At 47.1% G+C, this 144,179-nt stretch overlaps 1 protein-coding gene across 1 annotated transcript; it reads left to right on the top strand.

Moving 5' to 3' along the window:
- Positions 1–28,932: 28,932 nt before the first annotated feature.
- LOC136571728 (vomeronasal type-2 receptor 26-like) lies at positions 28,933–114,178 on the top strand. The gene is made up of 5 exons (XM_066572609.1): positions 28,933–28,988; positions 29,454–29,745; positions 85,139–85,363; positions 112,894–113,017; positions 113,256–114,178. Exons 1-5 carry the CDS (start codon positions 28,933–28,935, stop codon positions 114,176–114,178), a joined length of 1,620 nt encoding a protein of 539 aa, XP_066428706.1.
- The last annotated feature ends 30,001 nt before the right edge of the window (positions 114,179–144,179 follow it).

Here is a 144,179-nt window from a genome sequence, read left to right as displayed (position 1 = left end):
TATACTATATCACATTATCACGAAGCGCAGTGACACTTTTTCTTATAGAATATTTAGTAAATTCAAAAGCTCGCCATTACATCATGTATTTTTGTTATCCACTAAAAGGTACCATATCTACAGGATTACTTGGTTTCTCTTACTGAGAACAATCACATTTTGCTCTACTGGCGTCACGGTACTAAACTTTTTTATATTGTCTGCCATGATATACTACAGGGCGATTGTTGGTTTTTGACATCCTAGAAGATGTTTGTATACAGTACTGATATATATCATGGGATTTATATCTATTGTGGCTCCGATAGCATACATTACTTGAGAATATCCACATGGAGGGTTTCTCTTTGGTCCTGGATTTTGGGAATCTTTGTGCATAGGTAACTATATACACTACCAATCTGAGATATGCGTTTTTCCCATGATGATTTATTCAGACACTCCCACGTTAGTACGAATGCAGGTTTGGGTGATTCCACACTCATTATGGGGGTGTACCTATTAATAAATAAGTAGCCGTTGATTATTCTTATGTTAGTATGAACATTTATGGGATTGAATAGACGGTTGACTGGCAGGTGTCCAACAGTGTTTCTACATGTTCATATGGGTGAAACTATGGATCTGTGTAATGTCCCCTTACAGTGTTCTTCTTGAGGTTTGGATGGCAGACCACTATATATAGATGTCGATTGCCATATTGGGAGCAACGGACTGATGTGTGTGTATCGCCTCTTTAAATGCTTATGCGATTTTATTTTGTAAATTCTCATATATGAAGGTTATATTTGAGTGCGATGGATTGGCACACAAATATGATGTTTTAGGAACGTTGTCTTGAGGGATTTGGTGTTATATTACCTCAGCTGCGCAGTTAAATTGCCTTGATGTTGAATGATGTAGATGGCGCCATGTCGGGTTTGCATGCTGTGGTGAAGTCTGAGCAAAGATGGTGTAACTGTGTTGTATTTATTCTTTGGAGGGTCCTAAATTGTCAGGGTAAAATTTTCTAAGTACAGCACCAATCAGGCCCACCCCACTTGCCCCGCTGCCGGCTGTAAAGAAGAGACACCACACGGAGGTCTGGTATAGTTCCTCACACGGGGACATGGCTGCGCTGCGCGCTTTATTACTGATTACATGAGATCTTATACCCTTTGGTCTCATAACTAGGAATGGGTGATGGGCTCATTGGCTAAAATTCACAGCATAACCATATATGGGAAGTCCGGATTTCCGGCCTGAGACAGTGAAAGTTCAGATGCATAGTTGAACAGTCTTCATCTAGATATGGCGCTTCTGGGAAAACGGCCAAGTACACGCGGCCTTCGTGTCTGGTTATTCCTTGTGTTCAAGATACATTTTGTCTTCGCCTTGCAAGGCCTCTTGGCATATCTGATGTAAGGCGACATATAAGTTTTTCTCATTTTAACTTTGAATAGAACTTGCATACAGGTATAAAAGTATAAAGAACATATGGCAATATATACATATACCCTCACAATATGACTAAATCTATCTTGAGGGACTATATATATCAGACAGTTTTATGTATGTGTATTCTTGACAAAGAGCTTCTGGTCGAAACGCTGCTGCTATTTTGTCCTTTAAGGAAGAAAAACTTTCAAATTTTGAACCTTGATTGCTGTCATGTCTTCCATCTATGTTGCTAGACCAACTACGATTGGATGCAATGTTTTCTCAAGCTCGCAGATAAATAAATTACCACAAAACTGGGCACAAAACTCCTCCCCGTGGCTGCACCCTTGGCTTATTTATAAACTCGTTTGGGAGTTCAAGAAGAAAAAAAATATTCTTGAGAATAAAACGGATGTTGTCTATTATCAAACTTTTTGCCTCTTGGGCATCAGTGAGTCTTGTGTAAGAATAGTAGAAATGACATTAATGCCTAAATCTGGCAGGATAAGGGAGTATACAGATGTAACATCTAGAGCAGCCCATTTGTATCTAGGTTGCCATGTAATGTTAGGTAACATGCTGATGAGGGAAGGCGTATATTTCAGAAAGGAATCTAAGTGTATCACATATTTTTGTAACAGTATGTCCATACAATGAGACGGATTACTAGGAATGGAATTGATACTGGATATAATAAGTCTGCCAGGAGGTTTGGAAGGGTCCTATGAATTTTAGGGAGATGGTAAAAGATTGGAAAGAGAGAATTCTTTTTTGGTGATTATATGATAATATTGGTTGTAGAATCATAGAATGATAGAATGGTAGAGTTAGAAGGGACCCCCAGGGTCATCGGGTCCAACCCCCTGCTCAGTGCAGGATTTACTAAATCATCCCAGACATTTATCAGTCCAGCCTTTGTTTAAACACTTCCATTGAAGGAGAACTCACCGCCTCCTGTGGCAACCTGTTCCACTCATTGATCACACTCACTATCTAATATCTAATCTGTGTCTCCTCCCTTTCAGTTTCATCCCATTGCTTCTAGTCTTTCCTTGTGCAAATGATAATAGAGCTGATCCCTCTGCACTGTGAGAGCCTTTCTGATATTTGTAGACGGCTATTAAGTCTCTTCTCAGCCTTCTTTTCTGCGAGCTAAACATTTCTAATGAATTTATTAATCACAAGCTGTGAAAGGCTTGTGATTAATAAATTCCTTCTGGGTAGCCGAAGTAGGATTGTGAAAAAATGGGATATAGTAATTGGTATCGGACAAGAGGCACGTAGCTTCATGGATGTAGGCCATTTTTCCGTGTAGGACGATCCCACCGCTTTTGTCGCCATTGGTAATAACAAGATCTTGGTTGTTAGCTAGTGATTGAACCGCTGAGGGTTCCTCTTTGCTGAGATTATTGCTGATGTTACATTTTCTGTTTCACTCTCTGAATTCCGAGGTCACTAGACTATTAAAAGTCTCAATGATGTTGTCCCTGTAGTGAGTGGGGTAAAAAGTGAAATTCGGCTTAGGTTGGTTTGAATTGGTGCAGGTGAGAAAATGGGAGATGGGGTAGTGTGATGTCTTACAGATGATTCCCTATAACTTCTCTCTAGCAATGTGTCTAGTTTGAAGGTATTAACCTTAACGAAAATCTCACATTCATTTGCCCCTATATTTGGACAAAGAAAGGGGCTCTTATTAAGTAAATCCTGTTTACTTGTGTGAGAATGTGATTGGATAAAAAATTTTTTTTATTCTTTGGTCTTTTTTCTCATTGTTTTCAATTCTTCTGCATTTCTTATTGCCTCTTTTGCCCCTTCTGGTTTTGTGTGGAAGACACAATCACTAGCAAGTTTGTACAGCTGGCACAACAATCACCTGACAGAGAAGCAGCCACTTTTAGCCCACTAACTCCATCACAGATGGTAAGTTCTTGGGGATAAACATGTATACAATTCCCTACCTCCATATTGTTATTTAGCCCACTACATCAGGCCTTCGCTATTACATTCTAGGTTTTTACACCCTGTCTGTAAGATGGCACAACTGAGCACCCAACCAGGCGCATTTTTGGCCAGTCCAATTGCCTCTTCAAGTGCACTACTGAAGTCCATCTACTAATCATACATGTCACCCAGACCATGTGTAGTGGCCTGAAGTATACATATCTGGCCCCTCCATAACTGTCCATAAATGTATATAGATGTGTCACCAAATGTCTGTCATGTCTTTAATGTGGATGCACAGGGCAATTGTTTTGACAGTGACTTATGTGTATTGCACAGAGAAGTTAATGTCTAGGTATGTCTGGAAAATGTAACAGTCTGAGTGTATCCAATGTTGTCACGTGAGCATGAAATATATGTATATATATATATATATATATATATATATATATATATATATATATATAATTGCAAGGTGAGCAAGTCAGTCTGTAGTCTTTTTCCAATAGTTGAATGAGCTTACAAGTCTACTGTGGATTACAATCTGTTTGAGAAGCGTGTGAGAGAAAGGAGAAATCGTCACCTATCCTATCCAATATGGAAGAAGTGGAGTGAATTCCCAAATACCGGGAATGGAGAATACCCCATCTTATCCCCAGTTGGTATAGAGTTCTGAAGCAACAATCAAAGGATTGAGAGAGTGCCGTAACGGACAACCACACAGAGAGTGTTGGTCAGTAGAGAGAGTGAGAGAAGTCATCCAGGAGAGTGGTCTTACAGATAACAAGGGCTGTATGCACCGAGATGCTCCGAGTAGCCTCCTTGCCTCCTCACAAATAGAAGTTGTCCTAAAGCCAATCCTTGATTGCAAAAACTGTTGTGTAAGATCCCTGCTGGCATATTTGGTATTTCAGCTGCACTTAAGTGGCGCTGCTAAGTAGAGCCACCTGATTGGCTCTTCGGCACCACATGACTATATTGCGTGCATGCGGATTGCCTTAAGCAGCCGTGCACAGACCCCCCTTTAGAGATTTGCACCAGTGCTACTTCACGAGACCCGTGGGGGGTTAGGGTTTAGGGTTACGGGCTAGGTTTAGGGTTAGGTTACGAGTTAAGGTTGGGTTTAGGGTTAGGTTAGGGTTAGGATTAGGGTTAGGTTAGGGTTAAAGTTAGGGTTAGGGTTAGCACGGCTGATCGTGCATGGCTGCTTAACTGTAGTGTGTAGTGCACGGCTGCTTAAGGCAATCCACGTGCACGCAGTGTAGTCACGTGGTGCCGAAGAGCCAATCAGGTGGCTCTAATCAGCAGTGCCGCTTAAGTGCGGCTGAAATCCCAAATATGCTCCCTGCTGGATGTTCTAGTAAAGAAAGATGTTACTGATTGTTCCCGGTTCAGTCTATTTAATGTACAGTCTTGCATGTGTGGACTATTTATTGCACCATCATTGGAGTTCACTGCAGTGGACGGAACGCTGGTGTCACCTGTGACAAATACTGAAGTTTTAATACAGATTTTGATATAGGTAACTGCATCACCAGCTTTGCCTGGAGAGGCCTGTCTGGGCCTTGGCAAAGGGTTGCACACAATCCTCAGGGGAGGAGATGGTAGCTCCACCATGACATCCCTAACAGCTACCCAGCTGTCTCCTCAGCTGTGGGCCCTGCGCCTCGGTCACTGCACATGTTTGACGTACTTGTACATTATAGCGTAATTGTAAAATGTAGAGATGAGCGCGCACCAAAATGCTCGGGTGCTCGGTAATCAAGTTGAACTTTTCGTAATGCTCGAGAGCTCGTTTTGAGTAATAAACCCCATTGAAGTCAATGGGAGACTCGAGCATTTTTTAAGGTGACCCATGCTCCCCATGCTCCGCATAGGGGAGGTTGTGTGAATCACCTGAAAACATCAGAAAGTGATGGAAACACCACAGAAAGGGATAGGGAACATCAGGGGCAGCATGCATGGATGCATCGGAGGCTCCCAGGTCGCACTATTCAGCCAAATTGTGGGCAAGAGCCTGGTGGTCACCCCCCTAACAATTTAGTTGGGTCAGACCATAATCAGTAAGGCACATGCGCTGGTACATCTTAGCTAAGAACCACAGAACCACTGCCTCTTCTCCTGTGTTACATGCTGATATTGCTGTCCAATCCCCCCAGGACGCAGGCATGAGCCTGCATCCATAGCGTACTCAAATCTTTCCCTGCACAGCGTTCAGCTTTTCTCATGCCACATGGTTGCTTGACAGCCACACCACCCTCATGTCTATTTATAAGTGAATCTGCCATGAGGAGGAACCGGAGACACACCCATGCAGAGGCTTGGCAGGGCCTGGCAGTGACCCTCTTTGAAAGTGTGGGCGATAGCCAACAATGCTGTTTAGAATTGCTAATAAATTAACGTATGATCATAATTCCAATCCCGTGCCACCTTCATCGCAAAATTGCCAGGAGCCGTAAATGTGGGCATAAAGGTGCCAGCACTTCTACACATCTCCACAATGCAGCAGCGTATATTAACACCAAAGATTTGTTTGAAGCAGGAGATGTCGCAAAAGTAGCCACCACAGGTATACAGTGACCCTGTGAAAGTCTCATTAAATCACTTACTTTTCCTGTGAATGCTCCAATCTAGTATCTTGGATAACTATGATAAAATGAGAGCTAATACATGCTGACCAGCGCTGATCCCCAGGGATGCGTGCGTTTATCAGACCCAAACCAAACCAGCTGTTTACAACTCAGGGTATTTTACGTCCGCTGAAATTCAAAAATACTCAGTGTACAATGAGTTCTGTCTTGCTATACAGTCCTGATCAGAATTCCAATGCCCATGCCACCTCCATCACAAAAATGTCAGGAGCCACAAATGTGGCCATAAAGCAGACTCGAATGCTAGTACTTCTAACCACCTGCACAATTCAACAATGCATTCTAAAACAAAAGATTTATCATAAGCAGGAGGCATCACAAAATTTGCTACCACCGGTCTACAGTGAAACGGTCAATGTCTCATGAAATCAGTTAAGCTTCCTTTGATCACTACAAGGACAGCATAACCCTGCCCAGGACCTCGGCCTCTGCCCACACCCTCATTCAGGCTCCCAAGTCCACGTCTTCGACCCTTACCCCTATTCTTCATATTAGAAGGGTCACGCAAACCGCACTACTCGATTAAACCAATAAGGTGGGACCAAATGATCAAGTGCCAGCCACCGCAGGAGCCTGGACCATACGACTCCAAAGTAATTCTTAGAGAAAAGTAAATCCACGGCAGCAAAAGAGGATGCAGTTTCAATCAAACGTCTTTATTAGAGATGAGCGAGCACCAAAATGCTCGGGTGCTCGTTGCTCGAGTCGAGCTTTCCGTGATGCTCGAGAGTTCGTTTCGAGTAACAAACCCCATTGAAGTCAATGGGAGACTCAAGCATTTTTGTATATGACCCATGCTCGCTAAGGTTTTCATTTGTGAAAATCTGCAAAACCTACGAAAGTGATGAAAACGACACAGAAACGGATAGGGCAGGCGAAGGGCAACATGCAGGGCTGCATCTCAGGTTCCCAGGTCTCACTATTAAAGGGGTTGTCCCGCGAAAGTGGGGTTCAGCACTTCTGTATGGCCATATTAATGCACTTTGTAATATACATTGTGCATTAATTATGAGCCATACAGAAGTTATTCACTTACCTGCTCCATTGCTAGCGTCCCCTTCGCCATGGTGCCGTCTAATTTCAGCGTCTAATCCCCCGATTAGACGCGCTTGCGCAGTCCAGTCTTCTCTCTGGTGAATGGGGCCGCTCGTGCTGGAGAGCTGGTCCTCGTAGCTCCGCCCCGTCACGTCTGCCGATTCCAGCCAATCAGGAGGCTGGAATCGGCAATGGACCGCACAGAGCCCACGGTGCACCATGGGAGAAGACCCGCGGTGCATCGTGGGTGAAGATCCCGGCGGCCATCTTGGTAAGGTAAGTAAGAAGCCGCCGCAGCGCGGGGATTCGGGTAAGTACTGAACCTTTTTTTTTTAACCCATGCCTTGGGTTTGTCTCGCGCCGAACGGGGGGGGGGGGGGGGGGGGTATTGAATAAAAAAAAAAACGTTTCGGCGCGGGACAACCCCTTTAAGCCACAATAACGGCAAGAGTGCCCCCCCCCCCCTAACAATTTTTACTTCGGACAAACCCTCATTAGCAAGGCATGCCTTAGCACCACACTACCTCCAACTAAGCACAATCACTGCCTGCATGACACTCCGCTGCCACTTCTCCTGGGATACATGCTGCCCAACCCCCCCGCATGACCCTGGGTCTGCAGCGCACACAAAAGTGTCCCACACGCTGGCCTCATAGCCACACCATCCTCAAGTCTATTTATAAGTGCATCTGCCATGGGGAGGAACCGGAGGCACACACTGAAGAGGGTTGGCAGGGCCAGGCAGCGACCCTCTTCGAAGTGGGGGGGGGGGGGATAGCCCACAATGCTGTTGAGAATTGATAATAGATTGACGTTTGATCTTTATTCCAATCCTGTGCCACCTCCTTCAGGAGCTGCAAAAGTGGGCACAAAGGGGACTCCGCTGCCAGCCCAGCACTTCTACACATCTCCACAATGCAGCAATACTCTGTGTGGGAAGTATGTGAGCGGGCCCTGGGTCAGCCTCTGTCCCAGCAAACACCTTGTGTGGCCCAAGGTGCTGTTAGGGACATAGCAATGGGGAATCCATGTGTCCACACACTACTCATTCTGTTTGGGTGTCGGATACCTCATCGACAACGCAAGGGGTAAACCATCTGCACTCTGCACCCTACCCAAGTCTGTCAGTGTTTTGGGGACAGACAGGTAAAACACCTCTATCGGAAGTCTGTGTGCACCCACAGCATGGGTGGCTCCCAGGAACCCACAGACGGTACACAAAGAAATCCCATTGCAGTGCCCCGGATAGCTGAGGTTTACGTGAGAGAAAATACATGCTGGCTGTGGCCCACACTGCATGCCCTAGTCAGTCTGTTTTTTGTTTTTTTTAAGTGCCAGGCAGGTACAACTCTGCTATGGCAAGTCTGTGCGCACCCACAGCATGGGTGGGTCCCAGGAACCCACAGACGGTACATAAAGAAATCCCATTGCAGTTCCCCGGATAGCTGTGGTAACGTGAGAGAAAATACATGTTTGCCTTGGCCCACAATCCATGCCCTAGTCAGGGGGGGGCGGATAGGTAGAACATAGGGATGGGAAGACTTAGTGCACCCATAGTATACACAGCCCCCTGTACTAGTCCTGTAGCAAAAGTAACAGTTATCTTGCAGAAATCTAGGGAGACCACAATAACAGTATAGATAGACCCCAGTAACATTTCATTAGCAAAAGTATAGGCAGAGCCGTGTAACATTTCTGTAGCAGAATTATAGGCAGACCCCTGTAATATTTACGTGCCAGAAGTATAGGCAGACCCCAGTAACATTTTAGTAGCAGAAGTATACGCAGACCCCCTAATAACATTTATGTAGCAGCAGTATTGGCAGACCCCTGTAACATTTCAGTAGTAGCAGTATATGCAGACCCCTGTAACATTTCAGTAGTTACAGTAAAGACAGACCCCTGTAACATTTCTGTTGTAGCAGTATAGACAGAGCCGAATAACATTTCTGTAGAAACAGTATAGGCAGACCCCTGTAACATTTCTGTAGCAGCAGTATAAGCAGACCCCTGTAACATTTATGTAGCAGAAGCATAGGCAGACCCATGTAACATTTAAGTGGCAGCAGTATAGGCAGAACCCAGTAACATTCTTGTAGCAGCAGTATTGGCAGACCCCAGTAACATTCTTGTAGCAGCAGTATAGGCAGACCCCTGTAACATTTACGTCGCAATAGTATAGGCAGACCCCTGTAACATTTTTGTAGCAGCAGTATAGGCAGACCCCTGTAACATTCTTGTAGCAGAAGTATAGGCAGGCAGACCCCAGTAAAATTTCTGTAGTAATAGTATAGGCCAACCTCTGAAACATTGGGATACAAGAAGCGTAGGCGAAGGCCAGAAAAATTAGTTGGATAAAAGTGTAGGCATGGGCATGAAAAATAAGTGTACCAAGAGTACAAGTGTACCTCTGAAAAAGTTATCAACCGAGAGGGCAGGTGAAACCAATAAATATTTTTTGAAAGATACAGCTCACTGTTGCTTAATTTGTAACAGATCCTGGAGGCAGCCCTGTTGAAAAAATTGGTTCATGTTAAAGTATCAATACTTTTGAAACTTTGAAAAATTGTAAAAACATTGGTAGATGAGCCTTTTGGGCCACAGAAAAATTGGCCGTTCAGCAAGATGACGTGTTGTTTCTGCAGGAGGAGTAGCATGAGGAGGACTAATGTCAGAGACAGATTGACAAAGCTAAATGCCCCGTTTTACCGGTGATAGAGAAGACTGCTTTTATCTGCGGTTGCAGTGAAAAGAATCTTTAGGTTTCGTTGCTCTCCGCTGGTGGAGAAGAGAAGTCTGGGGAAATCCAGGTTTTGTTCATCTTTATGAGTGTAAGCATGTCGGCACTGGCAGTTGACAGGCGGGTACTCTTGTCTGTGATGATTCCCCCAACTGCACTAAACACCCTCTCTGACAAGACGCTAGCGGCAGGGCAAGCCAGCACTTCCAGGGCATAAAACGCAAGTTCGTGCCACGTGTCAAGCTTTGACAGCCAATAGTTGTATGGAGCTGAGGCATCACGGAGGATGGTGGTACGATCGGCTACGTACTCCCTCACCATCTTTTTACAGTGCTCCCTTCGACTGAGCCTTGACTGAGGAGTGGTGACACAGTCTTGCTGGGGAGCCATAAAGCTGGCAAAAGCCTTGGAGAGTGTTCCCCTGCCTGCGCTGAACATGCTGCCTGATCTCCGCGCCTCCCCTGCTACTTGGCCCTTGGAACTGCGCCTTCTGCCGCTAGCGCTGTCAGATGGTAAGTTTACCATCAGTTTGTCCACCAGGGCCCTGTGGTATTGCATCACTCTCGAACCCCTTTCCTCTTCGGGAATGAGAGGGGAAAGCTTCTCCTTATACCGTAGGTCAAGAAGGGTATACACCCAGTAATTCGTAGTGGCCAGAATGCGTGTAACGCGAGGGTCACAAGAAAGGCAGCCTAACATGAAGTCAGCCATGTGTGCCAGGGTACCAGTACGCAACACATTGCTGTCCTCACTAGGAAGATCACTTTCAGGATCCTCCTCCTCTTCCACAGGCCATACACGCTGAACAGATGGGAGGCAAGCAGCATGGGTACCCTCTGCTGTGGGCCCAGCTGTCTCTTCCCCCTCCTCCTCCTGCTCCCCCTCCTCCTCCTCCCAAACGCACTGAGATATAGACATGAGGATGCTCTAACTATCAAGTGACATACTCTCTTCCCTGTCTCCTGTTCCAACCGCAAAGCGTCAGCCTTTATGCTTTGCAGTGAACTTCTCAAGAGGCATAGCAGAGGAATGGTGACGCTAATGATTGCAGCATCGCCGCTCACTATCTGGGTAGACTCCTCAAAGTTTCCAAGGACCTGGCAGATGTCTGACATCCAGGTCCACTCCTCGGTAAAGAATTGGGAAGGCTGACTACCACTACGCCGCCCATGTTGGAGTTGGTATTCCACTATTGCTCTATGCTGCTCATACAGCCTGGCCAACATGTGGAGCGTAGAATTTCACTGTGTGGGCCAGTCGCACAGCAGCCGATGTTCTAGCAGAATAACCGATGTGGCAGGGTTCGCAGGGTGGCAGCGTCCGTGGTGGACTTGCAGAAATGTGCGTAGACACGGCGCACCTTGCAAAGCAGATCTGACAAGTGCGGGTAGTTTTTCAGAAACCACTGAACCACCAGATTGAAGATGTGGGCCAGGCATGGCACGTGTGTGAGGCTGCCGAGTTGCAGAGCCGCCACCAGGTTACAGCCGTTGTCACACACGACCATGCCCGGTTGGAGGCTCAGCGGCGAAATCCAGAGGTCGGTCTGCTCTGTCAGACCCTGCAACAGCTCGGGGGCCATGTGCCTCTTGTCACCTAGGCTGAGTAGTTTTAGCATGGCCTGCTAATGCTTGCCCACCGCTGTGCTGCCACACGGCGCCACACCGACTGCTGGCGACGTGCTGCTTACAATTCTTAATTGAGAGGTAGAAGTTGCGTTGGAGGAGGAGGAGGGGGAGGGTTTAGAGGAGGTGGCATAGACCACCACAGATACCAGAACCGAGGAAGGACCCACAATTCTGGGTCTGGGTAGGACTGTGCGGTCCCAGGCTCTGACTCGGTCCCAGCCTCCACCAAATTCACCCAATGTGCCATCAGGGAGATATAGTGGTTCTACCCCCCTGTACTTGTCCACGTGTCCATGATTAAGTGGACCTTCCCAGTAACTGCATTGGTGAGGGCACGATTGATGTTGCAGGAGACGTGCTGGTGTAGGGCTGTGACGGCACACCGGGAAAAATAGTGGCGACTGGGGACCAAGTAGTGTCGGACCGCCGCCGCCATCATGCTTTTGAAAGCCTCCGTTTCCACAAGCCTGTATGGCAGCATCTCCAGGCTAATCAATTTGGCAATGTGCACGTTTAATGCTTGAGCGTGCGGGAGCGTTACGGCGTATTTGCGCTTGCACTAGCGACAGCTGGACGCTGCGCTGAAAGACATTGGTGGAAGGGGCCAAGGACAGCGGAGATGAGGGTGTGGGTGCAGGCTGGGAGGCGCTCATGCCTGTGTCCTAAGAGGGGGGTTGGATCTGAGTGGCAGGTTAGGGCACAGGGGGAGAGGCAGTTGTGCGACCCGGAGGCGGTGAACGGCCTTCGTCTCACCTTGTGGGGTGCTTGGCCATCATATGCGTGCGCATGCTGGTGGTGGTGAGGCTGGTACTGGTGGCTCCCTGGCTGATCTTGGCGCGACACAGATTGCACACCACTGTTTGCCGGTCGTCAGCGCTCTTACTGAAAAACATCCACACCTTTGAAAAACTAGGCCTCTGCAGGGTTGCTTGGCGTGAGGGGGTGCTTTGGGAAACAGTTGGTGGAGTCTTCTCTCTGGCCCTGCCTCTACCCCTGGCCACCCCACTGCCTCTTCCAACCTGTCCTGCTGCTGCACTTGCCTCCCCCTCTGAAGACCTGTCCTTAGTTGGCATCGCGAACCAAGTGGGGTCAGTCACCTCATCGTCCAGCGGCTCTTCCTCCGAATCCTCTGTGCGCTCCTTCCTCGGACTTACTGCCCTTACTACTTCCTCACAGATAAACAACTGTGTCTCATCATCATCGTCCTCCTCACCCACTGAAAGCTCTTGAGACTGTTGCCGTAAGTCCCCAGCCTCATCACCCGGATCCCGGGAACTTTCCAAAGGTTGGGTATCAGTCACGACAAACTCCTCAGGTGAGAGAGGAACCATTTTTTTCCAATCAAGGCAGGGGCCCGAGAAAAGTTCCTGGGAGTCTATCTGCACATCAGAATGTGTCATTTTCATGGAATGAAGAGGCTGGGAGGAAGGAGAAGCAGCAGCGAAAGGATTCAGAGTTGCAGCAGTGGACGGCGTAGAAGACTGGGTGGTCGATACATTGCTGGATGCATTTTCTGCCATCCACAACAGGACCTGCTCACACTGCTCTGTTTGTAATAAAGGTCTACGATGTGGACCCAAAAATTGTGATATGAAGCCTGGGGACCCCAGAAACTTGCCTCTCTCCTAATCCCGCAGCAGCCGGCTGTGATTCACCTGGACCAGGAACTCGGCCTGTGCCCACACCCTCACTTGGACCTCCGCGTCCACGTCCACTTCCTCTAGCCCTACCCCTACCCCTCAGCATGGTGTATTACGAATAAAGCAGACACAGAGCGGTTAGAATAATTATGCAATTATTGGCGTACACTTTCACGCTGACAGCGGTTATGTAATGCAAACTGCAGTCCGAAAAAAATTATACGAAAGGATGCAAAAAGGCCTAGCTGGGTAATAGTGAGCCACTACAACTCCCAGCAGCCAGGGTGTAAAATGCACATGGTCACAGGTAGCCCTAAGAAAACAGCCTATATAGCGTGTATTTGTCTTTCAATCTATCAGGGGGTGTCGCCGCATGCTGTGCGTGAAGTTGACGGCACGCACAGAGCGGTGTAAAAAATTATACAATTATTGGCGTGCAGTTGGAGGCTGACAGCGGTTATGTAACGCACACTGCAGTTCGAAAAAAAATATACGCAAGGCTGTAAAAAGGCCTAGCTGGGTAATAGTGAGCCACTACAACTCCTGGCAGCCAGGTAGTAAAATGCACACGGTCACAAGTAGCCCTAAGAAGGAGCTTTTTTTCAATTTTTTTAAAAAAAGCAAACAGCCTACATAGCATGTATATGTCTTTCCCTCTATCAGGGGCTGTCACTGCACGCTGTGCATGAAGTTGACGGCACACACAGAGCGGTGTAAAAATTATACAATTATTGGCGTGCAGTCGGAGGCTGACAACGGTTATCTAACGCACACTGCAGTCCGAAAAAAATGATACGCTAGGCTGCAAAAAGGCCTAGCTGGGTAATAGTGAGCCAGTACAACTCCCAGCTGCCAGGCAGTAAATTGCACAGTCCATTGGGGTACTTGTTGACAGTATTCTACACTAGCACTGTCCCTGCCTCACCAGTACTGCCCCTATACTCTGTATAATTGACTGCAGACTGATAACACAATAGTCTGCACAGTCCAAGATGAAAACAAAATTTGTTCAAAACTGTTCCCAGCAGCCACAACAGTAATGCACACGGTAAGATGTGGCCTTAAGAAGGACCGTTGGGGTTCTTGAAGACGCCAACACTCTCCCTATATCACCAGCAGCACCCTGCCTAATCTCTGCCAGCGTGTGTCTGAGGCGAGACGCGGGCGGGACCGCTTTAAATACTCGGCGGTCACTTGATCTCGCCAGCCACTCCCTGCAGGGGGGTGGGATAGGGCTGGCACGTCACAGGAGGAAGTTGAAATGCCTTCCCTGCATGTCTCTTGGCCAGAAAATGGTACTAAACATGCAGGAAAGGAAATGGAATTGACTTGAGTACCGCATGGTGATCGTCTCGAGTAACGAGCATCTCGAGTACCCTAATACTCGAACGAGCATCAAGCTCGGACGAGTACATTTGCTCATCTCTATTCTTTATTCCTCCATAGCACCCATGCAACGTTTCGATCTGGTTACAGATGCTTGACAAAGATCTGTAACCAGATCGAAACGTTGCATTGCTGCTATGGAGGAATACAAACGTTTGATTGAAACTGCATCCTCTTCTGCTGCCGCGGATTTACTTTTTACCCCTAGTCTTCATGATGTTGTATAATGCACTGCGTCAAAATGCTACGCAAACTGCAAGGTATTTTGCGTACGCTTTCAGCCAAAAATAGACCGTGCAAAATATGTACAGTCTTGTGTGTCCTCTCGATCTGCTCTATATAACCCTTGGTCCTATTATGCAAATGATTACAGCCAAAAAAACTAAAAAAACTGAAAAATAGTCTGTGTAAACCAGTAGCAGTATACTGTATATAACCAGTAACAGTATGCAGTATACAGCAGGGATGCTTGAGAATGCTTTGTGCACACTACTGGTCCCAGGCAGCCAAACTGATGATGCACACAATGAGAGGAGTTGCAGTCCTACAAAGGTCTGGTGGGTTCCAATAATTCCAATCCCGTGCCACCTCCATCGAAAAATTACATGAGTCACAAACGTGGGCATAAAGGGGACTCAGATGCCAGTACTTCTACACATCTCCACAATTCAACAACCCATTCTAAAAAAAAAGATTTGTTTTTAGCAAGTGGTTACACAAAAGCTGCCACTACAGGTCTACAGTGAAACTGTCAATATCTCATGAAATCAGTTACGCTTCCTTTGATCGCTACAAGGACAGAATAAACCATGAAGAAATTTGATTGGCCAAAGCAGGATAATTCATTCTGTCTATGTGTCGGATAGCTGAACACCGTGCTGGGAAACCTTTGTGTACCAAGAGTATAGGCAAACCCCTGATAGATTTGTTGACCAACAGTATAGGCGAACCCCAGAACCAATTACTTTACCAAGAGTATAGGCGAACCCCTGAAACATTTGTGTACCAAGAGTATAGGTGAACCCATGAAACATTTCTGTACCGAGTGTATAGACGAACGCCTGAAACATTTGTGTGCCAAGAGTATAGGTGAACCGCTGAAACATTTGGTGTACCAAGAGTATAGGCGAACCCCTGAAACATTTGGGTACCAAGAGTATAGGCAACCCCATGAGACATTTGTGTACCAAGAGTATAGGCGAACTCCTGAAACATTTGGGTACCAAGAGTATAGGCGAACCCCATGAAACATTTGTGTACCAAGAGTATAGGCGAACTACTGAAAAATTGATGTACCAAGAGTGTAAGCGAAGCCCTGAAAAATTTGTTTACAAAGAGTATAGGGTAAGCCAGGAAAAATTTGTGTTCCAAGAGTATAGGTGTACCCCTGAAAAATTGGTTTACGCAGACTGCAGGTGAAACCCCTACATTTTTTTAAACAGCTCGTAGTTGCTTAATTTGCTAACAGAGCCTGGAGGCACCCCTCCAAAAAAATTTGTTTTTTTGTGAGCCTTTTGGCCCCCTGAAAAATTGGCTGTTCAGCGTGCAGACATCCTGGTTTAGGAGAAGGAGGAAGATCAGAGAAGGATAGACCAAGCTACTTCTCCCCTTCTTGGGGTGATAGAGGGTGCATGGTTCTCCTGTTGCAGCTTAAAGAATTTTTATGTTCTGCTGCTTTCCAATAGTGGAGAAGAGAAATCAGGGGAAATCCAGGCTTTGTTAATCTTAATGAGTGTAAGCCTTTGGCGCTAAAAGTTGACAGGTGGGTACGCTTATCCGTGATAATCCCCCCCAGCAGCACTTAACACCCTCTCTTATAAGATGCTAGCAGCTGGGCAGGCCAGCACCTCCAAGGCGTACAGCGCAAGTTCATGCCACGTGTCCAGCTTTGACACCCAATAGTTGTATGAAGCAGAGGGATCAAGTAGGACGTTGGTATAGTCGGCTATGTACTCCACCACCATCTTTTTACAGTATTCTCTCCTACTCAGCCTAGACTGGGAAGTGGTGACACAGTCTGCCTGGGGAGCCATAAAACTGGCAAAGGCCTTGGACAGTGTTCCCCTGCCTGCGCTGGACATGCTGCCTATTCCCCGTGTCTCCCCTGCTAGTTGGACCACTGAACTACGTCCTCTACTGCTATGGGAACTTTAGCATCAGTTTTTCCACCAGGGCCTTGTGGGAATGCATCACTCTCATATTCCTTTGCTCTTTGAGAATGGGAGTGGAAAGGTTCTCCTTATACCGTGGGTCGAGAAGGGTGAACACCCAGTAATCCGTGTTGGTCAGCATGAGTCTAAAGCAAGGGTCATGGGAAAAGCAGCTGAACATGAAGTCAGCCATGTGTGCCAGGGTCCCAGTACGCAACACATCGCTGTCCTCACTAGGAGGATGACTCTCAGTCTCCTCCTCGTCTTCAGCCCATACACACTGAACAGATGTGAAGCATGGGTATCCTCTGCAGTGTGGGCAGCAGTAAATGGAAGTTATTTTGCGTACGCTTATAGGCCAAAATAGACACAATAAGCAGTGTATACTGTTGTAAGATAGCGGAGATTCCCACCATCAGACACTGGTATATCCCGTACGCTCTCAGCAGGCCCAAAAATTATTTCAAGGGTGTATACTATTGTTAGATAGTGGAGAATCCCACCACCCAGACACGGGTATATACTGTATGCTATCAGCAGGGGCACTAAATATTTCAAGTATGTATACGGTTGTTAGATAGCGGAGATTCGCAGCCCCCAGACACTGGTATATAGCGTACGCTCTCAGCAGGGCCCAAAAATATTTCAAGTGTGTATACTGTTGTTAGATAACAGAGATTTCCACCACCCAGACACAGGTATATACCGTACGCTATCAGTAGGCCCCCAAAAATTTAAAACCGTGTATACTGTTGTTAGATAGTTGAGATTCACAGCACCCAGACACTGATATATAGCGTACACTATCAGCAGACAAAAAAGCTAAAAAAATGAAAAATGATAGGAGTTTTGTTACTTCCTATCTACTCTCTGTACACCCCTGGCAGTACACTGCATAAAACCGGTAACAGTGTGCAGTATACAGCCTGGATGCTTGAGAAAAAATGTGTGTGCACTACTGGTCCCAGCCAGCCAAACTGCTGATGCACACAATGAGAGGAGTAGTAGTCCTAGAAAGGACTGTTGGGTTCTTGGAGCAAGGATCCCTGTCTAACCACAACCTAATCCCTACACTAACGTTTTCCCTATAGCAGCAGCTCTAGCCCTCAGCTCATGTAGCATGCATCTGAGGCGAGCCTCAGGTGACCAAAGTTTTTATACTTGGCGGTCACCTGATCAGCCCAGCCAGTCTCCACTCTGGATGTGCACAGGTTGGCACGTCACAGCAGGAAGTGGTAAATAGAGATGAGCGAACGTACTCGTTACGAGTACTTACGCACACGAGTACCGCCATTTTCGAGGACTGCAGTACTCGGGCGTAAAGATTCGGGGGGCGCCGTGGCGGCACGGGGGGTAGCAGTGGGGAGTGGGGGGGAGAGGGAGAGAGAGAGGGCTCCCCCCTGTTCCTCGCTGCTCCCCCCCCCCGCACCGCCGCGCCTCTCCCCGCCCCCCGGCGCCCCCCGAATCTTTACGCCCGAGTACTGAAGTACTCGAAAATGGCGGTACTCGGGTGCGTAAGTACTCGTTACGAGTACGTTCGCTCATCTCTAGTGGTAAAGCCTTCCCTGCATGTTTTTTGGCTAACAAATGGCGCTAAACATGCGGGGAGGAGAGATAATATTTTTTATGCACCGCATGGTGTTTGCTCGAGTAACGAGCACCTTCGAGTATGCTACTACTCGAACGAGCATCAAGCTCGGACAAGCATGCTCGCTCATCTTTAATAAAATGGTTAACGTTAGCCCCAATATTTTAAGATTTGTTGACTCCTCTAACCCCTTTAAAACTGAGTTCACACAGAGTAGAATTGCTGTGGAAGTTTGGATGCAGAATGCCCGGCAATGTACAGTACAATGTAAGTGAAGGGGATTTTAACAAACCCTACTCACAGCAGAAGGAAATCCATAACATAAGGCAATCATGTTGTGGATTTTCACCACTGAATTCATTCATTACAACTCAGGGAGTGATCCCCACGGTGGCAGGCAAGGCCCGCACCAAATGTGATTTTGTCAGTGATGTGTAATCATACTCCAACATGGACAGATGTGGGAGGTTCATAGAATGTGATGTCATTGACCACTATCATTGTGATTGTCTCCCCCAAGGTAATGGTTCTGCATGGTACATACATCCTGTTTCTGATCCCCACTCTCATTGATGGTAGACATGCTATGGAGCGTGCATGCAAATTAGAACTGATTGGAGAATTGCAGCACATCACGGAGTCGGGAGATCTGATGATCGGTGGAATAATACAACTTACTCCTACACTTCACCTATGGAATCATAGGAAATTCACTGATAAAGATGAGATCTTGGCATGTGGAATGTAAGTACAGAAATTCTTATCACCGTAGAATTAGATGGGCGAATTAAAAAATGAAATTCAAAAATTTGTGTAAAACTGCATTATGGGTAGTGACTAGAGATGAGCGAACGTACTCGTCCGAGCTTGATACTCGTTCGAGTATTAGCGTGTTCGAGATGCTCGTTACTCGTAACGAGCACCACGCGATGTTCGAGTTACTTTCACTTTCCTCTCTGAGACGTTAGCGCGCTTTTCTGGCCAATTGAAAGACAGGGAAGGCATTACAACTTCCCCCTGCGACGTTTAAGCCCTATACCACCCCCCTGCTGTGAGTGGCTGGCGAGATCAGGTGTCACCCGAGTATAAAAATCGGCCCCTCCCGCGGCTCGCCTCAGATGGGTTGTGACTTAGCTGAGGGAAAGTGCTATCATGCTGGAGCTGCTGTAGGGAGAGTGTTAGGAGTTATTGTAGGCTTCAAGAACCCCAACGGTCCTTCTTAGGGCCACATCTAACCGTGTGCAGTACTGTGGAGGCTGCTGTTAGCAGTGTTGCACTTTTTTTTTTTTTGGTATATCGGCCGTGCAGAGCATTGCGCCCTGCAATAATACTACAGGGACAGAAGTGGTGGTTAGGCAGGGAGAGCGTTAGGAGTTAGTGTAGGCTTCAAGAAGCCCAACGGTCCTTCTTAGGGCCACATCTAACAGTGTGCTACGAGTAGTGTGGAGGCTGCTGTTAGCAGTGTTGCACATTTTTTTTTTTTGGTATATCGGCCGTGCAGAGCATTGCGCCCTGCAGTAATACTACAGGGACAGAATTGTGTAGGCAGGGCCAAAAGACATCTTATAGATTGAATATACGCAGTGGTCCTTCCTTTTGCAAAAAAAGATTTGAAAAAAATCTATTTGGCCTGCCTGTCACTCTGCTCAGTGTTCTGGGTCCGTGTCTGCTGGGTGTAAAATTGCTCCAAATAAATACGCAGCCAGCTAAGTGTTACAGCAGGCTTGCGCCAAATTATTTCCTGGCGTTCCGTAAGCGAACTCAGCCTCAAACCACATGCCAATAAGCGGCACATTTAATTAGTGTTGTGTTTCTGCATTCCTGGTAATACAGCATGCTGAGGGGTAGGGGTAGGCCTAGAGGACGTGGGCGCGGCCGAGGACGCGGAGGCCCTAGTCCGGGTGTGGGCACAGGCCGAGCTTCTGATGCAGGTATATCGCAGCCGACTGCTGCGGGATTAGGAGAGAGGCACGTTTCTGGCGTCCCCAAATTCATCTCACAATTAATGGGTCCACGCGGTAGACCTTTATTAGAAAATGAGCAGTGTGAGCAGGTCCTGTCGTGGATGGCAGAAAGTGCTTCCAGCAACCTATCGTCCCGCCAGAGTTCTGCGCTGTCCACTGCTGCAACTCAGAATCCTCTGGTTGCTGCTCCTCCTTCCTCCCAGCCTCCTCACTCCATGAAAATGAGACATTCTGAGGAGCGGGCAGACTCCCAGGAACTGTTCTCGGGCCCCTGCTCAGATTGGGCAGCAGTGGTTCCTCTCCCACCAGAGGAGTTTATCGTCACTGATGCCCAACCATTGGAAAGTTCCCGGGGTCCGGGGGATGAGGCTGGGGACTTCCGGCAACTGTCTCAAGACCTTTCAGTGGGTGACGATGAGACACAGTTGTCTATCAGTGAGGTAGTAGTAAGGGCATTAAGTCCGAGGGAGGAGCGCACCGAGGATTCTGAGGAAGAGCAGCAGGAGGACGATGAGGTGACTGACCCCACCTGGTTTGCTACGCCTACTGAGGACTGGTCTTCAGAGGGGGAGGCAAGGGCAGCAGCAGGGCAGGTTGCAAGAGGCAGTGCGGTGGCCAGGGGTAGAGGCAGGGCCAGACCGAATAATCCACCAACTGTTTCCCAAAGCGCCCCCTCGCGCCATGCCACCCTGCAGAGGCCGAGGTGCTCAAAGGTCTGGCAGTTTTTCACTGAGAGTGCAGACGACCGACGAACAGTGGTGTGCAACCTTTGTCGTGCCAAGCTAAGCCAGGGAGCCACCACCAGCAGCCTCACCACCAGCAGCATGCACAGGCATATGATGGCCAAGCACCCCACAAGGTGGGAAGAAGGCCGTTCACCGCCTCCGATTTGCACCGCTGCCTCTCCCCCTGTGCCCCAACCTGCCACTGAGATCCAACCCCGTTCTGAGGACACAGGCACTACCGTCTCCTGGCCTGCACCCACACCCTCACCTCCGCTGTCCTCGGCCCCATCCAGCAATGTCTGTCAGCGCAGCGTCCAGCCATCGCTAGCGCAAGTGTTTGAGTGCAAGCGCAAGTACGCCGCCACGCACCCGCGTGCTCAAGCGTTAAACGTGCACATAGCCAAATTTATCAGCCTGGAGATGCTGCCGTATAGGGTTGTGGAAACGGAGTCCTTCAAAAGTATGATGGCGGCGGCGGCCCCGCGCTACTCAGTTCCCAGTCGCCGCTACTTTTCCCGATGTGCCGTCCCAGCCCTGCACGACCACGTCTCCCGCAACATTGTACGCGCCCTCACCAACGCGGTTACTGCCAAGGTCCACTTAACAACGGACACGTGGACAAGCACAGGCGGGCAGGGCCACTATATCTCCCTGACGGCACATTGGGTGAATTTAGTGGAGGCTGGGACAGAGTCAGAGCCTGGGACCGCTCACGTCCTACCCACCCCCAGAATTGCGGGCCATAGCTCGGTGGTGGTATCTGCGGCGGTGTATGCTTCCTCCACTAAACCACCCTCCTCCTCCTCCTCCAACGCAACCTCTGTCTCGCAATCAAGATGTGTCAGCAGCAGGAGCACGTCGGCAGCAGTCGGTGTCGCGCGTCGTGGCAGCACAGCGGTGGGCAAGCGTCAGCAGGCCGTGCTGAAACTACTCAGCTTAGGAGATAGGAGGCACACGGCCCACGAACTGCTGCAGGGTCTGACAGAGCAGACCGACCGCTGGCTTGCGCTGCTGAGCCTCCAACCGGGCATGGTCGTGTGTGACAACGGCCGTAACCTGTGGCGGCTCTGCAGCTCGGCAGCCTCACGCACGTGCCATGCCTGGCCCACGTCTTTAATTTGGTGGTTCAGCGCTTTCTGAAAAGCTACCCACGCTTGTCAGACCTGCTGGGAAAGGTGCGCCGGCTCTGCGCACATTTCCGCAAGTCCCACACGGACGCTGCCACCCTGCGCACCCTGCAACATCGGTTTAATCTGCCAGTGCACCGACTGCTGTGCGACGTGCCCACACGGTGGAACTCTACGCTCCATATGTTGGCCAGGCTCTATGAACAGCATAGAGCTATGGTGGAATACCAACTCCAACATGGGCGGCGCAGTGGGAGTCAGCCTCCTCAATTATTTTCAGAAGAGTGGGCCTGGTTGGCAGACATCTGCCAGGTCCTTCGAAACTTTGAGGAGTCTACCCAGGTGGTGAGCGGCGATGCTGCAATCATTAGCGTCACCATTCCTCTTTTATGTCTCTTAAGAAGTTCCCTGCAAAGCATAAAGGCAGACGCTTTGCACTCGGAAACAGAGCCGGGGGAAGACAGTATGTCACTGGATAGTCAGAGCACCCTCCTGTCTATATCTCAGCGCGGTGAGGAGGAGGAGGATTATGAGGAGGAGGGGGAAGACACAGCTTGGCCCACTGGTGAGGGTACCCATGCTGCTTGCCTGTGATCCTTTCAGCGTGTATGGCCTGAGGAGGAGGAGGAGGAGGAGGATCCTGAAAGTGATCTTCCTAGTGAGGACAGCCATGTGTTGCGTACAGATACCCTGGCACACATGGCTGACTTCATGTTAGGATGCCTTTCTCGTGACCCTCGCGTTACACGCATTCTGGCCACTACGGATTACTGGGTGTACACACTGCTCGACCCACGGTATAAGGAGAACCTTTCAACTCTCATTCCCGAAGAGGAAAGGGGTTCGAGAGTGTTGCTATACCACAGGACCCTGGTGGACAAACTGATGGTAAAATTCCCATACGACAGCGCTAGTGGCAGAAGGCGCAGTTCCAAGGGCCAGGTAGCAGGGGAGGCGCGGAGATCAGGCAGCATGTACAGCACAGTCAGGCCAACACTCTTTAAGGCCCTTGACAGCTTTATGGCTCCCCAGCAAGACTGTGTTACCGCTCCCCAGTCACGGCTGAGTTGGCGGGAGCACTGTAAAAGGATGGTGAGGGAGTACGTAGCCGATCGCACGACCGTCCTCCGTGACGCCTCTGCCCCCTACAACTACTGGGTGTCGAAGCTGAACACGTGGCCTGAACTCGCGCTGTATGCCCTGGAGGTGCTTGCTTGTCCTGCGGCTAGCGTCTTGTCAGAGAGGGTGTTTAGTGCGGCTGGGGGAATCATCATAGATAAGCGTACCCGCTTGTCAACCGACAGTGCCGACAGGCTAACACTCATCAAGATGAACAAAGCCTGGATTTCCCCAGACTTCTCTTCTCCACCAGCGGACAGCAGCGATACCTAAGCAATAGGTAGGCTGCACCCGCGGATGGAAGCATCATTCTGTATCCCCATCAAAAACGTGGACCTTTTCGCTTTATCAATCTGTGTATAATATTCCTCCTCCTGCTCCTCCTCCTGAAACCTCACATAATCACGCCGAACGGGCAATTTTTCTTAGGCCCACAAGGCTCAGTCATATAATTTTTCTAAACAATTGTTATACGTTTCAATGCTCATTAAAGCGTTGAAACTTTCACCTGAACCAATTTTTATTTTAACTGGGCTGCCTCCTGGTCTAGTTACAAATTAAGCCACATTAACCAAAGCGATTAATGGGTTTCACCTGCCCTCTTGGTTGGCCATAGCCAATTTTTCTGATGTACATTAGTACTGTTGATACAGCAATTTTTGTGGGCCCTCGCCTACAGTGTAATAAAAGGAATTTTTAGCCCACCTGCATTACAGCTGACGTTACATCCGCTGTGTTGGGCAATGCAATGGGATATTTTTATGTACCGCCGGTGGCTTCCTGGCACCCACCCATGCTGTGGGTCCACAGGGAGTTGTAACTACATGTGTCCACTTCTAAAGAACCCCAGTCTGACTGGGGCATGCAGTGTGGGCCAAAGCCCACCTGCATTAAACCTCACGTTACCTCAGCTGTGATGGGCACTGCATTGGGATTTATTTATGTACCGCCTGTGGGTTCCAGGGAGCCACCCATGCTGTGGGTGCACAGGGAGTTGTAACTACATGTGTCCACTTCTAAAGAACCCCAGTCTGACTGGGGCATGCAGTGTGGGCCGAAGCCCACCTGCATTAAACATGACATTACTACCTCAGCTGTGTTGGGCAATGCAATGGGATATTTTTATGTACCAGTGGGTTCCAGGGAGCCACCCATGCTGTGGGTGCACACGGAATTCCCATTGCGGAGTTGTACCTGCCTGTGACTATATATAAAAAACCGCGGTCTGACTGGGGCATGCAGACACCTTGACAGAATGAATAGTGTGTGGCACATAGGTTCCCCATTGCTATGCCCACGTGTGCAGCTCCAGATGGAGGTGGCACAGGATTGGATTTCTCATTGCTTCTGTACAGCATTGTGGGCTATCGCCCCGCCCCTTTTAAAGAAGGTTGCTGCCTAGCCGTGCCAACCCTCTGCAGTATGTGCCTGCTTTTCCTGTGGCAGACGCACTTATAAATAGACATGAGGGTGGCGTGGCATGAGGGCAGCTGAAGGCTGGGCAGGGACAGTTTGGTGTGCGCTGTGGACACTGGGTCATGGGGGGGGGGATTTGGCAGCATGTAACCCAGGAGAAGTGGCAGCGGAGTGTCATGCAGGCAGTGATTGTGCTTTGTTGGAGTTTGTGTGGTGCTTAGCTAAGGTATGCATTGCTAATGAGGGCTTTTAAGATGTTAAAGTTGTTGGGGGGGGGCCCACTCTTGCTGCTATTGTGGCTTAATAGTGGGACCTGTGAACTTGAGATGCAGCCCAAGATGTAGCCCCTCGCCTGCCCTATCCGTTTCTGTGTCGTTCCCATCACTTTCTTGAATTGCCCCGATTTTCACAAATGAAAACCTTAGCGAGCATCGGCGATATACAAAAATGCTCGGGTCGCCCATTGACTTCAATGGGTTTCGTTACTCGAAACGAACCCTCGAGCGTCGCGAAAAATTCATCTCTAGTAACGAGCACCCGAGCATTTTGGTGCTCGCTCATCTCTAGTAGTGACTGTATGCTGGGATTAGAGGAAGAGTCACATAGATGAACGCTTTTAATTTACAGCTTAAGGGTGCCTTCAGGCGACTGTATATCGACTGGGTTTTCACGCCCAGCCCATATAAGGCGTCTCTTTCTGCAGGGGGAGGAGGCTGGAAGAGTCGGGAGCAGTGCTCTGAGCTCCCGCCCCCTCTCTGCCTCCTCTCCACCCCCCTGCACTATTTTCAATGAGAGAGGCGGGACGGGGCGCAGCTAATTCCTGAGACTTAGCTCCGCCCCATTCCGCCTCTTCTCATTGCAAATAGTGCAGAGGGGCGGAGAGGGTGTGGAGAGGAAGCAGAGAGGGGGCGGGAGCTCAGAGCACTGCTCCCGACTCTTCCAGCCTCCTCCCCCTGCAGAGAGGGACACTGTATATTGGCTGGGCGTGAAAACCCAGCCAATATACGGTCGTCTGAATGCACCCTAACATCTAGGCAGAATAGTTAACTGCACACAGCAGCTGAGAGCCGACACAAAAACATCAGCCATAACATTAACCCCTTTTGTATTTTTGTTTTCACTTTTTCCTCCCCACTTTCAAAAAACAGCTTTTTAAAACATTTCCTTTGGCATACCTTCATGGGGACAAGATGTGTTTTTCAATGGTAGTATGAAACAAGCCATATAATGTATTGGAAAACTTTAAAAGTTTTTAAAGTAGAGTGAAATAGGGGGAAAATGCAGTTTTATCATGTTGTGGGGGGAGGGGGGTGCATTTCTATTGCGTTCACGGTGCAGTAAAAATGACATTTTTATACTGTGGGTCAGTATGATTACAGCGATTATATCAATATTACATCGCTGGTCTGTGATGGGGTTTCTTGTGGTGGTACTGTGACTTTGTAGCACCACATGCAAGGATTACCTGAAAATAAGCTGCAGCCCTAGAAGTATTTTTTTTTAAATACACATACATCACCTTTCAAGCGCTCTCCGACGCTGCAGCAGCTTTTTCCCGGGTCCTGGCACTGTTTCTTTCCATCATCTTCTGGCCGGGGATTGAAAATCCCTGCATTCTGGAAGCACTGGCTGTGATTGGTTGATGCTTAGCCAATCACGGCCAGCGCTCTATGGATGGCTGTTACTGTACCAACTGCAACAGAGCGGAAGGCTCCATAGAGAAACATGGGCTATAAAACCTCACAATTGTGGGCATATCACCGAACCCGCAAGGTTTTTGTGTCGGGTTGTCGCATGCTGCAAAATATCGCATGTGTAAAGTAACCCATAGGAAAGCATGGGCTTTTCATACATGTGATTTGTAATATTGCAGCAGCGCAACAAAATTCTGTGACTTTGTCGCCTGTGTGAACGAGGCCTTTAAAGTAGTGCTGCTTAAAAAATAAAAATTTTTTTTTTTTTTTTTTAATTGCATTCTGTCAGCAACTTTTGACCCATAAAACATTTTACATTTTTTACTTCGATGCCACTGTGGAGGGCTCGTTTTTTGCGAGGTGGGCTGCAGTTTTTATTGGTATTTTTTTAGTGTCTTTGGTGACTTTTTGATTATTTTTTATAGAAATTTAACCCCTTCAGTGGCGGGTTTCTCCCCCCCCCCCCCCCCCTGTCAGACCCACCAGGGCAGGTTTTTTAAATGGGCCAATCATTTAATTTCAACTAATTTTCCAGTCGCGTTCCAAGAGCCATAACCTTTTCATTTTTCCATTGACACGGCCATGTGAGGGCTTGTTTTTTGCGGGAAAAGTTGTACTTTTTGATGGCATCATTTTTTGGTACATATAATGGATTGCATAACTTTTGTGAAAAAATTTGTAGGGAGATTGGGGGAAAAAAAGGACATTCTGCCATTTGTTTTTTGGATTCCACTTTTACGGCGTTCAGCGTGCGGAATAAATAATGTGATATCATTATTCTCTGAGTCACACGATTCCGGCGATACCAAGTTTATACAGTTTTTTTATGTTTTGCTGTTTTTGTACATTTAAAACATTTTTTTTCTTAAAGGTTTGCTTTTGTGTCGCCACATTCCAAGAGCCGTATTAATGTTTTTTACCATTGCCGGAGCCCCAGAAGGGATGAACTCCAGTCTTTATTTATCTAATTTTTTGGAACATGTAAAATTTTGATCACTTTTCATTCCATTTTTTTCTAGTGGCAAGATTAACAAAATCTGTAATTCTGGCATGTTTTTTATTTTTATTTTCTACTGCATTCTCTGAGCAGTATAAATAATATATTAAAGTCATTCTCCAGTCCGGTGCGATTACGCCAATACCAAATTGTAATAGTTTTTTTTCTTTTTCATGACTTTTTCACACTTAAAAAAAAAGTAATACAAGTTAAATCCCCCTCCTTTTGACATATCTATAATAAAAAAAATCGAAATCATAAAAGAAAAATACATATTTGGTATCGCCGCGTCCATAAATGTCTGATCTATCAAAATAGTGCATTATTTACCCTGCACGGTGAACGTAGTCTGAAAAAAAAATAAAGAACGCCACAAATGCACTTTTTAGTCACCCTGTCTCCCAGAAAAAAATGCAATAAAAAGCGAACAAAAAGTCGTATGTATTCCAAAATGGTACCAACGTTAACTACAGGACGTCCCGCAAAAAAATGAGCCCTTGCTCAAGTACATCGATGGAAAATAAAAAAAGTTATTGCGCGCAGAAGATACAGCAGAAAATAATTAAAAATAATTAAATGTCTGAAATAAAATACAAGTACTACAGCAAAAAAAGGTATATACATTTGGTATCATAGTAATCGAACTGACCCATAGATTAAAGGTATCATGCCATTTCTGTTGCAGTTTGTGCGCTGTAGAAACAAAACGCACTGAAGGATGGTGGAATGTCATTTTTCTTTCATTTTCCTCCACTTAGATTTTTGTAAAAGTTTTTCAGTACATTATATGGTACTTTAAATAGCACCATTGAAAAATACAACTCATTTCACAAAAAAACAAGCCCTCATACAGCGACGGCGATGGATAAATAAAGGAGTTATGATTTTTTAAACGGGGGGAGGAAAAAAAGAAATGGGGGAAGAAGAAAAAAAGGGACTGTGTCATTAAGGGGTTAAATAATGTACTAACTTCCGTCTCTGGGTCATAACGACGCAGGGATACCAAATGTGTGATTTTATTTTTAATTTTTCACAAAGTAAAGGGAGACAAGTGTTTTGAATTTTATTTATTTTAATAATTTTGTACTTTTTTAAAATTTTTGTCCCTTTAGGGGACTTTCCCAGAGACCTATCAGGACTCCCTGATCACATTCTCAGGGGGGGGGGGGGGGGATCCATGGTGACAGCCCTTTACATGCTGCAGTCACATAGACTGCAGCATGTAAAGGGTTAACACAGCAGAGATGAGAGGTTTTCTCTGATCTCTGCTGTAAGAGCTGGTGCCTAGCTGTCTTATGACAGCCAAGCACCAGCTCTCCCTGCAAAGGGGACCATCAGCTTGCTTCTGACAAGCCAATGGTCTCTATAGCAACCTGTAAACAAAGCAGGACATTGAAAGCAGGAGATTGCCGGCATATCGGCAATATCTTCCTGCTTCTCAATGTCCTGCTGTGTTCTTTGTGGGACTGTGCAGGCAGAGCACCATGCCACAGCTTATGGCATGGTGCTCTGCAGCTCCCATAGTGATACATAGCCCGGAAATCTTCCGGGCTATATCGCTATGAGCAGTGGAGCTCGTCCCGGAAAATTTCCCGGCGTTCCACTCAAGGGGTTAAATGACACCGTCCCGAGCGTACTACATACAATGACACCCAATATATGCCACACATTTGTGGTGCATGTCAAAAGGGTTAAAATTGAAGTGTCCTATGATGTCTGTTGGCTTGTCTTGTTCCTACGGTGCATCCGTGTTCCATCTTTTTCCCAGGTAAGTGACGCAGCCACCCATCCACATGATGTAAATGTGATTCATCAGACCACACTGCCTGATTGCATTATTCACACTTCCAGGGATGCACAAGGATCACATGGGAACTCTGGCTAGTCCATGGCTGTGCTGCCCCATACACAGTGAGCTATGATCCCCGGTGTGGTCTTTCACTTTTCTATCATTGCCAGCCAAAGCTTTATCAGTAATTTATACTATTGTTACTCCTCTGTGGGTTCAGACCAGATTTGCTTTCACCCACCGCACACATCAATAAACCTTGGGTGCCCATGATCCAGATAGCGGTCTGTTGTCCTTCCTATTATTACTTTTGGTAGGTGCTAACAACTACATACCGGGAACTCCCCTGATGAAAGCAGAAGTTCTGAACATGCCCATCATACCAGAAAATAAAAATATATTTTTAATTGATTTATTATAGAATATGGTAATATCTGTTTCTAGGCCTGCTCTTCATCTGCTAAGACATCTCCTGGTCTTCATCTTTGCCATAGAAGAAATAAACAGAAGAGCTGACATCCTACCTAATATCACTCTGGGATACAAGATCTATGACTCCTGTATGTTAGAACATAAAGCTGTACAGAGTGCACTGAGTATATTGTCAGGGAGAGAAGAAGCCGTCCCCAACTACAGCTGTGATGAGAAGAGCAAAGTGGTGGCCTTTATTGGACACATGACATCTTCCTCCAGCCTGTCCATAGCAGAGATAACTGGGCTCTATGGATATCCGCAGGTAATGTGTAGAAACCATTCTTTGCATCAGTTATATTGTATGAAACAATTGCTATACTGGGCAAAAAAGCCCCCAGTTTTACCCCCCTCTGAGGGCTCAGTCACAGGGGCGCTTTTTTTGCCCGATTTGCAGATGCGCTTGCGATCTGCCAATATATATACCCAATGCTTAACAATGGGATCGGTCACATGGTCGTTTTTTTATGTGGATGTGCCGAAAATTATATAACACAACGATTCGCAGAATGCATGTAACTGCGTTCTGCGCAAATCGTTGTTCTTGTATATGCGCTCAATGGGGCCGGCGGCAGCAGCGACAACCTCATTGAGGACATATACTAAAGATGGTTCTCCTCTGCCACAGCTGTAACAGCTGTGGCAGAGAAGAACGATGTTCTCCCATTGAATTCAATGGAGCCGGCAATATTTGAAGCCCTTCCCCGAAAATTAATACAGCGCTTGCCGGCAGCCCATTGCTTTCAATGGGCGAACATCGTTCTCCTCTGCCACAGCTGTGGCAGAGGATAGCGGGCAGCACCCGTGTGACCGAGCCCTTTTGGCTGATAAACGCTGCTAGGGGCGTTTTTTTCAGCCGTGACGCTGGCTACGGTCACGCGATTTTTTGTGCGCATCAGTTTTGCGCACGAAAAAATGCCCATGTGACTGAGCCCTGAAACTGTATGTCCCTGTATAAAAACATAAGCGTTATTTATTAGTCCTGTAAAATGTGAGGAACTAAGCTCTTGGGACATATGATAGCTATTCAGAATAAATTATGGAAATCCTTGGCAAACACTGGTCAGTTCTCTCAGCTAACGAACAAGTAATCACAAAACATCCAAGTGTCCCGTATAGAAGCTGTCCCAACTTATGAGGACCTATTGCAGAGATAGCGAACCTTTTTGGAGACTGAGTTGTCAAACTGCAACCCAAAACCCACTTATTTATCGCAAGGTGCGACCACGTCAGGGGGCGGGGCTTATCACAACATATGATTTTTAACTCTGTCATTCTTAAAAGATTGGACTGTTTCAAAATAGACCGGGTGCAGATTTTGACTTCTTTTGGATGTGGTAATGCTGTGGAATTTGCCAATGAAATTTCCACTGAGGACATTCTGCAGCCTTACCCCCTCATGTAAACATATCCGAGCAATGATAGTGACCCACCTAGAGCGGCCTCAGCAGTAAAAATGTCACCCCCCAGAGGGGCCCAGCGGTAATAGTGACCCCCCCAGAGCGTCCCCAGAGGAAATAGTGACCCCCCCAGAGCGGCCCCAGAGGTAATAGTGACCCCCCAAGAGCATCTTCAGCGGTAATAGTGACCCCATGCAGCAGCTTCAGCAGTAATAATGACCCCTGCACATTGGCTACAGCGGCAGTAGCGACCCCCCCACAGTTGCCCCAGAGGTAACAGTGACCCCCTTAGAGTGGCTTCAGCGGTAATAATGACCCCCCCCAGAGCAACTTCAGCAGTTATAGTGACCCCCCAAATCAGCTTCAGTGGTATAGTGACATCCCACAGTGGCTTCAGCACTTATACTGACATTCCACAGCAAATTCAGCAGTTATAGAGACAACCCACAGCGGCCCCCTTTAGTAATTTTGACATTTCACAGTGCCAGTGCCCCCCAGTAGTTTTAGTGACATCCCACAGTGACCCCAATAGTAATAGTTACACCCCACAACAACTCAGTAGTAATAGTGAGACACTACATTGGCCCCCAGTATTAATAGTGACACCCAACACCAGCCATCAGTAGTAATAGTGACAACCCGCAGTGGTCCCAGTAGTAATAGTTAGACCCCACAACGGCTCCTAGTAGTAATAGTGACATCCCATGGTGACTCCAATAGTAATAGTGACATCCCACAGCAGACCCCGGTACTAATAGTGACATCCAACAGCGGCCCCTAGTAGTAATAGTGACACCCCGCAGTGGTCCCAGTAGTAATAGTTAGGCCCCACAACGGCTCCTAGTAGTAATTGTGACATCCCAAAGTGACTCCAATAGTAATAGTGACATCCCCCAACAGACCCCAGTACTAATAGTGACATCCAACAGTGGCCCCTAGTAGTAATAGTGACATCCCACAGTGGCCCCCAGTAATGATAGTAACATCCCACAACCGCCCAGTAGTAAAAGTGAGACCCCACAGTGGCCCCCAGTATTAATAGTGACACCCCGCAGTGGTCCCAATAGTAATAGTGAGACCCCACAACAGCCCCCAGTAGTAATAGTGACATCCCACAGTGACACCATTAGTAATAGTGACATTCCACAGCAGGCCCTAGTTGTAATAGTGACATCACACAGCGGTCCCCAGTAGTAATAGTGACGCCCCACAGTGGCTCCAGTACTAATAGTGACACTGCACAGTGGCCCAGTAGTAAAAGTGACATCTCACAATGCCCCCCAGCAGTAATAGTTACACCCACAGTGGCCTCAATAGTAATAGTGACACCCCACAGTGCCCCCAAAGTAATAGTGATATCCCACAATGGCCCCTAGTAGCAATACTGACATTCCACAATTGCCCACTAGTAATAGTGACACCCCAAAGTGGCCCCCTTTAGTAATAGTGATATCCTCTAGTGGCCCCCAGTAGTAATGGTGACACCTCACAGTGACTCCCAATTGTAATAGTGACATCAAACAATGGCCCCCAGCAGTAACAGTGACATCCCACAGCTGCCCCTGTAGTAATAGTGACATTCCAAAGTAGTAATAGTGACATCCATCAGTGGCCCACTTTAGTAATAGTGACATCCCACAATGACACAGTAGTAATAGTGACACCCCACAGTGGTCCCAGTAGTAAAAGTGACATCCCACAGCTGCCCCATCTGTAATAGTGACACCCCACAGTGGTTCCAGTAGTAAAAGTGACATCCCACAGCTGCTCCATCTGTAATAGTGACACCCCACAGTGGCCCCAGTAGTAATAGTGACACCCCACAGCAGCCCCTAGTAGTAATAGTGACAGCCCATTGTGGCCCTTATACTAAGTGACAGCCAACAGCGACCCCAGTAGTAAGAGTGACATCCCACAGTGGCCCACAGTAGTAATAAGGACATCCCACAGTGGCCTCCAGTAGTAATAGTCACATTCCACAGTGGCCCACAGTAGTAATAAGGACATCGCACAGTGGGCTCCAGTAGTAATAGTCGCATTCCACAGTGGCCCCCAGTAGTAATAGTGGCATCCCACAGTGGCCCTTATAATAATAGTGACATCCCACAGTGGCCCCCAGTAGTAATAGTGGCATCCCACAGTGGCCCTTATAATAATAGTGACATCCCACAACAGCCCCCAGTAGTAATAGTGACACCCCACAGTGGCCCCCAATAGTGAGAGTGACATCCTACAGTGGCCCTAATAGTAACAGTGACACCCCACAGCGGCCCACAAGTTGTAATAGTGACATCCCACAGTGCCCCCCTTTAGTAATTTTGACATTTCGCAGTGCCAGTGCCCCCCCCCAGTAGTATTAATGACATCCCACAGTGACCCCAATAGTAATAGTGACATCCTACAACAACTCAGTAGTAATAGTGAGACACCACATTGGCCCCCAGTATTAATAGTGACACCCGACACCAGCCATCAGTAGTAATAGTGACACCCCGCAGTGGTCCTAGTAGTAAGAGTTAGACCCCACAGCGGCTCCTAGTAGTAATAGTGACATCCCTAAGTTACTCCAATAGTAATAGTGACATCCCACAACAGACCCCAGTACTAATAGCGACATCCAACAGCAGCCCCTAGCAGTAATAGTGACATCTTACAGTGGGCCACAGTAGAGATGGTGACATCCCACAACAGCCCAGTAGTAAAAGTGAGACCCCACAGTGGCCCCCATTATTAATAGTGACATCCCACAGCGGCCCCTAGTGGTAATAGTGACAGCCCACAGTGGTCCCCAGTACTAATAGTGACATCCAACAGTGGACCCCAGTGGTAATAGTGACATCACACAGCGGTCCGCAGTAGTAATAGTGACATTGCATTGTGGCCCACAGTAGTAATAGTGACATCCCACAGTGGCACCAGTAGTAATAGTGACATCCAACAGTGGACTCTAGTAGTAACAGTGACATCCCACAGTGACACCAATAGTAATAGTGACAGCCCACAGTGGCCCACAGTAGTAATAGTGACATCCCACAGTGGCACCAGTAGTAATAGTGACATCCCACAGCGGTCTCAGTGGTAATAGTGACAGCCCACAGTGAACCCCCCAGTAGTAATAGTGACATCCCACAGTGACACCAGTAGTAATAGTGACAGCCCACAGTGGCCCACAGTAGTAATAGTGACATCCCACAGCGGCCCCCAGTAGTAATAGTGACAGCCCACAGCGGCCCCCAGTAGTAATAATGACAGCCCACAGCGGCCCCCAGTAGTAATAGTGACAGCCCACAGCGGCCCCAAGTAGTAATAGTGACAGCCCACAGCGGCCCCCAGTAGTAATAGTGACAGCCCACAGCGGCCCCCAGTAGTAATAGTGACAGCCCACAGCGGCCCCCAGTAGTAATAAAGCTTCTACTGATTATTAAGCTTAAAACGTAGCTTTTATTAATAATAAAGATAAAATAATATGCTCATATAAACACTCACATACACAGACTCAACATAGATAACACATATCATTTCTACCACTACGTATTGGCGAAGAGGTCAATATTTACGATATTGCATTCATACCCGCAGACCGCACATGTGCCCTTTTTGGGAGTTATAAGTGGTAAAGGCACGAAAGGGGGGGGGGGGGGGGGGGCACATGACCAATTATACGCGGGGGTGGGGGGGGCTGATATAGATAAAGTCACCTCGATTTTTGTGAATGTTAGTATTTTGAATGCTTACTAGACTTTTCTCTTATCACATATCTGGCCTGACATTTGGATACATGTACCGCCAGTCTGTGATTATGCAATACTTTCACTGTGGGTGCTCCCACAGTGGGAACATAGGGTAAAATAGTTTTTGGACTGGACTTGGCAGTCAATGGGCTTTAGCCCAATAGATATCTAAATTTCAAGATGTGGGTCAGCGGTAAGGGATAACCCCGTGATATAGAAGGTCATCACATGTATCCGCCGATACGTTAGATCTTAATATAAAAATTGCTGTAACTAACAGTTATTGCATAGGGCCCACGATAGTAATAGGGTACTAGGCAATTACCCCTAAAGATCGAGTTGTTATACGGATCTATTATACGGATCGATGCGTTTCCTTAGCCAGGTACGTAATTGAGCTAATTCATCAGGATCCATAAATGCTCATAGTGGAAGATCTATACCTATATCCACTAATTAAAGACGTACTGTTGTCGGAACAATAATATCCTAATGGAAGTGGCTCAAGTGCAATAGTACCTTTTTAGTTAGATGGGGTAATTGCTATTCAAAGAATGAATGCTATTAAATGGGTAAGTAGTTGGAAGCTCGACCCCATTGCTGTTTCACAGTCAATTATTCCCAGTCTTGACACTACCAGCGCTGGGAGCCTGTGCAGCCTACTTAATTGTAGAGCTAAGAGCACATGGGTTAACTATTTGTACCTTATATATATATTGTACCACATAAGAGTCAAACCATGCTACTCTCATCCCCGTATGTAATCAGCTCAAAAGTACCTTGGGGCTTTGTTTAATGTGCTGAAAATTTTGATTCCAGCACGGCCCCTGCTATAGTAGCTAGCGCACAGCGTCACTGTTGTCCTGATTATTATAAATCCAGTGCTGCCTTTCTTTTCAGCAACCTATCGGACAGTGTCCAGTGGTATCTGCCTAAAGTTGCGCTACCTAACTATAGTGCTTAGAGCTCGGCATAGTGTGTGCTTATGCCTGCCCTGACAGTCCTGGTATGAGGAACTTGCACCGAAGCTTAAGAAGGGAAAAACCCTCCCCCTTCTGTCGGGTTGTCTCCTCCCCCTCTCCAATCTGAGTCCTTCCTGTAAGGCGAGCCCTCTGCCTCTCAGTCTCGCGATACCGCGCAGCGCCCTGATGTCATCGCGCATGCGCAGTACCGCAAATGAGGGACTTAGTCTCCGTGGATCCACAAATTCCTCCCACTCGGACTGTTGTGCCTGCTGGCGGTAATAAAGTTCGCGCCTGCGTGGAGGTAATGAATGAGGACTTAGTCATAGCCACCAAGGTACCTAGACCTTTAGCAGCCATCTAGTAGCTTGCTAGCGGTGATGGAATTCGCGCATGCGGGGAGATGATGTATGGGGACTTAGTCAAAAAGACCCCCAGATCAACGACAGCTTTTTAATGGCTTTTCCTTTTGCTCACACGAGGATTTAGTATAAGGATGGGTAGGAAGGGGGGGGGGGGGAGCGTGGTTTAGGGGGGGAGGGGATTTAATCATTGGACTATCCAGCCTAACTATCATGCAGTACATGCTGAGTTGCTATGTAAATAAGCCAAAAAAGAGAGATGTGGGCTCACCTCACCAGCAGTAACTTTCAGTGTTGCAGGAAGATCTGGGATCCAACAGGAGCTCCATCCTCAAGTAGCCGACGGCAAACGGCCAGATTCCATATAAGCAGAAAATAGAGATGGAGGGGAGCTGCTACCGTTAAAATGTCCTTCTTTATTGAATAAAATAAAGCATACAGCTCACAGGTACACGCTGAACGCGTTTCGGCAAAAGCCTTTGTCAACAGCTATGAGGTATGGAGTACATAAGACATTTATAGACCAAATACAAATTAAAATCAAAGGAGAGATACCTGTGTATGTTAGCTTGTCAGGGGGAGAAATGGTTGAGGGATGGTATAGAGGGTGTTCAAGAGCTAATTACATCACATGTTACAACCAGCATACAGAGATTTGTGGCAGGAGGATTCAAAACAGACAGATAGAGAAACAAGTATGCATATGGATATCTGAAAAACAATTCTTAACTACATTTACATAGCGATAAATAGGTAAAGAATCTGAGAAAATAAATAAAATAAAAAAAAAAAAAAAAAATTTATTTTCTTTTCTCTTTCTCAGATATATAGTTGCACAAGCTATTTTCGCATAATAGTAAAGCAATTACAGAGTATATAAATTTACCAGAGTAGAAGTCAGGAGAGGGAAAAACACACAAAAAAAAAAAAAAAAAAAAAACCACACACATTTTCTCTTTTCTTTTTTACCTTTAATCCCCCCTTACTGTTTATTAATACACACAGAATAAATCCGTTCTATAATTCATACCAAATGGGAATCTAGTATTTAGTTCCAAAATCCAATACGCTTCCCTGCGAAGGATATCCTTCATTTCTACTTTTTGTTTCCTATTTTTCCAAACTCTGTCTATCCCCAAACATGAGAAATTTTTTGTTTCACCACCATGTTTTAGAATAAAATGATTTGCAACCCCTGATTTTCCTAATAGATTTTTTTGGATGTCCCTCAGGTGTTCTGCTATTCTAGTATGTAATCTCCTAGAGGTGCATCCTACATAAAGTAGATTGCATAGGGTGCATACTATTACATAGATTAGTCCACTAGTTTTACAGTTAATAAAGCTATTGATTTTGTATTTTTTGTTGTTCTGTGGGTTATTAAATTCCCTAGATTTATTAAGGGTGTACTGACAACAACCACATCGGGGGTCCGCACATTTGAAAAATCCATTAATATTAATCCAATTATTTTGGGGTTTCTGACATATGAAATTCTTAGACACTCTGTCTCCAATAGTGCGATTTCTGCGAGAGGTACATAACACGCCTTTGTCTAAGATAGATTTTAAATCATCATCCTGTTTTAAAATTGGAAGATAGGAGAAGAATAATGTTCTTATCTGTGGGAAGTCCCTGCTGTATGGTGCAGTGAAGACCATTGTGTTGGATATACCATCAGATAAATCTTTGTCCTTATACAGCAATGTCTTTCTGTCCATTTTATTAACCTTGTCCCTAGCATTATTCAAAGTTTGTGGGTTATAACTTCTATTCGCCAAACGGGTACAGATTTGGTTTGCTGACGTATTATAACTTGATGTATTGGTACATATACGTTTTGCCCTAATGAATTCCGTAAGTGGTATGGCATTAATTGTATGTCGGGGGTGACAACTAGTCGCTTTAAGTATCGTGTTTCCACTGCTGGGTTTGCGGTATACTGAAGCATTAATACTGTCCCTAGAACAACTAACCTCTAATAGGAGATCCAGGAAATTAATTTTGTTCTGATCACTATTAATGGTAAACTGTAAGTTGCAATTGTTCTTATTAATATAACTCAGGAATTCTAATAATTCTGGGTGGACATCAGAAATGGTGACATTATGGGAATGGGAAGATCCCTGTCTCCAAATAATAATGATGTCATCCAAGTATCTGGCATACCACACCACGCTGTCAATGAATGGATTAGATATAGAGAAAATATAAGATTCTTCCCACCAAGCTATATAAAGTATGGCTAAAGTGGGAGAGAATCTTGACCCCATAGGAGCTCCTACCAGCTGTAAGAAAAACTGATTATTAAACATGAAAAAATTATGAGTGAGAAGAAACTCTGTGCAAAGCATGATAAATTCTCTCAGTTCACTACTATATTCGCTATACTCTCTCAAATGGTGGTGTAAAGCTTGTAAGGCAGCGTGGTGTGGTATACAGGTATAAAGACTGACAACGTCGCATGTTACCCAAATGTAATCCTCCCGCCACACAAATTTATCCAATTTTTTCAAAACACTACTGCTGTCTTTCAGGTAACCCGGTACTCGCATAGCTAGTGGTTGTAAAGATTTGTCTACCCAAGCGCTAAGTCTTTCACATAGAGAGTCAATTCCTGAAATAATAGGGCGCATGGGAGGAGGGAAAGAGTCCTTGTGTGTTTTGGGGAGGCCATACATAAATGGGACTTTTGGGTTGGTAGGGATAAGATATTCTCCCATATTAGTAGTAATAACACCTGAGTTGGATCCCAATTGTAATAATTCATGCAATTTTTTAGAAAAAACAATCGTAGGGTCTCCCTGTAATTTTTTATAAGTAATCCTATCCTCAAGGATGTGATTAATACAATTAATGTATAGGGTAGTGTCCATGATAGTAATATTTCCCCCTTTGTCTGACTGACAAATCCTGATGTCTTCATCTTTGGATAACCATGATAGCTCAATTCTCTCCCTCTTCGTCATATTATTGGATCCAGAATGTCCACATTGATTGTCCTTAGTTTGTGTTTGTAACAACTTCAGTTCTTTTTCCATAATCATTTGGAAATCTTCTACAACCTGTGTGCGGGTTTGTGTTGGATAGAAGTCAGGATTGGATGTTTTTATGTTGATCCTGTGTGTAAGGACATCAGCTGTAACTGACTCCCTATGTAAATGATGTAAGTCCAAAAGGGCAGCTGTGTCTTTCGGGGTTAAATCCTCAAAAGTGTCCTGTATAAATTCTCCTTTAGTAGCTGGAGTAAAAGAGTCATCACTGTTAATGAAATGTTTTTTCACCATTAGATTGCGGACAAATTTGTTGAGATCCAGAAGAGTATGAAAAAGGTTGAAAGATATATCAGGAACAAAATTAAGTCCTTTATTGAGTACATTGATCTGATTTTGTGTCAAAACCCGTGGTGTGAGGACTATGATGTTGTTGTCCTCTATTTGTTTCTCCTGGATGGATATCTTCTTCTTATGTCTGTATCGCTTGCGTCGTTTTTTGAAGTAGATGACTTATGCTGGACTCTATGGTCCTGCTCTTCAGAATATGAGCATTCCCAGCTGGAGGTGTCATACGTTCTATCTGATCCTTCCTGATCTGAGGAGGAAAAGGTGACTGTAGAATTGCGTCGTGTGGGACCCCTCCTAGTTTTTAAAATGGATCTAGGGCGATGGGCAAGCCCATCTCTCCAACCATAGACTTTATTTTCCATATAGTCCTTTTTATCCCGTTCAAGTTTGGAACGTTTTGTTTTTAATATATTCTCTTCCAATTTCTGCATATTAATATTGATGTTATCCAAAAACTTTGTAAATTCATCTTTTCCCGTTGATTTTATAAGTTTTTCTTCAGATAGTTTAATCCCCTGTTTTAGAGTGTCCAGCTTAATCTGTTCCTGGTCCACTATTAATTTCATTAATTCCAAAGAACAGGTGGATAGAGCTTGATTCCATTTATTTAAGAATTCCCCATTGTATAATGTGGTGGGGATTTTTTTGAGGCGCAATCCTCTAGGAATCATACTTAGCTCCAGATATTTAACCAGTGAGTTCCTGTCCCACCAGGTTTTAATTTCACTCCTCTTTTGTTTTTCCAGGTTATATCTTAATAATTTTATATCCTGATCAGAGGAAGAAGATGCTGTATCAGTCATATTGAACATTTGTGTCAACTTTTGCATCCGAGATTGTAATACATGTCCCTCTTGTGAATCCATATTCAGAAATAGAGAAAAAAAGGAATGGAAAAAAGAGAAAACAACAAGGCTTCCTTTCTTTTTTTCTTTTTTTAGTGAATAAGCCCCCTGATCAAAGCATAAATCAATTATGGCTGTGCTTTATAATGCAAATATCAATCAGTCCTGCATTGCAATAAGTAGGAAGCAGCCTACTAATATATATATGCGTAATGTGGTTCCAAAAAGAAAATCAAGACTGCGGGAGGTGGCCCCAACCCATGCATGTGAATAAGCCAAAAAAGAGGGATATGGGCTCACCTCACTAGCAGTAACTTTCAGTGTTGCAGGAAAGAGAAAACAGCAAGGCTTCCTTTCTTTTTTTCTTCTCTTAGTGAATAAGCCCCCTGATCAAAGCATAAATCAATTGTGGCTGTGCTTTATAATGCAAATATCAATCAGTCCTGCATTGCAATAAATAGGAAGCAGCCTACTAATATATATATGCGAAATGTGGTTCCAAAGGGAAATCAAGACTGCGGGAGGTGGCCCCAAGCCGTGCATGTGAATAAGCCAAAAAAGAGAGATGTGGGCTCACCTCACCAGCAGTAACTTTCAATGTTGCAGGAAGATCTGGGATCCAACAGGAGCTCCGTCCTCAAGTAGCCGACGGCAAACGGCCAGATTCCATATGAGCAGAAAATAGAGATGGAGGGGAGCTGCTACCGTTAAAATGTCCTTCTTTATTGAATAAAATAAAGCATACAGCTCACAGGTACACGCTGAACGCGTTTCGGCAAAAGCCTTTGTCAACAGCTATGAGGTATGGAGTACATAAGACATTTATAGACCAAATACAAATTAAAATCAAAGGAGAGATACCTGTGTATGTTAGCTTGTCAGGGGGAGAAATGGTTGAGGGATGGTATAGAGGGTGTTCAAGAGCTAATTACATCACATGTTACAACCAGCATACAGAGATTTGTGGCAGGAGGATTCAAAACAGACAGATAGAGAAACAAGTATGCATATGGATATCTGAAAAACAATTCTTAACTACATTTACATAGCGATAAATAGGTAAAGAATCTGAGAAAATAAATAAAATAAAAAAAAAAAAAAAAAATTTATTTTCTTTTCTCTTTCTCAGATATATAGTTGCACAAGCTATTTTCGCATAATAGTAAAGCAATTACAGAGTATATAAATTTACCAGAGTAGAAGTCAGGAGAGGGAAAAACACACAAAAAAAAAAAAAAAAAAAAAACCACACACATTTTCTCTTTTCTTTTTTACCTTTAATCCCCCCTTACTGTTTATTAATACACACAGAATAAATCCGTTCTATAATTCATACCAAATGGGAATCTAGTATTTAGTTCCAAAATCCAATACGCTTCCCTGCGAAGGATATCCTTCATTTCTACTTTTTGTTTCCTATTTTTCCAAACTCTGTCTATCCCCAAACATGAGAAATTTTTTGTTTCACCACCATGTTTTAGAATAAAATGATTTGCAACCCCTGATTTTCCTAATAGATTTTTTTGAATGTCCCTCAGGTGTTCTGCTATTCTAGTATGTAATCTCCTAGAGGTACATCCCACATAGAGTACATTACATAGGGTGCATACTATTACATAGATTATTCCACTAGTTTTACAGTTAATAAAGCTATTGATTTTGTATTTTTTGTTGTTCTGTGGGTTATTAAATTCCCTAGATTTATTAAGGGTGTACTGACAACAACCACATCGGGGGTCCGCACATTTGAAAAATCCATTAATATTAATCCAATTATTTTGGGGTTTCTGACATATGAAATTCTTAGACACTCTGTCTCCAATAGTGCGATTTCTGCGAGAGGTACATAACACGCCTTTGTCTAAGATAGATTTTAAATCATCATCCTGTTTTAAAATTGGAAGATAGGAGAAGAATAATGTTCTTATCTGTGGGAAGTCCCTGCTGTATGGTGCAGTGAAGACCATTGTGTTGGATATACCATCAGATAAATCTTTGTCCTTATACAGCAATGTCTTTCTGTCCATTTTATTAACCTTGTCCCTAGCATTATTCAAAGTTTGTGGGTTATAACTTCTATTCGCCAAACGGGTACAGATTTGGTTTGCTGACGTATTATAACTTGATGTATTGGTACATATACGTTTTGCCCTAATGAATTCCGTAAGTGGTATGGCATTAATTGTATGTCGGGGGTGACAACTAGTCGCTTTAAGTATCGTGTTTCCACTGCTGGGTTTGCGGTATACTGAAGCATTAATACTGTCCCTAGAACAACTAACCTCTAATAGGAGATCCAGGAAGTTAATTTTGTTCTGATCACTATTAATGGTAAACTGTAAGTTGCAATTGTTCTTATTAATATAACTCAGGAATTCTAATAATTCTGGGTGGACATCAGAAATGGTGACATTATGGGAATGGGAAGATCCCTGTCTCCAAATAATAATGATGTCATCCAAGTATCTGGCATACCACACCACGCTGTCAATGAATGGATTAGATATAGAGAAAATATAAGATTCTTCCCACCAAGCCATATAAAGTATGGCTAAAGTGGGGGAGCATTTCGACCCCATAGGAGCTCCTACCAACTGTAAGAAAAATTGATTATTAAACATGAAAAAATTATGAGTGAGGAGAAACTCTGTGCAAAGCATGATAAATTCTCTCAGTTCACTGCTGTATTCGCTATACTCTCTCAAATGGTGGTGTAAAGCTTGTAAGGCAGCGTGGTGTGGTATACAGGTATAAAGACTGACAACGTCGCATGTTACCCAAATGTAATCCTCCCGCCACACAAATTTATCCAATTTTTTCAAAACACTACTGCTGTCTTTCAGGTAACCCGGTACTCGCATAGCTAGTGGTTGTAAAGATTTGTCTACCCAAGCGCTAAGTCTTTCACATAGAGAGTCAATTCCTGAAATAATAGGGCGAAAATTATTATGCGAAAATAGCTTGTGCAACTATATATCTGAGAAAGAGAGAAGAATGGGAGAGGAAAAGAAAAGAAAATAAATTTTTTTTTTTTTTTTTATTTTATTTATTTTCTCAGATTCTTTACCTATTTATCGCTATGTAAATGTAGTTAAGAATTGTTTTTCAGATATCCATATGCATACTTGTTTCTCTATCTGTCTGTTTTGAATCCTCCTGCCACAAATCTCTGTATGCTGGTTGTAACATGTGATGTAATTAGCTCTTGAACACCCTCTATACCATCCCTCAACCATTTCTCCCCCTGACAAGCTAACATACACAGGTATCTCTCCTTTGATTTTAATTTGTATTTGGTCTATAAATGTCTTATGTACTCCATACCTCATAGCTGTTGACAAAGGCTTTTGCCGAAACGCGTTCAGCGTGCACTTGTGAGCTGTATGCTTTATTTTATTCAATAAAGAAGGACATTTTAACGGTAGCAGCTCCCCTCCATCTCTATGAGTTGCTATGTAGTCTTGGACGGTTACTTAGGCATTCATCAGTTTATTCTTGTAATATTTGTTGGACACATAGTCCAAATTTTTAGACAAGTTTGTTACCCTTTCCAATCCACTGTCTGACGTGTGAAGACATTATGATTTAAGGCTGTACAGCTCCCATGTTAGAAGACGTCTGTCGGGGTTCTCTGTATATTGCCAGCCTCTCTGCTGTCGGAGCCTATCCAACGTGTCACCTCATGCAGTACTGGCTTTAGCCAGCATATAGTGCCGTTGTAATGGCAGAAAAAGTAAGCCCCCTAGGAAAACCAGGATACAAATTGGATTGGAAAGGGTTAAAGTTTTTTGAGTAGTTTAAAATTGTAATGCGTTTAGTCTGGTCCTTTGTTGGATATACTCTTTGTAATAATTTATTTGAAAATTCAAATAAATGCTGCGAATGATAGAGATTCATTTAGACAACAGCGTTTTCTCTAATGAAAGCTTGGAAATCAGTAGACAATCTAACTATAAATAACGCGTTCAAACACCTTGCTGTTACCTATAAAGAGTTTACTAGGTCATGGTGGGAGGTGCAGGGACTTACACGTTATCTGGACAATCAGATCATCCCACGTGGCTTACGTATCAACATCCTTCCTGTACCCAAATTACGAACAATAAGTTTTCTTCAGAAATTACATCAAGAAGCTACTGAGAGCTCACTCAGACTTATGCGCCTTCTATTTCTAGAAGGTTATACTAGAAAAAAATAGTAGACTCTTGGAGGAGGCCATAAAAGAGACAAAAAAATTCTCGGAAGAAACTGATTATGAAAAACGAGAAAAGACTCTTAAACTTATGGTTGAAAAATATACCAACTATCTAAAAGACGGAAAACATTTTCAGTTTACCCGAGATTTACGGGATTTTACTGAAAATCGGGTATATGAGAACAGAACCAACACAGAGTCAGAAACGAGTACATCTGAGAGTGAACACACAACGTCAGATCTATCAGAAAATCATTTGAAGATAGGGAGAGGAAGGACGAGAGTTCCATCTAGAAGTAGACCACGAGGAACCGGTAGAGGGCACCCAACAGGAGGGGAACGTTTTTTAGGGCCCCCAATTTCCAATTACCTACTGAGGAACCGCAGGGGCCCTCCCTTCCAACCTTTGATACAGGAAAGATACCAAATCCAGAACTGAAGAATCCAGCTGTAGGAATCACCTCACATGAAGTAATGAATAGGGACCTCACCAGTGACCAACAGTTACAAGTAATCAATCTATTCAGTAGAAATCTATCAAGTAAAGAAATTAGCCTCCTTAGCAAAGGGTTATCCTTTGTTCCAACACACAGGTTTGAGTTATTTACATGGAAAAAAGACATAGCATTATTCCTTAGAAAATTAAGATGGCGAAAATATTATGAGATCCAGAAACGCAAGAAAGCAGAGGAATACGGCTTTAGCGTCGGAGATATAGACGCTCTTAATAGTCTCGAGGAACTAGAAAACGAGGCACAGCGCACGACCGGCAAAGGCCCGTTTACATCTTTAAAATTGAAGAGTACAAGCACTCCCCCTAAATGCGAAAGCCCCTATATAGATATTTTTGAATCTCTCATAATTGAGGAATTGACAATTTTGTCTCGAAAGAAGAAATACCATCATCTAAATATTTCCAACGCGAAATAAGAGCCTTAAGAACATTGGAAGAGGACAAAAGTATAACAATAAAACCTGCAGATAAAAGGGGGAATATTGTGGTGATGGATACTCAGGGAGATGTGTTTGACACTTCTGAAAGATGACAAAAGCTATGGTCACTCGGACCATGATCCATCCGATAAGTATCGGCAAGAACTCAAAGATTTGTTGGAACAAGCCCTTAAAGATCGCCTAATCAGCACTCAAGAACATGGCTTCCTACTTCCGAAGTATCCACAAATAGCCACATTCTACTCTATACCTAAAATATATAAAGGCACCTCGCCACTAAAGGGACGTCCCATAGTTTCAGGGATTGAGAGTATCACTCAAAATATAAGCCAATATATTGACGTAATTTTGCGTCCTTTCGTGTCCAGGACACAACGGATGTCCTTAGACATCTAAATGGCATCTATGTTCCAGAGGAAGTACTACTAGCAAGCCTAGACGTTGAAGCTCTGTACACATCTATACCACATGATGGAGGCCTGAGGGCGGTAAATCATTTCCTCGAACAGAGAGGGATAAACTACCACCAACACAATATTCTGGTACTGGGGCTAATGGAGTCACAACTACTTCTTGTTTGATGGAAAATTCTCCCAGTAGCTCAGGGGGACCGCGATGGGGAGCCCGTGTGCCCCCAGTTATGCAAATCTCTACCTGGGCTGGTGGGAGGAGAAAACCGTCTTCACTAGAGATGAACGAGCACCAAAATGCTCGGGTGCCCGTTACTCGAGGGTTCGTTTCGAGTAACGAACCCCATTGAAGTCAATGGGCGACCCGAGCATTTTTGTATGGGACCTATGCTCCGCTAAGGTTTTCATGGGAACGACACAGAGACGGATAGGGTAGGCGAGGGGCTACATGTTGGGCTGCATCTCAAGTTCTCAGGTCCCACTATTAAGCCACAATAGCGGCAAGAGTGACCCCCCCCCCCAACAATTTTTACTTCTGAAAAACCCTCATTAGCAAGGAATACCTTAGCTAAGCACCACACTAGCTACAACATAGCCCAATCACTGCCTGCATGACACTCCGCTGCCACTTCTCCTGGGTAACATGCTGCCCAGCCGCCCATTTCAGTAATAGTAGCAGTCAAGACAGGTCCCAGTAACAATTCCAAAGCAGCAGTATAGGGGGAGCACAGTATTAGTTCCATTTCAGCAGTAGTAGCAGTCTAGACAGGCCCCAGTAACATATCACTAGCAGCAGTATAGGGGGAGCACAGTCTTAGTTCCATTTTAGTAGTAGTAGAAGTCTAGACAGGCCCCAGTAACCTATCACTAGCAGCAGTATAGGGGGAGCACAGTCTTAGTTCCATTTCAGTAATAGTAGCAGTCAAGACAGGCCCCAGTAACAATTCCGAAGCAGCAGTATAGGGGGAGCACAGTATTAGTTCCATTTCAGTAGTAGTAGCAGTCAAGACAGGCCACAGTAATATTCCCGTTGCAGCAGTTTAGGGAGATAACAGTCTCTTTCACATTTCAGTAGTTGCAGTATAGACAAGGCCCCAGTTACAGTTATGTAGCAAAAGTGTAGGCCAACCCCACACACCTTGCTGTACCTTGAGTGCAGGCGAAGCCCATAAAAATTACTAGGGTTACACTGTAGGCGAGGGCCCAAAACAATTGGTGTACCAACAGTACTAATGTACCTCAGAAAAATTGCCCATGCCCAACCAAGAGGGCAGGTGAAACCCATTAATCGCTTTGGTTACTGTGGCTTAATTTGTAACTAGGCCTGGAGGCAGCCCAGTTAAAATAAAAATTGGTTCAGGTGCAAGTTTCAACGCTTTAATGAGAATTGAAACGTATAAACATTGTTTACAAAAGTAATATGACTGAGCCTTGTGGGCCTAAGAAAAATTGCCCGTTTGGCGTGATTACGTGAGGTTTCAGGAGGAGGAGCAGGAGGAGGAGGATGAATATAATACACAGATTGATGAAGCTAAAAGGTCCCTGTTTTTTATGGCGATAGAGAACGATGCTTCCATCCGCGGGTGCAGCCTACGTATTGTTTAGGTATCGCTGCTGTCCGCTGGTGGAGAAGAGAGGTCTGGCGAAATCCAGGCTTTGTTTATCTTTATGAGTGTAAGCCTGTCGGCACTGTCAGTTGACAGGCAGGTACGCTTATCCGTGATTATTCACCCAGCTGCACTAAACACCCTCTCTGAAAAGACGCTAGCCGCAGGGCAAGCAAGCACCTCCAGGGCATACAGCGCGAGTTCAGGCCACGTGTCCAGCTTCGACACCCAGTAGTTGTACGGAGCAGAGGCGTCACAGAGGACGGTCGTGCGATCGGCTACGTACTCCCTCACCATCCTTTTACAGTGCTCCCTCCGACTCAGCCTTGACTGGGGAGCGGTGACACAGTCTTGCTGGGGAGCCATAAAGCTGTCAAGGGCCTTAGAGAGTGTTCCCCTGCCTGTGCTTTACATGCTGCCTGATCTCCGCGCCTCCCCTGCTACCTCGCCCTCGGAACTGCTCCTTCTGCCACTAGCGTTGGCAGATGGGAAGTTTACCATCAGTTTGTCCACCAGGGCCCTGTAGTATTGCATCACTCCCAAACCCCTTTCCTCTTCGGGTATGAGAGTGTAAAGGTTCTCCTTATACTGTGGGTCAAGCAGTGTGTACACCCAGTAATCCGTAGTGGCCAGAATGCATCTAACACGAGGGTCATGAGAAAGGCATGCTAACATAAAGTCAGCCATGTGTGCCAGGGTACCTGTACGCAACATATGGCTGTTCTCACTAGGAAGATCACTTTGAGTATCCTCCTCCTCCTCAGGCCATACACGCTGAATGGATGAGAGGCAAGCAGCATGGGTACCCTCTGCAGTCGGCCCAGCTGTCTCTTCCTCCTCAGACTCCTCCCCCTCCTCCTCCTCAACGCGATAAGATATAGGCATGAGGGTGCTCTGACTATCCAGCGACATACTGTCTTCCCCCGCCTCCGTTTCCACCCGCAAAGTATCAGCCTTTATGTTTTGCAGGGAACGCTAATGATTGCAGCATCGCCGCTCACCACCTGGGTAGACTGCTCAAAGTTTCCAAGGACCTGGCAGATATCTGCCATCCAGGCCCACTCCTCTGTAAAGAATTGAGGAGGCTGAGCCCCACTTCGCCGCCCATGTTGGAGTTGGTATTCCACTATAGCTCTACGCTGCTCATACAGCCAGGACAACATATGGAGCGTAGAGTTCCACCGTGTGGGCACATCGCAAAGCATTCGGTGCAGGGTGCGCAGGGTGGCAGCGTCCGTGTTGGACTTGCGGAAATGTGCGCTGACCTGGCGCACCTAGCCGAGGAGGTCTGACAAGTGTGGGTAGACTTTCAGAAACCGCTGAACCACCAAATTAAAGACGTGGGCCAGGCATGGCACGTGCGTGAGGCTGCCGAGCTGCAGAGCCGCCACCAGGTTACGGCCGTTGTCACACACGACCATGCCCGGTTGGAGGCTCAGTGGTGAAAGCCAGCGGTCGGTCTGCTCTGTCATATCGTGCAACAGTTCGTGGGCCATGTGCCTCTTCTCTCCTAAGCTGAGTAGTTTCAGCACGACCTGCTGACGCTTGCCCACCGCTGTGCTGCCACGCCGCGCGACACCCACTGCTGGCGACGTGCTGCTGCTGACAAGTCTTGATTGCGAGGTAGAGGTTGCGTTGGAGGAGGAGGAAGAGGAAGAAGGTTTAGTGGAGGTGGCATACACCGCCGCAGATATGAGCACCGAGCTGGGGCCCGCAATTCTGGGGGGTAGGTAGTACATGAGCGGTCCCAGGCTCTGACTCGGTCCCAGCCTCCACTAAATTCACCCAATGTGCCGTCAGGGAGATATAGTGGCCCTGCCCGCCTGTGCTTGTCCACGTGTCCATTGTTAAGTGGACCTTGCTAGTAACCGAGTTGGTGAGGGTGCATGCAATGTTGCGTGAGACGTGGTCGTGCAGGGCTGGGGCGGCACACCGGGAAAAGTAGGGGCGACTGGGGAGAGAGTGACGCAGGGCCGCCGCCGCCATCATGTTTTTGAATGCCTCAGTTTCCACCAGACTGTAGGGGAGCATCTCCAGGCTGATGAATTTGGCTATGTGGACATTTAAAGCTTGAGCGTGCGGGTGCGTGGTGGCGTATTTGCGCTTTTGCTCCAACGATTCTCCTAGCGAGAGCTGGACGCTGCGCTGAGAGACATTGCTGGATGGGGCCGAGGACAGCGGAGGTGAGGGTGTGGGTCCCGGCCAGGAGACAGTCGTGCCTGTGTCGTGAGAGGTGGGTTGGATCTCAGTGGCAGGTTGGGGCACAGAGGGAGAGGCAGTGGCGCAAGCTGGAGCCGGTGAACGACCTTCGTCCCACCTTGTGGGGTGCTTGGCCATCATATGCCTGCGCATGCTGGTGTCGTGGATTTCCTTTTGCGTCCAGCGACTTACTCAATTAGGAATGTTTACACCCTTCCAGATTAATTCTGAATTGATTATGTGCATAAGAATATTTCACACTGACACAGGTTCAGCATGTGTAAGCTTCCTCAATTCTTTATTGTTGGGCGCGCAGCCTCTTTTAAAGAGTTTAACATATCTGCCCATCTGGGCAGGTCAAAGATTACATAGATACAACGTATTGTTTAGTTATTGGATAAGCATCTTGCAATTCTTCCATCCTCTGATCATCTGTTATTGGCCATCAGGTGGTGGACGAGATGAGTTGGTTGTCTTGGACCCACGTGTGGTTCCTCTGATATGATTGGTTATTACAGCTTGAACTATTAATTGCATATGTTTCCAGTAAAACTGCTTGGGTTATTATTGCGGTAGCTGTTTCAGACTGCGGTTATCTATGTCTGATTTCTACTTCTTCTAAACTTACAAAACAGATGGAAAATGTAACGTGTTTATACTATATATTATCTTGTCAGCGTTTCGAGAACAGAAGTTTCATTAAAGAAAGTAGATACATTGGATACATGTAAGAAGGCATATCTATATTTGTATCAGTAATGGAAAAGTACTGGCATTTAGTATACAGAATAAAAACAGGTTCACTGTCCACTACAAAGGTCCACAGTCCAAAATATAGATATATTGGGTTTCCACTACACTGGTGGTGGTGGCTCCCCGGCTGATCTTGGCGCGACAAAGGTTGCACACGACTGTCTGTCGGTTGTCCGCCGTCTCAGTGAAAAACTGCCACACCTTATAGCACCTTGGCCTTTGCAGGGTGGCTTGGCGCAAGGGGGCGCTTTGGGAAACAGCTGGTGGATTATTCGCTTTTGCCCTGCCTCTACCCCTGGCCACCCCACTGCCTCTTCCAACCTGTCCTGCTGCTGCAATTGCCTCCCCCTCTGTAGACCTGTCCTCAGTTGGCTTATCACACCAGGTGGGGTCAGTCACCTCATCGTCCAGCGGCTCTTCCTCCGAATCCTCTGTGCGCTCCTCCCTCGGACTTACTGCCCTTACTACTACCTCACTGATAGACAACTGTGTCTCATTGTCATCGTCCTCCTCACCCACTGAAAGCTCTTGAGACAGTTTCCAGAAGTCCCCAGCCCCATCACTCGGTCCCCGGGAACTTTCCAAAGGTTGGGCATCGGTCACGACAAACTCCTCTGGTGGGAAAGGAACCATTGCTGCCCAATCTGGGCAGGAGTCCGAGAACAGTTCCTGGGAGTCTGCCTGCTCGTCAGAATGTGTCATTTTCATGGAGTGAGGAGGCTGGGAGGAAAAAGGAGCAGCAGCCAGAGAATTCAGAGTTGCAGCAGTGGACGGCGTAGAAGACTGGGTGGTTGATAGATTGCTGGATGCACTTTCTGCCATCCACGACAGGACCTGCTCACACTGCTCATTTTTTAATAAAGGTCTACGACGTGGACCCATAAATTGTGATATGAAGCTGGGGACCCCAAAAACTGTCCTCTCTCCTACTCCCGCAGCAGCTGGCTGCGATTCACCTGGACCAGGAACTCGGCCTATGCCCACACCCTCACTTGGGACTCCGCGTCCTCGACCGCGTCCACGTTCCTCTACCCCTACCCCTCAGCATGCTGGATTAAGAATCGAGCAGAGACAGAGCGGTGTAAAAATGTTTGTGAATTATTGCCGTGCAGTTGGTGGCTGCCAGCGGTAATATAACACAAAATGAAGCCAGAGATAAATTATAAGGAAACCTGCACTTAAGCATTGCTGTGCACTATGCAGGTGGGATGGACGTGAAGTCCCACAGCCACGCAGGCAAATGCACTGGGTCATCGGTAGCTGTAAAAAGGATTTCTTTTTTAAATCTCCTTTTTTTTCTATGCAATGCAGGCTGAGGCTTTGCAGTGTGTATTGTACTTTCAATCTATGGGCGTCTGACACACAGTGCAATTGTCAGACAGCACGCGTATAACACAGAGCGGTGTAAAAAATTTGTGGTTTCTTGGCGTACACGTAGCGGCAGACAGAGCTGACGCAACGCAAAGTGCGGACAGAAAAATATTTAAATGAAGGCTGCACGCAGGCTCTGCTGTGCAATACTGAGGTACTACAACTCCCAGCAACCACGGAGTTAAATGCACACGGTCACAGGTTGCCCTAAGAAGAACCGTTGGGGTTCTTGTAGACAGGATTCTACACTACCACTGTCCCTGCCTGACCAATACTGCCCCTATACTCAAGTACAGACTGCAGCCTGAGAACGCTATAGCCTGCACGCCCGAAATACATAAAAAAAAGTGCAAAACTGCTCCCAGTACCCACAGCAGTAGTGAACTAGGTGAGCTATGGCCCTAAGAAGGACCATTGTGATTCTTAAAGATGCTAACACTATCCCTATAGCAGCAGCAGCAGCACTTTCCCTGATCTCTCTTAGCGTGTGTCAGTGGCGAGCCGCGGGTGGGGCTGATTTAAATACTCGGGGGTCACTTGATCCCGCCAGCTACTCACTGCAGGGGGGTGGGATAGGGCTAGAACGTCACAGGAGGAAGTTGTAATGCCTTCCCTGTGTTTCTATTGGCCAGAAAAGGGTGCAAATTTCTCAGGGAAGGAAATGTAATTGAGTCGAGTGCCGCGTGGTGCTCGTCTCGAGTAATGAGCATCTTGAACACCCTAATGCTCGAATGAGCATCAAGCTCGGACGAGTGCGCTCGCTCATCTCTATTATCTATCAATCCGAGTGAGCGATCTTGTGTGCGATGACATGGACTGGAAATATGTATCTTTCACTGGCAGTGTGGCAATCTAACGGAGGTGGATCAGCCATGATAGATGGGGGTTCACTATGTATCCTAGACACACCCATCCTTATTTCATTGGCAGCTCTTGCTTTGCAGGCTGGTCTAGGCTGCTATATAATCCTGGCTGCTCTGACAGAGCCTCATACCCTCCCGTCTACCACCAAGACCGGGGCTCTATCTCTCATCTCATTTATTTTTTATTTTGGATCTTTGTGCTTTTTGTGTAGAGCTGGCAGATTATCTTGGCTTTTAAGGCCATGTTTATATCTTAAAACAAATCTAACAAATCCTGCACGAGCACGAGGACAGCCCCCTGTTCCCTGCATTGATTTAAGTTACATGGAGGCAACTATTAGCTTCCATTACTGACTGTTTGCATCTGGGTGTTTATACCCTGTACTAGTGGAAGTCTATCCAAAGTGCTGACCATTAGTACGATAGATGGTTCCAGTCACTTACCTTGATCCTATTGTATAGCTCAGCTCTCATCACACATTAAAAGCGTTTCCATCATATCGGATAGTTGGTGTGAACACTAGAGATGAGCGAACGTACTCGTCCGAGCTTGATGCTCGGGCAAATATTAGCGTGTTTGGGATGCTCGTTACTCGTAAGGAGTACCACGCGATGTTCTGGTTACTTTCAGTTTCCTCTCTGAGACGTTAGCGCGCTTTTCTGGCCAATTGAAAGACAGGGAAGGCATTACAACTTCCCCCTGTGACGTTCAAGCCCTATACCACCCCCCTGCAGTGAGTGGCTGGGGAGATCAGGTGTCACCCGAGTATAAAAATCGGCCCCTCCCGCGGCTCGGCTCAGATGCCTTGTGAGTTAGCTGAGGGAAAGTGCTGCTGGTGCCGGAGCTGCTGTAGGGAGAGCGTTAGGAGTTAGTGTAGGCTTCAAGAACCCCAACGGTCCTTCTTAGGGCCACATCTACTAGTGTGCAGTACTGTGTTAGCACTGTATTTTTTTTTTCAAAATTGGATCTGCAGAGCATTGCGCCCTGCAATAGGGACAGAAGTGGTGGTTAGGCAGGGAGAGTGTTAGCAGTGAGTGTAGGCTTCAAGAACCCCAACGGTCCTTTCTAGGGCCACATCTATCCGTGTGCAGTACTGTCCAGGCTGCTGTTAGCAGTGTTGCATATTTTTTTTCTCTCAAAACCGGCTGTGCAGACCATTGCACCCGGCATTAATACTACAGGGATAGAATTGTGTAGGCAGGGCCAGAAGACATATATTATTCATTGAATAGATGCAGTGTGGCTTTTCCTTTGAAAAACAAGGGAAAAAATTCTATTTCGCCTGCCTCTGACAGTCCTCAGGGCTCTGGGTACGTGTGTGCTGCGTGCAGAACGTAAAAAAAAATCAGACACAGCCAGCTACGTTTTACTGCAGGCTTGCGCCAATTTCTTTCCTGCATGGGAAATCCCTGATCTGCTGTAGCAAATAACTTTGCATCACTGCAGTTCTCTGACACATTTGCAGGGCCACAACACAGTTATTAAACTTAGCATTCATTGAATACACGCAGTGTGGCTTTCCTTTGAAAAACAAGGGAAAAAATTCTATTTGGGCTGCAGGCTTGCGCCAATTTATTTCCTGGCTGGGAAATCACTGGTAATACAGCATGCTGAGGGGTAGGGGTAGGCCTAGAGGACGTGGACGCGGCCGAGGACGCGTAGGCCCAAGTGAGGGTGTGGGCACAGGCCGAGCTCCTGATCCAGGTGTGTCGCAGCCGACTGCTGCGCGATTAGGAGAGAGGCACGTTTCTGGCGTCCCCACATTCATCGCACAATTAATGGGTCCACGCGGGAGACCTTTATTAGAAAATGAGCAGTGTGAGCAGGTCCTGTCGTGGATGGCAGAAAGTGCTTCGAGCAACCTATCATCCACCCACAGTTCTGCGCCGTCCAGTGCTGCAAATCCGAATCCTCTGTCTGCTGCTCCTCCTTCCTCCCAGCCTCCTCACTCCACTACAATGACACATGCTCAGGAGCGGGAAGACTCCCAGGAACTGTTCTCGGGCCCCTGCTCAGATTGGGCAGCAGTGGTTCCTCTCCCACCAGAGGAGTTTATCGTCACTGATGCCCAACCATTGCAAAGTTCCCGGGGTCCGGGGGATGAGGCTGGGGACTTCTGGCAACTGTCTCAAGACCTTTCAGTGGGTGAGGAGGACGATGACGATGAGACACAGTTGTCTATCGGTGAGGTAGTAGTAAGGGCAGTAAGTCCGAGGGAGGAGCGCACAGAGGATTCGGAGGAAGAGCAGCTGGACGATGAGGTGACTGACCCCACCTGGTGTGCAACCCCTACTCAGGACAGGTCTTCAGAGGGGGAGGCAAGGGCAGCAGCAGGGCAGGTTGCAAGAGGCAGTGCGGTGGCCAGGGGTGGATGCAGGGCCAGACCGAATAATCCACCAACTGGTTCCCAAAGCGCACCCTCGCGCCATGCCACCCTGCAGAGGCCGAGGTGCTCTAAGGTCTGGCAGTTTTTCACAGAGACGCCTGATGACCGACGAACAGTGGTGTGCAACCTTTGTTGCGCCAAGATCAGCCGGGGAGCCACCACCAACAGCCTCATCACCACCAGCATGCGCAGACATATGATGGCCAAGCACCCCAGAAGGTGGGACGAAGGCCGTTCACCGTCTCCGGTTTGCACCGCTGCCTCTCCCCCTGTGCCCCAACCTGCCACTGAGATCCAACCCCCCTCTGAGGACACAGGCACTACCGTCTCCTGGCCTGCACCCACACCCTCACCTCCGCTGTCCTTGGCCCCATCCACCAATGTCTCGCACCGCACAGTCCAGCCGTCGCTAGCGCAAGTGTTGGAGCGCAAGCGCAAGTACGCCGCCACGCACCCGCACGCTCAATCGTTAACCGTCCACATAGCCAAATTTATCAGCCTTGAGATGCTGCCGTATAGGGTTGTGGAAACGGAGGCTTTCAAAGCTATGATGGCGGCGGCGGCCCCGCACTACTCAGTTCCCAGTCGCCACTACTTTTCCCGATGTGCCGTCCCAGCCCTGCACGACCACGTCTCCCGCAACATTGTACGCGCCCTCACCAATGCGGATAGTGGCAAGGTCCACTTAACTATGGACACGTGGACAAGCACAGGCGGGCAGGGCCACTACATCTCCCTGACGGCACATTGGGTGAATTTAGTGGAGGCTGGGACAGAGTCAGAGCCTGGGACCGCTCACGTCCTACCCACCCCCAGAATTGCGGGCCCCAGCTCGGTGCTGGTATCTGCGGCGGTGTATGCTTACTCCACTAAAGCACCCTCCTCCTCCTCCTCCAACGCAACCTCTGTCTCGCAATCAAGATGTGTCAGCAGCAGCAGCACGTCGCCAGCAGTCGGTGTCGCGCGGCGTGGCAGCACAGCGGTGGGCAAGCGTCAGCAGGCCGTGCTGAAACTACTCAGCTTAGGAGATAAGAGGCACAGGGCCCACGAACTGCTGCAGGGTCTGACAGAGCCGACCGACCGCTGGCTTGCTCCGCTGAGCCTCCAACCGGGCATGGTCGTGTGTGACAACGGCCGTAACCTGGTGGCGGCTCTGCAGCTCGGCAGCCTCACGCACGTGCCATGCCTGGTCCACGTCTTTAATTTGGTGGTTCAGCGGTTTCTGAAAAGCTACCCACGCTTGTCAGACCTGCTCGGAAAGGTGCGCCAGCTCTGCGCACATTTCCGCAAGTCCCACACGGACGCTGCCACCCTGCGCACCCTGCAACATCGCTTTAATCTGCCAGTGCACCGAATGCTGTGTGACGTGCCCACACGGTGGAACTCTACGCTCCACATGTTGGCCAGGCTCTATGAGCAGCGTAGAGCTATAGTGGAATACCAACTCCAACATGGGCGGCGCAGTGGGAGTCAGCCTCCTCAATCATTTTCTGAAGAGTGGGCCTGGTTGGCAGACATCTGCCAGGTCCTTGGAAACTTTGAGCAGTCTACCCAGGTGGTGAGCGGCGATGCTGCAATCATTAGCGTCACCATTCCTCTGCTATGCATCTTGAGAAGTTCCCTGCAAAGCATAAAGGCAGATGCTTTGCGCTCGGAAACGGAGGCGGGGGAAGACAGTATGTCGCTGGATAGTCAGAGCACCCTCCTGTCTATATCGCAGCGCGTTCAGGAGGAGGAGGAGGAGCATGAGGAGGATGAGGAGGAGGGGGAAGAGACAGCTTGGCCCACTGCTGACGGTACCCCTGCTGCTTGCCTGTCATCCTTTCAGCGTGTATGGCCTGAGGAGGAGGAGGAGGAGGAGGATCCTGAAAGTGATCTTCCTAGTGAAGACAGCCATGTGTTGCGTACAGGTACCCTGGCACACATGGCTGACTTCATGTTAGGATGCCTTTCTCGTGACCCTCGCGTTACACGCATTCTGGCCACTACGGATTACTGGGTGTACACACTGCTCGACCCACGCTATAAGGAGAACCTTCCCACTCTCATTCCCGAAGAGGAAAGGGGTTCGAGAGTGTTGCTATACCACAGGACCCTGGCGGACAAGCTGATGGTAAAATTCCCATCCGACAGCGCTAGTGGCAGAAGGCGCAGTTCCGAGGGCCAGGTAGCAGGCGAGGTGCGGAGATCGAGCAGCATGTACAGCCCAGGCAGTGCAACAGTCTTTAAGGGCCTTTGCCAGCTTTATGGCTCCCCAGCAAGACTGTGTCACCGCTCCCCAGTCAAGGCTGAGTCGGCGGGAGCACTGTAAAAGGATGGTGAGGGAGTACGTAGCCGATCGCACGACCGTCCTCCGTGACGCCTCTGCCACCTACAACTACTGGGTGTCGAAGCTGGACACGTGGCCTGAACTAGCGCTGTATGCCCTGGAGGTGCTTGCTTGTCCTGCGGCTAGCGTCTTGTCGGAGAGGGTGTTTAGTGCGGCTGGGGGAATCATCACAGATAAGCGTACCCGCCTGTCAACCGACAGTGTCGACAGGCTAACACTCATCAAGATGAACAAAGCCTGGATTTCCCCAGACTTCTCTTCTCCACCAGCGGACAGCAGCGATACCTAAGCAAAACGTAGGCTGCACCCGCGGATGGAAGCATCGTTTTGTATTCCCGTCAAAAACGGGGACCTATTCGCATCATCAATCTGTGTATAATACTCCTCCTCCTCCTGCTCCTCCTCCTGAAACCTCACATAATCACGCCGAACGGGCAATTTTTCTTAGGGCCACAAGGCTCACTCATATAATTTTTCTAAAAATGTTTTATACGTTTCAATGCTCTTAAAAGCGTTGGAACTTTAACTTGAAACAATTTTTCGTTAAAGTGGGCTGCCTCCAGGCCTAGTTACCACTTAAGCCACATTAACCAAAGCGATTAATGGGTTTCACCTGCCATCTTGGTTGGGCATGGCCAATTTTTACTGAGGTACATTAGTACTGTTGGTACACCAATTTTTTTGGGCCCTCACCTACAGTGTAATCATAGCATTTTCTATGTTCTTTGCCTGCACTCATGGTACAGAAAGGTGTGTGGGGTTGGCCTACACTTTAGCTACATAAATGTAACTTGGGCCTTGGCTATACTGCAGCTACTGGAATGGAACCAAGACTGCACTCCCACTATACTGCTGCTTCAGAATTGTTCCTGGGGCCTGTGTAGGCTGCTACTATTACTTAAATGGAACTTAGACTATGCTCCTCCTATACTGCTGCTTCGGAATTGTTACTGGGGCCTGTCTTGAGTGCTACTATTACTGAAATGGAACGAAGACTGCGCTCCCACTATACTGCTGCTTCGGAATTGTTACTGGTGCCTGCCTGTCTTGAGTGCTACTATTACTGAAATGGAACGAAGACTGCACTCCCACTATACTGCTGCTTCGGAATTGTTACTGGGGCCTGTCTTGAGTGCTACTATTACTGAAATGGAACTAATACTGTGCTCCCCCTATAATGCTGCTAGTGATATGTTAGTGGGGCCTGTCCTAATGCTACGGCTGAAATGTTACGAATTATGGTCTCTGCCAATACCGCTTCTAATGGTATGTCTCTGGGGCGTGGAAACAGAGGCTTCCCAAAGACATGATGGCGGCGAGGCCATTTCCCACCAACGCGGTTACTGTTAAGGTGCATATAACCACGGACACGTGGAGAGGACACGTAGTGCCTCAAAAACATCCCCCTCCTCCTCCAACAATGAAAACATTCTTGGCAAATGCCTTTGCATTGGTTCGTCTGGTGGCAGTCCAAGAATTTCACCTTTACCGACACAACAAGAGAGCCCCCCCACCATCCCCCCGCCACGGCCCACTTAATGCTGGCCACATTCCGAAAACCAACAAAATACAACCGCACTACTAGGTCCGCGTCACCACCACATTACCACCAACGCGGTTACTGTTAAGGTGCATATAACCACGGACACGTGGAGAGGACATGTAGTGTCTCAAAAACATCCCCCGCCATGGCCCACTTTATCCTGGCCACATTCCGAAAACCAACAAAATACAACCGCACTACTAGGTCCGCAGTCACCACCACATTACCACCAACACGGTTACTGTTAAGGTACATATTACCAGTCTGACTGTGGCATGCAGACACCTTGACAGAATGAATAGTGTGTGGCACATAGGTTCCCCATTGCTATGCCCACGTGTGCAGCTCCTGATGGAGGTGGCACAGGATTGGATTTCTCATTGCTTCTGTACAGCATTGTGGGCTATCGCCCCACCACTTTTAAAGAGGGTCGCTGCCTAGCCATGCCAACCCTCTGCAGTGTGTGCCTGCAGTTCCTCCTCATGGCAGACGCACTTATAAATAGACATGAGGGTGGTGTGGCATGAGGGCAGCTGAAGGCTGCGCAGGGACAGTTTGGTGTGCGCTGTGGACACTGCGTCGTGCAGGGGGGAGGGGGGTTGGGCAGCATGTAACCCAGGAGAAGTGGCAGCAGAGTGTCATGCAGGCAGTGATTGTGCTTTGTTGTAGGTAGTGTGGTGCTTAGCTAAGGTATGCCATGCTAATGAGGGCTTTTCAGAAGTAAAAGTTGTTGGGAGGGGGGGGCCCACTCTTGCCGGTATTGTGGCTTAATAGTGGGACCTGTGAACTTCAGATGCAGCCCAACATGTAGCCCCTCGCCTGCCCTATCCGTTGCTGTGTCGTTCCCATCACTTTCTTGAATTGCCCAGATTTTCACACATGGAAACCTTAGCGAGCATTGGCGAAATACAAAAATGCGAAAATTTCGTCCCGAGTACCGAGCACCCGAGCATTTTGGTGCTCGCTCATCTCTAGTGAACACATAAAATACTGGTTCCTGATGAAGTGTCTTCACATGATACAGAAACGGGCCGAACCGAACCCACATGACATCTAATCAAAATTTTCTGATATTTGAACCACAAATTTATATTGATATAAATAAAATTCTTCTTTCCAGTCATCATAACTTGAACTTTGATGATCGCACCTTGGAACGTCTATATTTGTGAGTATAATTATTATATACTACCAAAGTAAAAAACAGGGGTCCACTTCTATTTTTACTGTCCACTCAACTGGTTATCACATGGATTTAAAACTATAGCCCATAAATCATTCTGTATTCGCCAATTGGCATGATGGACTAATATGACACATCTGACACTGCCACCTTTATTCAGCTATGGTGACAATCAGTACCACCTACTATCTATAACATAGTGTTGAGTTGGAAGTATTTTGGTCTGTTTTTTGTGAGTCTGTCTTTGTCAGCCCAAGATTTTAATTCATTTAAATAAAAGATTATTTCAGGTGTTTGTAACTATGAAGGGCTTCTGTTTTAGAACTTTGCACCTATGCTCCCTGTACCTAACATTTCACACGTGCATTTTTTATCCTACCCCAATTCCTCATTTATTTTGTTTTTATTACCTTATTATTCCTTATTTTATTTCTATCTTTTTGGTCCCTCCCCCGCCCGATACACATTTACTTCTCTGTACATTATATCACGTGTTCAAGTCTCATGTTGGAATAAGAAAATATTTATTAAAATTTTTGAAATGTATAGAAAAAAAACCTTAAAAAGCCCTCCGCTGATTTATCACATAAACAATGTAAAGACTAAAAATATAAATATAATTGATATCACTGCATCTGTAAAATTCAGGACTACCCTATCATTTATCTGGTGCTGTGAGCTTTGAAAACTAAAGTCTCACAAAATACAGTTGAGCGCAAAGCCCTGGAGATTGATGAACTACAATGTATAACTTGTCTCTGGTGGAACCTATGGATGTCACTGCCGGCTCCTGCTTGTGAACCAAAAAGGGAAAAAGAAAATAGAGAAGCTCACCTGTACTTAGGAGCCCTCACTACACCGCTGCCGCAGAAAACACTACCAGTGTCAAATCCAACTGCCCAGTCCTGGCGGCTTCCTGTACCTAGTCACCGGGTGCATGAAACATGCTAGTTCTGAAATATGGGACCCTCGGCACGCAATAGAATAGGAGACCACTGTTCTCCATCACCCAAGTGCATGACCACATTGAGGAATAATCTAATGTACATGAAGGGCTGTTCATCAGGGAATTAAGTTTCCTAAATAATCTGGATTATGATTTTATTATGCAAATTGAAGTTGAGATTTTCTGGTGGTTTGATGTTCTCCCCACAGATCAGCTATGGAGCGATGGATCCTGCATTTACCAACAAGCTCCGGTTCCCTTATTTCTATCGCACAGTCCCTGAAGAGTCGGCTCAGTATGAAGCTGTTGTTCTGCTACTGAAGCATTTTGGCTGGAGCTGGGTGGGGATGGTGACGTTAGACGATGAGAGCAGCCAACGAGCCGGCATGGAGCTGTACAATGTGATAACACAGAGCGGCATCTGCATAGCTTATACAGAATCTGTCAGTAATTATCGTTCTAGGATCTCTTCTGTGGCCGACAGGAAGGTGTTGTATCACATCTGGAAGACCCATTGTGATGTTATTTTATTTGTTGGTTCCTCACATGGCTTAGACTCATTGCACAATTTATTGTCTGACTTCATCAAAGCCAGGAAGGTTATAATCATACTCTCATCTACTGTTCGTGAAGAGTTAACCCATTTCACTACATTTCATAGATCTTTACAGCTCACTCTTCATAAAGGAAGAATCCCAGGATTAAAGGAACATTTACTGACAGCCGGTCCTCTAAAATATCCGGAGGCTGAGTTAATGTTTGATGTATGGAAATGTCATCTTTCTTGTTGTGTTGGAACTGATGGAACTAACTGGAGGCCATGTAATGAAAGTGATGTTCTCGGTAATGTAGGTCACTCTCTGTATGATGTGGACAATTTCCGATACACATTCAGTGTGTACTCTGCAGTGTATATTGTGGCTCATGCCTTACATCACCTGATATACCCAGATAAAAGACAGGAACATACCGAATTATTTAATATCCAAAGGGAAAAGGTTTCCTGGAAGGTGAGCGCTCCAGTTTGGAGACTATATTATAATTATATTTAAATTATAATTAATTATATTTAACCCCTTTGTGACAAGTGATGGAGATATCAGTTGGAGGCGGATGCTGATCCTGCACAGTGACAGGTATATCTATCAATGCCCAGTGTACCTGCAGGATCCTGACAGGAGGGCAACCATGATGCACAGCCTTGCTTCCGCTGCAACCCTAAGGAACCAATATAACTCTCCCTTTATTCCTCCATAGTCACAACCTGCAATGAGATCACAAAGTGCTACCCATGTGTAGGAGGATATAGGCCAACCAGGGGATAATGGTTATTGCTAGCAGAAGACCACAGGACCAGAATTATTGGGCCACAAGGGGGTTTTTCTTCCCAAGAGCCTCCCTAGTTAAAGGACATACAGGCAGAGACCACACACTGCAACGCTGAAGAAAGCTTTGATGAAGATAATGAAGGCAGATAGTAAGTCTACCAGCCGCTGACCAGCATAGATGCATGGCCTGGAGCTCTCAAAACAATGGGGAAACCCCTAACACCAGCAAGGAAACTCCAGCACTGCCAGGAGGCCCTTGGAGATATAGGCAGCTGCGACGGGGGACCGGCAGCAGAGAGATTGACAGTGGTGAACTGCCCTCTATGTACCACGGCACCCACTGTCTAACCTGCCGAGACCTGCAGGCTTCCTTCCTACTACAGCTGATTCCCTATCACTACCTCCCTGCTCCTTCTCCCATCACCGATGCTCGTCCTGTCTAACAGCGACCGTGACTGAGTAAAATAAAAACAAAGTTACTCTTTGAGATAGCACTGGACTGCTTGGATATAATCCCATTTTCCCCATACTGGTTTCATTACCAGTAACACATCTGTTGCTTCTAGCAGGGGCGTAACTATAGGGGATGCAGGGGATGCGGTTGCAGCCGGGCCCAGGAGCCTTAGGGGGGCCATAAGGCCTCTCTTCTCCATATCGGGAGCCTGGTAATATGAATAAAGCTTTATAGTTGGGGGCCCTGTTAGTGGCTTTGCATTGGGGTCCAGGAGCTTCAAGTTACGCCTCTGGATTCTAGCAATGTTTTCAGCTGCTTCCAGAGGACGTTTGTCCCTTGCCTGCTTTACCTAGATCTTAGCACCACTATTCAAGAAGTCAGTAGAAACAGAACCTTTATCTCCTCTCACTGTCACTAAAGTAGGAGTATTACCCTTGATTACTTGCATGTTTTGTATACAATACTAGCTATTGAGTAATTCTGTCCCACTTTTGAATCCAAAAATTGTTAAAGCCATTGTTTTGCAAAATTACTTTAATCTCACCTTGATAATCTTGAGCGTGGGGAAATTAATCCAAAATGATCTGGGATCAACTGTGCTCTTATAACTGTTCTAATTGCTATAACAACTGTTTTATCTAATTTAATTACTTCATGAGCCTTTAAATCAAGACCTGCTGCTCGAGGCTTTGCTCCATATGGTCCTAATACACCTTGTTCTAATTCCCAGTAAATCACAGTCTGGTCGGATGTTTCAGCTTTGAAGCGTATTACTGTTAAATTAGGAGTAATCCTTCTCATTAGGGTGCGGGCAGACGAGCGCATAAACGGCGCGTTTTTGCGACCAAACGTATATACGTGACCATCTGAGGCAATGGTTTCAAATGTATTCGTTCACATGGGCGATTTTACGGCGCGTAAAAATGGCAATTCGAAAAAAAACGGAACATATGCGACCAAAATACGCGCCAACGCATATTCGATCGCCGAAAAGACCGTTTGCAAAGTAGGAACAAACGAAAATACGCTTTCTAGCTCTGGTCGTGATCGGTGAAAAACGATCGCTCGGGCGATTATACGTTGCGCTCGTGCGAACGTAAATACGCCTACGCTCATCTGCCCGCACCCTTACTGAAGTTTCTTGTTCGCTAATCGGTCTGTTATTTAAGATATTGAGTAATTCATTTGAATTACATCTCCACATTATGTAGGTACCATCTCCTAATTTTCTAAGATGTCCTTTCTTTTCTTTTTTTTTAAGATATTTTTATTTGGTTTTAAGGCAATACATGGTATTCAGATAGGTACAGTTGCAGTTTACAATTGCAATACAAAATAGGCAATATATGCATTTTAAATAGTCAACAGTCAAAGCCAAATAAACTGGTTGCCTTAATCACAAAGATAAAACACAAAGTTTAAAGGGAGCATCTTTGTTTAGTTACTTGGTTTCATGTTACCTAATCTATGCTCTGTTTTATTGGTTTTAATTTTAAGTGTTTATAGTGTTAGACATTTTTTTTCTATGTTAAATTTTAACATTGTCAAACAGTTAATATAAACCGTCGCCACGGTTTCCACAAAACATTAAAACTAGAGATGAGCGAGCACCAAAATGCTCGGGTGCTCGTTACTCGAGACGTATTTTCCGCGATGCTCGAGGGTTCGTTTCGAGTAACAAACCCCATTGAAGTCAATGGGCGACTCGAGCATTTTTGTATATCGCCGATGCTCGCTAAGGTTTTCATTTGTGAAAATCGGGGCAAGTCAAGAAAGTGATGGGAACGACACAGAAACGGATAGGGCAGGCGAGGGGCTACATGTTGGGCTGCATATGAAGTTCACAGGTCCCACTATTAAGCCACAATAGCGGCAAGAGTGGGCCCCCCCCAACAACTTTAACATCTGAAAAGCCCTCATTAGCAATGCATACCTTAGCTAAGCACCACACTACCTCCAACAAAGCACACTCACTGCCTGCGTGACACTCCGCTGCCACTTCTCCTGGGTTACATGCTGCCAAATCCCCCCCCCCACGACCCAGTGTCCACAGCGCACACCAAACTGTCCCTGCCCAGCCTTCAGCTGCCCTCATGCCACGCCACCCTCATGTCTATTTATAAGTATGTCTGCCATGAGGAGGAACCGCAGGTACACACTGCAGAGGGTTGGCACGGCTAGGCAGCGACCCTCTTTAAAAGGGGCGGGGCGATAGCCCACAATGCTGTACAGAAGCAATGAGAAATCCAATCCTGTGCCACCTCCATCAGGAGCTGCACACGTGGGCATAGCAATGGGGAACCTATGTGCCACACACTATTCATTCTGTCAAGGTGTCTGCATGCCCCAGTCAGACCGCGGTTTTTTATATATAGTCACAGGCAGGTACAACTCCGCAATGGTAATTCCGTGTGCACCCACAGCATGGGTGGCTCCCTGGAACCCACCGGCGGTACATAAAAATATCCCATTGCATTGCCCATCACAGCTGAGGTAGTAATGTCATGTTTAATGCAGGTGGGCTTCGGCCCACACTGCATGCCCCAGTCAGACTGGGGTTCTTTAGAAGTGGAAACAGATGCATTTACAACTCCCTGTGGACCCACAGCATGGGTGGGTGCCAGGATGCCACCGGCGGTACATAAATATATCCCATTGCATTGCCCAACACAGCTGAGGTAGTAATGTCATGTTTAATGCAGGTGGGCTTCGGCCCACACTGCATGCCCCAGTCAGACTGGGGTTCTTTAGAAGTGGAAACAGATGCATTTACAACTCCCTGTGGACCAACAGCATGGGTGGGTGCCAGGAAGCCACCGGCGGTACATAAATATATCCCATTGCATTGCCCAACACAGCTGAGGTAGTAATGTCATGTTTAATGCAGGTGGGCTTCGGCCCACACTGCATGCCCCAGTCTGACTGGGGTTCTTTAGAAGTGGAAACAGATGCATTTACAACTCCCTGTGGACCCACAGCATGGGTGGCTCCCTGGAACCCACCGGCGGTACATAAAAATATCCCATTGCATTGCCCAACACAGCGGATGTAACGTCAGCTGTAATGCAGGTGGGCTAAAAATTAATTGGATTACACTGTAGGCGAGGGCCCACAAAAATTGCTGTATCAACAGTACTAATGTACATCAGAAAAATTGGCCATGGCCAACCAAGAGGGCAGGTGAAACCCACTAATCGCTTTGGTTAATGTGGCTTAATTGGTAACTAGGCCTGGAGGCAGCCCAGTTAAAATAAAAATTGGTTGAGGTGAACGTTTCAACGCTTTAATGAGCATTGAAACGTATAAAAATTGTTTACAAAAATTATATGACTGAGCCTTGTGGGCCTAAGAAAAATTGCCCGTTCGGCGTGATTATGTGAGGTTTCAGGAGGAGGAGCAGGAGGAGGAGGAGGAATATTATACACAGATTGATGAAGCTAAAAGGCCCCCGTTTTTGATGGGGATACAGAACGATGCTTCCATCCGCGGGTGCAGCCTACCTATTGCTTAGGTATCGCTGCTGTCCGCTGGTGGAGAAGAGAAGTCTGGGGAAATCCAGGCTTTGTTCATCTTGATGAGTGTAAGCCAGTCGGCACTGTCGGTTGACAGGCGGGTGCGCTTATCTGTGATGATTCCCCTAGCCGCACTAAACACCCTCTCTGACAAGACGCTAGCCGCAGGACAAGCAAGCACCTCCAGGGCATACAGCGCGAGTTCAGGCCACGTGTACAGCTTCGACACCCAGTAGTTGTAGGGGGCAGAGGCGTCACGGAGGACGGTCGTGCGATCGGCTACGTGCTCCCTCACCATCCTTTTACAGTGCTCCCGCCGACTCAGCTGTGACTGGGGAGCGGTGACACAGTCTTGCTGGGGAGCCATAAAGCAGTCAAGGGCCTTAAAGAGTGTTGCCCTGCCTGTGCTGTACATGCTGCCTGATCTCTGCGCCTCCCCTGCTACCTGACCTTCGGAACTGCGCCTTCGGCCACTAGCTAGCGCTGTCGTATGGGAATTTTACCATCAGTTTGTCCGCCAGGGTCCTGTGGTATAGCAACACTCTCGAACCCCTTTCCTCTTCGGGTATGAGAGTGGAAAGGTTCTCCTTATACCGTGGGTCGAGCAGTGTGTACACCCAGTAATCCGTAGTGGCCAGAATGCGTGTAACGCGAGGGTCACGAGAAAGGCATCCTAACATGAAGTCAGCCATGTGTGCCAGGGTACCTGTACGCAACACATGGCTGTCCTCACTAGGAAGATCACTTTCAGGATCCTCCTCCTCCTCCTCCTCAGGCCATACACGCTGAAAGGATGACAGGCCAGCAGCATGTGTACCCTCACCAGTGGGCCAAGCTGTGTCTTCCCCCTCCTCCTCATCTTCTTCCTCCTCCTCCTCCTCCTCCTCACCGCGCTGAGATATAGACAGGAGGGTGCTCTGACTATCCAGCGACATACTGTCTTCTCCCGGCTCTGTTTCCGAGTGCAAAGCGTCTGCCTTTATGGTTTGCAGGGAACTTCTCAAGAGGCATAAAAGAGGAATGGTGACGCTAATGATTACAGCATCGCCGCTCACCACCTGGGTAGACTCCTCAAAGTTTCGAAGGACCTGGCAGATGTCTGCCAACCAGGCCCACTCTTCTGAAAATAATTGAGGAGGCTGACTCCCACTGCGCCGCCCATGTTGGAGTTGGTATTCCACTATAGCTCTACGCTGCTCATAGAGCCTGGCCAACATGTGGAGCGTAGAGTTCCACCGTGTGGGCACGTCACACAGCAGTCGGTGCACTGGCAGATTAACCCGAGGTTGCAGGGTGCGCAGGGTGGCAGCGTCCGTGTGGGACTTGCGGAAAAGTGCGCAGAGCCGGCGCACCTTTCCGAGCAGGTCGGACAAGCGTGGGTAGCTTTTCAGAAAGCGCTGAACCACCAAATTAAAGACGTGGGCCAGGCATGGCACGTGCGTGAGGCTGCCGAGCTGCAGAGCCGCCACCAGGTTACGCCCGTTGTCACACACGACCATGCCCGGTTGGAGGCTCAGTGGCGCAAGCCAGCGGTCGGTCTGCTCTGTCAGACCCTGCAGCAGTTCGTGGGCCGTGTGCCTCCTATCTCCTAAGCTGAGTAGTTTCAGCACGGCCTGCTGACGCTTGCCCATCGCTGTGCTGCCACGACGCGCGACACCAACTGCTGCCGACATGCTGCTGCTGCTGACACATCTTGATTGCGAGACAGAGGTTGCGTTGGAGGAGGAGGAGGAGGAGGAGGGTGGTTTCGTGGAGGAAGCATACACCGCCGCAGATACCACCACCGAGCTGTGGCCCGCAATTCTGGGGGTGGGTAGGACGTGAGCGGTCCCAGGCTCTGACTCTGTCCCAGCCTCCACTAAATTCACCCAATGTGTCGACAGGGAGATATAGTGGCCCTGCCCGCCTGTGCTTGTCCACGTGTCCGTTGTTAAGTGGACCTTGCCAGTAACCGCGTTGGTGAGGGCGTGTACAATGTTGCGGGAGACGTGGTCGTGCAGGGCTGGGACGGCACATCGGGAAAAGTTGTGGCGACTGGGAACTGAGTAGCGCGGGGCCGCCGCCGCCATCATACTTTTGAAGGACTCCGTTTCCACAACCCTATACGGCAGCATCTCCAGGCTGATAAATTTGGCTACGTGCACGTTGAACGCTTGAGCGTGCGGGTGCGTGGCGGTGTACTTGCGCTTGCGCTCAAACACTTGCGCTAGCGACGGCTGGACGCTGCGCTGACAGACATTGCTGGATGGGGCCGAGGACAGCGGAGGTGAGGGTGAGGGTGCAGGCCAGGAGACGGTAGTGCCTGTGTCCTCAGAGCGGGGTTGGATCTCAGTGGCAGGTTGGGGCACAGGGGGAGAGGCAGCGGTGCAAACCGGAGGCGATGAACAGCCTTCGTCCCACCTTGTGGGGTGCTTGGCCATCATATGTCTGCGCATGCTGGTGGTGGTGAGGCTGGTGGTGGTGGCTCCTTGGCTGATCTTGGCACGACAAAGGTTGCACACCACTGTTTGTCGGTTGTCTGTACTCTCAGTGAAAAACTGCCAGACCTTTGAGCACCTCGGCCTCTGCAGGGTGGCATGGTGCGAGGGGGCGCTTTGGGAAACAGTTGGTGGATTATTCGGTCTGGCCCTGCCTCTACCCCTGGCCACCGCACTGGCTCTTGTAACCTGCCCTGCTGCTGCCCTTGCCTACCCCTCTGAAGACCTGTACTCAGTAGGCGTAGCAAACCAGGTGGGGTCAGTCACCTCATTGTCCTGCTGCTCTTCCTCAGAATCCTCGGTGCGCTTCTCCCTCGGACTTAATGCCCTTACTACTACCTCACTGATAGACAACTGTGTCTCATCGTCATCGGCCTCCTCACCCACTGAAAGGTCTTGAGACAGTTGCCGGAAGTCCCCAGCCTCATCCCCCGGACCCCGGGAACTTTCCAATGGTTGGGCATCAGTCACGATAAACTCCTCTGGTGGGAGAGGAACCACTGCTGCCCAATCTGAGCAGGCGCCCGAGAACAGTTCCTGGGAGTCTGCCCGCTCCTCAGAATGTCTCATTTTCATGGAGTGAGGAGGCTGGGAGGAAGGAGGAGCAGCAGCCAGAGGATTCTGAGTTGCAGCAGTGGACGGCGCAGAACTCTGGGTGGACGATAGGTTGCTGGAAGCACTTTCTGCCATCCACGACAGGACCTGCTCACACTGCTCATTTTCTAATAAAGGTCTACCGCGTGGACCCATTAATTGTGCGATGAATGTGGGGACGCCAGAAACGTGCCTCTCTCCTAATCCTGCAGCAGTCGGCTGCGATACACCTGGATCAGGAGCTCGGCCTGTGCCCACACCCGAACTCGGGCCTCCGCGTCCTGGGCCGCGCCCACGTCCTCTAGGCCTACCCCTACCCCTCAGCATGCTGTATTAACAGGAATGCAGGAACACAACACTGTAATTAAATGTGCCGCTTATTGGCCTGTGGTTGGAGGCTGAGTTCGCTAACGGAACGCCAGGAAATAATTTGGCACAAGCCTGCTGTAACACTTAGCTGGCTGCGTATTTATTTGGAGAACTACTACCCCCAGCAGACACGGACCCAGAACACTGAGCACAGTGACAGGCAGGCCAAATAGATTTTTTTAAAATATTTTTTTCAAAAGGACCACTGCGTATATTCAATCTATAATATGTCTTCTGCCCCTGCCTACACAATTCTGTCCCTGGACTGTGTGACGGAACTGCAGTGTTGCACTGTTATTAACTGCAGCAGACCGGTGATTTCAGAGCCAGGAAATAATTTGGCGCAAGCCTGCTGTAACACTTAGCTGGCTGCGTATTTATTTGGAGAACTACTACCCCCAGCAGACACGGACACAGAACACTGAGCAGAGTGACAGGCAGGCCAAATAGATTTTTTTCAAATATTTTTTTCAAAAGGACCACTGCGTATATTCAATCTATAATATATGTCTTCTGGCCCTGCCTACACAATTCTATCGCTGGAGTATTACTGCAGGGCGCAATGCTCTGCACGGCCGATATACCAAAAAAAAAAAAAGTGCAACACTGCTAAAAGCAGCCTCCACAGTACTGCACACGGTTAGATGTGGCCCTAAGAAGGACCGTTGGGGTTCTTGAAGCCTACACTAACTCCTAACACTCTCCCTATAGCAGCTCCAACACGATACCACTGTCCCTCAGCTATCTCACAACGCATCTGAGGCGAGCCGCGGGAGGGGCCGATTTTTATACTCGGGTGACATCTGATCTCCCCAGCCACTCACTGCAGGGGGGTGGTATAGGGCTTGAACGTCGCAGGGGGAAGTTGTAATGCCTTCCCTGTCTTTCAATTGGCCAGAAAAGCGCGCTAACGTCTCAGAGATGAAAGTGAAAGTAACCCGAACATCGCGTGGTACTCGTTACGAGTAACGAGCATCTCGAACACACTAATACTCGAACGAGTATCAAGCTCGGACGACTACGTTCGCTCATCTCTAATTAAAACATTTTAGGCTATTATTTGATTTAGCAAAATGTTTTTCATATATATAGTGGTCTGCTGAGGTATCTAGTAAATCTTTCACATTTGGAGGAGATTCTGTTTTCCACTTTCTAGTGATTATTAATTTAGCTGTCATTAAGTAATGACTAGAGATAAGCGAGCACCAAAATGCTCGGGTGCTCTTTGCTCGAGTTGAGCTTTCTGCGATGCTCGAGGGTTCGTTTTGAGTAACAAACCCCATTGAAGTCAATGGGCGACTCGAGCATTTTTGTATATCGCCGATGCTCGCTAGGGTTTTCATTTGTGCAAATTTTCAAAACCTACGAAACTGATGGAAACGACACAGAAACGGATAGGGCAGGCGAGGGGCAACATGCAGGGCTGCATTTCAGGTTCCCAGGTCTCACTATTAAGCAACAATAGCGGCAAGAGTGCGACCCCCCCCCCCAACAATTTTTACTTCGGACAAACCCTCATTAGCAAGGCACACCTTAGCTAAGCACCACACTACCTCTAACCAAGCACAATCACTGCCTGCGGGACACACTGCTGCCTCTTCTCCTGGGTTACATGCTGCCAACCCCCCCCCCCCCCCGCATGACCCTGCGTCCGCAGCGCACACAAAATTGCCCCTGCGCAGCCTTCAGCTGCCCTCATGCCACATGCTGGCCTCATAGCCACACCACCCTGATGTCTATTTATAAGTGCGTCTGCCATGTGGAGGAACCGGAGGCACACACTGCAGAGGGTTGGCAGGGCCAGGCAGTGACCCTCTTCGAAGGGGGGGGGGGCGATGGCCCACAATGCTGTGGAGAATTAATTATAGATTGACGTTCCATCTTCATTCTAAACCTTTGCCACCTCCGTCAGGAGCTGCAAACATGGGCATAAAGTGGAGTCCGCTGCCAGCCCAGCAGTTCTACACATCTCCACAATGCAGCAATACTTCGTGTGGGAAGTATGTGAGCAGGCCCTGGGTCAGCCTTTGTCCCAGCAAAAACCTTGCGTGGCCCAAGGTGCTGCGAGTGACATAGCAATGGGGACTCCATGTGTCTACACACTACTCATTCTGTTTGGGTGTCGGATACCTCATCGACAATTCAAGAGGTAAACCATCTGCACTCTGCACCCTACCCAAGTCTGTCAGTGTTTTGGGGACAGACAGGTACAACTCCGCTATGGCAAGTCTGTGTGCACCCACAGCTTGGGTGGCTAGCAGGAACATACAGACGGTACATTAAGAAATCCCATTGCAGTGCCCCGGATAGCTGATGTTGCGTGAGAGGATATACATGTTGGCTTCGGCCCACACTCCATGCCCTAGACATTCTGTGTTTTTTCAAAAGTGCCAGGCAGGTAAAACTACGCTATGGCAAGTCTGAGTGCACCTACAGCATGGGTGGCTAGCAGGAACATGCATACGGTACATATAGAAATCCCATTGCAGTGCCCCAGATAGCTGATGTTGCGTGAGAGGATATACATGTTGGCCACGGCCCACACGCCATGCCCTAGTCAGTCTGGGTTTTTTGGGGGGCCAGATAGGTAGAACACCGCGATGAGAAGACTTAGTGCACCCATAGTATACACAGACCCCTGTAATATTCCTGTAGCAGAGGTATAAGCTGACCTCAGTAACATAAATGTTGTAGACGTCTAGGGAGACCCCAGTAACATTTCATTAGCACAAGTATAGGCAGACCTCAGTAACATTTATGTAGCTGCAGTATTGCCAGACGCCTGCAACATTTGTGCAGCAGTAGTATATGCAGACCCCCTGTAACATTTATGTGGCAAAAGTATAGGCAGACCCCAGTAACAGTTATGTAGCAGCAGTATAGGCAGACCCCAGTAACATTTCTGTTGCAGCAGTATAAGCAGACCCCTGAAACATTTTTGTAGCAGCAGTATAAGCAGACCCCTGTAACATTTAAGTAGCAGAAGCATAGGCAGACCCCTGTAACATGTCTGTAGTAGAAGTATAGGCAGACCCAAGTAACATTTCTGTTGCAGCAGTATAAGCAGACCCCCGAAACATTTTTGGAGCAGCAATATAAGCAGACCCCTGTAACATTTAAATAGCAGAAGCATAGGCAGACCCCTGTAACATTAACGTGGCAGCAGTATTAGCAGACCCCAGTAACATCCTTGTGGCAGCAGTATAGGCAAACCCAAGTAAAATTAACGGGGCAGAAGTATAGGCAGAACCCAGTACCATCTTTGTGGCAGCAGTATAGGAAGACCCCTGTAAGTTTTACGTTGCAGAAGTATAGGCAGAGCCCTGTAAAATTCAAGTGGCAGCAGTATAGGCAGACCCCTGTAACATGTCAGTGGCAGCAGTATAGGCAGACCCATGTAACTTTCTTGTAGCAGAAGTATAGGCAGGCAGGCAGGCAGACCCCAGTAAAATTTCTGTAGTAATAGTATAGGCCAAGGTTGGAAAAATTCGTTGGATAAGAGTTAAGGCGTGGGCCCCAAAAATTAGTGTACCAAGAGAACAAGTGTACCTCTGAAAAATGTATCAACCGAGAGGGCAGGTGAAACCCATAACCATTTTTTTTAAAGATATAGCTCACAGTTGCTTAAAGGGGTTGTCCCGCGCCGAAACGTTTTTGTTTTTTTTTTCAACCCCCCCCCCCCCGTTCGGCGCGAGACAACCCCGATGCAGGGGTTAAAAAAGAACACCGGACAGCACTTACCTGAATCCCCGCGCTCCGGTGACTTCTTACTTACCTGCTGAAGATGGCCGGCGGCATCTTCTCCCTCGGTGGACCGCAGGGCTTCTGTGCGGTCCATTGCCGATTCCAGCCTCCTGATTGGCTGGAATCGGCACGTGACGGGGCGGAGCTACACGGAGCCCCATTGAGAAAAGCAGAAGACCCGGACTGCGCAAGCGCGTCTAATTTGGCCATTAGACGGCGAAAATTAGACGGCAACCATGGAGACGAGGACGCTAGCAACGGAGCAGGTAAGTGAAAAACTTTTGATAACTTCTGTATGGCTCATAATTAATGCACAATGTACATTACAAAGTGCATTAATATGGCCATACAGAAGTGTATAGACCCACTTGCTGCCGCGGGACAACCCCTTTAATTTGTAACAGAGCCTGGAGGCAGCCCTGTTGAAAAAATTGGTTCATGTTACAGTCTCAATACTTTTGAAACTTTGAAAAATTGTTAAAAAAAAGTGATAGATGTAGATGAGCCTTTTGGGCCACAGAAAAATTGGCCGTTCAGCGAGATGACATGTTTCTGGAGGAGGAGTAGCAGGAGGAGGACTAATGTCAGAGACAGATTGACAAAAATAAATGCCCTGTTTTCCCAGTGATAGAGAAGAGTGCTTTTTATCTGCGGTTGCAGCGAAAAGATCCTTTAGGTTCCGCTGCTCTCTGCCGGTGGAGAAGAGAAGTCTGGGGAAATCCAGGCTTTGTTCATCTTTATAACTGTAAGCATGTCGGCACTGGCAATTGACAGGCGGGTACGCTTGTCTGTGATGATCCCCCCAGCTGCACTAAACACCCTCTCTGACAAGACGCTAGCGGCAGGGTAAGCAAGCACCTCCAGGGCATACAGCCCAAGTTCGTGCCACGTGTCCAGCTTTGACACCCAATAGTTGCATGGAGCTGAGGCATCACGGAGGACGGTGGTACAATCGGCTATGTACTCCCTCACCATCTTTTTACAGTGCTCCCTTCAACTGAGCCTTGACTGGGGAGTGGTGACGCAGTCTTGCTGTGGAGCCATAAAGCTGGCAAAGGCCTTGGAGAGTGTTCCCCTGCCTGCACTGAGCATGCTGCCTGATCTTTGGGCCTCCCCTGCTACTTGGCCCTCGGAACTGCTCCTTCTGCTGCTAGCGCTTTCAGATGGGAAGTTTACCATCAGTTTGTCCACCAGGGCCATGTGGTATTGCATCACCCTCGAACCCCTTTCCTCTTCAGGAATGAGAGTGGAAAGGTTCTCCTTATACCGTGGGTCAAGAAGGGTGTACACCCAGTAATCCGTAGTGGCCAGAATACGTGTAACGCGAGGGTCACGAGGAAGGTAGCCTAACATGAAGTCAGCCATTTGCGCCAGATCCTTCTCCTCCTAGTGCACAGGCCATACACGCTGAACAGATGTGAGGCAAGCAGCATGGGTACCGTCTGCAGCTGGCCCAGCTGTCTCGTCCCCCTCCTCCTCCTGTTCCTCCTCCAAAATGCGCTGAGATATAGACATGAGGGTGCTCTGACTATCAAGCGACATACTTTCTTCCGCCGTCTCCTGTTCCGACCGCAAAGCCTCAGGCTTTATGCTTTGCAGCGAGCTTCTCAGCAGGCATAGCAGAGGAATGGTGACCCTGATTGCAGCATCGCCGCTCACCATCTGGGTAGACTCCTCAAAGTTTCCGAGGACCTGGCAGGTGTCTGCCATCCAGGCCCACTCCTCGGTTCAGAATTGGGAGGAGGCTGACTCTCACTACGCCGCCCATGTTGGAGTTGGTATTCCACTATAGCTCTACGCTGCTCAGACAGCCCGGCCAACATGTGGAGCGCAGAATTCCACCGTGTAGGCACGTCGCACAGCAGCCGGTGCTCTGGTAGATTAAACCGATGTTGCAGGGTCCTCAGGGTGGCAGCGTCTGTGGTGAACTTGCAGAAATGTGCGCTGACCTGGCGCACCTTGCCGAGCAGGTCTGACAAGTGCGGGTAGTTTTTCAGAAACCGCTGAACCACCAGATTAAAGATGCGGGCCAGGCATGGCACGTGTGTGAGGCTGCTGAGCTGCAGAGCCTCCACCAGGTTACGGCCGTTGTCACACACGACCATGCCCGGTTGCAGGCTCAGCGGCGAAAACCAGAGGTCGGTCTGCTCAGTCAGACACTGCAACAGCTCGGGGGCCGTGTGCCTCTTGTCACCTAAGCTGAGTGGTTTCAGCACGGCCTGCTAACGCTTGCCCACCGCTGTGCTGCCGCACCACACCGACTGCTAGCGACGCGCTTGTCACATTTCTTAATTGAGACGTAGATGTTGCGTAGGAGGAGGGGGAGGGTTTAGAGGAGGTGGCATAGACCGTCGCAGATAGCAGAACCAAGGTAGAACCCGCTATTCTGGGTGTGGGTAGGACGTGTGCGGTCCCAGGGTCTGACTCAGTCCCAGCCTCCACTAAATTCACCCAATGTGCCTCCAGGGAGATATAGTGGCCCTGCCCGCCTGTACTTGTCCACGTGTCCGTGGTTAAGTGGACCTACCCAGTAACCGCGTTGGTGAGGGCACGATTGATGTTGTGGGAGATGTGCTGGTGTAGGGCTGGGGCGGCACACCGGGAAAAATAGTGGTGACTGGGGACCAAGTAGCGTGGGACCGCCACCGCCATCATGTTTTTGAAAGCCTCCATTTCCACAAGCTTGTACGGCAGCATCTCCAGGCTGATCAATTTGGCAATGTGCACGTTTAATGCTTGAGTGTGCGGTTGCGGGCTGCGTATTTGCGCTTGCGCTCCAATGCTTGCACTAGCGACAGCTGGGCGCTGCGCTGTGAGACATTGCTGGATGGGGCCGAGGACAGCGGAGGTGAGGGTGTGGGTGCAGGCTGGGAGGTGCTCGTGCCTGTGTCCTGAGAGGCGGGTTGGATCTGAGTGGCAGGTTGGGGCACAGGGGGAGAGGCAGTAGTGCGACCCGGAGGCGGTGAACAGACTTCGTCCCACCTTGTGGGGTGCTTGGCCATCATATGCCTGTGCATGCTGCTGGTGGTGAGGCTGGTAGGGGTGGCTTCCCGGCTGATCTTGGCGCGACATAGGTTGCACACCACTGTTCGTCGGTCGTTTGCACTCTCACTGAAAAACATCCACAACTTTGAAGACCTAGGCCTCTACAGGGTGGCTTGGCGCAAGAGGGTGCTTTGGGAAACAGTTGGGGGAGTCTTCACTCTGGCCCTGCCTCTACCCCTGGCCACCCCACTGCCTCTTCCAACCTGTCCTGCTGCTGCACTTACCTCCCCCTTTGTAGACCGGTCCTCAGTTGGCTTAGCGAACCAGGTGGGGTCAGTCACCTCATCGTCCAGTGGCTCTTCCTCCAAATCTTCTGTGTGCTCCTCCCTCAGACTTACTGCCCTTACTACTACCTCACAGATAGACAACTGTGTCTCATCATCTTTGACCTCCTCACCCACTGAAAGCTCCTGAGACAATTGCCGTAAGTACCCAGCCTCATCACTCGGACCCTGGGAGCTTTCCAAAGGTTGGACATCGGTCTCGACAAACTCCTCAGGTGGGAGAGGAACCATTTTTTCCCAATTAAGGCAGGGGCCCGAGAACAGTTCCTGGGAGTTTGTCTGCTCATCAGAATGTGTCATTTTCATGGAGTGAGGAGGCTGGGAGGAAGGAGGAGCAGCGAGAGGATTCAGAGTTGCAGCAGTGGACGGCGTAGAAGACTGGGTAGTCGATACATTGCTGGATGCATTTTCTGCTATCCACGACAGGACCTGCTCACACTGCTCATTTGGTAATAAAAGTCTACCACGTGGACCTATATATTGTGATATGAAGCTGGGGACCCCAGAAACTTGTCTCTCTTCAAATCCCGCAGCAGCCGGCTGCGATTCACCTGGACCAGGAAGTCTGCCTGTGCCCACACCCTCACTTGGACCTCCGCGTCCTCGCCTGCGTCCACGGCCACGTCCTCTAGGCCTACCTTCCCCTTAGCATGGTGTATTTCGAATACAGCAGACACAGAGCGGTGTAAAATATTAGACAATTATTGGCCTGCACTTGGAGGCTGACAGCGGTTATGTTACGCACACTGTAGGCCAAAAAAATTATACGCTTGCCTGCAGAAAGGCCTAGCTGGCTAATATTGAGCCACTACAACTCCCAGCCGCCACAACAGTAATACACACGGTCACAGGTAGCCCTAAGGAGGATTTTTTTTTCAGTTTAAAAAAAAAACAAAACAGCAGCCTAGATAGCGTGTATATGTCTTTCCCTCTATCACAATTTGTGGGAAGTTGACAGGACGCACAGAGCTTTGCAAAAAATTAGACAATTATTGGCCTGCACTTGGAGTCTGACAGCGGTATTGTAACGCACACTGTAGGCCCAAAAGATTATACGCTTGCCTGCAGAAAGGCCTAGCTGGCTAATAGTGAGCCACTACAACTCCCAGCCGCCACAGCAGTAATGCACACGGTCACAGGTAGCCCTAAGGAGGATTTTTTCCCCATTTAAAAAAAAAAAAAAAAACAGCAGCCAAGATAGCGTGTATATGTCTTTCTCTTTATCAGCGGCTGTGGCTGTACAGTTTGCGGGAAGTTGACGGGACGCACAGAGCGGTGTAAAAATTAGGCAATTATTGGCCTGCACTTGGAGTCTGACAGCAGTACTGTAACACACACTGTAGGCCAAAAAAATTATATGCTTGCCTGCAGAAAGGCCTAGCTGGCTAATAGTGAGCCACTACAACTCACAGGAGCCACAACAGTAATGCACACGGTCACAGGTAGCCCTAAGCAAGAGCTTTTTTGGGGTACTTGTTGACAGGATTCTACAGTAGCACTGTCCCTGCCTCACCAGTACTTCCCCTATACTCTGTATAATTGGCTGCAGACTGAGAACGCAATAGTCTGCAGAGCCCAAGATGAAAAAAAAAAAAAAATGGTGCAAAACTGCTCCCAGCAGCCACAACAGTAATGCACACAGTCAGATGTGGCCCTAAGAAGGACCGTTGGGGTTATTGCAGATACAAACAGTAGTCTAACACTCTCCCTATAGCACCAGCAGCACCCTCCCTAATCTCTGCGAGCGTGTGTCTGAGGCGAGCAGCGGGCAGGACTGCCTTAATTACTCGGCGGTCACTTGTTCTCGCCAGCCACTCACTGCAGGGGGGTGGGATAGGGCTGGCACGTCACAGGAGGAAGTTGTAATGCCTTCCCTGCATGTCTATTGGCCAGAAAATGGCGCAAAACATGCAGGGAAGGAAATCAAATTGACTCGAATACCGCGTGGTCTCGCGTAACGAGCATCTCGAGTACCCTAATAATTGAGCGAGCATCAAGATCGGATGAGTACGTTCGCTCATCTCTAGTAATGACTAATCTATTTGCGATGGTTTCTGGGAATATGGTCACAGTCCAGGAGTAATAGAGCAAGTTGTGGCTTTAGTTTCACCTGGGCGCCCGTGATTTTAGGAATGAGGGCGAAAACCTCCTCCCAGAAATTTTTAACTATCGGGCATTCCCAAAGGATATGGAAAAGTGTACCGGCTTTGCCACATTTTCTCCAGCATTCGCTGCTTTGTGAAGGAAAGCTTATAACTAGTTTGATAGGAGTGTAGTACCACCGTGTTAATATTTATAATGAGTTTGTAATATATTTGTTGAGAGAGTAGATTTATTAGCCCACTCAAAAGTTTTTAACCATTGGGGTTGTGTCTTTTTACACCTCAAGTCTGTTTCCCAGTTTATCAAATGGGCTCTTTTAGACATTCCCATATTCCCTAATAGGATATTATAGAAATCTCTTGTTTTAGCCCCAACGGAACCGCCACGAGCAGTAAAGAGGGGCCCCAACTCATCTAGGATGTCCAAGGACCACAACCGATTTTTTTTAAGAAGGATTGAATTTAATAGAATGTAAAGAGATCTTCAGTCTCCAGTCCATAATGCTCCTAAAGGGCACCAAACGAGAGAATCTCCCCCCTCTATACAGCTTGAAACGAGTTTGATCCCGTTTCTCTTTCATCTCTCCATGCGCAGGTTTTGAATAAAGAATGTAAGGATCTCTATCGGGAGCTCAAGTTTCAGATTTTTTGGTATGTTGTTAAATTTGTGGACATAGGTATTCCAGGCCTGCAGTGTTGCTAACATAGGAGGAGACATGTCATGAATATCTATCAAAGGATGATACATCAGGTATAAAGTTTCTATCATGCACGCCTCCAGGAGAGATCTCAAGGACCTTTTTTATTCGCTTGTTTTTCTATAAGACACAACGCCGGGAGATCTGAATCTCGTAACCAAGTCATAAATTGGCTTAGGATTGTCGCTTGATAGTAAGAGTGCAGGTTAGGAACTCCCATTCCCCCTGTTTACGATGTTGATATAAAATCTGAGCAGCCACTCTATGTCTCTTTCTACTCCAAATATAGCTCATGAGTTGGGTTTGAAATTTTGATATAGTTACTGACTGGATTGGATAGCTTAATGTGCGAAACAGATATAATATTTTTGGTAGTAGTAGCATGTTGTAAAGAACAATTTTCCCTAACCAGGAGTGTTCCATTTTCCACAAGCGATCAAGCTGGTTTTGAAATTTTAGATGGAGCGGGCCCAAGTTTAATGGTACAATGTTTGATAGGGGGTAGCATAGTTTTATGCCCAAGTACGGGATCTCAGAATGCCATTGGAAAGGGAATTCTCTCTGGATATCCAATTTTTACTGTTTGTCTATATTGATGTTTAATATTTGCAACATGTCTACATTTAATTTATAGTATGAGACTTTGCTAAACATCTCTATACACTCTATTGTTTTTCTCAAGGAGTTCAGGGGGTCTGATAAGAATAAAATAACGTCATCGGCAAATAGTCCTATTTTATGTTGTCTGTCGCTCAGGTGCACTCCTCTAATTTCAGGGGAGAATCTTATTAACTCTGCTAAAGGCTCCATTATCATGATAAAGAGTAGGGGAGAGAGGGGGCACCCCTGGCGAGTGCAATTTGTAATTTTGAATGGTGAAGACAAGGCTCCACCCACTAACACTCTTTCGGATGGTGATGAGTACAAGGCACTGATGGCCTGTAGAAATGTGCCACTTATTCCAAATTTCTGGAGAGCTGCAAAGACGAACCCCCAATGAAGTCTATCGAACGCCTTCTCTATATCCAGGGCAAGGAGGAGAGAAGGCGCTCGACTCGACCCCACCTTTGAGATCAGGTTCAGAGCCCTTCTTGTGCCATCCGCTGCTTGTCTCCCTTTTGTGAATCCCACCTGGTCTTTATGAATTATCTTCGGGAGGACCTCTACTAGTTTTGTAGCTAGAATTTTAGAATATTTTGTATGTAAATTTAATAGGAAGATTGGTCTGCAATGAGAAGGGACAGTGGGGGATTTATCTGGTTTAGGAATCATAGTGATTGTTGCTTGTAGCATTTCTGATGGCAAGGAACCATTTGACATCGCATCGTTAAGTGTTTTTTCTAGGTGAACAGTTAAGGGGGAGCAAATAATTTATAATATTCGTTTGTGAAGCCATCTGGCCCAGGACATTTAAAATTTTTTAATTGGTTAATAGTTTTAGTAATTTCCGAGATGGATATAGGTTTATCTAGTTCCTGCGGCCTAGTGCCCAGTGTGGGGAGAGACATTTTATTTAAGAATGTATCGATAATGGCGGAGTTGGACTGAGGGATGTCAGGATCCTCTTTCAAATTGTATAGTTTAGAATAGTAATCTTTCAATGATTCAGCTATTTTCTGGTGGTGGGAAATTTTGAGAGCGGGGTTGTTGCTGTAGGTCAAGTACGGGATTTTGGTTTTAACTCTTTTTGGCTTTGCGAGGTTAGCCATTAATTTTGAGGGTTTATCTATGTTGGAATAAACGTTGGCCTTATAATACACAGAGTCTTTCTCAAAGTTTTCAAGAAGAGTTGATCTAAATTTCATCTAAGTGTTATCAGGTCATTTGTATATATATTCTTTTCTGATGAGGTTTGTATTGCTTTCTCTGCTGTTTTTATTTTGTCTAGATGTTCTTCGATCTGTTTTTTCCTCTCTTTTTTGTGTTGGCTGCTGATTTTTATTAATATTCCTCTTATAACTGCTTTATGGGCGTTCCAGATCGTAGAATTTTTTATTTCTCGTTTTAGTTTAAGATGAAGTACTCGTCAATCGCGTCACCAATTATTTTTCTTTTTTTAGGCATTTGAGTAAGTTTACATTGTTTCGCCATATTTTTAGGTTGAGGTTATTATTTGGGGTTCCAAGATCTAGTTTCAATGAGATGAGATACATGAGAGCCTCCTTAATATGGAAAAAATGCACTCTCGCTAATACATCGCGGGGAGATGCTGCCGATATAAATTTTGGTTATTATACGGTCATTTTCAGAAGTGTTTGGTAGAAGAGTCTCTATAAGTCTGGAGAGATAATCTTTTAGCTCAGATTGTTCAATATTTTCAGGAACACCTCTAAGTTTAATATTATTCCTCCTATTCCTATCCTCCAAATCTGCTAGTTTAAGCTTGATGGATAATACTTCTTCCTCCAACGCATAGTGCGCATCTATTAGGTTATTGTGCGAGGTTGTAAACTCCGCCATTTTGCTTTCAACATGTTCCGTACAATCTCCCAGTTCTAAGAGGGATTGGTGGAATGAGGAAGACAGCTGTTTCATATCATTTTGTAGCGTATCTCTTAACGCTATAATCATGTTTTTTATAAAGTCCTCTGAAGCAGGAATATTGGATGTGGGGACGTTTACAATAAGGTCTTTCTCTTCTTCAGAACTTAATTATGAGGAGTGTGGTGTGGACAGTCTCGGTTTTTGTTTTTCTGGGCTGTTTGAAGATGACTGAGACTGAGGCGAGATAGTAGAAAATGGATGAGCAGCCATTTTGTGCATCTGTGAGGTTCTCATAGGCTCAGTTGCAGATAATGTATTTCTGGGCATGTTTTCTACTCCTTCCTCATTATGGAACTTTGCATGGCTTTTATTTCTCTTTTAGTGTTTTTATTTGAGCCATTTATCTGGGTTCCCTGTTGTGTTGTTGGGGCTGGGGGGGTCGGAGAGTGCCTAGACACCATGTTAAGTGAGCTCCACTTTTTATCAGTCCCCCCCATCCCCTAGCTTACCAGTCCTCTCTGCAGGCTCCCCTGCTCTGTTGGCTGTTTGTGAGAGCTGTCGGCGTCCGGAGCTCCGATCACTGCAGCTGCTGTGACAGGCGTTCTCCCTGGCTCTGTGTCCGATGCTGAGATAGTGGGGGAAGGCGGCTTCTTAGGGAGTGTGGACCGCTCCCGGTCTTCAGGTCGCATCGTGAAGAAGTCCGAGACCCTCTGAGGGTGGCAGTTTGAACACCTTTCTTTTTGGCATGGTGTCCAGAGGCTTAGGAGGTAATTTGTGATTGGAAATTTGCTGCTGGTTAGATGGTTTGTTTGCTTTTTAGGCTGGATAGAGATGGAGCTCCGCCCGAGATGTCCATCTTCCTTTTCAGTCAGGCCACGCCCAATAAGATGTCCTTTCAATGATACATTCATTCACTCAACTAAACCAGCAGCCTGTGTATAAAATGGAATCTGAAAGATCCACTCAAATTGTTCTCGGCACAGAAGCTACTAACCTTGTGATTCTTCAACTGTGACCCATTAACATTTTGAATTTGTAAGGAAACTGCATAATATAAAATTATATTTTCCAAAGTTTTTCATGTACTGTTCACATTTGCCCTTTTACATGAATGTGCCAACATGTACTCAGAATATGTATATACGTATCCACAACCATGCTTGCATGGCTGTGGATACATATTCAAGTGGGATACCAAAAGGTTTTGTCCTAGGCCCAGTGTTGCTAAACATTTTTATAAATGATCTGTAGGATGGAATTGGGGGAAAACTTGCTGACGACACAATCAAATTTTCTGACAATACAAAGTTAGGAGGAAAAGCTAACACTAAAGAGGAGAGAAAGGATTAAAAAAAAAGATCTAGAAAAGCTTGAACATTCAGTGATGACTTACAGAATGGTATTTAAAAAGGGAAAATGCAAAGTCCTACATCTGGGCAAGAAAAAAGAAAAGAGCACATACAGAATGGGAGAAAATAAGCTAAGCAGCATGTGTGAAAAAGACTTTGGTATACTAATAGATCATAGACTGAACAAGAGTCAACAATGTGATGCAGTATCCAAAAAGGCAAACACAATTCTGGAATGTATTAAGAGAAGCATAGAGACTAGATCACGTGAGGTAATTATTCCCCTCTACTCTTCCTTAGTCAGACCTCATCTGGAATACTGTGTCCAGTTCTGGGCACCCCACTTTAAAATAGACACCGATAAACGGAAGCAAGTTCAGAGAAGAGTTACCAAGATGGCTAGCAGTATGCCAATCATGTCCTATGAGGAATGGGAATGTTTAACTTGCAAAAAAGAAGGCTGAGAGGAGACTTAACAGCTGTGTACAAATATCTGAAGGCTGTCACAGTGCAGGGGGATCAGCCCTATCCTCATTTGCAAAAGGAAAGACTAGAAGCAATGGGATGAAACTGAAAGGGAAGAGACACACATTAGATATTGGAAAAAAAATTTCTGACAGTTAATGTGATTATTAAGTGGACCAGGTTGCCATGGACGGTGGTGAGTTCTCCTTCAATGGAAGTGTTCAAACAAAAGCTGGACAAATGTCTATCTGGGATGATTTAGTGAATCCTGCAATGAGCAGGGGATTTGAGCAGATGACCCTGGAGGACCCTTCCAATTCTATAATTTACACAACCACCATCTTGTGGTAAGGGTCCAATGTAATCCGCTTGCCAAATTTGACCAAGACCAAGTCATTAACCTCTTGCTATTTGATCCTGTACTACGTATGGTACAGGTCTTTGCTGTGAATGTTGGCAAACTGGACATTTTAAGATTACTTATTTTTGCAGATCTAACCTGATGGTCACTGCTCGGGATTGTACCCACTGAAAGATGGCTTTTTCTCTGAAATGTCCATATTTTTGTTGAGCTCAATGGGCCTACTCCCCAAATTTGTCATCTGTATGGGATTCCTCAGTGTCAGCAGCTGATATCTTTCAGTGTTCATCAGCTATTGTGTTAAAGAGTCTCTCCAAGGTATCTGAAGCACAATGAGCCTCAACATGAAATACAGTCACAATAACTCTCTCACAATAAATCTTGCGATAACTAATTTCCTCATATCTCTTTACTATACATTGAATTGTGTAAATCTAGCATTTACATGAAATATGATTCTAATTTGATACTTACCATTTGGTAACTGGAATACAATACATTTTAATATATCAATTCCAATACTATATTAGGAATTGGGACTATCAATACCGAATACATTGTTGTGGGTACATTTACCAATTGTAAGGGAAATTTTAGTTTGGACCGCATCATATATATATATATATATATATATATACATATATATATTAAAATACGATAGTCCACAACCATCAATTCATGAGCGATAGCTTGAGACTGCATTTCTGCTGCCTTAACACACTGCGTCACACATACACACTTATTTGCTACGCCGCAGAATTTCCACCCCTGTGCAGGAGGTCTTATAAAAAGTTGTTTATAATCAGAAATACTCTTCAACTTAGAGTCAAAGATTTAATGTTATCATGGAGATTAACAAGAAGTCCTAAGGTCCTTTATGTAGTTTTCTCTGTCTGTATATTTCACATCTTGCATGATGATAAATGTGGATTTTGATCACATTTAGTTTCTAGATTTTGTTTCCTTCTAAATTGTAAACCGGCCCTTCATCTCATTTATTCTTTGTAGCTCAATCGTTATATGAAGGGAATTAATATTATGACTCTTGGGGGAGAATTGATTTACCTGGATGATAAAGGAAATGGTCCTGTAGGATTTGATCTGGTAAATTATAATGTACATTCTAACGGTACTGTGGAGAAACATCTAGTCGGACACTTCCATGAAGACAATGGTCATCGTCAGTTCACCATTAATGACAGTTTAATCCTTTGGAATTCACAACTTCTCCAGGTAATAACAGGTTTTCCTGTTTCAGCTGTCAACACTTAGAGAAAATTGCTGTTATCTATTGTAAGCAGAGAAGCCTGGGACATAACCCCTAATGAATATTCATGAGCAGCTATTTTATTAAGACACATTAGGAAGATCACAATATAAGATTTACAACATAATTACCCTCATATAGTGCAGGATCTGCAGGTTTAATTTTTTTTAAATAATCCAAAAGGGAAATTTTGTTAATTTTATTAAACTTTATTTATCGTTTTGTCCAACAAAATGTCCTTTGTTTGATCTGATTTGTGTTTTTATCTTAAAAATGTATGAAAATGCTTTGGAATACTTTTGTATGTCCGCTACCGAAACATAACAATGCACATGAATCTGTTACATAAGACCTGTGGCCCTATTATTGAAATGTTTCCTAGTGGGTGTGTTTTCAGGGGGCCAAATTAATGTTAATTGTCGAGCTGACATTGCTGACAAATCAAATACAATTCTGAATTTGATTGGAAGGGGTCTGTCTTTATTAGCGCACATCTCAATTGATAGGGTAAAATAAAAGAGAACATATTCTTGGGAGACTGGTGCTGATAACGTCAAGGTCTCCATTCTGGATTTCCTATACCACTTCAGCAAGACTAAGATATTGTTTTTGAAATGCTCTTACTTAATGGAAAATCACAAGGTTTATGATATAACAAACAGAAGATATAAAATGGATACATATTTATTGCTCTCACATTTCCCCTCTTTTTGCAACAGTTGCCTCATGTTTCATAGCCCCCAAATTTGGCATGATCTCCATTTTCATCCCAGAAAATATATATATATATATATATATATATATATATATATATATATATATATATATATATATATATATATATATATCTCACAAGGAAACATGGTGCAACCATTTAGTTATGTCTGGGTTGGATTTCTTTAATAACATGAGTTGCAAATCTGTGTAATCGTTGACCCGTGAACCAGTTATTACATAATCCAGTGCATTAGGTATACACTGAATTCAACACCACAGGAGTAGACAACTACACAAGAAAATATACAAAAAAGTAGACAAAGGCAAGATGTAATGAACCAGGAATCAGAAAACAAATCAAACCATTCCTGGTCCGGCCTGAGTGTCTGTACTAACTTTCTAAATACTATGTTGCATATTGTTATGAATAGATTCTGAATCATCACATATCTTCAAATTTTTCACATCCATGATTGAATACCATCAAGTGTAGCTCTGTTCTGTAGAGCAGCTTTTTCAGTACCTTGTACATCCAACAGTAATAAGTGAAGAGCCTGTGAGGTAGCTCTGGGGGCTCTTGCCATACTACAAGCTATACCTAGCTATTAGTTATTGCTAGTCCCCAGCAATGTGGGGGCAGGTGGTGCTTTCAGTGTATTTGCTGCATTGGGCAACTGTTGGGGAAAATATTAGAGTTACTAGTACTGCTGGTACTATTATTGGGGGTCACTATTACTCCTGGGCCAATTATTGGGGGTCACTGCTACTGCTAGGGCAACTATTGGGGGTCACTATTTCTGCTTGTGCAATTGTTAAGGGTAACTGTACCAGCAGTGACAGTGACCCTTAATAATTGCCCCAGCAGTGATAGCGACTCCCAATAATTGCTCCAGGAGTAATAGTGACCCCCAATATTTATCACTGCTGGGGCAATTACTAGGCGTCTCTATCACTGCTGGGGCAATTACTGAGGGTTACTATCACTGCAGGGGCAATTACTGGGGGTGACTATTTCTGCTGTGGCTATAATTGTTGGGGCACTATCACTGCAAAGGGCGACTATTGTTGGGGCACTATTCCTGCTGTGGCTATAATTGTTGGGGCATGATTTCTGCTGTGGCTATAACTATGGGGGCACTAATGCTGCTGTGGCTATAATTGTGGGGGCAATAATGCTGCAGTGGCTATATTTTTGTGGAGGTGCTATTGCTGCTGTGGCTACTATTGTGGGGCACTATTACTGCTGTGGCTATAATGGTTGGGGCACTGATGCTGGTGGGGCTACTATTGTGGGGGCACTATTACTGCTGTGTCCACTATTGTGGGGGTACTATCACTGCTGTGGCTACTATTGTGGTGTCACCATTATTGCTGTGCCTATATTTGTTGGGGCACTGTTTCTGCTGTGGCTAATTGTTGGGTTACTGATGCTGCTGGGGCTACTATTGTGGGGGCACTATTACTGCTGTGTCTTCTTTTTTCGTGGGCACTATTACTGCTGTGGCTATAATTGTTGGGGCACTGATGCTGCTGGGGCAACTATTGTGGGAGCACTATTATTGTTGTGGCTACTATTGTGAGGGCACTATATTATGTGGGAGCACTATGTTATGTAGGGGCGCACTGTGGTACCACTATGTGGGTGCACTGTGGGGGCAGTGTGTGTGGGCACTATGTGGGGGAACTGTGGAGGCACTGTGTGGGCACTATGTTATGTGGGGGCGCACTGTGGGGGCAGCATGTGGGAGCACCATGTTATGTGGGGGAACTATGTGGGAGCAGCTTGTGGAAGCACTATGGGAGCACCATGTGGGGCACCGTATGGAGCACTATGTTATTTGGCGGCACTGTGGGAGCACCATGCGGGGACACTATGTTATGTGTGGCACTAAGTGTGGGGGCACTAAGTGGCACTGTGTAGGTGCACCATAGGGGGCACTGTGTGAGAGCATGTGGTGTTACTTTCACTTTTAATTACTTTCAATGGCAGAGCATTGCGGTCTCCTGCTACTGCTGTCACAGCAGTAGCAGGAAATCCCTCCATCTCCCCAGCATGTCCCCTCATCACTGGACACTGGGAGATCACTGTCACATCATTGTCCCAGTATCCAGTAATGAGGGTGCATGCTGCAGAGATGGAGGAATCTCCTGCTATGTCTGTCACAGCTCTAGCAGGAGATCGTGATGCTCTGCCATTGAAAGTAAAGATAAAGATCATGATCTCCTGCTACTGCGTTGACAGCTGTTGTAAGAGATTCCTTCATCTCACTGGGACATCAGCTGGGGAGATGAAGGATTCTCCTGCTACAGCTGTCACAGCTCTAACAGGAGATCACATTGCTCTCCCATTGCTGGGGCCAGGCGGCTGTCAACTCCATTGAAAGCAGTGAGATCAGGGAACTCGCATGGAGTGAGAGAGCTATATCAGGCCATCACTCAAAGCCTGATATCGCTCTCCTCATCACAGAGTGCTTCTCTCATAATGACGCCGGTCTTCCAGTCATGTGACTGGCGTCATCAGGAATGCGCATGCTGAGGGAGAGAGAGGGCAGTGCATCATGGGAACTACCTGGGTGGCGCCATCTTTGAATGATTCTTCAGGCCAGCTTTACAAGGAGAAGATAAGGAGTAAAAAGGTGAGCAGAATATCGTTTTTTTAAAAATGTGTAATGCTGTATTGTATGATGCTTTTAATCTACAGGGCATTAATGGAAAAAAATCACTTTGGGGGCGGGGCAACCCCTTTAATCTTAAATTGCATTAGTTTGATTAACCAGCCTAATTACTGTGAAAGTTTGATCATCTAGATAGTCTATAGCTTTAACCAACTTATCCTCCATTTGTGGTATGAATGGGCAAATAAACCATCTTGTTGACCATGGCCATAGACACTACCCAAGGCTGAACATTTGGCCTCAGCCAATTATCTGCAGCTCTCTTGAAAAGTGCGTCTTCAGGGCTTACCATTTATGACAGATCATCATGCGGTAACAGAAAAGTGGCATTATTACTACCATGTTATCGAAGACTGCAGGCAACTTGTCATCAAGGAGCAGGACATCCTATGCTCTGGCCCAGGGTGTAATTGGAAAACACAATTGCTACCTAGGACATTGAAGATGATGCTATAGGAGCATGAGTACATATCCAACAATTTTTCTACGTCACCAAACGCTGCAGTAAGCACTTCATGATATTTAACAAACTTATTGTCCCAATTATTTTCCAACATATTATTCAAGGCCCAAACAAATAATAGTATGACCATAACTAAAAGGATATGCATCGTTCTAGTGGGTAGTTGATTCTGTTTTTTGGATGGAGACTGGCATAAAGTGGTTGGCGTGGATCCAATTGTCTTTTCCTTCCAATTTAACCTGAGTGGCAGTTGTCAACTGTATCTGGTATGGACAATCAAGTCTCAGTTCCAAACTTTTTTCTGACGTCTTTTTTTAGGATATTCGAGTCACATGAAAGCAAAACTATGTGATTCCTCTTTTGAGTTTGAATCTGGAATCAAGGAAAATACAGATTTATAAAGGACAGTTAACTTCTGATATAAGGCACTTGCATGGGAAGGGAGGTCCTCATGCTGGGGCTGAAGAAAGTATAGGCCTGTTACGGGTGTCCCTACCAAAGACAACTTCATAGGGGCTCAACTCAGTCTTACGATTAGCCATAGGTCTGACCAGGTAGAGAGCTAATGAAATGTGTACCTATATTATTTTCTATGACATCTGGTACACCATATAAATAGAAATTACTTCATTTGCCAATCTTTTAGCCAAAGTTTTGACGTTGGCATTTTTATTTATTTTATAAGCCACGTGAGAGAAGGTCTACGCAAACCAACAACAACTCCAAAGGAACTATCTTTGGTAGCTGTATGTAGTCAGTCTTCAGTCACTGAAACAGATAGTCAGGTGTTGAAGTAACAGCGAGAAGGTACGTTAACTAATTGGGCTGGATTGTGACAGGCACATACCATGTAGCCTTGTACAAACAGCAGTGTTGAACCCTGGGTCAAGCCAAGCAGAAGACACTATGCTACACATTACCTTCTTGGATTGGCATCAAGGAGTAAAGCATATGCAGGAGGCACAGGAAATTATTAGAGATGAGCGAGCACCAAAATGCTCGGGTGCTCGTTACTCGAGACGAACTTTTCGCGATGCTCGAGGGTTCGTTTCGAGTAACGAACCCCATTGAAGTCAATGGGCGACCCGAGCATTTTTGTATATCGCCGATGCTCGCTAAGGTTTTCATTTGTGAAAATCGGGGCAATTCAAGAAAGTGATGGGAACGACACAGCAACGGATAGGGCAGGCGAGGGGCTACATGTTGGGCTGCATCTCAAGTTCACAGGTCCCACTATTAAGCCACAATAGCGGCAAGAGTGGCCCCCCCCAACAACTTTTACTTCTGAAAAACCCTCATTAGCAATGGATACCTTAGCTAAGCACCACACTACCTCCAACAAAGCACAATCACTGCCTGCATGACACTCCGCTGCCACTTCTCCTGGGTTACATGCTTCCCAACCCCCCCTGCACGACCCAGTGTCCACAGCGCACACCAAATTGTCCCTGCGCAGCCTTCAGCTGCCCTCATGCCACGCCACCCTCATGTCTATTTATAAGTGCGTCTGCTAGAGGAACCGCAGGCACACACTGCATAGGGTTGGCACGGCTAGGCAGCGACCCTCTTTAAAAGGGGCGGGGCGATAGCCCACAATGCTGTACAGAAGCAATGAGAAATATAATCCTGTGCCACCACCATCAGGAGCTGCACACGTGGGCATAGCAATGGGGAACCTATGTGCCACACACTATTCATTCTGTCAAGGTGTCTGCATGCCCCAGTCAGACCGCGGTTTTTTATAAATAGTCACAGGCAGGTACAACTGGGAATCCCCAACTCCGCAATGGGATTTCCGTGTGCACCCACAGCATGGGTGGCTCCCTGGAACCCACCCGCTGTACATAAATGTATCCCATTGCAGTGCCCTGGACAGCAGAGCTAACGTCAGATGAAATGCAGGTGGGCTTCGGCCCACACTGCATGCCCCAGTCAGACTGGGGTTCTTTAGAAGTGGACACATGTAGTTACAACTCCCTGTGGACCCACAGCATGGGTGGGTGCCAGGAAGCCACCGGCGGTACATAAATATATCCCATTGCATTGCCCATCACAGCTGAGGTAATAATGTCATGTTTAATGCAGGTGGGCTTCGGCCCACACTGCATGCCCCAGTCAGACTGGGGTTCTTTAGAAGTGGACACAGATGCATTTACAACTCCCTGTGGACCCACAGCATGGGTGGCTCCCTGGAACCCACCGGCGGTACATAAAAATATCCCATTGCATTGCCCATCACAGCTGAGGTAACGTCAGACGTAATGGAGGTGGGCTAAAAATTAATTCGATTACACTGTAGGCGAGGGCCCCCAAAAATTGGTGTATCAACAGTACTAATGTACCTCACAAAAATTGCCCATGCCCAACCAAGAGGGCAGGTGAAAGCCATTAATCGCTTTGGTTAATGTGGCTTAATTGGTAACTAGGCCAGGAGGCAGCCCAGTTAAAATAAAAATTGGTTGAGGTGAAAGTTTCAACGCTTTAATGAGCATTGAAACATATAAAAATTGTTTACAAAAATTATATGACTGAGCCTTGTGGGCCTAAGAAAAATTGCCCGTTCGGCGTGATTATGTGAGGTTTCAGGAGGAGGAGCAGGAGGAGGAGGAGGAATATTATACACAGATTGATGAAGCGAAAAGGTCCCCGTTTTTGATGGGGATACAGAACGATGCTTCCATCCGCGGGTGCAGCCTACGTATTGCTTAGGTATCGCTGCTGTCCGCTGGTGGAGAAGAGAAGTCTGGGGAAATCCAGGCTTTGTTCATCTTGATGAGTGTTAGCCTGTCGGCACTGTCGGTTGACAGGCGGGTACGCTTATCTGTGATGATTCCCCCAGCCGCACTAAACAGCCTCTCTGACAAGACGCTAGCCGCAGGACAAGCAAGCACCTCCAGGGCATACAGCGCGAGTTCAGGCCACGTGTCCAGCTTCGACACCCAGTAGTTGTAGGGGGCAGAGGCGTCACCGAGGACGGTCGTGCGATCGGCTATGTACTCCCTCACCATCCTTTTACAGTGCTCCCGCCGACTCAGCCGTGACTGGGGAGCGGTGACACAGTCTTGCTGGGGAGCCATAAAGCAGTCAAGGGCCTTAAAGAGTGTTGGCCTGCCTGTGCTGTACATGCTGCCTGATCTCCGCGCCTCCCCTGCTACCTGGCCCTCGGAACTGCGCCTTCGGCCACTAGCGCTGTCGTATGGGAATTTTACCATCAGTTTGTCCGCCAGGGTCCTGTGGTATAGCAACACTCTCGAACCCTTTCCTCTTCGGGTATGAGAGTGGAAAGGCTCTCCTTGTACCGTGGGTCGAGCAGTGTGTACACCCAGTAATCCGTAGTGGCCAGAATGCGTGTAATGCGAGGGTCACGAGAAAGGCATCCTAACATGAAGTCAGCCATGTGTGCCAGGGTACCTGTACGCAACACATGGCTGTCCTCACTAGGAAGATCACTTTCAGGATCCTCCTCCTCCTCCTCCTCCTCAGGCCATACACGCTGAAAGGATGACAGGCCATCAGCATGTGTACCCTCACCAGTGGGCCAAGCTGTCTCTTCCCCCTCCTCCTCATCTTCCTCCTCTCCTCCTCCTCCTCACTGCGCTGAGATATAGACAGGAGGGTGCTCTGACTATCCAGCGACATACTGTCTTCTCCCGGCTCTGTTTCCGAGTGCAAAGCGTCTGCCTTTATGCTTTGCAGGGAACTTCTCAAGAGGCATAGCAGAGGAATGGTGACGATAATGATTGCAGCATCGCCGCTCACCACCTGGGTCGACTCCTCAAACTTTCCAAGGACCTGGCAGATGTCTGCCAACCAGGCCCACTCTTCTGAAAATAATTGAGGAGGCTGCGCCGCCCATGTTGGAGTTGGTATTCCACTATAGCTCTACGCTGCTCATAGAGCCTGGCCAACATGTGGAGCGTAGAGTTCCACCGTGTGGGCACGTCGCACAGCAGTCGGTGCACGGGCAGATTAAACCGATGTTGCAGGGTGCGCAGGGTGGCAGCGTCCGTGTGGGACTTGCGGAAATGTGCGCAGAGCCGGCGCACCTTTCCGAGCAGGTCTGACAAGCGTGGGTAGCTTTTCAGAAAGCGCTGAACCACCAAATTAAAGACGTGGGCCAGGCATGGCACGTGCGTGAGGCTGCCGAGCTGCAGAGCCGCCACCAGGTTACGGCCGTTGTCACACACGACCATGCCCGGTTGGAGGCTCAGCAGCGCAAGCCAGCGGTCGGTCGGCTCTGTCAGACCCTGCAGCAGTTCGTGGGCCGTGTGCCTCTTATCTCCTAAGCTGAGTAGTTTCAGCACGGCCTGCTGACGCTTGCTCACTGCTGTGCTGCACGACGCGCGACACCGACTGCTGGCGACGTGCTGCTGCTGACACATCTTGATTGTGAGACAGAGGTTGCGTTGGAGGAGGAGGAGGAGGGTGGTTTAGTGGAGGAAGCATACACCGCCGCAGATACCACCACCGAGCTGTGGCCCGCAATTCTGGGGGTGGGTAGGACGTGAGCGGTCCCAGGCTCTGACTCTGTCCCAGCCTCCACTAAATTCACCCAATGTGCCATCAGGGAGATATAGTGGCCCTGCCCGCCTGTGCTTGTCCACGTGTCCGTTGTTAAGTGGACCTTGGCAGTAACCGCGTTGGTGAGGGCGCGTACAATGTTTCGGGAGACGTGGTCATGCAGGGCTGGGACGGCACATCGGGAAAAGTAGTGGCGACTGGGAACTGAGTAGCGCGGGGCCGCCGCCACCATCATACTTTTGAAGGACTCCGTTTCCACAACCCTATACGGCAGCATCTCCAGGCTGATAAATTTGGCTACGTGCACGTTTAACGCTTGAGCGTGCGGGTGCGTGGCGGCGTACTTGCGCTTGCGCTCAAACACTTGCGCTAGCGACGGCTGGACGGTGCGCTGAGAGACATTGGTGGATGGGGCCGAGGACAGCAGAGGTGAGGGTGTGGGTGCAGGCCAGGAGACGGTAGTGCCTGTGTCCTCAGAGCGGGCTTGGATCTCAGTGGCAGGTTGGGGCACAGGGGGAGAGGCAGTGGTGCAAACCGGAGGCGGTGAACGGCCTTCGTCCCACCATGCTGGTGGTGGTGAGGCTGGTGGTGGTGGCTCCCCGGCTGATCTTGGCGCGACAAAGGTTGCACACCACTGTTCGTCGGTCGTCTGCACTCTCAGTGAAAAACTGCCAGACCTTTGAGCACCTCGGCCTCTGCAGGGTGGCATGGCGCGAGGGGGCGCTTTGGGAAACAATTGGTGGATTATTCAGTCTGGCCCTGCCTCTACCCCTGGACACCGCACTGCCTCTTGCAACCTGCCCTGCTGCTGCCCTTGCCTCCCCCTCTGAAGACGTGTCCTCAGTAGGCATAGCAAACCAGGTGGGGTCAGTCACCTCATTGTCCTGCTGCTCTTCCTCAGAATCCTCGGTGCGCTCCTCCCTCGGACTTAATGCCCTTACTACTACCTCACTGCTAGACAACTGTGTCTCATCATCATCGGCCTCCTCACCCACTGAAAGATCTTGAGACAGTTGCCGGTAGTCCCCAGCCTCATCCCCCGGACCCCGGGAACTTTGCAATGGTTGGGCATCAGTCACGATAAACTCCTCTGGTGGGAGAGGAACCACTGCTGCCCAATCTGAGCAGGGGCCCGAGAACAGTCCCTGGGAGTCTGCCCGCTCCTCAGAATGTCTCATTTTCATGGAGTGAGGAGGCTGGGAGGAAGGAGGAGCAGCAGCCAGAGGATTCTGAGTTGCAGCAGTGGACGGCGCAGAACTCTGGGTGGACGATAGGTTGCTGGAAGCACTTTCTGCCATCCACGACAGGACCTGCTCACACTGCTCATTTTCTAATAAAGGTCTACCGCGTGGACCCATTAAATGTGCTATGAATGTGGGGACGCCAGAAACGTGCCTCTCTCCTAATCCCGCAGCAGTCGGCTGCGATACACCTGGATCAGGAGCTCTGCCTGTGCCCACACCCGGACTAGGGCCTCCGCGTCCTCGGCCGCGCCCACGTCCTCTAGGCCTACCCCTACCCCTCAGCATGCTGTATTACCAGGAATGCAGAAACACAATGCTGTAATTAAATGTGCCGCTTATTGGCCTGTGGTTGGAGGCTGAGTTCGCTTATGGAACGCCAGGAACTAATTTGGCGCAAGCCTGCTGTAACACTTAGCTGGCTGCGTATGATTTTGGAGAACTACTACCCCCAGCAGACACGGACCCAGAACACTAAGCACAGTGACAGGCAGGCCAAATAGATTTTTTTCCAATATTTTTTTGAAAAGGACCACTGCGTATATTCAATCTATAATATATGTCTTCTGGCCCTGCCTACACAATTCTGTCCCTGGAGTGTGTCACGGAACTGCAGTGTTGCACTGTTATTAACTGCCACAGAGCGGTGATTTCAGAGCCAGGAAATAATTTGGCGCAAGCCTGCTGTAACACTTAGCTGGCTGCGTATGATTTTATAGAACTACTACCCCCAGCAGACACGGACCCAGAACACTGAGCACAGTGACAGGCAGGCCAAATAAATTTTTTTCCAATATTTTTTTGAAAAGGACCACTGCGTATATTCAATCAATAATATATGTCTTCTGGCCCTGCCTACACAATTCTGTCCCTGGAGTATTACTGCAGGGCGCAATGCTCTGCACGGCCAATATACCAAAAAAAAAAAAATGTGCAACACTGCTAAAAGCAGCCTCCACACTACTGCACACGGTTAGATGTGGCCCTAAGAAGGACTGTTGGGGTTCTTGAAGCCTACAATAACTCCTAACGCTCTCCCTGCCTCCACACTTCTGTCCCTGGACTATTACTGCAGGGCGCAATGCTCTGCACGGCCGATATACCAAAAAACAAAATGTGCAACACTGCTAAAAGCAGCCTCCACACTACTGCACATGGTTAGATGTGGCCCTAAGAAGTACCGTTGGGGTTCTTGAAGCCTACACTAACTCCTAACGCTCTCCCTATAGCAGCTCCGGCACCAACAGCATTGTCCCTCAGCTATGTCACAACGCATCTGTGGCGAGCCGCGGGAGGGGCCGATTTTTATACTCGGATGACACCTGATCTCGCCAGCCACTCACTGCAGGGGGGTGGTATAGGGCTTGAACGTCGCAGGGGGAAGTTGTAATGCCTTCCCTGTCTTTCAATTGGCCAGAAAAGCGCGCTAACGTCTCAGAGAGGAAAGTGAAAGTAACTCGAACATCGCGTGGTACTCGTCACGAGTAACGAGCATCTCGAACACGCTAATACTCGAACGAGTATCAAGCTCGGACGAGTATGTTCGCTCATCTCTAGTTGTGTCCATTTTCTCCCCTTTATATCCAAGCAAATGTAATGCAGCAGGATGCAATGTAGTTTCCTTTATGGCCCTGACATGAATTCTTATTTTAATTGCAGCCTCTTATGCAGGGCTCAGGGGGTACTGAGGCTTTGAGGAAGCACAGCCCCTTTTTCAGCTTGACCAAGTCAGGTAGGATGAGAAACTTTCCAATATCTGTCTTGTTAGTTACCCAAAGCGTCTGTGGGACCTGAGTAAGCTGGGCTAGATCTGCAGGGGGTGTGAATTTATTAGTTCTTTCTAAGAAGTGAAAAGCTTTTAACAAGCAAATTAACTGTTTATCCACCTCAGAGCCGAGGGTAACAGTACCATTGGGTGAGACGTGGATAGGGACTTTCAAAACCCATAGTTTCCCTTCTATTAATTCTAGACAATCATGCACTGGAAATTCAATGTAATGGTCTCGGCGGTCATATACTTAGTGCATCTGCAGCCGAAGGATTTTTAACTTCTGCTCAATGCAGTATTTCCATGCCTACAGGAGCGACTAAGACAGTAGGGGGCCCATAACACATCTGGAACCTGCACAAAACGGTGGTTAACTGCTGGTTCTTTAAAGGCTTAATGCCACTAACAACATTTAGGGTATATTCAACTTCTGCTTGTATCATTGTAAGTATATCTGCCCTAATAGGTCTCTGACACCATAAATATACCCACATTGGAAATGTGATGCCCTTTATGCAAATTTTTGTTCTTAACTTGATTTGCAATGCAATCATTATGCACTCATTATGTTGTCAAATACATAATTATGTCATTTTAGCATCATACTCCAATAGTATTTAAATAAATAGAACCCAATATTTTGAATACATCATGTACTTGCGTTGAATGCATCTAGAACATACACTACCGTTCAAAAGTTTGGGGTCACCCAAACAATTGTGTTTTCCATGAAAAGTCACACTTATTCACCACCATGCGTTGTGAAATGAATAGAAAATAGAGTCAAGACATTGACAAGGTTAGAAATAATGATTTGTATTTGAAATAACATTGTTTTTACATCAAACTTTGCTTTCGTCAAAGAATCCTCCTTTTGCAGCAATTACAGCATTGCACACCTTTGACATTCTAGCTGTTAATTGGTTGAGGTAAGCTTGTGAAATTGCACCCCACGTTTCTAGAAGCATCTCCCACAAGTTGGATTGGTTGGATGGGCACTTCTGGCGTACCATACGGTCAAGCTGCTCCCACAACAGCTCAATGGGGTTCAGATCTGGTGACTGCGCTGGCCACTCCATTACCGATAGAATACCAGCTGCCTGCTTCTGCTGTAAATAGTTCTTGCACAATTTGGAGGTGTGTTTAGGGTCATTGTCCTGTTGTAGGATGAAATTGGTTCCAATCAAGCGCTGTCCACTGGGTATGGCATGGCGTTGCAAAATGGAGTGATAGCCTTCCTTATTCAGAATCCCTTTTACCCTGTACAAATCGCCCACCTTACCAGCACCAAAGCAACCCCAGACCATCACATTACCTCCACCATGCTTAACAGATGGCATCAGGCCTTCTTCCAGCATCTTTTCATTTGTTCTGCGTCTCACAAACGTTCTTCTTTGTGATCCAAACACCTCAAACTTGGATTCATCCGTCCACAACACTTTTTTCCAGTCTTCCTCTGTCCAATGTCTGTGTTCTTTTGCCCATCTTAATCTTTTTCTTTTATTGGCCAGTCTCAGATATGGCTTTTTCTTTGCCACTCTGCCCTGAAGCCCAAAATCCCGCAGCCGCCTCTTCACTGTAGATGTTGACACTGGTGTTTTGCGGGTACTATTTAATGAAGAAGCCAGTTGGGTACCTGTGAGGCGTCTGTTTCTCAAACTAGAGACTCTAATGTGCTTATCTTCTTGCTTAGTTGTGCAACACGGCCTCCCACTTCTTTTTCTACTCTGGTTAGAGCTTGTTTGTGCTGTCCTCTGAAGGGAGTAGTACACACCGTTGTAGGAAATCTTCAATTTCTTAGCAATTTCTCGCATGGAATAGCCTTCATTTCTAAGAACAAGAATAGACTGTCGAGTTTCAGATGAAAGTTCTCTTTTTCTGGCCATTTTGAGCGTTTAATTGACCCCACAAATGTGATGCTCCAGAAACTCAATCTGCTCACAGGAAGGTCAGTTTTGTAGCTTCTGTAACGAGCTAGACTGTTTTCAGATGTGTGAACATGATTGCACAAGGGTTTTCTAATCATCAATTAGCCTTCTGAGCCAATGAGCAAACACATTGTACCATTAGAACACTGGAGTGATAGTTGCTGGAAATGGGCCTCTATTCACCTTTGTAGATTTTGCACAAAAAAACAGACATTTGCAGCTAGAATAGTCATTTACCACATTAGCAATGTATACAGTGCATTTGTTTAAAGTTATCTTCATTGAAAAGTACAGTGCTTTTCCTTCAAAAATAAGGACATTTCAATGTGACCCCAAACTTTTGAACGGTAGTGTATCTATCTATATATATAAAGCTGAAAGCCCTCACTGACTGACTCACTGACTGACTGACTGACTGACTGACTCGCCAAAAGTTCTCCAACTTCCCGATATCGTAGAAACATGAAATTTGGCACGAGCATAGATTATCTCCAAAATAGGAAAAATAATTGGGTCCCAACTCGATTATTCAATTCTAGCGCAAAAGACTTGGCGTCGAAATTTTACGTACATAATCTAAATCACTCACTTCCCAATGTCATAGAAACGGGAAATTTGGCATGAGCATTGATTATGTCGTAAATAGGAAAAGCTAATGGGTCCCAACTCGATTATTTAATTCTATGCGCAAAAGAATTAGCGTCCAAATTTTAAGTGCGGAATGTAATTTTCTCACTTTCCAATGTCATAGAAACACGAAATTTGGCACGAGCATTGATTATGTCATAAATAGGAAAAGCTAATGGGTCCCAACTCCATTATTCAATTCTAGTGCAAAAGAATTGGCGTCGAAATGTTACGTACGGAATGTAATTTTTTCACTTTACGGTGTCATAGAAACGTGAAATTTGGCACGAGCATTGATTATGTCATAAATAGGAAAAGTTTATAAGTCCCAACTCGATTATTCAATTCTATGCGCAAAAGAATTGGCGTCAATATTTTACGTGCGGAATGTAATTTTTTCACTTTCCGGTGTCATAGAAACGTGAAATTTTGCACGAGCATTGATTATGTCATAAATAGGAAAAGCTAATGGGTCCCAACTCCATTATTCAATTCTATGCGCAAAAGAATTAGCGTCCAAATTTTACGTGCGGAATGTAATTTCTTCACTTTCCGGTGTCATAGAAACGGGAAATTTGGTACGAACATTGATTATGTCATAAATAAGAAATGCTAATGGGTCCCAACTCCATTATTCAATTCTATGCGCAAAAGAATTAGCGTCCAAATTTTACGTACATAATCTAAATCTCTCACTTTCCAGTGTCATAGAAACATGAAATTTGGCACAAGCATTGATTATGTCATAAATAGGAAAAGCTAATGGGTCCCAACTCGATTATTCAATTCTATGCGCAAAAGAATTAGTGTCCAAATTTTATGTATGTAATCTAATTCTCTCCCTTCCTGATGTCATTTTATATAAAGGAAGCGTCGCATGGTTACCTCCCGTGGTGTTTCCTGGGTAACGCAGAGAACTATGCAAAATGGTGAACATATGTTTTTCTTCAGTATCTCTAAAGTAACCACGACTTCATAAGATTTTCCATGTGAACACCAGATAAAAACCAGTACCAAATTAACTCGGGTGAAGCCGGGTATATCAGCTAGTCTCATATATAACACATACAGGGACCCTTCACACTCACGCACTCACAAAATAACAGATCCACATTATTTATGGTCAGAATCGACAAGTATTACATTGTAGTTGTCTTGTGCAGCAAAAATCACCCATTTTCAATTCACATTGCTCAGACAATATTTAAATCACTGTACATAAACATCCTTTCAATGCAACTTTCTTGTAACCTTCTGCACACACTTGCTGAGATCCTTTATTTTACTTCATTTTTTTTTCATTATGATCTGCTATCCAACGTTTCACTTCTTCAAACCACCCATATAACATGCTTTCTCCATCAGGTTCATCGTGCATAATTCTATGCAGCAGTAATACATTTTCTACAGTTCTCGGAGGCTGACAGCCCCAACCATTGGAATTCACCTTGTGCTTCTGAGAAGATAGACTATTAAGCCTCTCTAATCAAGACTCTATATATGAAAGCTTCCCCCCTTACAAACTGCAAATACAGACTGCAAAAACAGTTATTAATTCTTAAAAAGACTAAAAAACATAGTTTTGTAAGTAGAAACTAAATGTGTACTTACACGATGCAGCCAACAGTGTTCAGTCACAGGTAAGAAAGTATAACGCACTGAAATTTAACGTTCCTGTCCACTACTGGTCGCCCAATGCTGTGAGACGATCCTCAGAAGCCAACACATGGCCGATTTCCACATGCACAACTGTCCTAGCATCCTTCTGGATTCTTACCAGCTCTTTTAAATATTGACTGACATTCTTACATTGCATTTTTTCACCTTAACCAGCTTCTTAGCAGTTTTCCAAGCACTGCCCTTGCTGCCATTTTCTTGTGAATTCCCTATGGTAACTCACAATCTTTTTTTTTTTTTTTAAATCAATTTTTATTCAAGAATTTTGTAATACAGGGTAGTATCGAACTCTGTCAGAGCGAGACGAAAAACAGATTTGACATCTTTATGTAATAGACAATGAAAAGCAATCGCAGTGCGGTCAGGCAAATCCAAATTATACGCTAAACAAGCTACGTCCTGGCAGCCCCTGAGGGGCAAGGGGTGGAGGGAGGGTGTTATCGGACCACACCGGTACCGATCTGATGACCTTGTTGCCAGGTGCCAAATTGGTAGATATGGAAGCCCGTGATGAGGAGATTTTGCTAGCATTATCTATCAATAGCATGAAACCACTCCATGTTATGTCAAGTCACTTCTCCATGAGAATCAATTAATTCCACTTTATTATGAACATTGCCAACTCTTATACAGAAAGAATGGGGGTATCCAAATGTTGCCTGGTACAAAGATTAGTGTTACGTAGCTTACTGTTACAAAGGTGAAAATACTTATTGATCACAAGACTTATTGACATCTATCAAATATTCTCAAAGCTCTTAAGGGTCGTCTCAGACACAGAATTACCTAAGTCAGGATATTGCTGTGGCATTAGACAATATTTCTGCTATCGCTGTGTGTCTTCTCTGTTAACATAGCTTAGCCTTATTTAATTTGTCTGTTGACTTCTTATCTTAAAATCCTAGTTCCTGACACTACAAAGCATAGGTTTTAGTCTTCTATTTAAGGGTCAATAGTCTAATACAAGGTAAGAAACATACACTTATTCAATTCTGAAACTTAACACTTTATATTCCATTACAAGGGTAAGCTTGAAAGATGCTTTACTTAATAAGGTAAGATAAAGTCAAATAAAAAAGAATAATGGGTAGGGGGGAGAGAGGGGAAGGAAATGAGAGGTCAGGAAAGAGGGTTCGGAGGAGGAAGGGGGGGCTCAATTCAATGATGTAGTACGTCCAAGAGTCTCAAGTTACGCCAGGGAAACCAAATCCTTAAGAACTTATCATATGAATTGTTTTGCCAGCTCGACAGTTCCTCAAGATTGTAAATCATGTTGACCTTCTCTTTCCATTGAGACAAGGAAGGAGGTGCCTCGCGCTGCCAGAGCAAAGGGATCAAAGTCTTAGCTGCGTCAATCAAACAAGCTTTCAGCCTATCTCAGCGTGGGTGGAACGCTGGAGACGTCTTCCACAGGAACACCATCTCGGGCGTGAGAACAAAGTTTTGTTTGATTTTTCCCAGCACCTCCCCCACTCCCCTCCGGAAGGGTAACATCTTCGCACAGGTCCACAAAATATGCAAATAGGAGCCTTCATCAGTGTTACATCTCCAACATTTGCTACGTGGGGCCAGTTTGTATGCATGGAGCCACTGCGGGGTCTTATACCACCTTACTAAGAGTTTATAGTGAAATTCTTGGGCTAGAACGCATGGGGAGAGGCCAAAAGAGGTGGCTAAGATAGCTTTGGTGTCACTCTGTGATAGGGATATTCCCAGTCCCTTTCCCAGGAAATAATGAAGGATGGTTTAGTCGTGGTTTGGGGTATGATGAACTGTTGACGGAGATATGAAATTTTTCTTGTCCTATGGTTAGATTCCTCTAATGAGCGTTCGAATGGAGTTCGGGGCCTAGTTGATCTGTAGGTCCTAAGGAAGTCTCCTAAAACCTTTTCAACTGTGGCTCGAAGGAGGAAGGAGGAGGACCAGGCCGGCAATAACGACTGTATTATCTCCGATACCAGTAAATGGGCTAAGACTTGAAGGTCTCCCACGGTAAGGTCTTTAAATTTCCTCCAGATGTAGGTGGAGACTGGATCCAATGAAAGGTCCAGTAATCTAAATACAAAACTTAGAGGAGAAGATGGGGAGGGCCTAGGGGTCAAATTTTCCCCCACACTGTCCCACACCTCGCAGGGGCCTCTTAGCAAAGGGCTGAAATCCCTTGCTCTGTATCTGCTCTTTGCGGGATACCACAGATCCTCCAGGGAACCGTTGGAACCGTGGGCCGTGGCCAATTTGGACAGGAGGATGTCCCTTCTCGGGTGGACCAAGTCCAGTCAATAGCGCAATTGTGAGGCACGGTAGTAATCGAGTATGTTAGGGAGGTCCATGTCTCCCTCAAATCTTCTTTTAGTCATTAAACTATAGGCCAGTCTCGGCCTCCTCCGCCTCCATACATAACCCGCAAACGCCGAACGCAGGATTTTAAAGAAGCTTGGCGGTAGATAGATAGGTAGCATCCTGATCGTATAGAGGATAGTTGGCAAAGTGTAAGATTTCAAAATATTCCTTCTGCCGAACCAGGATATAAATGGTATATCGTAGTCTGTTAGAAGCTTTTTTAGCAATGGGGAAAAGTTGGCAGAGTATATATCCTCTAGCTTTTTAGGTATCTTGATGCCCAAGTAGTCCAAGGATGTCTCTGACCACGCAAACGGGAAGATATTGCTAAACTTCTTACTACTTGAGTGGGGTATGGAGATATTAAGTACTGTAGATTTATTAAAATTAATTTTAAAATTCGAGAGTTTGCCAAAGGCATTCAGGAGATCGAGTAATCTAAGGAGACCCGTTTCGGGGTTGGTAACCAGGAAAACGATGTCGTCCGCAAAAGCCACGGTGGAAAGGAGATTGCTTCCGATAGACAAACCCACAATGTCGGGGTCCTGTCTAACTTGCAGCAGAAGGGGCTCCAGGGCCAAGATGAATAAGGAGGGGGAGAGGGGGCAACTCTGTCGGGTACCATTTTTGATGTCGAATGGGGGGGATAAGATGTCGTTGACTTTAAGTCTTGTGTAAGGGCAGGCATAGAGGAAAAAGATGGCGGATACGAACTCCAATCGGAAATTGTAGTGTAACAACGCACACTTCATGTAGCACCAGTCAACACGGTCAAACGCTTTTTACGCGTCGGTTCCTATGAGAGCTAGAGGTATGTTATGGAGTTGGGCGTAGCGCGATGCGTGGAGGAGTCTGCGGCAGTTATCCTTGCCCTCCCTTCCCCTTACGAAACCCGCCTGCTCTTCATTGATTAACACAGGGATGATGAATTTGTCTAACCTCCTAGCTGGGAGCTTTGCCTATAGCTTGACGTCCAAATTAATAAGGGATATAGGCCTGTAACTGCTGCAGAGTATGGGATCTTTATTATCCTTATGAATTAAAGGGGTTGTCCTGCGCCGAAACGGTTTTTTTTTTTTTTTTAACCCCCCCCCCCCCCCCCGTTCGGCGCGAGACAACCCCGAGGCAGGGGTTAAAAAAACAAACCGCTCAGCGCTTACCTGAATCCCGGCAGTCCGGCGTCTTCATACTCACCTGCTGAAGATGGCCGCCGGGGTCTGCTCCCTCCGTGGACCGCAGCTCTTCTGTGCGGTCCATTGCCGATTCCAGCCTCCTGATTGGCTGGAATCGGCACGTGACGGGGCGGAGCTACACGGAGACGGCATTCTGCACGAGCGGCCCCATTGAAGACAGCAAGAAGACCTGGACTGCGCAAGCGCGGCTAATTTGGCCATCGGAGGGCGAAAATTAGTCGGCTCCATGGGAACGAGGACGCTAGCAACGGAGCAGGTAAGTAAAAAACTTTTTATAACTTCTGTATGGCTCATAATTAATGCACAATGTACATTACAAAGTGCATTAATATGGCCATACAGAAGTGTATAGACCCACTTGCTGCCGTGGGACAACCCCTTTAAGATAATGTGGACCTCCTGCGCCTGTCTGGGGAGGGGGGCTCCCGATAGGAGAGTGTTGAACAGGTCAGTCAATCTGGGAGTTTATACAGTTTGGAAGGATTTATAATAGGGCAAGGATAGGCCATCGGGCCCCAGACTTTTATTAGGAGGACACGTGGCTAGTAAATCCTTAATCTCATCTTGAGTCACGGGTGTTAACAGGGATTTAGCGTCTTTGTGGCTTAATTTTGGTATGGGTAGGCGATGTAGAAAGGTATCAATTAGATTTTTTGTTTTTAGAGCATCTTCAGGAGGGAGTTGAAGGTTTTTGAAGGTTATAAACGTCTGAGTAATAAAGCTGAAACTCTTTAGCAATCTCTTTAGTGGATGTGGCCATCTTCCTCGGCTGGTTTTTAATAGCAGTGATTGCATTTTTGGCCTGAGCTTTTTTAATTAGGTAAGAAGTAAGTTTGCTTCCTTTATTGCCTTGGGTATAGACAATGTGTTTCCAAAACAGATGCTTTTTATTGAATTTAGAGTTAAGGCAAAGCTGAAGGTCTCTTCTTATTTCGGTTAGTTGCCCTAGTAGGGATTGGGTTTGAGATAGTTTGACTATTTGTTCCAGTTTGGCTATTTGTATAAATTTATCGTCTATTTCCTTTTGGATTTTCCTCTTGGCCCTGGAGCCCATGGCTATCAGCAAGCCCCTGACATATGGTTTATGGGCTTTCCATACCATAGGTATGCTTACATCTCTCTTTGAATTAATATGAAAGTATTCCTCGATTAGATTGGATAAGGAGGAAATATCCTCTTTAGAATCCAATAAAGAAGCGTTTAGCCTCCATTTCCATTCCCTAGGATGCTGATGAAGGGGGCGAAGTGTTACATGGATTGGTGCATGGTCTGAGACAGTTGCTGAATCTATCTTTGCCCCCTTTAGGGAGGTGAGGAGTCCAGAAGAAACAAAGAGGTAGTCTAGTCTTTGATGGGAAAGGTGTACCTGCGAAAAAAACAAGTAATCCCTGTCTGATGGATGTAATAGACGCCAGGCGCCCACTAGGCCCAACTCTTGTAAGCTTTTATTTAATTTCCTCAGCCTAGTCTGGGATATCTGGGAATGGCCAGTAGAGGAATCCAGTAAAGGATTAAGGGTAAGATTTAAATCACCCCCTAGAATAACCTGTCCCACTACAAAATGTTTTAATACCTCCAGCTGGGAGATTAGCCAGGGGACTTGGTCAACATTCGGTGCATAAAAATTGGCAATTGTGACATATGTGTTGTTGATAGAACCCTTTAAATACAAGACTCTACCTTCACTGTTTGTATACTGCAAATCGCAAATAAAGCTGACGGTTTTGTGGACGAGAGTCGATACCCCTCTGGAGGCGGACACAGCATGGGAACTATGAAAGTGCTGGGAGAACTGCTTACCTGGCAGCGCGAAGCACCTGTCCCCCCTGAAGTGAGTCTCCTGGAGAAGTAGGATTTTCGTGCCGTATCTTTTAAGGAGGAGGGCGATGTTATGGCGCTTCACTGGAGTGTTGATGCCTCGGACGCTAAAGGACGTGAGTCGAAGGTCATCCATATTTAGTTACTTGGGAAAAATAGCAGAGAAGAACAAATATTATATGGATGGACCTCTCGTCTGAGCAAGTAGGGAAAGAGACGGTGGAAGGAAAAGGGGGGGGGGGAAGGGGTGTGAGCAATAAGGAAAAGGTACTAAAACACAGATGGAAAAGGGTTGAGAAAATAATTAGGTAAATGAAACCGAAACAAACAAACAAATGGATACAACAGAGCTAATGATTTCAGCTGGAGGGTCTGGTGTAATCCAGAATCCTCGTAAGGGGTGGGCGAGCCACAATAAGGTAACGCAACGGCGAAACCTAGAAGCACAAACTACGTACAGTCGGCCTGACCTGACAGGCACAGTCGGGGACCTTATCAGATTGGGGAAACAGTTATAGTAAGTGGAAATGTATAAATGAACATGCTGTAAGCAGGAAACATATCAGTTGACCTATATAAGGTTACAGCTTGACTAAGGGGAAATGAAGGAAAACTATAAACAGGGACGGGGGGAGAATATGGAAACGGGTCTCCCCTCCAAGCCATGTAACGAGACCAGTGCGAATGCCACCGCTGCCCCGTCAAAGGTGGAGACACCAGAGTGTCAGGCCCTGATGTCACCCCATAGTTCTCATGCCATTAAGTTCTAGCTAGAGGTAGCAAAAAAATAGGGCCTAGGCGTGGGCACAGGCGAGCAAAGGTCCCATCTCAACGAAATAACAGTTACAAACTCTCCCGGTGGCAGACTTCAGGTATCCAGCGTTTCAGGATCTTCTCTTGTTTTCTTTTTCTTGCCCCTGGGGGACTTATGGCTGGTGACTGGTTGCCAAGTCCCTGGGGTCGTCACAGTGGAGAATCTTGGGATGTCCGGTAATGGCAGCCAGCTTGGGCTCTCAATTGGCTCGATGTGCAGAAATTGCCAGCATTGTTGAAGTTCATATGGAGATCGGATATTTAATTTGCGACCTTGATGAGTTATCCCTAGGCCAAAAGGGAACAGCCAAGCATATTTTATCCCTTTGTTTCTTAGGGCATCCAGAAGCAGACGCAGCAGGTGGCGTTTGGCATGGGTAGAGGGAGCCAAATCTTGAAAGATTTGTATAGAGGCATCTCCATATTTTAAGTCTTTAGCAAACCTTGCAGCTTTTAAGACTTCAAAGGCGTCGGGAAAGGAGAGTATTTTGCACACTACGTCCCTCGGAGGTTCTGAGGCAGCGGGCAAAGGCCTGAGGGCTCTGTGTATGCGCTCAATAATAATGGCTGCAGCTTTGTCCTTGCCAAGGAGCTGACTTAAGATTTCTTTGGCCACTTTGGCTAGGCAATCGGCAGCCCACGACTCTGGGAGCCCTTTTATGCGTACGTTGTTACGTCTATTTCTATTTTCGATGTCCTCCTGCATTATTAGGAACTTGTTGATCTGACTATGGTGCTCTTTGAGGGTTTTTTCAAGATCACTGGAGTGCGCAGTGATGGCGGCCGTGGCGGATTCCAGCTCTTTCACTCTGCGGCCCATGTGTCTGAGGTCTTCTTTTATCTTGGACAGATCTGCTCTTAAGGGGTGCAGTGCCTGAGAGAACAACTCTTTCATAAAGCTTCTGGACACATTCTCTCCGTCCTCACCATCAGTAGAGGCCCCATCTTCCCCCTCCTTACTGTTCAGGGCAGTGAACTCTGCAGCCGGCGCCATCTTGGGTACTCTGGTCTTTGAGGTACCACTGCATGTCAGTCTGTCCTTTGTACGATCTGGGGTGCTCTGTGACTCTCCCAGCTTCTCTCTCCCGATCTTCCCCATTAGTTCAGCTGATAACCGCTGGGTCGGGTCCCCGCGGGTGCCGATGAGACGGAGCTCCCAGCTTAGGACTCCATCTCGTTCAGCGGTCAGACTCTGCCCCTCGTAACTCCCAATTTTTTAATACATGTTGTGAGACAGTGACTGACAAAGTGCTGGAGGGTGGATACGTGCCACCGAGCGGCCTGGGCTCGGTGGAGGAAGCCAGCATTTCTGTGTCAGTAACGCTATGTTACTAACACGTTGTAGTTTTGTAAGTGGCTCCAAGCCGCATAGTCCGGGCCGGCTTTTCCTGGAGTGGTCAAAGCGAAGGGTGGGATGGCCACTCCCACGTACCAGGTGAGACTTATAAAGCCTGGGCCTACAAGGTCAGAGAGAGAGAGAGCGTCTGGCTGAGAGCCAGAGAGAGGGCTCTGCGGAGCAAGGAGCCCGGCTAGCCCAGCGTGTGGACTGAGAGAGCCAAAGGCGAGGTTGACAGGGTGACGCCCCTAACCTCAACACCCAGGAGGGTGTGGTGAGACCTCCACAGGTCTGAGGACCGGACTGGCTGTGTGCAGCAAGCAAGAAGTATTCTGACAGTGAGTAGTCAGGAACAAGCATATGTATAGTGAGTGCTCAGACGAGCAGGTGTTTATTTCCGTTTTGGTTTTGTTTCTGCTGCAATAAACCAAGGCAAAGCCTGGACTAAAGAACGTTGTTGCCAGGTGTCACTGTCTCTGGCCGCGGATGCCCACGCTGCTACTGCCCCTAAACGCTAATCCCTCACAATGTTTAACCTCTTAAGGACATGGCCCTTTTTTTCCCATTTTTGTTTTTTCCTCCCCCCCTATAAAAAATTGTAACTCCTTTACCTATCCATCGATGTAGCTGTATGAGGGCTTGTTTTTTTCTGGACAAGTTGTATTTTTGAATAATACTATTTAATTTACCATATAATGTACTGGAAAAAACTCTATGTGGACTAAAATAAAAAGAACAAAAAGCAAAATGCCGCCATCTTTTGGTGCGTCTTGTTTCTACGAAGCACAATCTGCAACAAAAATGACATGATAACATTAATCTATGGGTCAGTGTAATTGCTATGATATCAAACTTATATAGTTTTTTTGTACTACGTTTATTTTTTTCAAAGATATTTAATTTTTTAAAATTATTTTCTGTCGCCATCTTCTGAGTGCAATAACTTTTATAGATGCTTTGATCGCTCCTGCAGTATGATGTAATGCCATAGCATTGCATCATACTGTGTTTGGGCAGGCAGTCTATCAAGCCACCCTATTCTGCTAATACAGCCCCGGGGCCTTTCAGAAGGCCCTCGGCTGCCATGACTCGCTCACGGCTCCCTGCAATCTCATTGTCACCCCTGTATATTGTCCCAGAATTTAAATGTGGCTGCCAGAATTGACAGCGGCATTTAAAGGGTTAACAGCTTAGATCAGATCACTGAGCGATCTCTCTTCATATATACCCCGACGCTGCAGGATGTAAATGCATGTCCTATAGTGGGAAGAAGTTAAGGTCCTGTCTGGTTGCAATTGAAAAAGCCTGTATTGTGGTGGCACATTTAACACTACACCCTTGGTAGTATTACACACTGTAACCTTGACAAGTGTACTTTTTCCAGGCAATGAGGGGTTGGGTTCCCTCCTCATAAATGGGCAATAACTTTTCAAGTTACCCAGATCAAAAAATAAACACAAACAGCAACGCTTTAGTTATCAGCAGTGCAATCTTCAGCTCCAATCTTATTCTTCAACAGTCAGAACAATATCCATCATCTACAGGGTTACTATTTCTCCTGGGTAATAGATAAGCACTTCTCGAAAAGGCTATACTCTCAGATTGATTCAATTGCAACTGTAGCCTTTCTGCAACAGATGGAGTCCATGCACTTTGGTATTCTTTCATTGCGATAGCCTGAAGATCAAACACATTTGCAATGCTTAAAAAATTCCTTTTGTGACAGGTTCACACTACACACACAGAGACACAGACACACACACACACACACACACACAGACACACACACACACACAGACACACACACACACGCTTTAAACACCTGTTCACTATTTACATACAGAATTCTTACCCCAAAGCTTACCATCTGTCGGATTCTTCGACACGGATCTCAAGGAATGACACTGGTGCCCTCCTGTCAGCCAGTGAACAGGGGTAATCACAACCTCAGGAAAGGGCAGATGATTTTGTAAGAAATAAGGTTTCTTCCTTTTCGTTTACAGAACAATCTGTCTGTCCTTCCTGGAGAAGGGAACATCACTGAATTCTTTTCATGGATCTGGAGTGAGAATTTGGTGGAAGCTCCATGTTGCATGCTAAATTTGTTAGCAAAATATTTGTTAGTTGGTATGTTTTCAGGTGGCCAAATTAATGTTAATGGTTGAGCTCGAGGAAGCTTATAAATCACACACAATTCTGAATGCCATAGGAAGTAGTCTGTCTATATTAGCGCTGCATCTCACTTGATAGCGTAAAGTAAAACAGAACATATTCTTGGAAACTGGTGCTGATAACATCACGTTTGCCAGTCCACTTCAGTAGGGCTAAGATATTGTGTCTAGAGTGCTCTTGGTTAATTGAATATCTCGAGGATTATGATATAACAGGCAGAAGCATATTAGATAAATACAATAAAAAAGCCCCAACTCCATATTTTTACGGCTCTGGGCATCAAATTTTATGGCTTCCAGCACTGTGTCTTGGTTTAGTGGGTTAGTAAAGAGTTAAATACACTTTTAATATATTCACCATATTTTGTATCTTATATGATGCAGTACACATATTCCCATATATTTTTTAAGGGAATGGCTTTGCCTCTCTACTGCATTGTGCAACAGATATGACACTTCATGGTATTACCACATGGTGCTGTGAGCAGCCACTAGATGGCATAGTTGGTCAGTTGCAGATTATATAGAAGGAAAACAGCTGTCCCAATGAAAACAGTACAGGTAGATCTACCTGGGTGAATATCAGGGAATGTTTGTGGACTATAAGGTAAGAAAAAAAATGTTATTCTAAAAGACTCAAACAAGGAACTAAACACTTATATATCTATAAATATTCACAAGTAGTACATAGAAGAATGTATATGTATCATATAAGATACAAACTGGCTTTATGGTCAACATAGAAGGGCACAGTACAACATGTGGAGTAGCATTGTGTCTCAACACAAAAACAGCGTTGTTGGACTCCATATAACAGGGTTGAGGGGGGATCAAGCCCCCCTTAATCGTTAGTACAACCACATTTTTGATGAACTGAAAACACTTAAATAGAAGACTTTTTTTTACAGTATAAAGTATGTAGTATTTGATTCCTAAGTATTAGTATTCAAATATTGACTATTTTGTAGTATTTCAGTATCTTGTACATTCACTAAAATGTTTGACAGCCTTGAAGGAGGTTAAGTTTTTTATAAGCACCCACAAAAGTAATCATATGGACACCACTGATAGGTTGTTAATAAACAAGTTGTATCATGTGATACATATCCAATGTAAAAGTTGGCAATAGCCATGATGTATCATATGCGATACAGAAACGAATTTGCATTAAAACTAAAAAATCATCAATAAAGGTATTTTAGTGTAATAATTGTGTTTCTGGATGAATTTTATCAGCTAAAATTTTTTTGTCATGTTTTTGGGAGTTCATTCAATGACGGGCTAAAAAAGACTTCAAACCAAACTGATACAGTATTTAGTTTTCTTCTCTTATAATAGTCTAAGAGCAAACAAAACCTAATGAACAGGAAAAGGCCAAATGTAAATCACAAGCTAAGGCCTTAGTCAGACGGGCTCAGCGCTGAGCCAATCAGGGGCAGCTCTCACTCACACCCACTGCCGGTCGACCGCGCTGAACTCCGTCTGCCGGGACAAGGTGAGTATATATATATATTTTATTTTTACACATTTCTGAATGAATTGCAGGGAAGGGCTTATATATTTAAGCCCTTCCCGACAATTCATCCTGCGATCGCCGGCAGCCCATTGCTTTCAATGGAGTCGGCTGTATTGCCGGCTCCATTGAATTCAATGCGCTGGACAGCTCCGGACCGTTTCTATTGAAACCGGCTAGGAGGAGTTTTTTCGGGCGATTTTTCGGCCCCGGTCACGCGATTTGCGGATGCACATCCGTCATGCGATCCGCAAATCGTGGCAAAAAACGCCCGTGTGACTAAGGCCTAAGGGTGCTTTTAGACTGAATAATTATTGTTCAAACAATTATTGAATCATTCAAAAATGAACAATAATTGTTCAATGAAAACGCGGCCAACAACTGAATGAAGAATGATAATGTGTTCGCTTGTCATTCGGTGTTCATTTTATGCAGGTATAAGCATTATCATACATCATTTGCGAGCCGTTCCGTCTGTTCAGTACTTTGTAAACCGTTCACATGTATTCCCAATCGACCCTGACAGACCAATGATAGACTGAATGAAATGTGATAAAAATGTAAACCATAAATTGTACATGTAGAAGGATGTCATTTGAAAAGAAAAGTCTTGTTCCCTTGTTCTAACGATCAATTCCTATGTGTAAATGAATCCTAAACAAGGAGCAACCATGGAAATTCTCCATATATCACAGATACCACGTTCTGCCTGCAGTGAGAGTTGTCTACCCGGATACAGGAAAGTCCCATGGGAAGGAAAACAAAAATGCTGCTACTACTGCGTTCCCTGTGCAGAAGGCAAGATCTCCAACCAGACTGGTGAGAAATAGACATTTATCAGTTGTCTTGTGTTACTCTGTAGGGCCGCTAATTATTGATTATATTAATATACAACGTGTACCGAGTGTGATTTATATAAAAGATAATTTACAGGGTGAAATGTCATACACAATCCTGTTAGCTGAGATGTGGTAGTGGTCTTGTCTGCTGGAATACTTATTTATTCTAGTAATTAATATTATCTATTTTGACTCCCCATAAATGTCCCATTTTTCAGATATGGAGAGATGTTTGGAGTGTCCTGAAGACCGCTGGCCTAATGAGAGAAGAGACACCTGTATCCCAAGACCAATTGAGTTTCTGTCATATGAAGACACATTGGGATTATCTCTCGTCATTATCAATCTCTTCTTCTGTTTTGTGACTGTCGTTGTGTTGGGGATATATATAAAACACAAGGACACTTCAATAGTGAAAGCCAATAACCAGAACCTGAGCTACATCCTGCTCCTCTCTCTACTCTTCTCATTTCTATGTTCTCTCTTATTCATTGGACGGCCCACGAGGATCTCATGTCTGCTACGACAGGTGGGAACTGGGATCATTTATAGTCTTGCAGTTTCTTCCATTTTAGCTAAAACTGTCACTGTAGTCTTGGCTTTTCATGCCATCCAACCTGGCAGAACACTGAGGAGATGGTTGGGGAGACATCTCTCCACATCCTTACTCATTACTGGTACAACAGGAGAGGTTCTGATCTGTGTCTTCTGGTTGTCTTTCTCTCCGCCATTCTCAGATTATAACACTGCAGTAGAGGTTGGGAAGATAATCTTACAATGTAATGAGGGATCTGTCATTGCTTTCTACATGGTCCTTGGCTACATGGGATTTCTGGCTGTGTTGAGCTTTATTATAGCATTTCTAGCCAGAAAGCTTCCAGACGTCTTCAATGAGGCTCAGTACATCTCCTTCAGCATGCTGGTCTTCTGCAGTGTGTGGATCTCCTTCATCCCGGCCTATCTCAGCACCAAGGGGAAATACATGGTGGCTGTAGAAGTTTTTGCCATCTCAGCTTCCAGTGCTGGACTCCTGGGCTGTATCTTCATCCCCAAATGTTACATTATCCTGCTGAGACCAGAGCTGAATACAAAGTTCAACAAAATTTTGGGACAAAGAAAGAGTATAAAGCATACGTTGTAGCTCCTACTCTCACTTCTTTCCATGGCCGTGTTTTTCAGCTTCTTATTTGGCTGTTTTGCCTTACTGTAACATTTAGAACAGTTTGTTGGTCTGATCAGACAAATAACCTCTATTTGTTGTCTTCGCTCTTTGTACACAATAAAGTTACTGCACTTTTAGTCTAAAAATATACAATAATAAAAACAGTGACAATGTTCCAAAAAATTAATTCTTTAAATTCTTTATTAGAGATGAGCGAGCACCAAAATGCTCGGGTGCTCGTTACTCGAGACGAACTTTTCGCGATGCTCGAGGATTCGTTTCGAGTAACGAACCCCATTGAAGTCAATGGGCGACCCGAGCATTTTTGTATATCGCCGATGCTCGCTAAGGTTTTCATTTGTTAAAATCTGCAAAACCCAAGAAAGTGCTGGAAACGACACAGAAACGGATAGGGCAGGCGAGGGGCTACATGTTGGGCTGCATTTCAGGTTCCCAGGTCTCACTATTAAGCCACAATAGTGGCAAGAGTGCCCCCCCCCCCACAATTTTTACTTCTGAAAAACCCTCATTAGCATGGCATACCTTAGCTAAGCACCACACTACCTCCAACTAAGCACAATCACTGCCTGCATGACAGTCCGCTGCCACTTCTCCTGGGTTACATGCTGCCCAACCCCCCCCCCCCCCCCGCCCGCACGATCCAGTGTCCACAGCGCACACCAAAGTGTCCCTGCGCAGCCTTCAGCTGCCCTCATGCCACACGCTGGCCTCATAGCCACACCACCCTCATGTCTATTTATAAGTGCGTCTGTCATGAGGAGGAACGGGAGGCACACACTGCAGAGGGTTGGCAGGGCCAGGCAGCGAAGCTCTTTAAAAGGGGCGGGGCGATAGCCCACAATGCTGTACAGAAGCAATGAGAACTTCAATCCTGTGCCACCTCCGTCAGGAGCTGCAAACGTGGGCATAGCAATGGGGAACCCATGTGCCACACACTATTCATTCTGTCAAGGGGTCTGCATGCCCCAGTCAGACCGGGGTTTTTTATAAATAGTCACAGGCAGGTACAACTCTGCAATGGGAATTCCGTGTGCACCCACAGCATGGGTGGCTCCCTGGAACCCACCGGCGGTACATAAATAAATCCCATTGCAGTGCCCAGCACAGCTGAGGTAACGTGAGGTTTAATGCAGGTGGGCTTCGGCCCACACTGCATGCCCCAGTCAGACTGGGGTTCTTTATAAGTAGACACATGCAGTTACAACTCTGTGTGGACCGACAGCATGGGTGGGTCCCAGGAAGCCACCGGCGGTACATAAATATATCCCATTGCAGTGCCCTGGACAGCAAAGCTAACGTCAGATTAAATGCAGGTGGGCTTCGGCCCACACTGCATGCCCCAGTCAGACTGGGGTTTTTTATACATAGACACTGGCACGTACAAATCCCTAATGTGAAGTCCCTGTGGACCTACAGCATGGGTGGCTCCCTGGAACCCACCGGCGGTACATAAATAAATCCCAATGCAGTGCCCAGCACAGCTGAGGTAACGTGAGGTTTAATGCAGGTGGGCTTTGGCCAACAATGCATGCCCCAGTCAGACTGGGGTTCTTTATAAGTAGGCACATGCAGTTACAACTCCGTGTGGACCGACAGCATGGGTGGGTCCCAGGAAGCCACCGGCGGTACATAAATATATCCCATTGCAGTGCCCTGGACAGCAAAGCTAACGTCAGATTAAATGCAGGTGGGCTTCAGCCCACACTGCATGCCCCAGTCAGACTGGGGTTTTTATACATAGACACTGGCAGGTACAAATCCCTAATGTGAAGTCCCTGTGGACCCAAAGCATGGGTGGCTCCCTGGAACCCACAGGCGGTACATAAATAAATCCCAATGCAGTGCCCAGCACAGCTGAGGTAACGTGAGGTTTAATGCAGGTGGGCTTTGGCCCACACTGCATGCCCCAGTCAGACTGGGGTTCTTTACAAGTAGACACATGCAGTTACAACTCCGTGTGGACCGACAGCATGGGTGGGTACCAGGATGCCACGGGCGGTACATAAATATATCCCATTGCATTGCCCATCACAGCTGAAGTAACGTCCGATTAAATGCAGGTGGTCTTCGGCCCACACTGCATGCCCCAGTCTGACCGGGGTTTTTAATACTTAGACACTGGCAGGTACAAATCCCTAATGTGAAGTCCCTGTGGACCCACAGCATGGGTGGCTCCCTGGAACCCACCGGCGGTACATAAACATATCCCATTGCAGTGCCCTGCTCAGCAGAGCTAACGTCACATACAATACAGGTGGGCTTCGGCCCACAGTGCATGCCCCAGTCAGAGTGGTAATATGTACCTTAACAGTAACCACGTTGGTGGGAATGTGTTGGCGACTGCGGACCTAGTAGCGTGGTTTTATTTAGTTGGTTTTCGGAATGTGGCCAGGATTAAGTGGGCCGTCGCGGGGGGATGGTGGGTGGACTCTCTTGTTGTGTCGGTAAAGTGAAATTCTTGGACTGCCGCCAGACGGACCAATGTAAAGGTATTTGGCAAGAATGTTTTCATTGTTGGAGGAGGAGGGGGATGTTTTTGAGGCACTACGTGTCCTCTCCACGTGTCCGTGGTTATATGCACCTTAACAGTAACCGCGTTGGTGGGAAATGGCCTCGCCACCATCATGTCTTTGGGAAGCCTCCGTTTCCACACCCCAGTGACATAGCATTAGCAGCGGTATAGGCAGAGCCCAGAATTAGTAACATTTCAGCAGTAGCATTAGGGACAGGCCCCAGTAACATATAACTAGCAGCATTATAGGGGGAGCACAGTATTAGTTCCATTTCAGTAGTAGTAGCAGTCCAGACAGGCCCCAGTAACAATTCCGAAGCAGCAGTATAGGGGGAGCACAGTCTTAGTTCCATTTCAGTAGTAGTAGCAGTCAAGACAGGCCCCAGTAACAATTCCGAAGCAGCAGTATAGGGGGAGCACAGTATTAGTTCCATTTCAGTAGTAGTAGCAGTCAAGACAGGCCCCAGTAACAATTCCGAAGCAGCAGTATAGGGGGAGCACAGTATTAGTTCCATTTCAGTAGTAGTAGCAGTCAAGACAGGCCACAGTAACATTCCCGTTGCAGCAGTTTAGGGAGATAACAGTCTCTTTCACATTTCAGTAGTTGCAGTATAGACAAGGCCCCAGTTACATTTATGTAGCAAAAGTGTAGGCCAACCCCACACACCTTGCTGTAACATGAGTGCAGGCGAAGCCCATTAAAATTACTAGGGTTACACTGTAGGCGAGGGCCCAAAAAAATTGGTGTGCCAACAGTACTAATGTACCTCAGAAAAATTGCCCATGCCCAACAAAGAGGGCAGGTGAAACCCATTAATCGCTTTGGTTACTGTGGCTTAATTTGTAACTAGGCCTGGAGGCAGCCCAGTTAAAATAAAAATTGGTTGAGGTGAAAGTTTCAACGCTTTAATGAGCATTGAAACGTATAAAAATTGTTTACAAAAATTATATGACAGAGCCTTGTGGGCCTAAGAAAAATTGCCCGTTCAGCGTGATTACGTGAGGTTTCAGGAGGAGGAGCAGGAGGAGGAGGATGAATATAATACACAGATTGATGAAGCTAAAAGATCCCCGTTTTTTATGGTGATAGAGAACGATGCTTCCATCCGCGGGTGCAGCCTACGTATTGTTTAGGTACCGCTGCTGTCCGCTGGTGGAGAAGAGAAGTTTGGGGAAATCCAGGCTTTGTTCATCTTTATGAGTGTAAGCTTGTCGGTACTGTCAGTTGACAGGCGGGTATGCTTATCCGTGATGATTCCCCCAGCCGCACTAAACACCCTCTCTGACAAGGCGCTAGCAACAGAACAAGCAAGCACCTCCAGGGCATACAGCGCGACTTCAGGCCACGTGTCCAGCTTCGACACCCAGTAGTTGTAGGGGGCAGAGGCGTCATGGAGGACGGTCGTTCGATCGGCTACGTACTCCCTCACCATCCTTTTACAGTGCTCCCGCCGACTCAGCCTTGACTGGGGAGCCATAAAGCTGGCAAAGGCCTTGGAGAATGTTCCCCTGCCTGCACTGTAGATGCTGCCTGATCTCCGCGCCTCCCCTGCTACCTGGCCCTCGGAACTGCGCCTACTGCCACTAGCGCTGTCGGATGGGAATTTTACCATCAGTTTGTTCGCCAGGGTCCTGTGGTATAGCATCACTCTCGAACCCCTTTCCTCTTCAGGTATGAGAGTGGAAAGGTTCTCCTTATACTGTGGGCCGAGCAGTGTGTACACCCAGTAATCCGTAGTGGCCAGAATGCATGTAACGCGAGGGTCACGAGAAAGGCATCCTAACCTGAAGTCCGCCATGTGTGCCAGGGTACCTGTACGCAACACATGGCTGTCCTCACTAGGAAGATCACTTTCAGAATCCTCCTCCTCCTCCTCCTCAGGCCATACACGCTGAAAGGATGACAGGCAAGCAGCATGGGTACCCTCAGCAGACGGCCAAGCTGTATCTTCCCCCTCCTCCTCATGCTCCTCCCCCTCCTCCTCCTCAACGCGCTGAGATATAGACATGAGGGTGCTCTGACTATCCAGCGACATACTGTCTTCCCCCGCCTCTCTTTCCAAGCGCAAAGCGTCTGCCTTTATGCTTTGCAGGGAACTTCTCAAGAGGCATAGCAGAGGAATGGTGACGCTAATGATTGCAGCATCGCCGCTCACCATCTGGGTAGACTCCTCAAAGTTTCCAAGGACCTGGCAGATGTCTGCCAACCAGGCCCACTCTTCTGTAAAGAATTGAGGAGGCTGACTCCCACTACGCCGCCCATGTTGGAGTTGGTATTCCACTAAAGCTCTACGCTGCTCATAGAGCCTGGCCAACATGTGGAGCGTAGAGTTCCACCGTGTGGGCACGTCGCACGGCAGTCGTTGCACTGGCAGATTAAACCGATGTTGCAGGGTCCGTCTTGGACTTGCGGAAATGTGCGCTGTGCCGGCGCACCTTTCCGAGCAGGTCTGACAAGCGTGTGTAGCTTTTCAGAAAGCGCTGAACCACCAAATTAAAGACGTGGGCCAGGCATGGCACGTGCGTGAGGCTGCCGAGCTGCAGAGCCGCCACCTGGTTACGGCCATTGTCACACACGACCATGCCTGGTTGGAGGCTCAGCGGCGAAAGCCAGTGGTCGGTCTGATCTGTCAGACCGTGCAGCAGTTCGTGGGCCATGTGCCTCTTCTCTCCTAAGCTGAGTAGTTTCAGCACGGCCTGCTGATGCTTGCCCACCGCTGTGCTGCCACGCCGCGCGACACCGACTGCTGGCGACGTGCTGCTGCTGACACATCTTGATTGCGAGACAGAGGTTGCGTAGGAGGAGGAGGGTGGTTTAGTGGAGGAAGCATACACCGCCGCAGATACCAGCACCGAGCTGGGGCCCACAATTCTGGGGGTGGGTAGGACGTGAGCGGTCCCAGGCTCTGACTCGGTCCCAGCCTCCACTAAATTCAACCAATGTGCCGTCAGAGAGATATAGTGGTCCTGCCCGCCTGTGCTTGTCCACGTGTCCGTTGTTAAGTGGACCTTGCCAGTAACCGCGTTGGTGAGGGCGCGTACAATGTTGCGGGAGACGTGGTCGTGCAGGGCTGGGACAGCACATCGGGAAAAGTAGTGGTGACTGGGAACCGAGTAGCGCGGGGCCGCCGCCGCCATCATGTTTTTGAAAGCCTCCATTTCCACAAGCCTATACAGCAGTGTGCGGTGCGTGGCGGCGTACTTGCGCTTGTGCTCAAACAGTTGCGCTATCGACGGCTGGATGCTGCACCGAGAGACATTGGTGGATGGGGCCGAGGACAGCGGAGGTGAGGGTGTGGGTGCAGGCCGGAAGACAGTCGTGCCTGTGTCCTGAGAGGGGGGTTGGATCTCAGTGGCAGGTTGGGGCACAGGGGGAGAGGCAGTGGTGCAAACCGTAGGCGGTGAACGGCCTTCGTCCCACCTTGTGGGGTGCTTGGCCATCATATGCCTGCGCATGCTGGTGGTGGTGAGGCTGGTGGTGGTGGCTCCCCGGCTGATCTTGGCGCGACAAACCTTGCACACCACAGTTCGTCGGTCGTTTGCACTCTCAGTGAAAAACTGCCACACCTTTGAGCACCTCGGCCTCTGCAGGGTGGCATGGAGCGAGGGGGCGCTTTGGGAAACAGTTGGTGGATTATTCGGTCTGGCCCTGCCTCTACCCCTGGCCACCGCACTGCCTCTTCCAACCTGCCCTTCTGCTGCACTTGCCTCCCCCTCTGAAGACCTGTCCTCAGTAGGCTTAGCAAACCAGGTGGGGTCAGTCACCTCATCGTCCTGCTGCTCTTCCTCCGAATCCTCTGTGCGCTCCTCCCTCGGACTTACTGCTCTTACTACTACGTCACTGATAGACAACTGTGTCTCATCGTCATCGTCCTCCTCACCCACTGAAAGCTCTTGAGACAGTTGCCCTAAGTCCCCAGCCTCATCCCCCGGACCCCGGGAACTTTCCAAAGGTTGGGCATCGGTCACGATAAACTCCTCTGGTGGGAGAGGAACCATTGCTGCCCAATCTGGGCAGGGCCCGAGAACAGTTCCTGGGAGTCTGTCTGCTCCTCAGAATGTGTCATTTTCATGGGGTGAGGAGGCTGGGAGGAAGGAGGAGCAGCAGCCAGAGGATTCAGAGTTGCAGCAGTGGACGGCGTCGAAGATTGGGTGGTCGATAGATTGCTGGATGCACTTTCTGCCATCCACGACAGGACCTGCTCACACTGCTCAGTTTCTAATAAAGGTCTACCGCGTGGACCCATTAATTGTGAGATGAATCTGGGGACCCCTGAAACTTGCCTCTCTTCTAATCCCGCAGCAGTCGGCTGCGATACACCTGGATCAGGAGCTCGGCCTGTGCCCACACCCTGACTTGGGGCTCCGCGTCCTCGCCCGCGTCCATGTCCTCTAGGCCTACCACTACCCCTCAGCATGGTGTATTACGAGTAGAGCAGAAACAGAACGCTGTAATTAAATGTGCCGCTTATTGGCCTGTGGTTGGAGGCTGACTTCGCTTACGGAACGCACAGCAGAGCCAGGAAACAATTTTGCGCACGCCTGTAGTGAGACGTAGGTGCGTAGGACTGAGCTAGTGGAGTTCACAGCGCAGAAGCAGTCAAGTGGCCAAAGGGCAGTGGTAGGCCTTAAGTATTTTGCTTCAATTTTTTTAAATGGTGAGCTGAAACACCAGACAGATACTGTATGCAGCATATATATGTATACTGTTTCCCTCTGGCGCTATGACGGTGGTGATGTAACGGGCACAGCAGAGCCAGGAAACAATTTTGCGCACGTCTGTAGTGAGACGTAGGTGCGTATTAATTAGGACTACTACCCCCAGCAGACACGCAGTACACTGAAGACGGTCACAGGCAGCCCAAAGATAGTATTTTTCCCCAATTTTTTTGAAAAAGCCCACTGCCTATATAGACAGTATATCTCTTTCACCTTTCCCTCTTTCCCTGCCTCACCAGTACTGGCCCTATACTCTGTACAATGACTGCAGACTGAGGACGCAATGCTCTGCACGCCCGATATACAAAAAAAAAAAAATTGTGCAACAATGCTAAAAGCAGCCTCAACAGTACTGCACACGGTCAGATGTGGCCCTAAGAAGGACCGTTGGGGTTCTTGAAGACTAAAATAAGACTTAACACTCTCCCTATAGCAGCTACAGCAAGACAGCACTTTCTCTGATCTCTGTCACCATGCATCTGTGGCGAGCCTTGGGCGGGGCAGATTTTAATACTCGGGTGTCATCTGATCTCGCCAGCCACTCACTGCAGGGGGGTGGTATAGGGCTGGAACGTCACAGGAGGAAGTTGTAATGCCTTCCCTGTCTTTCTATTGGCCAGAAAAGCGAGCAAATGTCTCAGAGATTAAAGTGAAAGTAACTCGAACATCGCGTGGTGCTCGTCTCGAGTAACGAGCATCTCGAACACGCTAATACTGAAACGAGCATCAAGCTCGGACGAGTACGCTCGCTCATCTCTATTCTTTATCCAAATTCTTGCAGCTCCCAATTTTTTTTTCATAATGTAATGATTTGTTGGAGATACAAGTAAGATGGTGGTCAAAGTCAAAATTAAATGTTTTTCCTCCCTTTTATTTGTAATTGCACACGTAATGAAAAGACTAAAACAAGGGCTGGGTAAAGCTGCTGTGGTACAAAAGAAACATAGTAGATCGGTAAAGTTCAAAGTTACTGTCATCCTAATGACACTACAAGTCAGAGGCTGCAACGGTGTCAAATCTAAGGGCTCCCACTCACTAGCGTTTTTTTCTCGACTGCGCTGCGAGAGTAAGTGAAAACTCTCGCAGAGCAGTGCGAGAAATTGCAGCGATATCGCTGTGACAGTCTCTTCAATGGGGCCAGCGGCAGCAGCGCTAGCCCCATTGAAAAGATATGGAGAATGCCGCAGACTTCTGCCAGAGCTGTGACAGCTGTCACAGCAGGGGCAGGAGTTTCCCTCATCCCCGCGGGGACCGCGGGGATGAATGAATCTCTGTCACAGCTGTGGCAGAAGTCAGCGGCATGCTATCCCATTGCTTTCAATGGAATGCTGCCGATCCCATAGAAAGCAGTGGTTTCTGACAAGCCCTGCAGAATGATTATCGGAGAAGGGCTTGAAATATAAGCCCTTCCCCGATAATCATAAAAAAGTGGTTAAAAAAATAATAAAAAAGTTACTCACCTCTCCTGCTGTCAGCCGCGTCCTCCGGCTGGCTCCCCGGCACTGCTACTGAGCTCTTTCAGCAGACGGGGATTTAAAAATCCCCGCCTCCTGAAAGGGCTGTGCAGATTGGCTGAGGGCTCAGCCAATAGCAGCTACTGCTTAGCTATTGGCTGAGCACTCAGCCAATGGCAGATAGCTCTTAGCTATTTATTCATGAATAGCAATATCTTTTCAGTCAGCGGCATTCTCCATATCTTTTCAATGGGGCTAGCGCTGCTTCCGCTGGCCCCATTGAAAAGAGTGGCGATTTCGCAGTGATATCCCAGCGATTTTGGGATATCTGCCTGCGCTTTTCTCGCACTGCGATGCGAGACTTTAACTTTAGAATCGCATTGCAGTGGAGAAAAAAACGCCAGTGGGTGGGAGCCCTAATTCAAATAAGCCTTCATGCTTTTTCCTGAACCAGACTTTGACCATTTTGCTTCAACTTTGGTAGCTGATGTTGGTGTCATTAGATGAGGCCCATGCTCACCACTGCCATAAAATCAATAAACTTCCGTTTAATAGCTTCAGTGAGTAGTGAGATGAGTCTAATGTTACAAGGTAAAGTCTGTGGCAGCACTGCTGTGCCAGCCCAAGAAAGTGTAGCATTGTGTTGCTACACAACATTGATAGAAAGCCGTAGCCGGCAAGGCAAATAGTGCAGATTAATGTGAGGGGAGAAGAGACACAGCAACAAACACACACAGCAAGCAGTGAGGAGAGACAGAGGGAGTCAGGAGAGAGAGACATAGAAAGAGAGACACATACAGCAGACAAGACAAGGAGTGCAGCTGCATGTGGGAGTGGGGAGACAAGGTAATGAGTAAAGCTGAGGAAAGAATAGACACAGGGATACACACAGACACATGCCTACATGGCAAGCAGCTAGGAAAGACAGAGGCAGTCAGCAGAGAGAACCATAGAAGGAAAAATATAAAGAGTAACAGAGAAACAGAGCAAAAGAGACAGAGAGAGATACAGAGAGATAGATACACAGAGATACAGAGAGAGAGGTACATACACAGAGAGTGACAGAGAGACACAGAGAGATAGATACAGAGAGAGACACAGAGAGACACAGAGAGTGACAGAGACAGATAAAGAGACAGAGAGAGAAACAAAGAGATAGATACACAGAGATACAGGGGGAGAGGTACATACACAGAGTGACAGAGAGACATATAAAGAGATACACAGAGAGAGACAGAAAGAAAAAGATACATAGAGAGATACAGAGAAAAATTCACAGAGACATACATAGTGAGAGAAAGAGATAGATACACAGAAAAAGAGTGATGCACAGAAACAGAGCGATAAACAAGGAGAAACATAGATACACAGAGAGAAACAGAGAGATATAGAGCGAGATCGATACACAGAGAGAAACAGAGGAAGACAGGGGGAGACAGATATATAGAGTGTGACAGAGAGATAGATACACAGAGAGAGACAGAGGGAGACAGAGGGAGACAGATAGAGACAGATAGAGACAGATATATCTGTCTGCTCTGTCAAACCCTGTAACACCTCTTGGGTGGTGTGCCTCTTTTCACCCAAGCTCAGGAGTTTCAGCATGCCCTGTTGACGCTTCCGACGGCAGTGCTGCATCGCCTCGAGCTACCGACTGAAGGCGATGTACTCCCACGTGGTAATTGAGAGGTGGAGGAGGAGGTGGCATAATAAGCTGGAGAAACCGTGACCGAGATAGGACCCGCAATCCACAGTGTGGGTAGCACGTGAGCGGACCCAGGGTCAGACTCGGTCCCAGCCTCCACCAGGTTAACCCAATGTGCCGTCAGGAAGATGTAGTGTTCCTGGCCGGCAGCACATGTCACGTGTCGGTGGTTAAGTGGACCTTCCCAGTAACTGCGTTGGTGAAGGCGCGGTTGATATTCATAGACACGTGCTGGTGTAGGGCAGGGACGGAACAGCAGGAAAAATAGTGGCGACTGGGAACCGAGTAGCAAGGGGCGTCCGCCGCCATGAGGTTGTGGAAAGCCTCAGTTTCTACCAGCCTATATGGCAGCATCTTCGGGCTCAGCAGTTTGCTGATATGCACATTTAGCAATTGTGCATGCGGATGGGCGGCTTCATATTTGCACTTGCGCACAAATGTTTGTGCTATGGCCAGCTGAATGCTGCGCTGGGACACATTGGTGGAGGCAGTGGAGGACCGTGCGGGGGAGGGTGTGGTTGCAGGGCAGGAGACACTCATGTCTGCATCCTGGGGAGAGGGATTGCATCTCAGTGCCAGCATGTGACACAGGGGAAGAGGCAGTGGTGTGACCCGCAGGGGGTGAATGGCCCTTGTTCCACGTTGTTGGTTGCTTAGCTATCATATGCCTGCACGTGCTGGTGGTAGTCAGGCTGGTAGTGGTGGATTCCCTGCTGATCTTGGTGCGGTACAGGTTGCACATCACTGTTCATTGGTCATCCACTCTCTCCTTAAAATACCTCCGGACGTTCGAACACCTAACCCTCTGCAAGTGAGCTTGCCGCGACAAGGTGCTGTGTGGAACAGTTGGGGGGTAATTTGCTCTGGACCTGCTTCTCCCTCTGCCCACCCTACTGCCTCTTCCAAGCTGTGTAGTGCTGCACTTGCCTCCCCTCTGAAGCGCTGTCCTCCTCACGTGGCTGATGAACCTTTTTTTCCGACTCAGGGCAGGGACCAGAGAAGAGTTCTTGGGAGTATGCCTGTTCTGAATCTCTCCTTTTGCTGGAGTGATCAGGCTGGGAGGAAGGAGGATTCAGAGCTGCAGTCCCTTGGCTGGCGTGAGTGGACTGTGTGGAAGACTGGGTGTTGGATAAAGTACTGGATGCGTTATCTGCTATCCATGTCAGCACCTGATCGCACGGTTGTGCTTTTAATAATGGTCTACCACATGGACCTGCAAAATGTGACATGTACCTGGGGAGTGCAGATACGCGGCGCTCTACTAATCCCTCAGCAGCAGGCACTGTTTCACCCTGCTTAGGACCTCGGCCTCTGCCCACACCCTCATTCGGACACCCACATCCACGTCCACGTCCTCGACCTTGGCCCTTACCCCTAGTCTTTATCATGTTGGATAAAGCACTTGGACTAAATGCTACGCAAAATGCAAGTTACTTTGCGTACACTGATAGGCCACAATAGACACAATAAACAGTGTGCACTGTTGTTAGATTGCAGAGATTCCCAGCACCCAGACACGGGTATATATACCTTGAGCTTTCAGCAGGCACAAAAAATTTTCAAGTGTGTATACTGTTATGAAATAGCACAGATTCACAGCTCCCACACACTGGTTGTTACCATGCGGCAGCTGCCGGGGTCACGGGTGGCTGGTCGGAGCAGTGAGCGCACTTGTGGATCCGGGTGGCAACGTGTGCGCGTGCACTTGTGATTGCAGCTCTATGCACAAGTCCCTGGTTATGGGATTCTGCTGGGAGGTAGTCGCCTCCCTCTCTCCGCCCCTGGGCGGAGGTTTCTGTTTATAAGGCTGGCAGTGATGTCCATTCACTGCCAGTTATAGGTTTCTGTTCAGCGTGCTAGCTTCCTGCCTCTGTCAATCTCCTGTGTTTTCAGCTGTATTATATCTGCCAGGTTATCCCATCTGCCTCGGTCTGCGTGTATTCCTGTTGGTTCTCCATCTGCCCTTCCTGTCAGAATTCTACCCTGTTACATCTCGGTACGCCAGTCCCCTCTCTCGGTCCCTAGTGAGAGCAGGGACTGCCGGCTAGTTGCCCGCCTGGGGTTCGCCAGGAGTGAAGGCAAGTAGGCAGTGACAGGGGTAGCGGGTAAGTTCTAGGGCAACCCAAACTGGTGTATCATCGGGTAGGATACTGTAACATAATAACTAGCCCTTAAAATTACTCTGTGGGTTTTGCTCTCCAAAGGAGACTATGAGTGTCCTTGATAATCAGTTGCAGGATCTAGTGGGTATGATCCAATACCTGTTTGTCGTATGGTGGTCCAGGAGCAGCGGGTGTTGGCGCAGGCCCCTGCCACCCCATCTATCCCTGAGCCCGATCGTCCTACCCTGAGGTGTTTTCCAGGGAGAGAAGCAAGTTTTTTGTTTTTCAGCCTGGCATGTACACTATATTTCCGGTTGTGGTCCGGATCTTCCGGCTCCGAGACCCAGAAGGTGGGATTGATTCTCTTCTTACTGTGTGGTCCCCCCAGACATGGGTCTACTCCTTACCCAAGAGTTCGGCTTGCCTACATCCGTTGATTCGTTTTTTCAGAAACTAGGAGGTATTATGACCGGACCGGGCGGGGTTAGCAGTATGTTACCTCATGGCTTTGCGTCAGGGGCAACAGTGTGCTAAAGACTATTGCTCTAAGTTTAGACAGTATGCCCGTGAAACCTCCTGGAACGATGGTGCCCTCAAGAATGTGTTTTTGTTGGCTCTTTCTGATGCTGTCAAGGATCTAATTATTCCCCATCCCGCTCCCGTAACACTTGAAGAGGCGATGGAATTGGCAGTAAAGGCTGACTGGAGACTGAGATCTAGAGAAAAGGAATGTCAGGCCTGTAAAATTAGGGAGTCCTGTAGATCTGTTCCTATTTCCCCCATGCCAACTCCTGGGGCCGAGCCTATGGAAGTGGACCAGCTAAGTTCCGGAGAACGGCGATGGTTCCCGCTTACTCACCATCTTTGCCTCTACTGTGAAGAAGCCGGACATCGGGTAGCAACCTGTCCACAGAAGCAACGGCAACATCAGTCTGAACTGGCGGAAGAATTTCTGATCCTAGGCAATCGTCAGAAGGGTTGCCTAGGATCACAGGTACTCCCTAGGTTGTTGGTGCCTTGTCAGGTTGGCTTCCGGACTTTTATTCGGTCCGGTGAAGCTTATATTGATTTGGGGTCTGCCGCCAATCTGATTAATTTAAATTTTGTCAGACCTCTGATGACCGAATTTTCCATGCTAAAGCCCCCCATACGCTTCATCAGTATTGATTTGACCCCTCTCTCTACAGGTGTTGTTAAATAGAGGACTCCCATTCTGCAGTTCGCTGTGGGTGTTCTTCATTCTGGGAATCTGTCTTTCCTGGTTATGGAAAAGATATTTGTTGATGTGGTGCTTGGTATGTCCTGGTTGGCACTGCACAACACCCAATTTGATTGGCCCACCTGGGAATTGCCTCATTGGGGGTCATCCTGTCATAATCACTTAACTACTATAGCCATGTGCTCAGCAGATACTGTGCTTGTCCCGGAGTATTTTTCGGATTTTCAAGACGTATTCTCCAAAAAAACAGTCTGAGACTTTGCCTCCTCAAAGGGAGTGGGACTATGGTATTGATCTGATTCCTGACAGTCCCATCCCTAAGGGAGCCATTTTCAATTTGTCAGGGTCTGAGCACGATGCCCTTAAGTCCTATATCTCGGAGTCTCTGGCCAAACAACATACCTGACCGTCCAGGTCCCCTGCCGGGGCAGGTCTCTTTTTTGTTGAAGAACAAGTGCTCCTTGCCCCTGATTCCGGACTTGTTGAATCAGGTGGTAGGGGCTCACAAGTTTTCCAAACTGGATTTAAGGGGGGATTACAATTTAATTCGCATTTGAGAGGGAGATGAATGGAAGACCACTTTCAACACCCTGTTAGGACATTTTGAATGTCTAGTAATGCCCTTCGGACTTTGTAACGCCCCCGCTGTGTTCCAGGGTTTTATGAACGCTGTCTTCCACGACTTCCTGGGGGAATTTCTGACCATATATCTTGATGACATTCTGGTGTATTCTGCAGATTGGGACATACATGTGCGGCACCTGAGGTTGGTTCTGACCCGTTTGTGCAAGTATCAACTTTTTGTCGAGTTGGAGAAATGTACAATTGGTTCTAAACAAGTATCTTTTTTTCTGGGTTATGTGGTCTCCCCCATGGAGATTTGGATGGAGTCTGATAAAGTAGCAGCAATCTCCCAATGGGTCAGACCAGACAACCTTAAGGCTCTTCAGTGATTTATGGGTTTCTCAAATTTTTACCGTACATTCATTAACAATTACTCAGTTATCGCACAGCCCTTGACCTATCTGACTAAGAAGGGGGCTGATTTGGTAAAATGGTCGCCTGCGGCCCTAGCGGCCTTTAGCCGTCTAAAAAGAGCATTTACTACTGCCCCGAGCTAGTTCAGCCGGACACGCTACTACCCTTTTTCATTGAGGTCTGAGGTGAGGGAGGGAGATGTATTTCTCAGGAAGTCAGTGGGAGATCCGGGTATAGTCCATGTGCGTTCTTTTTGCGGACGTTTAGTTCAGCAAAACGCAACTACGTGGGTAACTGTGAGTTACTGGTGATCAAATGGGCTTTAGAAGAGTGGAGACACCATGTTGAGGGGGCTAGACACCCATTCTGTGTATACTGATCACAAGAATTTGGTATATCCCGCCAATACTAAAAGACTCACAGCTTGTCAAGCCAGGTGGGTGTTGTTTGTCGCCACGTTTAATTTCGTCTTGACATATATCGCAGGAGAGAAGAATGTGAAGGCAGATGCCCTGTCACAGAGTTTTGGGGTGCCGGGAAGTGAGACTGACTTCCAAGAATATCTGGGCACCTAGGGTGGTGGTGGCAGCTGTAGAATCTAACTTCGTCCCTCAACTGCAGAATGGTCAGCAGGATGCTCCATCGGCGGTGCCGGAGGGCAGATGGTTTGTGTCAGGGACCTTACATCTCAGAATCATTGAAGAATCTCACTTGTCAGTATTTTCAGGCCATCCGAGGTTTCAGGGGACCCTGGATCTTTGTCCTAGACACTTGAGGTGGCCAGGGATGTCTCAGGAGATCCGCAACTTTGTTAAGGGATGCTCTGTCTGGGCACACAATAAAAGTCGTCGGCATCCTCGGGAGGGTCCTCTGAGACCATTATCAATACCTTCTTGTCCGTGGTCGCAGTTATCGGTAGATTTTATCACCGATCTACCGGAATCCCAGAAGTTCAACACTTTCTTAGTGGCTGTCGACCGTTTCTCAAAGATGGCACATTTTGTGGCGTTGAAGAAGCTTCCTTCGTCAAAGGAATTTGCCAAGATTTTTGTAAAAGAAATCATTCGTCTACATGGGGTTCCCAAGAACATTGTATCTGATCGCGGGGTTCAGTTTGTTGCGCAGTTTTGGCGAGCCTTCTACAGAAACCTGAGAATGTCGCTTTCCTTCTCGTCAGCATTCCACCCGCAAACCAATGGTGAGACTGAGTGGAAGAACCAAAATTTAATGCAATATTTACGGTTGTTTGCTAGCGAAAAGGCTCATCAGTGGGCAGAGTTCCTGCAGTTGGCAGAGTTTGCACTAAACAACCGCACTTGTTCTTCCACTGGGGTATCTCCATTCTTTTGTGTATACGGTCAGCATCCTCGCTTCTTTACAGCGATCCCTACTCCATCTGTCTGTCCTGCAGCTGATGTAGTCACAGATACGCTGCAGGGAGTATGGAAAGAGGTACAGAAAACCTTGGAAGCAACGGGGGCTCGCGTGCAGTTGCGTAGTATCTGAACCTTACAGGGTGGGACAGAAGGTATACTTGTCTTCTAAAAATCTCAAATTAAGCTTGAAGCTGGCGCCGCGTTATATGGGGCCCTTTGTCATCACACGTGTGGTGAACCCTCTCACCTATGAACTTGGTTTGCAAGCTACATGGAGGGTTCACAGGGTTTTCCATAAGTGTTTATTGAAACCTTTTGTCCCTTTGGTGAATTTAGAAAGGTGTATACTGTTGTGAAATAGTGCAGATTCACAGCTCTTAGACACTGGTATATAGAGTATACTCTCACACGTCCCAGAAAAATTTAGAACAGTGTATACTGTTGTGAAATAGTGGAGATTCACAGCCCCCCGACACTGGTATATAGAGAATGCTTTCAGCAGGGCCAGAAAAAATTAGAACAGTGTATACTGCTGTGAAATAGTGCAGATTCACAGCCCCCAGAAACTGGTATATAAAGTACGCTTTCAGCAGGGCCAGAAAAATTTAGAACAGTGTATACTGTTGTGAAATCGCACAGATTCACAGGCCCTAGACACTGGTATATGGACTATGCTCTCAGCAGGCCCAGAAAAATTTTGAACCATGTATACTGTTGTGAAATAGCGCAGATTCACAGCCCCCAGAAACTGGTATATAGAGTACACTTTCAGCAGGGCTAGAAAAATTTAGAACAGTGTATACTGTTGTGAAATAGTGCAGATTTACAGGCCCTAGACACTGGTATATGGATTACGCTCTCAGCAGGCCCAGAAAAATTTAGAACAGTGTATATACAGAAAGAAGAGGGCGTATTCACAAGTTACTTGGTACAAAGATTAGTGTTACATAGGTGACAAAGCTTATTGATCATAAAGCTAATTGACAACTACCAAATATTCTCAAAGCTCTTAAAGCCCGTCTCAGACATAGAAATTACTTCAGTCAGGTTATTGCTGTGGCATTAGACAATATTTCTCCTATAGCTGTGTGTCTTCTCTGTTAACATAGCTTAGCCTTACTTAATTTGTCTGTTGACTTCTTATCTTAAAATCCTAGTTACCGGCATTACAAAGCATAGATTTAACTCTTCTATTTAAAGGTCAGTAGTCCAATACAAGGTAAGAAACATACACTTATTGCATTCTGAAACTTAACACTTTATATTCCATGACAATAAATACACAGAGAGAGATAAACAGAAAGTGTCAGAGAGAGAAACACAAAGGAAGAAACAAAAAGACAGAAAGATAAACAGACAGAGCGAGGGACAGAGAGAGATACAGAGAGATAGATACACAGAGAGCGATATATACAGAGACAGAGAGATACAGAGTTAGGCCTCGGTCACACGGGCGTTTTTTATAGCGCGATTTTGCGGAACTCGCAACTAGCAGTGTTTTCGGCGAAACAGCCCCGATAAAGGAGCGCTGCCTGCTATCCTCTGCCACAGCTGTGGCACAGCTGTGGCAGAGGAGAATGATGTTCGCCCATTGAATTCAATGGAGCCGGCAATACAGCCGGCTCCATTGAAAGCAATGGGCTGCCGGCGAGCGCGGGATGAATTTTCAGGAAGGGCTTAAAATAGAGATGAGCGAGCACCAAAATGCTCGGATGCTCGTTACTCAGGACGAAATTATCGCGATGCTCGAGGGTTCGTTTCGAGTAACGAACCCCATTGAAGTCAATGGGTGACTCGAGCATTTTTGTATATCGCCGATGCTCGCTAAGGTTTCCATTTGTGAAAATCTGGGCAATTCAAGAAAGTGATGGGAACGACACAGCAACGGATAGGGCAGGCGAGGGGCTACATGTTGGGCTGCATCTCAAGTTCACAGGTCCCACTATTAAGCCACAATAGCGGCAAGAGCGGGCCCACCCCTCCCAACAACTTTTACTTCTGAAAAGCCCTCATTAGCAATGCATACCTTAGCTAAGCACCACACTACCTCCAACAAAGCACAATCACTGCCTGCATGACACTCCGCTGCCACTTCTCCTGGGTTACATGCTGCCAACCCCCCCCCCCTGCGCAGTGTCCACAGCGCACACCAAAGTGTCCCTGCGCAGCCTTCAGCTGCCCTCATGCCACACCACCCTCATGTCCATTTATAAGTGCGTCTGCCATGAGGAGGAACCGCAAGCACACACTGCAGAGGGTTGGCACGGCTAGGCAGCGACCCTCTTTAAAAGGGGCGGGGTGATAGCCCACAATGCTGTACAGAAGCAATAAGAAATATAATTCTGTGCCACCGCCATCAGGAGCTGCACACGTGGGCATAGCAATGGGGAACCTATGTGCCACACACTATTCATTCTGTCAAGGTGTCTGCATGCCCCAGTCAGACCGCGTTTTTTTATAAATAGTCACAGGCAGGTACAACTCCGCAATGGGAATTCCGTGTGCACCCACAGCATGGGTGGCTCCCTGGAACCCACCGGCTGTACATAAATGTATCCCATTGCATTGCCCATCACAGCTGAGGTAATGTCATGTTAAATGCAAGTGGGCTTCGACCCACACTGCATACCCCAGTCGGACTGGGGTTCTTTAGAAGTGGACACATGCAGTTACAACTCCGTGTGGACTGACAGCATGGGTGGGTGCCAGGAAGCCACCGGCGGTACATAAATATATCCCGTTGCATTGCCCATCACAGCTGAGGTAACGTTCGATTAAATGCAGGTGGGCTTCGGCCCACACTGCATGCCCCAGTCAGACTGGGGTTCTTTAGAAGTAGACACATGCAGTTACAACTCCCTGTGGACCGACAGCATGGGTGGCTCCCTGGAACCCACCGGCGGTACATAAATATATCCCATTGCAGTGCCCATCACAGCTGAGGTAACGTTCGATTAAATGCAGGTGGGCTTCGGCCCACACTGCATGCCCCAGTCAGACTGGGGTTCTTTAGAAGTAGACACATGCAGTTACAACTCCCTGTGGACCCACAGCATGGGTGGCTCCCTGGAACCCACCGGCGGTACATAAATATATCCCATTGCAGTGCCCATCACAGCTGAGGTAACGTTCGATTAAATGCAGGTGGGCTTCGGCCCACACTGCATGCCCCAGTCAGACTGGGGTTCTTTAGAAGTAGACACATGCAGTTACAACTCCCTGTGGACCCACAGCATGGGTGGCTCCCTGGAACCCACCGGCGGTACATAAATATATCCCATTGCAGTGCCCAGCACAGCTGAAGTAACGTCAGCTTTAATGCAGGTGGGCAAAAAATTAATTGGATTACACTGTAGGCGAGGGCCCCCAAAAATTGGTGTACCAAAAGTACTAATGTACGTCAGAAAAATTGCCCATGCCAAACCAAGACGGCAGGTGAAACCCATTAATCGCTTTGGTTAATGTGGCTTAATTTGTAACTAGGCCTGGAGGCAGCCCAGTTAAAATAAAAATTGGTTCAGGTGCAAGTTTCAACGCTTTAATGAGCATTGAAACGTATAACAATTGTTTACAAAAATTATATAACTGAGCCTTGTGGGCCTAAGAAAAATTGCCTGTTCGGCGTGATTACGTCAGGTTTCAGGAGGAGGAGCAGGAGGAGGAGGAGGATGAATATTATACACAGATTGATGAAGCTAAAAGGTCCACGTTTTTGATGGAGATAGAGAACAATGCTTCCATCCGCGGGTGCAGCCTACGTATTGTTTAGGTATCGCTGCTGTCCGCTGGTGGAGAAGAGAAGTCTGGGGAAATCCAGGCTTTGTTCATCTTGATGAGTGTAAGCCTGTCGGCACTGTCGGTTGACAGGCGGGTACGCTTATCTGTGATGATTCCCCCAGCCGCACTAAACACCCTCTCTGACAAGACGCTAGCCGCAGGACAAGCAAGCACCTCCAGGGCATACAGCGCGAGTTCAGGCCACGTGTCCAGCTTCGACACCCAGTAGTTGTAGGGGGCAGAGGCGTCACGGAGGATGGTCGTGCGATCGGCTACGTACTCCCTCACCATCCTTTTACAGTGCTCCCGCCGACTCAGCCTTGACTGGGGAGCGGTGACACAGTCTTGCTGGGGAGCCAGAAAGCTGTCAAAGGCCTTAGAGAGTGTTCCCCTGCCTGTGCTGTACATGCTGCCTGATCTCTGCGCCTCCCCTGCTACCTGGCCCTCGGAACTGCGCCTTCGGCCACTAGCGCTGTCGGATGGGAATTTTACCATCAGTTTGTCCGCCAGGGTCCTGTGGTATAGCATCACTCTCGAACCCCTTTCCTCTTCAGGTATGAGAGTGGAAAGGTTCTCCTTATACCGTGGGTCGAGCAGTGTGTACACCCAGTAATCCGTAGTGGCCAGAATGCCTGTAACGCGAGGGTCATGAGAAAGGCATCCTAACATGAAGTCAGCCATCTGTGCCAGGGTACCTGTACGCAACACATGGCTGTCCGCACTAGGAAGATCACTTTCAGGATCCTCCTCCTCCTCCTCAGGCCATACACGCTGAAAGGATGACAGGCAAGCAGCATGGGTACCCTCAGCATTGGGCCAAGCTGTCTCTTCCCCCTCCTCCTCATCCTCCTCATGCTCCTCCTCCTCCTCCTCAACGCGCTGAGATATAGACAGGAGGGTGCTCTGACTATACAGCGACATACTGTCTTCCCCCGCCTCTGTTTCCGAGCGCAAAGCGTCTGTCTTTATGCTTTGCAGGGAACTTCTCAAGAGGCATAGCAGAGGAATGGTGACGCTAATGATTGCAGCATCGCCGCTCACCATCTGGGTAGACTCCTCAAAGTTTCCAAGGACCTGGCAGATGTCTGCCAACCAGGCCCACTCTTCTGTAAAGAATTGAGGAGGCTGACTCCCACTGCGCCGCCCATGTTGGAGTTGGTATTCCACTATAGCTCTACGCTGCTCATAGAGCCTGGCCAACATGTGGAGCGTAGTGTTCCACTGTGTGGGCACATCGCTCAGCAGTCGGTGCACAGGCAGATGAAACCAATGTTGCAGGGTGGCAGCGTCCGTGTGGGACTTGCGGAAATGTGCGCAGAGCCGGCGCACCTTTCCGAGCAGGTCTGACAAGCGTGGGTAGCTTTTCAGAAAGCGCTGAACCACCAAATTAAAGATGTGGGCCAGGCAAGGCACGTGCGTGAGGCTGCCGAGCTGCAGAGCCGCCACCAGGTTACGGCCGCTGTCACACACGACCATGCCCGGTTGGAGGCTCAGCAACGCAAGCCAGCGGTCGGTCTGCTCTGTCAGACCCTGCAGCAGTTCGTGGGCCGTGTGACTCTTCTCTCCTAAGCTGAGTAGTTTCAGCACGGCCTGCTGACGCTTGCCCACCCCTGTGCTGCCACACGACACCGACTGCTGGCGACGTGCTGCTGCTGACACATCTTGATTGCGAGACAGAGGTTGCGTTGGAGGAGGAGGAGTGTGGTTTAGTGGAGGAAGCATACACCGCCGCAGATACCACCACCGAGCTGGGCCCGCAATTCTGGGGGTGGGTAGGACGTGAGCGGTCCCAGGCTCTGACTCTGTCCCAGCCTCCACTAAATTCACCCAATGTGCCGTCAGGGAGATATAGTGGCCCTGCCCGCCTGTGCTTGTCCACGTGTCCGTTGTTAAGTGGACCTTGGCAGTAACCGCGTTGGTGAGGGCGCGTACAATGTTGCGGGAGACGTGGTCGTGCAGGGCTGGGACGGCACATCGGGAAAAGTAGTGGCAACTGGGAACTGAGTAGCGCGGGGCCGCTGCCGCCATCATACCTTTGAAAGCCTCCGTTTCCACAACCCTATACGGCAACATCTCCAGGCTGATAAATTTGGCTATGTGCACGTTTAACGCTTGAGCGTGCGGGTGCGTGGCGGCGTACTTGCGCTCCAACACTTGCGCTAGCGACGGCTGGACGGTGCGCTGAGAGACATTGGTGAATGGGGCCGAGCACAGCGGAGGTGAGGGTGTGGGTGCAGGCCAGGAGACGGTAGTGCCTGTGTCCTGAGAGGTGGGGTTGGATCTCAGTGGCAGGTTGGGGCACAGGGGGAGAGGCAGCGGTGCAAACCGGAGGCGTGAACGGCCTTCGTCCCACCTTGTGGGGTGCTTGGCCATCATATGTCTGCGCATGCTGGTGGTGGTGAGGCTGGTGGTGGTGGCTCCCCGGCTGATCTTGGAGCGACAAAGGTTGCACACCACTGTTCGTCGGTCGTCTGCACTCTCAGTGAAAACTGCCAGACCTTTGAGCAACTCGGCCTCTGCAGGGTGGCATGGCGCGAGGGGGCGCTTTGGGAAACAGTTGGTGGATTATTCGGTCTGGCCCTGCCTCTACCCCTGGCCACGGCACTGCCTCTTCCAACCTGCCCTGCTGCTGCACTTGCCTCTCCCTCTGAAGACCTGTCCTCAGTAGGCGTAGAAACCAGGTGGGGTCAGTCACCTCATCGTCCTGCTGCTCTTCCTCCGAATCCTCTGTGCGCTCCTCCCTCGGACTTACTCCAATTACTACTACCTGAGTGATAGACAACTGTGTCTCATCGTCATCGTCCCCCTCACCCACTGAAAGCTCTTGAGACAGTTGCCGGAAGTCCCCAGCCTCATCCCCCGGACCCCGGGAACTTTCCAAAGGTTGGGCATCGGTCACGACAAACTCCTCCGGTGGGAGATGAACCATTGCTGGCCATTCTGGGCAGGGGCCCGGGAACAGTTCCTGGGAGTCTGCCTGCTCCTCAGAATGTGTCATTGTAATGGAGTGAGGAGGCTGGGAGGAAGGAGGAGCAGCAGCCAGAGGATTCAGAGTTGCAGCAGTGGACGGCGCAGAAATCTGGGTGGTCGATAGATTGCTGGATGCACTTTCTGCCATCCACAACAGGACCTGCTCACACTGCTCATTTTCTAATAAAGGTCTACCGCGTGGACCCATTAATTGTGAGATGAATGTGGGGACGCCAGAAACGTGCCTCTCTCCTAATCCCGTAGCAGTCGGCTGCGATACACCTGGATCAGGAGCTCGGCCTGTGCCCACACCCTGACTTGGGCCTCCGCGTCCTCGCCCGTGTCCACGTCTTCTAGGCCTACCCCTACCCCTCAGCATGCTGTATTACCAGTAGTGCAGAAACAGAACGCTGTAATTAAATGTGCCGCTTATTGGCGTGTGGTTGGAGGCGGACTTCCCTTACGGAACGCACAGCAGAGCCAGGAAACAATTTTGCGCACGCCTGTAATGAGACGTAGGTGCGTATGACTGAGCTAGTGGAATTCACAGCACAGAAGCAGTCAAGTGGCCAAAGGGCGGTGGTAGGCCTTAAGTATTTTGCTTCAATTTTTTTAAAATGCTGAGCTGATACAGCAGACAGATACTATAGGCAGCGTATAATATTATGTATACTCTTTCCCTCTGGCGATCATGTAACAGAGACAGCAGATCCAGGAAACAATTTTGCGCAAGCCTGCTGTAACGCTTAGCTGCGTATTAATTAGGACTACAACCCCCAGCAGATAGATACTGTAGGCAGCGTATAATATTATGTATACTGTTTCCCTCTAGCGGGATGACGGCGATCATGTAACAGAGACAGCAGATCCAGGAAACAATTTTGCGCAAGCCTGCTGTAACGCTTAGCTGCGTATTAATTAGGACTACAACCCCCAGCATATAGATACTGTAGGCAGCGTATAATATTATGTATACTGTTTCCCTTTGGCGGGATGACGGCGATCATGTAACAGAGACAGCAGATCCAGGAAACAATTTTGCGCAAGCCTGCTGTAACGCTTAGCTGCGTATTAATTAGGACTACTACCCCCAGCAGATAGATACTGTAGGCAGCGTATAATATTATGTATACTGTTTCCCTCTGGCGGGATGACCGCGCTGATGTAACAGAGACAGCAGATCCAGGAAACAATTTTGCGCAAGCCTGCTGTAACGCTTAGCTGCGTATTAATTAGGACTACAACCCCCAGCAAATAGATACTGTAGGCAGCGTATAATATTATGTATACTGTTTCCCTTTGGCGGGATGACGGCGATCATGTAACAGAGACAGCAGATCCAGGAAACAATTTTGCGCAAGCCTGCTGTAACGCTTAGCTGCGTATTAATTAGGACTACTACCCCCAGCAGATAGATACTGTAGGCAGCGTATAATATTATGTATACTGTTTCCCTCTGGCGGGATGACGGCGATCAATTTTTTTTTAAAAGCCCACTGCGTATATAGCCTGAATATCTCTTTCACTGCCTCACCAGTACTGCCCCTATACTCTGTACAATGACTGCAGACTGAGGACGCAATACTCTGCACGGCCAATATACAAAAAAAAAAATTGTGCAACACTGCTAAAAGCAGCCTCAACAGTACTGCACACGGTCAGATGTGGCCCTAAGAAGGACCATTGGGGTCTTGAAGCCTAAAATACTCCTAACGCTCACCCTATAGCAGCTCCGGCACCAACAGCACTGTCCCTGATCTCTGTCAGAACGCATCTGAGGCGAGCCGCGGGAGGGGCTGATTTATATACTCGGGTGACACCTGATCTCCCCAGCCACTCACTGCAGGGGGGTGGTATAGGGCTTGAACGTCGCAGGGGGAAGTTGTAATCCCTTCCCTGTCTTTCTATTGGCCAGAAAAGCGCGCTAATGTCTCAGAGATGAAAGTGAAAGTAACTCGAACATCGCGTGGTGCTCGCCTCTAGTAACGAGCATCTCGAACACGCTAATACTCGAACGAGTATCAAGCTCGGATGAGTACGTTCGCTCATCTCTAGAGATTAAGACATTTAATTATGCTACCTCTATGCATCATCTAGCTATTGAGCATAAGCATTTAATCTACTCTAAACTATAGGAATCCACCTTGGCAGGCCCCCAACTGTAAGAGCAATCTTAATGCCCCAATTGAGAGTATAGAACTCTCTTATAACAGGGATATCTATCCCGGTTACGATATCGACCATCATATAAGTTCTGCTGTATCTCTATAAACCTTAGATACAGCTTTTTTCACTCAGACTGATGTTCTCTCTGGGATATCTAATTCTTTCTACCTTTGAATCTAAAACTCAAGTACTGTATCTCCTGATGATCCAACAAACTAATGGTGAAACGCGTAGAGTATAAGTACTGACCAATACAAGTGAGAGAGTCCTAGTACTGATCATTATAAGCGAGAATTTAAACGGTGATCCTGTCTTGCCTATATACACAACAATTCAGGACGTTCAACTTTGGAGTCTAAGTTCTGATCACCGATAGTGAGAGTGTCTTAGTACTAACCATCACAAGTGAGAGTCTAAATGGTGACCCTGTCTTGCTCATATACAAAATAATTCAGGTTCCTTAGCTCCGATACTAAATCGTCCTTTGTTCTCTTGAATCCATCTTGGGTAGAGTGTTTTGTTATCAAAAAACATTTTTTATTTTCTATCAAGTGGAAAACAATTCCAGGCCCCCATTGGTATTTTCCCTCTAAACTAACTGGTGTTTGGAGGAACCTGGTATATGTGTGTTGTCTTTGTAGTGCCCAGCATTTGTGTTATAACATAGTTAATAATAAAAATACGTTTTTAGTGTTAGTCACGTCTGTGAATTCAGTAATTGAGTTAAGAACTCTGTGACTTCTTCCCAGTACGTATGGATGTCTGGGTAATACCATATTAGGTGATTAAAATTTGCATTGGGTGCCCGGCAACGGTGGCACTGACTAGTGGCCATCCTTTTCATTTTGTGAAGTCTGATTGGTGTCAAATAACACTGGTGTAAAATGTATAATTGGGTTAGTTTATTATTTGCGGCTGGTGATACCATAGTGTATCTGGACATTGCAGATTCCCAGTCTTCGTTAGTGAGAGAGGGGATAAGCTCTCTCCATTTTTCCATCACTGTCATTGGTGTATCAGGGATTTTGGATTGTAGTAGGTGAGTGTATAGCACCGATATCAGGCCTTTGGGTCCTTGGGTGCGCAATATGCCTATTAATGGGTATTGGGAAAAGGATTGTCTGGGCTCTGGGAATTGTGTCTCTAAGACATGGCTGAGTTGTAGGTATCTAAAGAAGCCCACCCTTGAGACTTGGTATAGTTGTTGTAATTGTTCGAAGGAAGCCAGTACTCTGTTAATATATAGGTGTTCTAGTGTAGTAATTCCCAGGTTTATCCAGAACTGTCTATCTGGTAGGTTTATCAGATGCGGTAGTGTTCTGTTGTCCCATAAAGGGGTCTCTAAAGGTATGTCATCCTGTTTAGTCAGCAGCTTGCATGTTTGCCACACATTGACTGCAAGTTTATTCTGTAGTCCTGGTTTTTCCAGGAGAATCCAGAGTGATATTTCTGAGAGAAAGGACATCAAGTGGTGCTTGGAGTTCAGGAGAGGAGAACCCGACAACCAGTGACGGATATATCTAACCTGCCCCGCTAGGTAGTAGAGTTTAAAGTCCGGTAATGCCATTCCTGCCATCTCTTTAGGTCGCTGTAGGGTATCCATGCGGAGTTTGGCTCTAGAATTTCCCCATATAAATGATACTATTAATGATTTTTTTTTTTCTTTTTAATTCTGCGGTACAGTTATCTCTGCGTGTTCTAGGCAATATAGATACTTAGGGGGTATTATCGTTTTTATAAGGTTTATTCTGCCCGCTACAGACAACGGTAGAGAACTCCAGGTTTTTAGTTTTTGTTGTAGAGTTGCCAATAAGGGTGTGATGTTTAGATCAAGGCTTAGGGTGTAGTCTCTAGTGATATGAATCCCAAGGTATTTAAATTGAGGGGTGACTTGTAATTTGCAGAATACATCCCCCGTCCACCTGCCCTTTGGTCTTAGAGGCATAAAAGTGGACTTCTGTCAATTGATACGTAGGCCTGAAAAATTTCCAAATTCGTCTATTAGGGAGATAGCTAACGGTAGAGTGCTCTTGGCGTCCGACATGTATAGTATTATGTATAGTACTATCCTGTCCTCTCTCGGTCCTATCTGGATGCCTTTATATAATGCATGTTGTCGGATCCTCAAGGCTAGGGGTTCTATGGCAATTGCGAACAGGAGAGGGGCAAGTGGGCAACCCTGTTGGGTCCCCCTGTGAAGTGAGGAGGAGATGGAGGTCAGACCATTCACCACTACCCTAGCCGTCAGAGATCTATATAGAATAGAGATCCACTTAATAAATGAGTCTCCAAATCCAAACCTCTGCAGAGCCCCCATCAATTATGGCCATTCAACTGAGTCAAATGCCTTAGCCACTAGTGAGGCCAAGGCCCAGTCCGACCTCCACCTCCACCCCACCTGCGTGATTACCTGCGTCCTTCTAATGTTGTCCGATGTAAATTTTCCGGGGATGAAGCCTGTTTGATCAGGGTGTATAATATGTTTTATGGCTTGGTTTAAACGAGAGGCCAGTGTTTTAGTGAGGATTTTGTAATCTGTGTTTAATAGAGATATAGGCCTATACAAACTGCATTCCACCGGATTTTTATCTGGCTTCGAACATTGATTCTGGGAGATGGTTTTTTTAAAGAATATATTTATATAGGGAAAGCAGATGTGGAGTAATTTCTTTTTTATAGTGTAAGTAGACTTCCACTGGCAGTCCGTCTGGTCCCAGGGTCTTACTTTTTGCCATATCTTTCATCGCTTCCTCAATTTCCTCTATTGTAATGGGAGAATCTAGTTGGGACTTGTGGGTGTCTTGCAGTACTGGGAATATTATGTCAGTTAAATAGGTCTCCAATTCTACAGGGGAATAATTAGTCTGAGATTGATATAGGTCGTTGTAAAATTGTTGAAATCTATTTAGGGTGTCTTTTGGATCTGTGAGCAGTATTCCTTTTGGCTGATTTAACTCTTAGTACCGACGGGGAAGCGGTCTCTTGTCGGGCCATAAAGACTAATAATTTGCTGGACTGGTTTCCTAGTTCGAAGAAGGACTGTCGAGTAAAGAAAAGGTTCCTCTGGGCCCTTTCTTTTAAGTACAGTAGATAATCTCTGCCTATTTGAAGCCATCTATCTCTTTTTATGTCTGAGTGGTCAGTGATGAATTCTTTTTCTAATAGTTGGCATTGTTCTGCCAGGAGTTCTCCTTCCCGTGCCGTGGCTTTTTTTGATAAAATCAATTGAGGATCGGAAGCATCCTCTGAGATAAGGTTTAAACGCCTCCCATACCAGCATCATATCAGATTGTGTCTCATGTGCCTCGTAGTATATTTGGATCTGGTCCGGTATACGGTCACTTGGACCGAACAGCGTGAGCCAAAATGGATGTATCCTCAATCTCTTAATAATAGCTGGGCCTGGGTATTTTAGGACCATACGGATCGGCGAGTGATCCGAGATCCCTCGGGGGAGGAACTCTATGGAGTCAATTTTTGGGAATAGTGAGGGGGACCCAAATATGTAGTCTTTTCGACTAAGTACATGATTGTGGGCTGCGTGGCAGGAAAACTCTTGTTGTTGTGGGTGGAATACACGCCATAGGTCCAGCCATCCCGTCACTGAGATTATAGAGGCCAGGCGAGTCATACTCGTGTCTCCCTCCCTCCGAGCACCACCTCTGAATCTATCCAGAAGGGGGTCCATTATCATATTCATATCTCCTATGCAAACAATCGTTGCGTCTGGTGAGAATGAGGTGAATTGGATGCCATCTGTTAAGAGAGCTGTTGTCGCTGGTGGTGGGTTATAGTAACACAAGAGGACGTAGCGTTCGTTGTTAATTTTGGATCTCACAAAAATGAATCTGCCCTCTGGGTCTTTTTTAAGCTGCTCGACCTCCCATCTGAGTGACCTTCCAATCAGCAAAGACACACTTCTGGCGTATGATGTATGATATGAGTGAGCGGACCACTGAACCCACGGCTTTAACAAAACTCTTGTAGTTTCAGGTGTGAGGTGGGTCTCCTGCAGGCATAGCACATGTGGTCGCCAGGAGCGTACTAAAGAATTTATTTTTGATCGCTTCCTGGCTGATCCCATGCCCCTTATGTTCCAGGACACAAAGATTACCTCCGCCATAGGCAAGACAGGTTAATCGAATCCGGATAAATTTTCTTCTAACATTTTGACTGTCAAGTGTCCCTCCACAACACCCAGCAACATTTTTATCGCATATCATGTAACAGTACTTCAACACATCTTTAAAGTCAGCTTGGAGCACTTGATGCATACAACTTGTTAACATTACGGTAGTATAGTACCGGCTTAGAACTTAAACAACTTGTAACTGAACAAATTCGAATGCTTTCCCTGTTGAGTTAGTATTCGTGGCGAACTAATATTAGGGGGAACCTACATAGCACAGCTTCAACTTTGGCTATACTTGAGGTACTATTTGGATTAATAGATCAATAATAGAAACTGACATTAACTTGTTAGGCGTTAACTGGGAGGGCCCCCTTAGAGGGGGAGAGAGAGATCCGTTCCCTCTGGATCTTTCAAAATCACATCTCTCTTAACGGGTTATGGGTTTCATTATCCGTATAGTAAGGAGTGGGGGGGGGGGGGGAGAAAGGAGAAGAAGAAGAGGGAAAAAAAAGAGGGGGGAGGGGGTGGTTTTGGGGGGGGGGGAGAGTTAAGGATACCAACAGGGGGGAGGGCTCGTCGCCATCTCTAAAAGAGAGCAAGCCATAAGGCAACAACAGGTAGTGGGAGTCTCAGTCCTGCGTCTCAGGCTTAGGTACGTTCAAGGTATCTCAGGAATACAGTTTCTGAAGTGCAGTTAGCTCCCGGTATAGGCGGCTTCATGGGCACACGGTGGGCTCGCTCGATCACAAAGACTTGTGATAGTCCAGCATTGGGGAGGAGTTCACGGAGCCATCGTTCCATGAATTCTTTGGGCCTCCGCCCTTCAGCTCGTTCTGGCAGGCCCACTAT

The sequence above is a fragment of the Eleutherodactylus coqui genome, chromosome 1 (assembly GCF_035609145.1).
Source record: "Eleutherodactylus coqui strain aEleCoq1 chromosome 1, aEleCoq1.hap1, whole genome shotgun sequence".
In the NCBI taxonomy this organism is placed as follows: Eukaryota; Metazoa; Chordata; class Amphibia; order Anura; family Eleutherodactylidae; genus Eleutherodactylus; species Eleutherodactylus coqui.
Note: the sequence above shows the minus strand (reverse complement) of the source record. Positions and strands in the feature narration are given on the sequence as shown.

Excerpts from the sequence above, each read along its gene's own strand:
- LOC136571728 (XM_066572609.1), top strand. The coding sequence starts at position 28,933 with ATGTCTGTTGGCTTGTCTTGTTCCTACGGTGCATCCGTGTTCCATCTT. Across the intron at positions 29,746-85,138 it reads GGCTCTATGGATATCCGCAG|CTCAATCGTTATATGAAGGG; the intron begins GTAATGTGTAGA and ends TATTCTTTGTAG. Across the intron at positions 113,018-113,255 it reads CAAGATCTCCAACCAGACTG|ATATGGAGAGATGTTTGGAG; the intron begins GTGAGAAATAGA and ends CCCATTTTTCAG.